Source organism: Strix uralensis, chromosome 1, assembly GCF_047716275.1.
Source record: "Strix uralensis isolate ZFMK-TIS-50842 chromosome 1, bStrUra1, whole genome shotgun sequence".
Classification (NCBI taxonomy): Eukaryota; Metazoa; Chordata; class Aves; order Strigiformes; family Strigidae; genus Strix; species Strix uralensis.
The window spans coordinates 110,860,014-111,003,761 of NC_133972.1; the positions used below are offsets into that span (position 1 = coordinate 110,860,014).

General features: G+C 39.8%; 4 protein-coding genes and 2 long non-coding RNA genes across 16 annotated transcripts; 2 read left to right on the forward strand and 4 right to left on the reverse strand.

Annotated features, from left to right (window-relative positions):
- Nucleotides 1-4,911: 4,911 nt before the first annotated feature.
- Nucleotides 4,912-32,219, reverse strand: C1H18orf63 (chromosome 1 C18orf63 homolog). 9 transcript variants are annotated; one of them, XR_012629948.1, is made up of 16 exons: nt 30,407-32,219; nt 28,789-29,372; nt 28,057-28,135; nt 26,612-26,668; nt 25,073-25,184; nt 23,855-23,896; nt 22,807-22,883; nt 21,296-21,405; nt 20,542-20,638; nt 20,364-20,449; nt 19,626-19,803; nt 17,390-18,466; nt 16,296-16,412; nt 13,803-13,890; nt 11,027-11,186; nt 4,912-4,997 (listed from the first exon to the last, which is right to left on the reverse strand). XR_012629948.1 is itself a non-coding variant. In XM_074877232.1 (16 exons), exons 3-15 carry the CDS (start codon nt 28,920-28,922, stop codon nt 13,834-13,836), a joined length of 2,223 nt encoding a protein of 740 aa, XP_074733333.1. In that variant the 5' UTR covers nt 28,923-28,958; nt 29,166-29,372; nt 30,407-32,219; the 3' UTR covers nt 9,759-11,186; nt 13,803-13,833. The 9 variants fall into 9 exon arrangements, 8 of the variants coding, with proteins under 8 accessions (XP_074733333.1, XP_074733341.1, XP_074733315.1 ...); XM_074877232.1 differs by lacking the exon at nt 4,912-4,997 and having other exon boundaries at nt 9,759-11,186; nt 28,789-28,958; nt 29,166-29,372; XM_074877240.1 differs by lacking the exon at nt 4,912-4,997 and having other exon boundaries at nt 9,759-11,186; nt 28,789-28,958.
- A 595-nt stretch (nt 32,220-32,814) lies between these two features.
- Nucleotides 32,815-47,295, forward strand: CYB5A (cytochrome b5 type A). 2 transcript variants are annotated; one of them, XM_074877278.1, is made up of 5 exons: nt 32,821-33,043; nt 40,974-41,102; nt 42,770-42,799; nt 45,296-45,330; nt 46,182-47,295. In XM_074877278.1, exons 1-5 carry the CDS (start codon nt 32,900-32,902, stop codon nt 46,258-46,260), a joined length of 417 nt encoding a protein of 138 aa, XP_074733379.1. In that variant the 5' UTR covers nt 32,821-32,899; the 3' UTR covers nt 46,261-47,295. The 2 variants fall into 2 exon arrangements, with proteins under 2 accessions (XP_074733384.1, XP_074733379.1); XM_074877283.1 differs by lacking the exon at nt 45,296-45,330 and having other exon boundaries at nt 32,815-33,043.
- Nucleotides 47,296-54,663: 7,368 nt separating this feature from the next.
- LOC141946898 (uncharacterized) lies at nt 54,664-64,213 on the reverse strand. 2 transcript variants are annotated; one of them, XR_012629979.1, is made up of 3 exons: nt 64,079-64,118; nt 63,056-63,877; nt 54,664-58,087 (listed from the first exon to the last, which is right to left on the reverse strand). It is a non-coding gene; the product is annotated as an uncharacterized LOC141946898 (long non-coding RNA). The 2 variants fall into 2 exon arrangements; XR_012629975.1 differs by having other exon boundaries at nt 63,056-64,213.
- Nucleotides 64,214-97,283: 33,070 nt separating this feature from the next.
- Nucleotides 97,284-100,800, reverse strand: LOC141946916 (uncharacterized). The gene is made up of 2 exons (XR_012629980.1): nt 99,751-100,800; nt 97,284-98,518 (listed from the first exon to the last, which is right to left on the reverse strand). It is a non-coding gene; the product is annotated as an uncharacterized LOC141946916 (long non-coding RNA).
- A 5,660-nt stretch (nt 100,801-106,460) lies between these two features.
- Nucleotides 106,461-112,641, reverse strand: TIMM21 (translocase of inner mitochondrial membrane 21). The gene is made up of 6 exons (XM_074877293.1): nt 112,119-112,641; nt 110,774-110,836; nt 110,577-110,674; nt 109,184-109,257; nt 107,049-107,154; nt 106,461-106,956 (listed from the first exon to the last, which is right to left on the reverse strand). Exons 1-6 carry the CDS (start codon nt 112,408-112,410, stop codon nt 106,864-106,866), a joined length of 726 nt encoding a protein of 241 aa, XP_074733394.1. The 5' UTR covers nt 112,411-112,641; the 3' UTR covers nt 106,461-106,863.
- Nucleotides 112,642-113,384: 743 nt separating this feature from the next.
- Nucleotides 113,385-140,209, forward strand: FBXO15 (F-box protein 15). Its single transcript, XM_074893281.1, has 10 exons — nt 113,385-113,544; nt 116,493-116,612; nt 118,500-118,604; nt 122,844-123,086; nt 123,740-123,949; nt 125,583-125,712; nt 128,100-128,182; nt 129,413-129,558; nt 135,099-135,223; nt 138,728-140,209. The coding sequence occupies exons 1-10, from the start codon at nt 113,402-113,404 to the stop codon at nt 138,995-138,997; spliced, it is 1,575 nt and encodes a 524-aa protein (XP_074749382.1). The 5' UTR covers nt 113,385-113,401; the 3' UTR covers nt 138,998-140,209.
- Nucleotides 140,210-143,748: the final 3,539 nt, after the last annotated feature.

Here is a 143,748-nt window from a genome sequence, read left to right on the forward strand (position 1 = left end):
TTCTGTCCTTGGACTTGTCAAGCATGAAGACAATCAAATCCTGAAAGCATTTACATTTGATGTCCACCTAGAATAATGTACCGGGTCAAAGAATTATCTCAGTCTGACACCTGGAGTCACCAAGGGGTTTTCTGGGCAAAGACTGCCAGTGGCAGGCAGACTGTCTCTCAGTTGGGCTCCTTGATGGCCTGTCAGGATAAAAACAGCTTCTCTCTGCTGTGAGAAGTTTACACCTACAGATGTCTTCTGTGACATGTAGGTCCATGATTTTCTTGGCAACTTTTCAAAACTGGGCTTTTTCAAAATTATTTTCGTATTCCCTCAATAGTTGGATGTTTGGAGTTTGGCAGACTTGGAAAAAAAGGATCTGCAAGGGAATTCGGAGTTCAGAAAGTCACACTTGCATTATCAGTATTTTAGTTTGCCCTAAACTCAGACTTAAGCCCAGAAGGAATCATTAAATATTGTAATCTTCTGTAGATCACAGGCCCTTGACTTTCATACAGTTACCCTTTGTTGAGGACCCAAAAATGTTTGTTTGATTACTCATTTCTTCCATGTGAGATTTGATTGTTGATTTGAAGACATCCAGACATGAAAAGCCTTCCACTTCTCTTCGTAGTTGGTTCCAATGGCTAATCACTCTCACTTGTTTCTCAATTAAATCTGTCTGATGCTGGCTTCCAGCCACCTATTCTTACAATGTCTTTCTCATGAAGTAAGACAGCTTTGAGTAAGTCAGGGTCAGGCACTGGCAAGCTACATCCGCTCAAGCAAAATGCTCTGCAAGAATGGTTGTTAGCATTTTTAATTATAAACTCTCTCTATATTTATTTAAATGAATTGAAATTTTAGAAAAACACAGTGAATTACTGTTTTATATAGCATTTTAAAAGGCATTGAGAATTATATGAGCATATGGTTTTATTTTAATATTTCTCTAGGTAGGTATTATTGAGAATTGTCAAATACAAAAAACTATGTATTTGTTCTTCTGCTTTGTATAACAAACATCTGCATTCTTGTCTATCTCAAGTGTCTGTTTATGAAGTTAGAGAAATCCACTGTCTAAGGAATAGGCCAGAACAGCACTGGAAAATCTAAAGAAATACCAGCCAATAGTTTGGCTGACTAAAGAGAATGAAATAAAATTCAAATCTTCACCTGTCTGTAACAAAACTCATAGGAAAAAACCTTAAAGACCCAGCTATGTCATTCAATAGCTGTATTTTCATTAGAAAGCTGTTCCTTCTTTGCCAACTCTAGCCTGAAATCAAGAGGGACGAGTTTCAAAGACCCCTACAAAATAAACTAGCCAAGGTTTATTTTAATAATTGAGACAATGGCCTAACTTCTTGTTGTTGTTGTCCACCATGGAAGAACAACACTGCACTTAGCTAATTGTTGTGAATGAATCAATTACACAATTACTATTAGTGCAGTTATCTGATTATGCCCTTTCACACAGCTAAAGGAAATCAAAGACAATCCACTTCCATTAAAGCGCCACACCTTTGCTGCAGGATATTCTGGCATTGCATTAAGTGCTGTTTCTAGAGACTGCCTGCAGCGGATTTAAATTCTGCTTGGGTTGAATCAAGGAAAGATAATGTTACTTCAATCTCTTCAAGTCATCTGGGTTTTGTTTTGATCATATTTCAGGAATATTCACATGCTTCCCATACATAGTGTAAGAGTATTTTTGTAACATAAAGTTCTCCTTTCTAAGGTCATTTATTTTAGTTTCAACACAGCCATGCTGATAAATGGGTGACGAAGGGGCATGAGAACTTACTTCCCCATATAATCACAAACTCTAAGCAATAAAATGTACTCCCCAGGTACTAAGAATAGTTTTGGGCCAAATCTTACATATGGAAACTCCCATGACTTTTCATTAGCAGAGTCAAGAACTACAGGATTCATCTCTGAGGCCACCTTTATACCCCTGTATTAGATTAATCCTGAGGGTAGCTGAGGCTGAAGCACTCCTGTATCCATACTGCAGCCCTTTAGGGCATCCTGGCAGACCTTGAGCAGGGGCTCTACCCCCAAGCCCTTGCAGCTCTCTCCCAGCTAGTTTACATTACACACATCCAGGGACCTAGCTATCTGGTGCCACATAAATGGCTCTGCTTGGCTTATGTAATTCTTTACCACTGTCACTTAACACAAAAAGGGAAGAGGTGGGGAAATCCAGTCCTGAGCTCCTCACACTACCCACCAGCAGTCAGAAGCTGGTGTTGAATGGAGCAATCAGCATTTGCACCCTCAGGTTTCCCCGAGCACCCTGCACAGACATAGATGTTATTCCATTGCAAAGAATAAAGTCAATTGTATTGGTATTGCATCAGTTAAAAACACCTTTGTTTTCCTCATTCTCATGCTTTGCTCAGACTTATGCAACAGGACTACAAAGAAGTGAACTCTCATGGCCTCGACGCCCTCTGAAATCTCAGTCTGGTGTGGGATATTCTGGAAGCCAGGCCCACCATGAAGGCTGTGATAAGTCTTGTCATGGCAGGAGAAGGAAAAACAAGGCTATCTGCTTTTCTGAAAAAAGCAAAAAAAACCATGCTGAGCCCAAGAAAACCCACTGCAGAGCATTTTGTGATCGGGGGTGTCACTAAGAGCAAGACTGAAGAATGGCCCCTTTAAGAAGGCAAAGAGGGAAGGAGTAAAAGCTTCGCAACAGAGAAACTAACTGCTTGTAGGGCTGCACGGGGCTACTGATTAGTGTCAGTGATGGATCCACCTTCTCTGTTTTTTCTTAGCCTTCATGTCCTCCATATACCTATTCCTTGGGTAGTTCTGGTAGTGTCTAATGGGAGCCAAGCTGTGCAGTAGGCACAGACATCACAAACTTTCTTGTTAGATGGCTTCTGTGTCAACACTAGCTCTGGCAGGGATGGGTGGTTTTGCTGGTATATCCGTCACCCTGACTTGGGATGCTACAGGATCACTTTCCAGATATCCATATACACAACTGGAGGGATATACTTCTTGGCAGTGATCACTGATCATTGCGCTAAAAGGATGCAGGAGCTGGAATAAAGATGGTGGTACAGTCAGGGGAAGAGCATCATCCATCTGAAATGAGCAGCACATTCCCTCACCCTCGCACCCTAGAAAAGCCACAGCTCTAAAGGACAAGTCTCGAGGTCCCTCTCTCAAAGGCTCCTTCACAGCAAATCTTGGAAAAGTAGACAACTGGCAAACTTCTTGGTCCTCCCTGGATCTTTGCTTGGGCAAGTGTGAAAGCCAAGGCAGGGGTAAGAAAACACTGGTTAGTGACAGAGATTTCTGGCTGGGAAACTAAGAAAACATTGGACTGGGGTAAGACTGTGGGAGAGAGCAAGCCTTGTGGGAGACATTGATGCTGTCTGACTTTCTGGGGCATGCCAGGCTGCTTGGAAGTAGATTTCTGTCATGAACTGACAGACAGAATTAGCTGGTGCCTGGCCCAGGAGGGAAGTGGCTCCATGAGACTCACGTAGCACCATCAATGAACCTGTATAAACACTGCAAGCCAGGGATGGGCATCAGGACATCAGGGGAGGCAACTGGCTGGCCAGAGCCTGGGTACCGAATGGGATCAGCACCTTAGAGGAAATAGTTTGCATTAAACAAAGACCATTCCTGGTAAGATCTTTTCTGACCTTGTATAAAGTGGCTGTGGGAAGCACTGGCTTGCTCAGAACTGACATAGGGGCTGAGTCTGAGGACGGGAGCATGGCAGGTGCCTTCTGCAGCTGCAGGCGCTGGAGCACCAGGCACACACAGGCCGCATCGCCCTGCCACTCGCTTCTCCTGATGCTGCTGACGGGGGAGATCAGGAGTGGGAAACTATGCTTGAGTGTGAGGGGGGAGGCTGAGGGTCAGGAGACAAGGTCCTGTTGTCCAATCAGGGCTGCACCCGTATTGTCCTGCCACCACGTGGACGCCTACCTGCAAGCAAAGCTGGTCCTGGCACTGCTCGGCTGGTCTGGCACACCTGGCCAGGGAGATGCTGGCAGGGACAGAGACGCCCTGGGGCAGGGACACCCCAAGGGACCATGGCTGTGGGTGACCCACTCGGGAGCGGAGCAAGAGGAAAAGCAGTAAGCAGCAAAGAGCAGCAAAACATCATCTTGAACGGGAGTGTGTAGCTTTGTGAGACAACACATTTTAAGCACAACCAAGAAGCAATGGAAGATGAAGAAAGGACAAGGATAAAAAAGACATGAGCAAATATACAAGCAGAATACTTATGTTCACAGTTTTAGTTTAAGTCAAAATATTTTCTTCCCCCAAGAATGGAAGTTAGAAGTAAAAGAAATCCAATGTGTATGGCTATGAATGAAATAGCTTCAATCTCAAAAGGACATAATGGGAAAAATAAAGCTTACTGCAATTCTTATTAGATTCCCTTTTTAAAGGACATGTGGCTCTGACAATCTGAATGCATTTAATCACATCTGCCCTATTAAGCAGACCTAAACTGTATGAAAATTGTTGCTGGCCCAAACATGCCCAAATAGGAATGAAAGCCAGCCCCATTAATTACTTTCGTTAGAGCATTCCCAAAAGTGCATTATTCACACTGAAGTTCTAAGCACGTTGTAGTTCATGAGGCAGAGGCAGGAAGGCCCTCATTCGGATGCAGGCAGCGAGCTACCCCTTTGGACTGAGCATGCATAAACTTGTGGGAGAGGGGAGTGACAAAAATGACACAGAATTCAGTATGACTGATTAATTAGCTTTAACAGAAGTGCCACCATAATAATAAAGGGAGACACAATAAAATGTATGAAGAACTCAGTGGGAATCAGGTGACCTAGAATCAGTTATAAATTCTGATACTTACCAGCTCTTTATTCCTATCCGTAGCCTGTGCCTCCAACTATGAGTCAGTCCTGTCTGTTCAAGTCTAAGCTCATCAGAACAGCATCATAGCCAGTGATGCTATGTGACTTCCAAATTTTTACAGACCTTCTGAGCTTACGTGACTGTTACATCTAAAAGTGATAATAAAATGTATTATAACTTGAGGAAATAGTGAGTTACTCCATAAATATTTTATCCTATGTTCACAAAAACAAAAAAAACACTTGGTGCATTCTATGTTAACCTTTTTTTTGTAATTAACATGTTAAAAGACTGCTGCGTTATTATTCTGAACTATTCTGAAAATACTCTCCCTGATTATGCAGTAGTAGGCATGTGCAGTCCATTTGAAGGAGCTAAACTTTGCATCAAATTTCCCCTGGGTACTGTGTGAAACTGCACAATAAATGAGCGTTGCTGTAACTTAAACAAATACTGACTCTTCGGAGACATGAAAATAAAAATGTTGTGGGTTTAAAATGTAGCCCTGACAGGTCTATTACACTTTTCACAAAGTCTGATAGCTTACTTCTAACAGTAGCTGTCTTAAAAATTAATGATGCATCATTTCAATGTTATCTCATTACAGATGCACAACTCAGTAGGTTCAGCTGAGATTCCAGCTAGATGGGTATACCCTCGGTGTACGGGGGAGTGGGCTCTGTTCACCAAAAAGCTTTCCTTCTGTGTATCTTTATTTTTCTACTTAATCTGCAGACACTTTCTGTGAGATCTTCCACTCTGTGTTCTCCTTTCCAACTGCCAATAAGACTGCTTTAGATCTCCAGCTTGGATTACAAATTCCATATGATAGCATAACAATAAGGGGTTTTTTTAATGGAAGTTTGGAAAAAACCCCAAGTATTATAAGCTGCAAAGCAGAAAAACCCCTTCTTCTACAGCACCTTTTAAACTTTCCAGTAATATTTTAAAAGATCCAAGTAGATGAGAACTTTCCTCATTAAGGATGTATACAGCATTCAGAGTATTGACACTCCCAGCATAATTATGATAAATTCCCGCTGGCTTATTATCACTAAATAACAATGCAGAAAGCAAGTACCTTTTAACCTTTTAATTTGGACTCATTTAAAATTAATTAATCTCTGTAGTCATATGTCAAACTTGCAAACCAGCTTTCTAAAGGAGTGTCTCTGTGATTTAACTCAAATTATTGCCCACTCCCAGCCAGTCAGCTCTCTCCAGCCCAGAAAAAGCCTGGGAAAGTAGGTAAAATCGGCATTCTGACCCAAGGGCCAGCAGATTTGTCTCTGCCAGGGGAGCGCAGGATGTGAGGGAGTACAGTTCAGCATCCCTCACCCAGCTGGGGCCTCAGATTTAAGTAGATGCATGCATGCCAATAGCCGATGGATATGCACACATCCAGTATCCCCAGTACGGGCGAAATCATAAAACTGATGTTTTTTCCTTTACATCTGAATGGTGGTTCACACTACTTGAGCTTACACTGCTAACACCAATCAATTAATCTCTAAATGAGAATTAATGAAGATGTATGCTTAATACCAAGCCGGGCTGGCTGGGTGCCCAGATATTGGGAGTTGCGTGTTTTCCATTACTGGAATGCATTTACTCTCACTGATGTGCAGAATTCAGATTTTATTGTTATTCTTTCTAAAATAAAAAAAATAAAAACACATAGGCAGAATATCCAATTAGTACCGTAAGTCTGAAAAATAATAACACACATTTGGTCAATAGGACAAAGTGTTCATTTTGTCTGGGTGGCATTTTAGTGAGGGCATTCCTAAAGGAGATCTGGGATCTGATATAAAATGAAATGCTTTCATCAGCCTTCAAAGTCTCTGATCGCCCAGAAAATAAAACCTTATGGAACTGAGTGTTACTTAAGTCTCTCTTTCAATAGAAAGACCACTACAGAAATTTCCTGGTTAACAAATGTTTGAATTTACACAAATTTCAGATCTTTACGATGCTGGTCACATATGTTAAAAGATGCACAGTAAGCTGCAGAATGCTGTCTGCTTTACAGAGAGTCCATTTTTCTTCTTTCCATATGATCTTCCACAGTATGAATGGTAGAAAAAGAAATTAAGTTAATTTTCTGATAAATTTTTCTTTTGAAGACTGAAAACTACACGTTATCTTTTTGAATTATAACTTATCGCTCTTTTTTTCCTCTTCAGCAGAGGTTTAATTTTGCTTCATTCACCTCATCTGCTTTGCAATATCCCAGAGCCATGCAGCTCCAGATGCAATAAAAATATTTCTACTGCATAATATAATAAAAAAGGTAACATAAAAAGTTAAATAGTTATCTACATCTCTTTTGGATGTGTAGGCATAGGTATGTTTTGCTAGCACCTCCCAGTGGAATAACCCTTCTTATTTTTATTCTGGAAAGCACTTTGGCACTGAGCAGTCTGAGCTGATTTCCCTGGTACTGTTCAGTGGCTGAACAGAGACAGGCGGCCAGCTGCTGTGTAAGACGAATGTTTATTCTTGCTAAAATCTGTGCTGCGATATCATGCATAATTAAGGGAAATGCACTTTACTGGACTGTGGGAGCTGAAAAGCACATAACCACAGGCTTTATGTTTATTTATGTTAAGGTTCAACTTTGGATTCCCTGCCCAGGTGCCCGCTTCAACTCCCAGATTGATGCGTTGGAACAGGTAGGTCCTGGCATGGAGCAAAGAGTGAAAGTTTTACCTTCACAACTAAGTTGGCATCACGCAAGAATTCATACCATAGGCACACTGCAAGCTGCAACTATTGGCACACTTGGCTAACTGTTGATTTATTTAAATAGTAGTTGATGTTGTAATGGTATTTAATTAAGCTCATATACTGATAGAGACAGCACAGTCAAAACCATCTAAGCTTTGGCAGCCTGTGCCCATCGATGTAAATGGAGTTTTGTGTGGTGGACAGGGAATCAGGGTGACAAAATGAAAATTACCCCTCGCACATCACCCCCTGGTACCGGGCAACAAGGAACTACCAAACGCTGCTGCCCAATCTGAACTCTCTGTACTAGAACAACATTTTTCACATTACACATACTCTGCATATTTTTTAAACATCTGTGATGGAACATAGCTATATGTATGTTTGTGTGTATACATGCATACATGCTTTTACACATATATGTGTGTGTGTGTATTTATTTACACACATACTGGGCGGCTCTCACACTGGAACAAAACTCTATCTGTTCCTGAAAGGGATTATTTGATCCCAGACAAGAAGCTTCATCCTGCAAGAAGATCAGACATAATTAGCTTCCGGTAGTTTTGAACTTCTCTTGCTGGAGCAAGCTTAAATCCCTTTGTCACTGTTTTGAACAATAAACCAATCATTGCAAGAAGCTATGTTCCTGGTAGAATAGTAAGCTCTTTGGGAAAAATTTTCACATATTTTCCAGCAAAGTTAGACTGCTTTGTCCCAGATTCTAATGCTACCCTGGGGGGATTAAGCTGTTCAGAGGTTGCATCAAGTTCTGCACGGATCCCAGGGAAAACATACTTGCTCATCCTGGCTGCAAATTTTTAGGTGAGAGGTTGAGCCGCTGCTCTGTGCTGTCTGTGGGCCAGCAGAACTACACAGTTTTGCAGAGAGACAGAGCACTGTATTGTTTTCAGGGCTGGGACGTATCATTTTCCTGAACTAGTACAAGAGATGCCACAGAATTCTTCAATTCATGGTTCTCCATGAAGCTAGGACAAGCATGTTGATGCTAATCAGCATGCAGCCCAAAGTCCTTAAATTGCTGTATTTACTAAATAATTTTGTGATATAGTGACATAGTACTTTTAGAAGCTTTGATCTGACTATTTTTAAACCAACTATTAACCACAAGCTGGTATGAAACCGGCACCGAAAGAACTAACCAGTAAGCTTCCCTGCTGTTATAAGCACCTACAAAATAATTTGTAAATTTCTAAGTTCAGATTTGACAGAGCACTTGAGCATATGCCAATTTAAAGTATGTAAGAAATCCCTGTGGCTTACATCTGCGAAGACTAGGGAGGGAAAGAACACTGTCAAATTATGAAAATATGAGGAAAGCTCACTCTCTGGAAGTGCATATTTACTAAATAATATGAACTTACTATGAATACTTCAACTGAAGCTTTCTGAATCCCCTAATACAGTGGCCAGAGAAAGGTTACAAAAATGTATATCTGAATCAATTTAGAGACAGAGTCAGATGATTTTAAAACTGATGAAAAAGCTATAAACCACTATAAAACCCAGCAGGCGTCAAAGGGCAGGTGATATCTTCTGCCAGTTGACCTCTTAGCAGTTTCTCACACCTGGGGATTGTTTTAACCTTTTACATTTCCACTTGTTCCTGGTGTATATTTATATATTTTGGGGCAGGTGGAGGGGTCTGTTCCTTTAATCTTGAGAAATCAGGCCTGCACACATCACACATGGAGACTCCAGGTGATCCTAGACACTGAGGGTTCCTGTGCTTTGACATACCTGCTTCGTGTACCTGCCAGAAGCGAGGGTGTTCTGTCCAGTCACTAAGAACTGATTAAAATGAGAAACTGAGATGGGCTCTTACAACCCCTCCATAGAAACAATGAAGGGTAAGGCAGCAGCGGAGGTCCCTTCAGCATCGCCAAATCCTCTGAAGGCAGCCACAGCACTAATCCCACTAATCCTCCCCATTAGTGGCATTTCCACCACCACTCCTGCACCCAGCATGTTTCCACTCACTGTCAACACCTTACTACACATTTACAAGGAGTGGGTGGGTGGGGTAGACTAACAGGGTCCTCCCCTACAGCATAGACTAGGAAGTATTCAGCAATTTACCATGAATGAATAATTCAATATTTTATTTTCAATGGAAGAAATTGGATTGGAAAAAATTACATTTTCTGTATTTTGAGTATTATAGTAGATAACACAAAATGATGTAAACATTTGAAAATGCAAGAATAATGCAAAATTACTTCTGTTATAATACAAGGCAAATGTTGGCAACCAGGAGCATTTAAAAAGCAACAATAGGAAACAGATCAGATAAAGCCCTAATTTATACAGCATAGCAGAAATGCAACTGCTCCACAGGTTGTTTCACATTGTAAGACAAGAAAAAGATCAATTACACAGTCAAACCTATGAAAGGATAACTAATCTGCAGCATTTGAAAAGTAGCTTTGTATACCAATATCCAGACAAAATGTAAATATAATTTGATTTCTTGATGAGCATATTGCTCTGATTTTTGTAATATTTATGTTGTTTTGTATTTTTTGTATTACATATGAGAAAATTACATGTTGTTGAAGTGCCCACTTCCTTTTAAGCACTGGCACCATTAAATTAGAGCTATGTTAACAGTCACCATTTGAGAAAAAAAAAAAAACAAACAAAAAAAGAGATGCCATTGCAGTAGGGCAAAAAATGACTTTGAAAAACCAGGTAAATAAAAATACAGCTATAGCAATATAAACCTAAAAAGGTTTTCATAAAACACACAAAGTTCTATCGTACCAATTCCTTTAGGAAAAAAGTTTTGCAAATGTATACCCAAAGCAAGTGGTAAACTACAGTTCTATATTGTTTGAGTTTAGGAGCTAGCATGCCATTTGAATCTTATTTTCCAGGTAACACAAAAATATTCACTTAGAAACAGTGATTATGGGGCAACAATCATGTATGCATATATATTTGTAACTATACCTTCAAGTAGATCATTAAAGATATATTTATGCTGATAAAATTAGCCAAAGGGCAGCTATACACATTCTGCATGAACTGCTGAAGAATGGTGTTATCAATTAGACTTTAAAAAACTCTTTTACAGAACAGTTTCATTTCTGAAAATGGCAATTCATTAAAAAGTATAACAAGAATTAAAGAAGCTTGATCAAATCCAGCCTTCAGATTATTCCCCTAAGAAAAAATGTACTTTTTATTTTCTAACCATTTGACTTGACAATGAAAAGTTATTTAGGAATGTTTTACTGATGAAACAAAGAGGCCCAGATTTTGTAGCAAATAATTAAATATAATTATATCATAAAAAGACAGACTTGGAACTTCAAAATAACTTGGAAGAATGATTAAGTGTGTAAGTAAGTACTAGGACAGACAGAATGTGATTCAAAAACTAAGCAGTTAGCTAAATTTTCAAACTCATTAGAGGCTTATTAACCTGAACTGTCTGGAGAAGTTGTTGATACATGGATTCACTTGACTGTATGTATTTAACCCTCAGTTTTTCATCCAGAAACAGGTACCAATGTTGTGAAATAAACAAAGCAAAATTCACAAAGCTCAGAGATCCTCAAGTATGTTAATGCCCTTTTGGGAACCTACATGGAGGAAAACATAGATAAAGTTTAGATCACAAAAGAGACTAAAAGACAAAACTGTATGGTTAATATGCAAAAAAAGTTGCTGTATTTCCACATTTGCATTCTGTTTACAAAGTTTGGATTTAGGGCATTCAAGGTAAATGTTTGAATTTTATACAGAACAAGAAAGAATTATCTCCTTGATAAATTTATGGTACTATGCCCAGCTTTATGCTTCCTCTTAGGTCTGGGTTTTTAAATTTAAGGCCCTCAAAATATTACAATCAGTTCTGGTGCTATTTATTTGTTATTTGGTGTTATTTAAACTGAACAACTATTCAAGTCTGACTCAGGATGGTTTTGAGCTCCAGAGTTACATTTAGCTGTCTACATGTGTTAGATGTCAAAACTTGCATTAAATTCAATGGAAATCTAGTAGATATACGCAACAGACTTTACAGAGCTCACTCAGCAGCAGATATTCTGCCCCCACCCCACAGGCTGGTCATCTCAGCAGCCCTGGAGGTTCCACTGGCCCAATTTTCATGGCCTTGAGAAAGAACAATGTACCCAGAGTAGTCCAGACACCTAAATATGGGGGCAGGAGGCGGGTATCTCAAACTCATGCTTAATATCTAGCTACACTTTTTATGCCAAAGAAAAGCCCAAATCCTCCCCCAGAGAGTGGGGATTGTCTGCATGTGGGTAAAACCAGAATGAATGAGAATGATTTAGCATAGAATCAAATGTTCAACTTCTTAAAATGTTAAATACTTCTGTTATGCTGCTTTATTAACATACACACTATTTTCAGCATCAAAACCAAGAACAAAATTAGGATTATGCTGTGATTTCCTGGTCAAGTTAAGAGACTGTGCAGCTTGGCACAATAGTCATAAAAACTGACCCTTTTTGCAAGATAATTGTAAAAATGTTTTTATTGTCATGAATTATAGATCCAAGTCCTTCCTGGTGACTACATCATTGAATTCCATTATAAGAGCTTCTCATCCATAAATCTTGCTACACAGCAAATTTGAAAACTTACAAGTAATTCTCAAGTGTTCAAATGAAAACATGCACTCTGAATGCATGTGTAGTAATACATAATAAAGAAATCCGAGCAAAGCGTTTCAGAATCAAAATTGTAGGCACCAATCCAACAGCAGAAGTTATTTTAGCTCTAGTTTTCTTTTAAAATCATCAGCACCAATGAAGAACCCGTAACAACAGGATTCTTAGAAATCATATTTTAAACACTTTATGGAAGACACTGTTTCCTCTCCAGGGTTTAAGCATCGCCTATTATGATCAACTTGATCCTGTGCATTTAACTAATAAATAAGAAAAAAATATAGATTTTTTTTTTTATTTAAGTAAAAAAGAAAAGTTCTGACAATTCTCAGAGACACCATTTCTGTTCATCAGTCCTCTGTGAAAGTCACAGACTTTGGACCTCCAGATATCTATGCTGAATCGCTAAAACAGATCACCTCTGAAGAAGGACCATGCCTGAACTGTCTGGCTTGAAGCAGGAGAGATGAAATGCTAGACCCAGGAACAGGATATGCTGAATACTGAAGCATGAAGGCCCTATATGGAAAGCTTCCATCCATACAATGGACTTTCTTTAGGGAAAGCAGACAACTGATACATATATTCACTGGAGGAAATTTATCGACGCAAAGAAAGGAAGGACATAAAGTGCATCTCTGAGACAAAGTGCACATTTGGCTACTTGTTATCACTTATGTTGAATCCAAAAGTCAGATTAAAAGATACACAGTTTATATCTTACTTCTATATTGCTATGTTTTTCCATTTGTTTCATATCATATACATTTTTGTGCTGTTGTGTCTGTCTGACCATCTTGCTTACATCAATATTTTCATTTGAAAAAATACACTTGTATTTATCTCTGAAACAGTTAACTGCATACATTACTCCTTCCTGCATGTTTTACTACTGATAACTTGGGACAGACATTAAGTCAATAAAACTGGTGGGTTTCATATGTTATATGTACCCTTAATATTCAAAGGAATATTCAAAGGAAAAGCTTGTTCTATCCTGCAAAACTATTATTGACAATCACCTATGATGCGTGTTGAAATATCTGACCACAAAACTAAATTTATTCTTTTTGTATGACAGACCATTTTGTCCTCGGATTAGATCTTAGCAGCACAAAAGCATTTAGCCACCCCATTTCATGTAAAGATATTAAATAATATACATAGCTTCACTTTAATGGTTTATGGTTTTAACTTCAGCTCAGATTCAAAAGAAACTCAGCAGCACAAAAAACAGATTTATTTTAGTCTGTAAGAAAATCGGCCAATCAAAATACAAATTTAAACCAAATTCTAAGTTCTACTAAGTACAACATGCCTTTGTATTTAATGTTGCTTGTTTCCCCAAAAAAGCACAAAGCTTTATTTGCTAGTGTCCAATAAACCCAAGAATCTTAGGTTCTGTTACCTTGTTATTTTGCTCTAGAAGCCATTTGTTTAGTAAAGTGTATTCCTTTGGAGACAGTTGATATCATTATCATGATCCAAAAGGGCAGGAACTATTACAGACATGATATTATTTTAATAAAGAAAAATATTTAAAATTTGTAATAAGCATACCCAGAGTTTTCTTTCAGTACTCCAGAACATCCTAAATAGAAGGCTTACTTCTTTTGGCTTTCTTTAACTTTGAATGACCTTCTTCCTTCTGTTAACAAAAAACAAACAAACAAACAAAGGCAAAAAACAGTAAAGCAAATAAAGCAGTAATACTAAGCTAACAGCTCAACTGAAAAGTTGTTTCCGAGTGAAATGTTTAGTTGAATGATACAAGAAGTAATTAATAAAGTTTCTATTTTCCAATGTCAATGTAAAGTATGTTTATATGTACAGTGGGTAGATAATTAAAACCAGAGTTATTTTGAAAATACCCTTTTACACGCTGGCAGCCAATATTTTCAAAAACAGCTGATCCTTTTTGGTGTCCAAACTTGAGATAATGACAAAAGCTTCAGAGAAGTGTTTAGCAGTGTCCCCAGTCAGCACCACTGTATTTTAATCTGGAGAGAGGAGGAATCAGACTAATGAGCATTGGAGAGTCCATCCCTACCCCAGTTAATAGACAAGTCCCTCTCCTGTTCTGAGACTCCAGATGAAGCTTCCCTAGAGCTGTGCATCCACCTCACTTGGCTCCAGAAGTGGCACTGCTGCACTGGCTGCACTGGCAGTGTGGCCAGCAGACAGAGAGAACTTGCTGTCTCCTGCCGCTTCCCAAAAGTAGCTTGCAGGGCTCAGGCCGGTACCCGTGCTACTCACAGCCTGCCTGGAGAGAGAGGAATGGCATCCCCAGGCACTTGGGATTCATGACTAGGACCGGACAGTGCCCCTTCCCCATCCCCGTGGTGCTGCCAGACCAGCTACAAGCTCTCTGCTTGTTCATCTGCCCAAGCTGTAGAGCTAGTTCCATGCTCACAAGCCCTAGTGTGGCTGAGCCATTCCCAGTGGCAGGCAAAGGACTTCAGTGCCTAATTTGTATCATGGTGGAAGTCTCCCTGCAGGACTCAGACCCCAGAGGGTGTTATTCTCATAACCACAGTTATTTTTAGTTGCTGTTCTCCTTTTCTTCTTTGTGAGACTGACTCCTGACTCTACTACTGTAGCACTGCAGTGCTGGGCCGGTAACGAGAGACTCAGTTGCGGCCTTTCCCAGCTGCAGTTGGATGGAGCCAGCTCAGAGCAGCTGGGCTGGCGTTTCCCACACCAACTCCCCTCTTCCCTGCTGCAGCCTGAGCTCTAGGGTAGGAGTGTGTTCCTCCAGCAGGCCCCTGAGGCTGCTCTACCGGCCCCTTCTGAGCTGCACGGACAGCACAGGCTGTGCTCTTTTAATTGTCATTAAAAGTTACAGAATTGTCTTGTATTTGGCTTGAAAAGCATAACAAAACAAAAAGATGACAGATAAAATTTAATGTCAACAAATGCAAATTAAGTGGAAGAACCTGAATTATGGATACATGTTCTTAAGGTCTTAATCAACAGTTGATGAATATGTTGACAAGGTAAGTTTATATATTGCAACATGTGACTTGGTAAAGGCACTTCAGATTGACCATGGGTAATGAGACCTCAGATGGTCATGCTTGAAATGAAAAATAAAAGGCAAGGGAACCTGGGTGAAAAGGGTGTTAAGTGTTGTGTTAAATGCAGGCAACTTTTCCTCCTGGCTTATTCCATAGAGATATTGTACAGTATTGTATACAATGTTTTCAGTTGGCTGTTAGCTGAAATAATGCATACATATTTGTGTAAGAAGATACAATTGTACTGAGCATTGGAAACTTGGGACCCGTTCCTTCTAATGGGCCTAATTTCTGGGTAGTAAAAACATAGAGAATGTGGTTCTAAGGAGAAGAAGATGGAAGATACAACTGAGTTTTAAAGAACTGATATTTAGGAACAAAAGTGTAGCCCAGTGGTATGGTAGACAAAAGCAGTATTTAAGAATCATGAAAAAATATTTTGAAGAGGAATTTCAAAGTACACACTACTATCATTAGAGCATCATCCAGAGGAAAAAGCACTATAAAAACTAATTAATATTAGGAATTTATCTAATTGCTGCTGCTGATCCCATCTAGTAATACAGTAACAACTTAAATATATTAAATAATTAAGAGAATGTAACTTTTAAAAACTCTCAATTACCAATAGCCTTTTGGAACTCATTTCTACGGGACATTGCTGAATTCAAGCACTTAAGATGAGACACTTACAGATCCACTGAGAATGCCCATAGTTATATTGGGCAGGATAAAACTGTTTTCTGTAGAATCAGAAAATCTGCTTCAGAAACATATTTACATTAAGTAACATCATTAAACGCTTTCATTTTAGTAGTATTGTTTGCAGGAGACAAACATTTTAAATGCATGCTTGAAGTAACAGTAACATAACCAATGGTTAACGATAATTTTATACCGGTTAAGGCTAGGATTTCTTGGTCTCCCTATTTTAACTGGAACATGCCAAAATGAAAAAATTTAAAATTTCTTTTTTATCTTAAAATTCAGGTCCTTGTAGCCTGGATTAAGGGGTGTATGTGTGAGGGTTTTTTACCTGTCTTCTTCTGGCACAACCTTTCTTTACAGATGCTTCCATGTTGCTCTCCTTGATTGAGGAAGTCGGTTTTGAAGTCAGTGTTTCACATGTCAGATACTTGTTCCCTATAACCACCTTAAAGTATAGACATTTATACCTTCATTAGCAAAAAAGACTCAGCACTTTTCTACTTGTTAAAATGACCTACTTTCTCAAAAGGTGTCCTCATAACACAAAGTTGAAATAAACTACCAGACTACATTTTATAGGTGAAAAAAATTGATAAGCACAACACATTTCATCCATGTGCCAAACCTGTGGGATATCATCCTCATAAAAATTGCACTGAAATCAGCTCAGCTATATATTTTATTGATATGCAGACAGAATCATAGAAAAAGTAGGTTGTAAAGTATCTCAAGCTGTCATCTAATCGTAACTTTTACTCAAAACAGAGCTAACTTCAAAGTTAGATCACATTGCTTTGGGCCCTATCCAGTCAAGTTTTGAGAATCTGAAAGGGTAACAACTCTACAACCTCTTTGTGCAACTTATTCCAGTACTTAACCACTCTCACTCTGAAGATTTTTTTTCCTTATGCCCGGTAGGAACTTTTCCTGTTGCAACTTGTGCTTTTAGAGAAACTGTAATTAAACTTGTATTTGCAAAACTTCCATGTTTGTCTAACAGCACAACGCCTTACACACATGGCAGTCAGCACTACACAATTGGTGAAGTTTGCGATTCCTTCTAGGAGCTGTTCGTTAGTCTGGTTTCATATGAAGACAGACTGAACACTGAAAATTTCACCATGTTAACTTTGCACAAATCTCGATAAACTGATAAGCTGTCTTAAAGAAAGGAAAACTAATTATCCCACCTTAAAAGTCCCAAATAAAGAAAGCGTGTATCTCAGACATCACAGTAGATCATCTTCCCTCTCATAAAAAAAGCAGCAGTGGCTGACATTAACTTATATGGTAGAAATTTTAAACTATTTTGAGAATGATGGTAGAACATGATGAAAGTCATGCTTTTTATTGCTTAACATTGTTTTAGAATAGACTGAATTTGTGAGAACCAGTGAGAATGAGCCCTGTTATTTACTGTACCTGTTCAAAGTTCAATTTGGAATGACGACTGGTTGTCATAGCACTGTAGTCCTTAGAATGGCATGCTGCTTTATTTTCTTCATTTTTGGCAAGGCACATGGTATCATTTAAGACAGATTCATGAATATTTAACCCTGCTCCTTCATTTGATCTCTTTGTCTGTTGCTGTGATAAGTAAAAATTTGTCATTTCATTGTCTGAATTACAAATCTGCAAAGGTACTTTTTTTGACTGGTGTTGTTTCTCACAAACTTGTGTGGTATTTTGACTTGCAAACTTTTTTTCCCTTCTTGCACTGGAAGTAGGAGATGGATATGTATTCAGACTCAGATTGATGTTTGATTTCTGAAGCGCTGACCCAACATTCTTAAGAAAGGAAGGAGAATTTGCCCTTTTGTGATTGACTTCACTTGAATTCCCACCTGAAGCTGAGTTATCAGAAAAATCGGAATTAGCCACTTGTCCACCAGACTCTCTTTTCCACTGAAATACAGGTATACCATGTTTTGCGTATGTTTTTGCGTTCGTTACCTGAAGTATGCTGCTATGAGTAGGATTTTTGACTGATGTATTTTGAACGGGTTTGTAAACCTGAGTTATGCTGGACTTGCATGCAGTCAGCATAGAAGATGAAACACCCATAATTTTTCTCGGTGAATGTCTTTCGGCATGTTCTCTTTTCTTCCCATCCATTTGATTTGTGATCTTTCCATTCATTTGCATCAACTTTCCTTTGAAAATTGGTATAATTTTGCTGACTTTTGCGGGGGGGAGTTCAAAGGCTGAATTTACAGGCCTTCCTAAAGATTTCACAACTGGTAACTCTGGCACTCCCAGTATTTGCCTGTTACTCATAGATTTTTCAGTTGCTTCAATGCTAACCTTTTCTGTATCCTTAGACCTGCTGGAAAAAGTGTGTGTTTCTGGCTCTTTGATCAAACGCTCCATCCAGTGGCTGTTTTCCATACTGCATGGTGGAGAAATTCTAGGCAAAGTCTGTTTCCTTGGAGGAGCCTGCGTTAGAGATACTACACAAACCATCTCACCAGCCAGCTTCATATGCTTAGATTTTATTTCCTGCAATACAACAAGAGTTACTAAATCGAATGAACTGGATTTAAAAATCCGATAGTGCCACCTAATGCATCACTATATGGTATCAACCCAATATACATCACAATGTATAACCATACATTTCCCTGTTTTGAATTAGAATGAACTATATTTTTAAACAATGTTTTGTTGTCACTATAAATGAAGATTTTTTTTCTCCTCCCCACAATTCTTTGTTTATAAACTATGCGGGAATATCGTGTTTCTCAGAAGGAAAGACTTAAATTACAGCCATTATCTTGGTTTAGTGCTTTCCCAGTAGGCAATGCCTACCCCTTCTGAGGGGGTCTGCAGAGAGTTTGACTGACAGGGATCCTCATCTCTTAAGACTTCTAAGAGCATCTGTATTCTGAGCAAAAGACAGTTTGGATGTCTATAAAAACTGCAGATGACAAAGAGGAGCCATTCTAGCTTTGATCACTGAAGAGACATAAACAGGAACTACTTTCTGGAAGAGGATTATAGTATTTTAGAATCTCTGCAATTTCTGTCACTATTTCTTGTTCAGAAATACTTACTTCATTTCTTCTTTCACACACTACTACCAAAGAAATTTTGAGTCTCAGCCTTTGTCACAATCTCAAATTAAAGGAGTTTTGATTGCTTGCCTCTTTTCCATCACCAGCCGTGGAGTAAATCTTACAGCTTGAGTGTTTTTACATCAGTAAGTCCACAGAACTTGATATTTTTCTTGGTTTGTTTTTTTAAAAATAAATTGTAATTAAAAAAATTAAAAATTGCTATTGTTTTTATTATTATTATTATTATTATTATTATTATTATTATTATTATTATTATTATTATTATTATTATGGAAGAGGTGTGAGAAAGTTCTGGATATCCAACTGTCAAATAAGGTCTATAGAACTGCAAATATTCATATCAATGGATTAACACTAAGTCCAATTTTTTATTGTATTTGTGATATGAACAACAACGTAACAATGGCAAATAGCAATATAATATTTAATTACACATTTCATTAAAAGTTACATGACTGATAGTTCTTTGTTGCAAAAAGCAGTTTTACACTCTTACTGTGTTCTGAATATGACAAAGACCGCTTCATACCATGAACAAAGTACATGCCATTAATATATTTATTAAAAAACCTTATACGCACCAGAGCCCTGGAGAGTTCCTGTGTAGCATAAAGTGCTTTACTTGCCATCTTTACTGGAAATCCACATATATGTGAAAGATTACGCTTCATGTCAGAAAGAAAAGAGTTCAACACACTTTCTGAATCTGTTCTAGGGAAATACTGCACTGGCTGACTTCGAATGCAACTTAAAGGGTATCTAAATAAGCGTTCAGGGATACGTAACAAGTTTCTTTACATTTCTATAATTATGAACCATCTTCGTTGAGAAGAAAGCGTGAACATGTCTAAAGCTTTTTCAAAAAGGAAAACAAGCGCTTACTTTCTTAAGGGACTGAAGCTTAGAAAGTTACAGGACTCCAACATGACTATACCATGCTGACCTACCATCATAAAGATTACTCAATACAAGTGATCTTTAGTCTAGCCTTTCCTAGCAGGAAAATTCTCTTTAAAATGAATATTTGTTGGTGATATATTTACAGGAATTTAACTCTTCCTTTTACGTCACCATTTAGAGTGGCATTATCATGTTTACAGAAGCTGTGAAGCAAACTGTTCTATTAGACTTACTATTATTCAATACTAGGACAAAGAACTTGACTAAATATTTGGTTCCAACTTGTCTAGTGAAACAATTCTCCACTGACTTCTATGAAATTATGGAAGAAGACAATGTGGCGTATTCAAAAATGAAAATTTAGATCTCTGCTAGAAGTGTAGTAGAGGAAATGCAACAAAAATACTCTGAAAGGATACGTAAAGAATCTTTCCCCTATTGGCTTGAAGTAAACACTGAAGTATATTTTTGTCTCTTTGAGATCCTCTGGAAGAATATATCCATACTTAAAAAAACCACAAACATATATTACAAATACAAGTTCAATAGGTACAAAAAAGGGAGGGGAAAATGAAAGCAGTGTATATTGTTTCTCACCAGATTTTTCCAGTGCATCTGAAATTCTTCATATGAACGGAAGGGAGATTCTGGAGGAATTATGTGGCTGATGTTTACGATCTGACCCATTTTCATGCTGTGCATAGGTAAAGAAGGGATGCTTAGAAAGGGTGTCATAAATCTCAGCTGAAAATATACTGGGCTTTTAGGGAAAAAAAGTAAATCTTATTTTTGTCACTGAAAGTATTTATGTATTATTTTTATGTTTTGCAGACTAATATCTTTAGCTCATAAGTTTATGACAGAACAATGGCAATATTTCCTGAAATATGGAAAATAACTTGACACCTGCAAGTCTAATTTCTCTTGTCTGTAATACTACCAGTAAATGTAGAACAAAAGCAAATGTATCATTACTTCTCATATTTTTATGATGAAAACCATCAGTGAAAATAGAAATAGTTTGTGGCAAAGGTGGAAATATTTTTTTTTCTTTAAATTGGTACCTTCTGTTAAAATTATATTTGAGAAAAATTAACGCTCTTGCATATCACAGAAATAGCAGAGAGATTACTAAAATTGAAATAATAGTTAAATGTGTAATTTTTGATTTCCTGGTTAATTTTACTCATTTTCCGTAACACTGAGACCTTAAAAGTAAAAAACAAAGATTCCTGAATGTGAAACAGACTGTAAAACAGAAGTGTTCTTATCACTAGTATCAAATTCACAATTTGTATGGCAAACATTCCAGGAAATATTTGTTTCTCCTGAAATGTAAACAGACTCCTACCTTGGCAAAACATAGCACCAGTTACTTAATATGGAATGGTGGTGAATAACTGTATTTTCATTGCTGTCAAACAGCTTTAAGGTGTTTGCTGAAATATCAAAATCTCCCAACTTAAAACAGAAAAAAAAAAGTTATTTGCAAATATTTCTAGAGCAGTATAAAATTAAAATTTTCAGAAATAGTTGTGTATCACAATACACTGAAGTTTATACATTATTATTCTTCTATCAGCTCTCACAGACTGATTATTTCATAAGATATTCCCATTATCAAACTGCACGCTATCTTATGTTAGAGCCTACACTTCCAAGTTATGCAAGTACAAGGTTTAAAGGTTATTTAAATCAGTGAAATTTAAACTTTATTTGAATTGTTTTGATATGTAAGAGTACAGAAGGAATTTCTCAAACAGAACTGTCTCGCGTCCATGCACATTTTTTGAAGCTCAAATCAGAAACCCATGTTTGACAGCCTAGTAATTGTGTACACCACCTTGCCTGACCAACCGCAAAGATCCAAGCAGCAGAATTAATGGGACACATAGTTTCACACTGCGAGAAGTCAAAAAACACCACACATTTTCACAATGTGAAAATATTTGACTGTAGGGACCAATCAAACACTGAGATTTGAGATCCATTTTCTGTCTCTATGGTCTACCAGCATTTGCATTTCTTCACTGACAAGAAAATCTGGCCATTTCTGATTTAGAAAAGTATTAAACTGATCAAATTGATAACAAAGCCACATCATGATCGCTTCTATCATTGCTTTGTGTCATTTTTGAACTGGATTCCTATACATAGCTTTAATGTTTATGCTGTCCAACTAGGTCACAGAAGAAATCCTATTCTTCTAAGAAAGAAGAGCTTGGATCAGAAATACTTATTTTGGAAGAAACCAGCAAGCCTGACAAATATGGCCCTGTATGTACGGACATATTCAACAAAGGTGACATGCCTGTCACAAATGATAATAATGTTTCAAGCTCAACCATGATTTCTTAAACGATTTATTAATTATGATTACAAGTAGCATAATCCAGGCTGCTCCCATATTTTGAAAGCTGTATAGAAAATTAAGCAGATTCCAGAATAAATATATACAGGGACTTAGTGCTGACAACTTATCTGTAGCTTCACTTTCAAGATGTTACTCAAAACTGTCTATGTATTACAGTGAGAGAGTGAAAGCTGCCTAGAAAACACTGCTGGTAGAAAATCGAGAATCATAAAGACACTTCACTACTGTATTCTGATAGCATTTTTTAAAAGCCTCTTAATTAGTCTAGAATCTCAATTTTACAATGCTTGCTAGAATGCATCAATATAGATATAATATGGATGTTATGCACTGATAACAGATGCAGATAGTCAATGAATATTACTGTCATAATGGAATCAGAAATAAGCTCTTCTATCCCCATCATGCTAATTGCAAGTCACCTAACAGAAAAGAAGATGAAGATTAATAAGACAAATACAGTCATAGAAAATCTAACTGCTTTATACCTCAGGGGGTGGCAACCGAATTGAGCAAGCCTCCACACTGATGCAAAGCTGTCTCTCTGATACATTGAGGTCTAAAACTAAAATAAAAACAAAGCACAAGGCCCTGTTTTGAACTACAGTTGACCTGTTAGACAGAAAGCTAAACCAAATGTTTATTTAAAATAATTGTTAGTCAAAATGCTGCATTTGAAAATCAAAAGGCTAGTCTTCCTCAGCATGGAAATTAAGTGCATTTAACTGTGAAAAACTAAAATAATAATGAATTACCATCCATACAGTACACCTCCCTAGGAACTCACGGCTGCCCAGGCAACTGGATGCTTGATACTCATATCCTTGATACAGAAACACCCATTTTCAGAGCAAATGTGGTTCTTATAACCATTGGCTGTAGTGAGCCCTCTAGCCCAGCATTCCGAATCCAGAAGTGGTTAATAGGAAAGACTATATGAGCAAGGCAAGCAGTTATTGACACATCTCCAGAACATTCACCCAGCTCTGAGCAAGCTGTAGCACAGGGACATATTATGTTCCTCAACATATGTCTCTGTTACAAATTTAGGCTTCAATATCCCCAGATGTAATCTTTAACTTTTATACTGGTATAAAAGTATTACTGCGTAATTTTTGCAATAGCTAAGCAGCATGCTTTGTGACTCAACTTTTGTGAACAGCAAACATAGTACATACAGGACAGTCACTTTAGCTCATTTTCATATCTGCTGTTATGGAACTTTCACATCACTTGCAAGACTCATAATTTGAGGCAGGGGCACTTAATTGCAATAATCATAATTTTTAAATGGCAAATTTCAATCTATGGCTGTAGATTAATAGTAGAAAAATTACCTTTTTTGTGGGTAATTTTTCAAAGGTGCAGTTGAGCTGACAACTGTTACATACAGAACATCATCTGCTATCAAGTGGATTTTGACAGAATGAAAAATGAAAAGACATTGCGTTGGTAATTCCAAGATCACGGCAGTATGAAAGCACATAACTATCCCTTGCTCTCACAAGTTTACCATTAACAGAATATTGTACTTACCAACAGCATTTTGCCTTCCTGAACAAGACAAAAAATCTTTCCCTTAATAAATAAAATAGATAGACATTATTTTCTAAACCATATGCCTAATGTCTTTATGCAAAAAAAAAGGAGAAATCCCACAGTTTTGTTTGTGTGTGTCATGAATTCTGAAACGATTGTTCCTTTTAAGGAGAGGAAAACCCCTCTATCAATTAACTTTTCACTGATTCATTAACATCTTGTATAAAAAAGAAAGATATATGAAGGTATATTAGTGGACAGCAAGCTACACATGATTTTTTCCTCCCAGTAAGGACTTTATACATAGAACTATTTCTAATTGACTACCAGTTCATAAATATTGCAGGTTCAAAAGCAAATCTGTATAGTATTACTACATATTTTACCATATATCATCAGTTTTGCCCAGCTTTAGCAACATATATGGTTAAACAAGCTGCATGTACCAGGATCCTATTGCTGTTAGTCAATGTCTTTCATTAAAATCAGTTTTATATCAGCTACCCCACTACTTCTAGCTGCTATTCCTGAATAGGTTGCTTTCATTCAGAGATCTGTATATTTTGAAGATATTGAAAACAAGATACTGCTAATATTGTGACTGGAAATAAGACAATAACATATACACTTTTCTCAATGTATATTTGGAATCATTTATACAATTGCTCTACTTAATAACAGCACACCGCAGTAGCTGAAACACATCTGTTTTTCCATACTTTGGTAATTCACATATATCCTACACAGGAGTTAGTAGAGAGATGTCAGACAAAGGAACTACCATCTAGAAAGACAGAACTTGGTAGAAGGAGATGGTCTGACAGAAAAACACTTCTCTATGCATGCAAACCATGTGCAGAAGTGCCACCGATGAAAGCGTGAATCTGAAAAACAGGCCCAATTTTTAGAAGGCATTTACCGTCCAACAATATTTGGTTTGGAAATTATTAATCTGATATGCCACGTTCAGTTGAAATAATGATTTGATCTCTTACAAAGATGAAGAGGAAGATGAAAAAATGAATGATATGTCAATTGAGATTGTTAACTTAAATCATTGAACTTGGACAAAGGAACAATAGAAATGCAATCAAAGAAAAAAAATCATAGGATAACTGAATGAAATAATGATGGAAATTAAATTATGGAAGATAAATGCAACAATAAACAACCAAAAACTAAATGCTTGATCCCTGACCCAGGTCAGTTAAATACCTTGCACCAAGAGATGACCAGCCTTGTTCCATACGGGTGCAAGTCTGGCTGTAAGTGTGTAGGAGAGACAGGTTTGGAGAATGGCTGGACTCACTGCTTGTGGTGCTTCCAGCTAATAACATCAGTGAGAAAAGAAAAATACATTATTAATAATTTAACAGATTTTTTTAAAGGCTTCACTCAAAATTTAATCAAAGATACTGCTACTGCATCTTGGAGCCAAGTGCTAGTATATGTTACATCTTTACTTTTCATCTACTTGGCTACAAGAGGAGGTCAGCACAATATTTGATGTAGGCATTTAGATTTCATGTGTCACCACAGTAAGGTGCACTACAATTCATTTAATGTTTTCACGGGGCTGATAATAGCCTTGGGGAAAAGATTAATTGAACTATATGGAATACTTTACTAGATATGCATCTCTTTCCAGACAATAGGCACAACATCCAAAATTTACATACATTAACTCTGCTGTCAAACTCAAGACCAGAGACATTTTCTTAGAATTACACGAACAACAGATGATGTAGCTTTGTTCACCCAGCAGTACTACTTGCCTGACTGCTTGCCTGTCCTGCATAGCTTTCTGGTGACAGTTAGCATTACTCAAGAAGAAGAAATTAATTAAAATGGGTTAAAACCAGTTAACTAATACACCTCCAGGAGGATGTTTCTAATGAGATCCTGCAAGGATCTGCTTGCAGCTCATGGTTATTAAATATATTTCGTACTACTAATCTGCTGGTGTGGGAAAATCTAACCATGACAGTTCAGTTATGCATATCAACATAAAGCAGCTTTGTAAGGTAAGCATATTTGAACAGTATATGTCTTACTAATCCAGATATGCATGTACACTTCTTGCAACAAAGAAAAATACACCCAACTGGCTGTGCAAATAAATCACGAGAGCTACTGCCTTTGATTACAATCACTCTTTTGACTCAGCAATTTTTGTGCATCCACACATCCATTCAGAAAACCCACAAACATGGCATACTAGAAGATAGCAAAGAATACACATAATGGTCTAAAAATATATCAGCTGTTAAGCTCACGGGTTCCATCTCTGGTTTTGTTTTGTTTCTCTGAGACTGTCCTATGCAGCCTGGGTAAACCCAAAATGTGAATGGGGAGACAGTTAAGCTGTCTGAACACCCTCACCAGTGGCACCTACAGGGCACATGCAGAGAGGGTGACACCAGCAGGAGAGCTGCAGGTCTTTGGTCCAAAGGACAGATCTGTCATTGCCTCGAGGTCGAACCCCAACGCCCCTGAGCAGGATTAGGATCCCACTCCAGCAGAAAACTCTAGTGGAATTGTTCAGGAACTTCTTAAAACTTTTAACTCTGACAAAATATACTTACTATACCCAGAATCATAAGAGACATTTTGTCTATGGCACAGACTTTTCTACCCTGAAACTTGGCTCCTGTAGTGCAAATTGTATGCCCTATGAAAAATACTCATCTGTGGCAACAGCAATTGCACACAAGTGTAACAGTCCTAAGAGCTGTGACATCTTTCAGCACTTACAGTAGCTCCTTGTTTCTCTACGTAGGCTTGACATATTCCTGATTTGTAAAATGGTATCTAAAAATAAATAAATAAAAAAAAGTCAAGTATCTGAAATTAAGGAGTCTTTTAGCAAATCATAAATTAAATTTTGGTCCATCAGTGACTTTGCCTAAGAAAATCATGCTAAGGAATATTTAAAGCAAACACCATATCCTGTATTGTAAAGGAGAATGATAACTAAAATTAGTTCAGGCATAGTGTAATCTCATTTCCAGCTAAAGACACACTAACAAGCAAGCAAAAGACTGCCCAAAACAAAATCGCAGAACTCTGCCCCTACTGCTCTCATTGTGAATTGGGTGGCATCTTACCAATTGAGTCCATTCTGTTCCACAAAATGTTCACCATCTGAAAAGGCCATTTCGTCAAGTGTAGAAGACATAAGCTGCCATCTACATTACTAATGCACAAAAATAGAAGTTTGCTATAAATGACATAATTTTACTTATTCTTGATCCTCAAACAAAACACTTCTTAGAGAAACATGCATGTATGTGTGATGGATATGCTTGACTCCTAGCCATACTTTGATTCAGACTGACCAAGAAGCAACAGGCCTCATGTCCTTGGGGTGAACTTGTGAGCTGGAAAGCCCCTGGCTCATGTACAAGGGAGTGAAGGTGTCTTGAAAAATATTTCAAAATGTGGTTTTGAAACCCAAAAGTACAAGATAAACAAAGTACAGAACAAGATATCAGAGCTAAACCAAAGACATCTGTCTTGTCTATACTATTGACAAGCAGCCAACTACTTCACCCTATAAATACCAAAATCAGGATGGGCCCAATATGAGCTCTCCCTGAACGGCAGCTGGCCTGCATGCCAGGTGACTTTCCCCTTGAGCAGGGACCCCTCTTGAGGTTAAAGATTCCTTACCCAAGGCAGAGACATCCCTTACCCTCGACAGATCCTCAGTAAGTGACTGATAGCATGCTGAATTAATACTAAGAAGCATTACTAATCCATGTAGCTACTCAGACATTATAAACATTGTGTGGGTAATTCCGTTAGACATGAACTGTTGACCAAGTCTGAGATTATGACTGGATCCAGCCACACCTAGGCTCCAAAAAGGAGTTTAGAAAGCAAGGGGGTCCACTCTGAACCTCAAGACTCAACGGGAGGGTCCTCTTTACTCTTTGTGCCTCCGTCCTCCGTGTGAATCGTTCTAACTCAGTTTTCCTTTGTGTGTTTCTTCCATGCAGTAATTAATAAGCCTTGCCATCAAATGTATTGAAACTTGCCAAATCACTGTTAAAGCTTATCAAACTTACTGAACTCTGTCAAATTATTATTTTTACCTCAATAAAACATATTGCTGCTTCTCTCTTTTGAGTGAGGTGCATTCCGCTCATCCACAACAGTATGTAACTAGATATACCTATTTACACAGTGATACTGACCGCCATTACAACTGAAATTTGATTTAGTGTTCCAATAACAGGTGCAGAAAGGATGTCTTGATGCAGGAACAATAACTGTCTATTAAAAAAAAAAGTTAGAAAAAATTAAAAAATCATTTTCTGTACCTGATTTTCTTAGCTTAGATTTATTTTCCTCATCTTCTGCAAACGTAATACATTCCACTTCTAATTGGTTTCCAGTGGCTCAGTATAACATGTTGGAGAAGTCCAAGTTACTTGCTCTTAACCCACCCATAGTGGTTTAAGACAAAGACTACGAACCTTTGGCATGTTTGGAACTCTCCAAAAGTGTTCCTTTGGGCAGAATTTCTCATTTCTCCCCTTTCCTATTAAAGGGAGTGACATACTGCTTGGTGAACCCTAAGGAGCATACATATGCTTTCTGAGTATTCTTTTCACTCAATCTCAACTGACATAAAGCATCCCAACTTTGCATGTAAACACAGATTAATTTTAACTATTTATTAATTTGAAGTAGGTGGCTTTGTTAGTTTTAGCTGATGACATTGAAAACATATATGTGGGTTTTTTTCCCCAATAGCCAGCAAGTCCCCCACAAAAAACCCCACCCTATTTTGAACAATTTTATACTGTTTGCTGCTGATAAGAATTTTGATGGTTTTATTACAGTTAATTCTAGTACTGCTAATAAAATCTTTGAATAACAACCACCAAGAACTTCTGAAAATAATAACCCTCAGAATTCTTTACCTGCAAATCTTTATCTGTTTACTCCTTGTCTCAGCTTCTGGTATCTGAGAACTCAGTGTTACTGTAGTGGCACAGAGTTTTTGTAGCTCTGGCATACTGACAAAGAACAGAGACTGGTGCCTGGTGTCATTCATGTTATATTGTTGGCTGCCCCAAAGCGGTGCCTGGGTCTTAAAAGAAAAATTTAAATTCATTTTTATAAGGCAGATATTTGTTTACAGAACCTTAGAAGTATATTGTACCAGGTAAATGAATAATCAATTATCTTCTGATTAAGATTAGGTAGGCAATATAACATAACTTGGTCAACTACAACAGACAGCTCAATACACTTTTGCTATAAATAATGTATTACACTTGAAAAAATAATCAGTTACGAGAGTCAAAATATTCAGAGTGAAGACAAGGACAAAAGCATCCTTTCCATCTTCTTCTCAGTCAACACTGGGGAAGGAATTTATGTGGGATCCAAGAGCTGAGGAATCCCTCTGTGATATTTGTCCCCTCCTGTCTGGCAAGAAGGTTTAATTCCCAGGAGCAAAACAGAGATCTCCTCCTTGAGTCACACAAAGACCGTGGCCAGCCTGTGAGAGAGAATGAAAACCACAGAAACACAGAGGCATGGTGGAAATCTTTTCCTTTTTTCCCTTCACCAGTCTCCCTTCCTAGTGGTACAGAGAACTTGTGTGTTCCCTGCTTAAATCCACCTCTCTTCTCAAGCGACAGGTGAACACCGTATTCTAACCTATGAAGAACTGAGTACAGTCTTACATGGAGCAGAAAGCTGTACTAATCCAGAATCACATTCAGCTATACGATTAATAATGAACACAGATAATTTGTTCTCCCAATCTTGCTCTCAAAGGAGAAACGTGTGAAGAACAGTATTTTGTCTTGGTGAGAATGTTTAATAAGTACACTCCTACATACTTATCAAAAGATGAAGAAAACATAGCTGGTATTTAGAGTGGGATATGGTTAGACGTATAGTAGTTCTACCAAGGCCATCTCTCACATCCTAAGCCTTGCCTTACAATAGAAATGATTGACTATATTTTGTGTTCAAGAGTATGAGGCAGTTCTGGGCTCAGGCCACAATCAATATCTTGAAGTGCACATGACCTGATATTTCACGTGAAGTTGGAATAGAGAGTACATGGATACATGGATATGCACTGCCATATCACTGAGCAGATGTGCTGCAACACAGCCATTTTTGAAACTTCCTAAAAAGCACCAAAAAGAACAACCAAAAGAATCAGAATTTCAGACTAAGAATGTGATCCTTTGATGCAAATTTCATGTGGGAGTGGGAGTAAGTTATGGTTGTTACCTGGCCTGTTGAAATGCCTGTTGTACACTCCTATGTATTGCAGTACGGGCCAGGCTCAGTGCAAAGGAACTAGAATATTTATAACAAAACATCTAACATTTCATTAAAGAAAATACACCTTTTAACTACAGCACCTTTCTCAATCAAAATGTTTTAAAGAAAAACAGGCAGGTAGAAAGTCTGCTTGTTATAAAAATCCAGGGACAAACACTGCACACCAGAAAAAGCTGTTTTAATAGTTCTCCACCCTCCAAACCCTAAAGCCATTTTGGAAAGTGGTCTTACCAGTGCAGTGAAGATAGCAATAAATATTTCGTTTCCAAATTTTATGAAGTCACCAGGTATCCACCTGAAAAGCAATTTTGCAAATTGTGATCAAAAAACAATGAACTGGCAACATGTTTTGAGGAACAATGTCAAAGATAACTTTGTTGTTCTGATTTTGTTTTGCCTTGATACAGTGTAACCCATTAAACAATTAACCTCAGTCATATCCTAGAAAAATCACACAGTCACTGTTTTATAACTGTAATTTAAAAGAAAATAACGTTTCCTTGCTTCCTACCCTTAAAGGAAAACACATTTCAAATTTTTTGTAGCACTCATAAAAAGTAGATTTTTTTTAAGTGTCAGCCAAGACTATCACTTCATCAGAGAATTCCAAAAGCTACAGCTTAAGGGAAAGGACCATTTCAAACAAATGAGAAAAAAATGTTGTCCGTTTGCAAACTCAGAAAAGAAAGGCTGGGTCCTCAGCTTTCATAATGTTTAAAAGAATTCTAAATGGCCAGCTGGGGATTTTTGTGGCAAAGATGTTGTAAAACACATGCTGCAACGCTCCAGTGACCCGCTTGCTGTTTGAGGCGAACTCCCCTGTGGGAACCACTCACTGTATTCAGCCTAAGTTAAATCTTCCCAGTCATCTTAAAAGCTAATGCAACAGAGTGCTTGCAGATGGCTTCTCCCTTCAGGGGAGAGGATAAAGAGAGAAGTACCAGTTAACATAGAACTATCAGTTAAGACAGAACTACCAGTTATAAATCATAGGAAATAAACCCAACTGCCTTCTGTACAAGTAGGAGAACTTAGTGTGTGGGAGAAGTTATGTCTTCAGATGCCAACAATCACAACACGTGAACCTGAAACCACCACAGAGCTCCTGCTAAGCTGAGCAGGACATCAGTAGGAGAATGGCTATTGCTGGTTTTCTGTCAGAACAGACAGGTAAATCACAGAACTTGGTGGCGATATTTGTCAACTGCAGTAACGACCTGAAAGATGGAATGAAAAGCTTCATTATTAAAGCTGAGAACACCACCAAGATGTGAGGGACAGTAGCCGCTCTTCCTGTTAGGCTGACTGTAATGAACTAGAGATGAGATCTGAAGATCGTGGTGGCATTCAACAAGGAAGTACGAAGCTGGCCTGCACACAGATAACCAAAAGCACACCCTCAGGGAACAAAACAACTTCCTAAGCACTGGCGTTGAGAAAAGGTGCCTCGGCAGGTCATGCTGGGTAAATTTTACGTCACTGAAGTTATGCTGTAGACAAACCCCACAAAAAAACCCAGAGCATGTACATGGGGCAATTGCTGTTGAGGCACCAAAGTAGTGTACAGGTGTGATCCAGCACAATTAGCGCAGCACAGGGTGCTGCCATGACAGGGACCGGGACACCCATTCTGGCCCCACACGCAAACAAAGCCACCAAACACATCCATGGCCAGAGCCAAGAAACCCGGTTTAGGTTTAACAAAACTGAAGGTAAACAGGGTGGCGGGTGAGTGAAAGGCCGTCACCAAGAGAAGGGGAAGGTGCTGCCCCCTGTGCCCTCAGCCCACCCGGCAGCAAGGCAGGCAGGGCAGGGGGGTGTACCAGGGAAGCCTCGGCTCGAGGCCCGCGGGACAGCTCTCCCCAGGCTGGGTGAGGGGCTCCTGCGGCAGCCGGGAGGTTTCGGGGAGCGGTAGGGAAGCACCTCTGGCGGGGCCGCTCCTCCAGCCGCTCCCGCCGGGCTCCCTCAGGGGCTACGCGGGGCGCGCGGACAGCCGCGCGCCTCCCACCTTCGGCGCGAGCATACACCGCGCGCGCGCGGGGGCGGGGCGGGGCGGCCGCCGTCGGTCCGGTGACCCCGCAGGGCCCCGTCGGCTGGTGTTCAGGGGTACCGCGGGCGGGCGGGCGGGTGCGTGTGTGACTTCCCCAGCCTGGTGAAAAACCGGGCGGGGCGGGAGAGGGCAGAGTGCTCCCTGCCGGCGCGGGAGGTGCCCGCCCGCACCGGGATGGAAGGGCGGTGCACGTAAATGATCGGCGCGGCCAGCCGCCGCCGGAGGTGCCGAGCGCCGGGGTAACCTCCCCTCGCGGCGCGTTTCGCCCGCTGTGGGGGAAGGAAGCCGCGGGTCCGGGGCTCGGAGGAGGCCGGCGGGCGCCGCCCGGGCACCGCTCAGCCCGGCCCGGCAGCGGCTGAGGGACCTCACGCAGCACGTGACCGGCAGGTCACGTGGAAGGCGCCGCTCCCGCCCGCAGCGGGGGAGAAGGCGGGACACGAGGCCGCCGACGCACCCCGCAAGTCCCGCCCTGGCGGCCACCTCGGTCGCCAGCCTGACGCCTTCTTTGAAAGGCATTTTGTTCCTCCAATGAGGAGCCGCGTACGGAGGGGCGGGCGGTGGGGAGGGCGCGGGGACGGTCGGTGATAGGCTCACGGCTAGCGTGCGCGGGGGCCTGTCGCCTGTTGCGGAGCCGGCGGAGCTGTGGCTGTGGGCAGCGCCGCGCCGCGGGGGACATGGTGGGCTCCAGTGAGACCGGGGGCGAGTCGTGGCGGGGTCGGTACTACCGGCTGGAGGAGGTGCAGCAGCACAACAAGAGCCGGAGCACCTGGATCATTCTGCACCACCGCGTCTACGATGTCACCAAGTTTCTGGACGAGGTGGGTGCCCGGGGAGGCTGAGGGAGAGGTGGGAGAGCCGCGGCCGCGCTGCCGGGGGCGCTGCGGGGACCGGCGTCTCCCCGGGCCCCGAGGGGCGGTGCAGGTTGGCTGGCCAGTTGGCTCCCCTGGCTCCCCGCGCTGCCTGCTGGGCTGGGGGCTGCTGCTCGCGGGCTCTCCTCGGCCTCCTGCGGACCGGGGGCGGGAGGCGGCCGCCCTGGGTGCGGCCCAGCCGGATGCCGCCCGCGGCCGGCCGCGATAGCGCCCTTGAGAAAGTCCCGTGGCGGCCGCGGGCCTGCCTGGTAGCGCCGGTGGAGCTAGCGGGCGGCTCTAACGGTGGGGCAGGGGCGGGGGTGGGCTCCGGGCGCCCGGTGGGGCGGCGGCCGCCCCTCGGCCTGCTCTCGGGCGGGAAAAAACCGAGTGTGCCGAGCACGCCGTCCCCCACTCGCGTGTAATCCGCTGCTAGGAACTGCTGTCTCCCTTCACCTGCCTTTTAAACTCTCTGCCTTTGTAGAAACCGAAGTTCCCCGCAGGCTTTGTGCGCTTGCTGTTGCTGTCCTAACGCAGCGCTGCCCGGCGGCAGAAGTTCAAACTCTAGCAGAGTACAGCGGCCAGGTTGAATGCCTTTGGTTGTTTTTCTTTTTCCCAGTTAACGATTGATGTTTTTGATCGCTTGCTGATGATGAACAATTGTAATCATTGGTAGTCATGGTTAATAAAGAAGCGTTTTAGTTAATGGACTAAAACATTCTTCCGTGGAGATGCAGAAATGCAACTACTGAGCATTTTTTTTCAGTAGTAAATTGATCTCGGATTAGTGATATTTTGAGTTTTCTACCTCACTCCCATTATTCCCAATCTGCAAAGATCTAGAATCCAATTAAAAAGCGTTATGGTAGATTTACATTAATTTATTTGAGAATACAGTTCAGATTGGTAGAGACATGACAGAATTCAAGCCTTAGGAGTTCTGTAGCCCCATCTTGAATTTTGTGATTGTAGAATTCAGAAGAATACAACTTAGAATTCAGAGAATTAATAGAATATTTTGCAAATAAGAGGTCGACAAGAAATTTTTCAAAGGCGGTGTTGACACGGGTAGTATTCCCTTCTTAAGCAGTGTGCCAGCACAAACTGTCTGTTTTTTCAGCAAGGTGGATTGTGAAACCGGTCTACTGACTCATTCATTATTATTTTTCATCGAGGTCTGACCCTGGTCTGGCTTATCATTTAGTTATGGAAATATTTGTTTGGTTGTGCAGGCAAGGCCAATTTTATTATAGAAGCCCTCGAGCAGAATGCAGTTTTTATGCAGCCTGAGAAATTGAAGTAGCTGTTCTTGGAAACTTGATCAGTTTTGGTTGATACATAATTGTATAAACACAGATTGGGGGGGACCTCAAAAAAAAAAAACCAAACAAAAAAAAACCCCACCCCAAAGACCCCCCCAGAAAAAAACACACTTGACAAAAAATCCAGGATCTAATGAGCTTTTGGATTTTAGTTGCACAAACAACTTCCTTCAGTGCATGTAATGAACTTGGTAAATATTAAGAGGCACTACCTTGTGCAGACTTCTCCAAGAAAGTCTTCATTTCAGCCTTCAGGACAACGTTGCTAATTCAGCAGCATATCAAGAATTCAGTTTGTCTATAAGCAGTTAAATAGTTGTTTCTTGGATAACTGTGGGATGTCTGATGCACTCTGGTACACGTGGGTCAAATTTCAGCCTCGCATTAAACTGCTTTCAGGAGAAAATGGCTGGTTTTGGAGCTGAAATTTCTGGGTTATATTCCGAGATAATAAATGAATGAGATTGGATAACTATTTTCAACAAAGTGTCTAAATGAAGCTACACTCCTAAGGAAAGCTCTTGGATATATTGTCATATTCATTGTGTTGGTGATTTTGGGGATGCAACCCTTGGATTAAAAATATTTCGTAGGACACTTATTTTACCTTTTTTGAATGCTTTTAATACCTGGTTAATTTATCAACATGCTCATTCTTTTGACACTGTCAGACACCATGAGGCATTTACATGCGACTGAGGAGGAGAAATTGGAGCTAGCCTCTTGCTGGTGCATTCTGGAATGGTAAACGCTTCTCAGTGAAATGGGGATTACCATAGCTATTTCAATAGCATTATTGGTCAAACTCAGTTTTGCTTCTTGCTGTTCCTTGCAGGAGTAGAAACCTTAAAATATTTCAAGAATTAAGTGTAGGCTACTAAAATAACTCCAGTAGTACTGAAGAGGATGCACTGCTAAAGCATCATCTCATTCCTGCTCTTCCCAAGTATCAGTTTACTAGGGAGTAAAGAACTGGGAATGAAAGCTGACTTAACCAGTCCCATTCCTTAATGTGACAAGCAATCTTTCTAGCCACTGCATTAACCTATGGAAATATTTTCTTATTGATTATGACATTGAAAACTTCACAGTGCTGAAGACACCCTGGGTGCTCTCAAGTGGAAGTATGCTGCTGCCTTTCACTCCATTACAGTACTTAAAGGGTGTATTTTCTCTGTCCAGCTGTTGTCTCTTCATAAAGCTTGTAGATGTTTACTGAAACTTGATTGCTTTTTGGAAACCATCAGCCTCTGTGAACACTTGATTGGAGTTAGGTAGTAAGTAGACTGGGGTGGTGATGTGTCTGTGCTGGGAGTGGTGAGGCTGAAAAGGAGTGGAAGCATCGCATAGTGTGACCATTTTAGTTTGGTTTCCAAAGGACGAGGCTTAAAAAAGATCATTTGAAATACAGGTGAAGTGCTGAAAGAGAAGAGGGTTGTGCACTTTGACACCTTATGCTAGGGGTTACTGAAGATGAAAATGCAGCACCTGCTTTTTTTTATATGTATTTCTCTTTTAATGGCAGATCTCAGGAAGACTTTATAACTTGAGTATGTATCTCTGAATTTTCTTTGATTATCAAAGTATATCCTTTAGGAGAGGAAATCCAGAGACCTCAGCTTTTGAAGTGCAGTATCTGAAAGCTCTTGGCATGAAAGACTATTCTTGAGACCAGACACCTGTGCATCACCTTTTTCACTCAAAGGCTGTTGGACCTGTATTACAGAAGATTTGGGAAACATTTTCATAGTTTCAGGTCCTACATCATTTAAGGGACAATAGCTACTAGAAATGCATGTGTACTCACAGCAGGATCTTAAGGCTATATCTGTATTCCTGGTAATTACATATGTGAATAATATTAAATGTCAATTAAAGGATTGAATATGTTTGTAATGCTTGATAGTATTTCTCCATAGTTTAATAAAGCAATCCCACTAGTCAGTCATTGACATCAATCTAATGAGCTAAACAAGAGTAGCTGGGCCTATAAAAATCAGAATGAAATTATCAGTGTCCTGCTCTACTTCCCATTGTGGTGAAGTCCTCCTTATGGTTTTTGTGGGAAATTGGTTGGATTCCTTAAGCTAGGCAGAGAAGCTAACAAGAATAGGAACATCTCTACCTGAGAGAAATTCCTTATTCTGGAAACTGTGGTGTGTATTGAATATTCATCTAATACAGACTTTGTTTAGGTGACTTCAATCGTTAGTGGTCTCAAAATTTGTTGAAAATATTAATGGCCAATGAAAATGTGTTTTTGATAAGTTGTGAGTTTGTACTTTCATAGCACTGTTTCTAAATATAATGGACAGCTCCCACAAAATGTGTTTTGGAATGCTGATCAAATAAAGCACAGAAGAACAAATATTGTTTTACTCTGTCAGAATGAAAAGTGTTCTCTCTGCGATGTGGTAATAAGTTATTTTCATCCAGTATGATGATATCGTGGAGGAGTAGCATAATAGCTTCCATGTTTAAAGTAACGAATAGCTTCCATTGAAAGGTCTGGTACTAGCACATTTTGAAGTCTGTCAGAGTACCATGTGAATTTTTGTTGCAGAACCTTGCAGTCTAAGGATTAAAACCAGTGTATCACTTCCTTAAGCTCTGATGAAGTTTGTGGGAGGATTTGAAAATGCTTTGAAAAATAGCACTTCTTAGCACTCTTTTATGCGAGATACTGCAAGCTGTAATTTTTTTGTAAGTGGGGAAATGGGTACCCAGCTACTGGGCATTCCTTTTGCAGTTCATCTAAATCCCTGGTTTTCAAAAATACACTCTCATAAAGAGATCTACTCTCCTAGGCTCCTAAAATGTTACATGAGTACAGAGTTTCTGTCCTGTAACTTAAATAGGTGATGGAAATAACTTGGAGGACTCTGCAGGCTACATGAAACTGCCCTTAAAACAAACAAGTGTTTGTCTGTCTTGCACAACAAAGCTGGGGTTCTCTGGGTCTCTGGCTCTGTTGCTGCCCATTTCTGCTTATCATTCCCTGTAGTGCAGAAATCAAAACTTGAATTTATAAGACTACCACTGGTGGAGACCTTTGCTGATCTTCCCCAAAGTTAAACTGGACCCTAGATTTGATGCCTCCAATATGGGAAGGGGGAGGGGGCATGAACTGTGAATTAAGATAGTTATACTTTAATAGACTCTTGAACTCTGACACTGAGAAAGTTGCATGACTGCAGTGAGGGGAAGAAGATGTGATAGGCGTTCAGGATGAAGTAATCACAGACTTCTGACCCAGATGAGAGCAGTGAGTTTAACTCCTTATTTGCTTTATCTAAAACTTTCTAATGTGCTCCTGTGAAGAATTAATCTATGCTATGTACTAGTGCTGGCTCTCTACAGACATCTGTTATGCATGTAACTTAAATATCTATGTTATTATATTGGGAATGTCCTAGGAATGAGCTAGACTAGCTTAATTTATCAGCAAAAGCTTTTTTAATTGCCCTTGAACCACAATTTTACCTGCAAAAGCACTTCAGTTATTTATATCAGCAGGATTTTGCTTTAGGAGTCACTGTATAGTTTTGCAGGCTTTCCAAATCCAGGGTCTATCCAGAGGCTCTTCATTCAAGTAGAAACACAAGCTTTGTTTACCAGGCAGAAGTGTTAACAAAGGCCCCATATAAACAAACTTTGAGAAACTTACTGAACGATGGAAAATGGTAGGCTTTTGATAGAAAAGTCACTTCTTGACCTTTGTGAGACGTTACAGTTGCTGCCTTTCATTAGGGGAGGTGAAGTCTTTTCATTAATTGGTTGTATTACATGCTGGTTGTTTGCAGAAGGTTTCAAAGTTTGCATCTTTAAGCAGAAGTGCCATCTAAAAAGTGTTTAGTTTCAAAGTACTTTTATGTCTGTCAAGTAGGTTACTAGTAACATCACATGCTAGATGGCTTAGGTTGTGAACTCTGTGTGTGGTTCTCTCTACCTTAGTCTTGCTGATGTGAAGAAAAAATACTACCACTTTTCCAGCTGTGGTGGCAGAGGTCAGGGTGAATCTGTCCCCTTCAGCTGATGTGTGATAGCCACTGAGAGGGTTGGTCATGGTCACTGTGTTGACAACTGATACTGTGGTTTTATAGACAGGGGATCAGTTACTAATTAGACCAAAAACTAATTCTACAGAGAAAAGCTGGAGTGCCTCACTGAAGCTGCCCATATAGCTACACAATTGCTTTGTAGTGACACAAGGGAGGGATTTGGGAACAAATTGGTGTATGATCATTCTGTAGTTGGCAACCTGCAGGTAGTTTGTTGAAGTACTCTGAAATGGTTTTAATATAGATGCAGTTATACTGATAGGTATCCGCTTGTTTGGCTGGTTGGTGAATTTTTTTGGGGAATGTAGTGTAAACCATGTGATCCTGACAACTTGCTGGAGTGACTAGTGTTTTATCTACTTGTACTAGTGGGGTTTGGTTTCACTGCAGTGCATGAGTCTACATGCTACTTGTGCTACTAGTGCTTAATGGGTAGTTTAACTTTGGTGTCTTTTTCTACTTGTTGCTTTGTTTGTTTTTCCAAGGAGTTTTGCCTTCTTTTCTGCTGAAGATGCTACATACATTTTTGTATTTTGGGGAGCGCAGTTCTTTAGCATAGTATAAAAAAACCAAGCCCCCAAAACCCCAAACCCCACATTGCTGAAGGAATTCTTTGAAGACTTACTTGTGGCAATATCTGGGAGAGCCTGTTAGACCCAAGTTCAGGTTCTTTAAATGTGCTGTACATTTCAAGGCACTGAACTTGAGTGATCCCTCAACTTTTGTCCAGTCCTTTCCCTGAATGCTTATCAGGACGGATTCAAGGGCAGGATTTTGGTCAGCATGCCATATTTGCACGTCTGCTTGCGTAATCTTTACTCTGCGTGCACTCTTTTAACCTTTTTTGGCTCAACTGCTGTGTCTAATCTCTTTATCAATTGCTTAATCTTGCTTTTGCTTAGTCATGGTGGGGAACCCTTACCCTTCTAGCTGTGGTATCTTGGCTCTTTAAAAAAAAGTGTTGGGTTGTTTTGGGGTTGGGGGGGGGGGCATTGTTTTGTTTTTCAAAGCAGCTTTCTAAATCTATTAAGATAAATGTCTGCCTTTAATGCAAAGATTCAAGTTTTGGAGTTCTGGTACTGCTGCAAACTAGTAGTAATAGTGTCTTCCTGGTCTGTATGAAAAAGTCTTTTTTGTTGGAAGAGAAGGATTGATAGGAGGTTAATATGGTGGGTTTGAAATAAATGCTAACCTGAATGGCCTAGACTAGCAGAAATATGTATGCCATTTCTTTAATCTACTGTCTAAGCTTAGCCCTTCTGTTCAGCTATGCTCCAGGCAAGATAACCCTAAATAGTAGAAATTTTGCCTATTTTCATCATTTTATATCCTGTAGTCACAGGCATTAAAAGTGGAATTAGGGCTCCAAAGCCTTATTTCCTCTGTCACTGGTCACATTAGAATTTATTTCATGATTGCCTTAATCCAAGGCAATAGCTCTAAAGTGCTTTCAACTTGCTTGCCTAATAATTCCCAGTGTTTATGTAGTAGTTTCCTACTTAAAAGTTGAGTGGTGAACTTTTATGGCATGTTACTTACCTGTTGGATGAATGAGTAACTTGAAGCTGAGAAAATTCACTGAACTAGAAGATGTGATATATCTTGCAGTACATACAGACACAGTACATTGGATGGATGGATGGAAATGTGAAACTGTATGCAATCCCTAAAGAGCATCCTGGGGAAGAATAAAAGTGGAAAACAGGGATTTAAGTTAAGGGAATGGTGATGGGTTGAGGTATTAGGAAATCATGGGAGACACTTTTCTACATCTGAAGGGTTTTATCAGCAATGTGGTTTTGGGATTCCATAGTCTGCTAAAACCAAATTGCTATCCTAGTGTTTTGTGTGAGCTTTCCATTGTGCTTAAACAGTTCCAAAGTAGCTGGTTTACTAGATAATCATACAATAATTTATTTTGGAAATGACGCTTGAAGGTTATCTGGTCCAATCCCCAGCTCAAACTAGGATTACGTTGAATGTCAGGTTCTTTAGTGCCTTGTGTAGGCAGCCTCAAAGGATGGAGATCCTCTGTGCTCCTTTGCCTACTTGTTTCAGTGCTTGATTGCTGCTCTTGTGAATAGCTTTTTTGTTATATCTACCTGAAATGTTCTTGCTGCAACTTACACCTTTTGGCTTTTATCCTTTTGTTGTATAAAGCATTGTTTGGATAGAAATACACATTTCCTGCAAAAGTGAGAACATGGAATGTAATGTTAGATAATAGGTGGGCTGTTAAAAGACTGATGCCCCGTAATATTCTAAATGCTTTAACTGCTAGGTGTAATGCCTCTTACTGCTCTGTCGCTGATGGAGTAGAGACTTAGCTTCCTTGGTTTTGGCTTCAGAGAGTACATAAAGCTCTAGTTATTTAGGGAGGCTTATGTTTGCTCTAGGAAGTCTAGCAGCTGATTTTACAAGGACCTTTTTTTTTTTTTTTTAATGTAGAAATGAAGAATTTACATTCTTAGAATGTGGAATGTTTTTCAGTAACAAATTCAATCTCACTAAAAATTGCAGCATCCAGGTGGTGAAGAGGTCCTCAGGGAGCAAGCTGGGGGAGATGCTACTGAGAACTTTGAAGATGTTGGCCATTCCACAGATGCAAGGACACTGTCAGAAACCTTTATTATTGGGGAACTTCATCCGGTGAGTATGTGAGAGTACCAGTACTTGCTGTCTACTATAGCTTTTGCATCTAGCTATTTATCTGGTAATTTCCTTCAGAATAAAGGAGAGCTACTAGTTTGGTTGGATGCCAGTCCTGCAGCTGTTTGTGCATGGACCTGGGCTGGAAGTAGGTTCTTCCAGTGTGAAGGGGTTTGATTAGTGTAGCATAAGGATGATCACATATAAAAGTTTGCTGCTTTGAAATGTTTTATAACTTATTTCTTTAATAAACTGAATATGGAATTATGCCATTTCTGATGTACCCTGTGAGCTTTATAATGAGACTCTATAACCCCTGAAGGTCATAGGTCAGAATTTCTAGACATTTTCTTATGTCAATATGCAGAGTGATTACTAACAGCCACTTTCATCATTGTAAATACATAGGCCAGGCTTCCATCTGGATCTAAAAGTACAATCTTGGCTCCTCATAGGTATGTTTAGAAAATGGCTACTGTAAGCATTGTACTTCATGTTTGATGCTCTGTCTTCCCTCTCTCTGTCTCCCCTGGTTTTGAGCTGTATCAGTGTTCCCTACTTGTGGTTGTCAGGGTTGTTTATGATCGGTTCCCACTGGATCCTCTGTCACGTCCTCTTTTTTTATGCTGTCCTTACTGTTTCCTGTACTTTTAACAAGCACCTTTCTGCTGCCTCAAGTTTGGAATGATTTATTTCTAGCTACAGAGCTGCTGCTTTGGCTTCCTTTAGATAGATGCAGGAGAGCTTAAATAAGGCCTTAATAGTTGAAAACCACTTGTTAGAGGTTTAGGCTGCTAGTGTGCCCATCTGTTCTGCTTTACTGCCCATCCCTGTCTCTTCTCTTTTGTGTTTGTTTTGTGTATGTTTTGTCTTGCGTTCAGGGTAAATATCACTGTCTTGAGTAGCTTATTTCACAGTAAGATTCCTGATCTTGTATCTGTCTTGGGTCCTTTCTTGATAAATATGAATAGTGTAGCTTCTAATACAAAATAATTCAGCTCTGATACACACTTGCAGTCTTGCAGCCTTGCAGGCTTGTCACCTGTTTCAGATGGCAGTTGATGCCAGTAAAATTGCTCTCAATGTGGCTACCAGTCCAGTTCTTACTTGTTTGACAAGTGCCTGTTTTCATCTGATATAAAACAAACAGCTTGATAGTATAATGTACAAATACAGCACTGTTAAGATTATGTACTGTTGGGCTTTTTTGGTAATGAATGTGACTATTTCAAGTGAAACTTCATGGGTTTATGAAAGATCCATAGAATTTGGGACCTTTGCACTAGCTGTTGGACCAAAACTAGTTCAGTGACTTTGCTTGATAATACCACTAGACTAGGTAGAAGTAGACTAATGATTGTAATTGGTGTATAAGCTAAGGTTACGTGTACTGTTTAGAGACGAAAGAAATGCAAACACGTGGGCACAAGAAATAATGAAATGTTGGAGACTCGTGTTTCACTTCTGTATTGTATACTGGAAAGTGTTATTCAAGGAAGTGATCTTCATGGTAGCTCAAAATCATACACCGACATCTGCTCTTTTGCAAGTCTGTTTCCTAAAAATAGGTACACTAACAGAGTAAATTGCAAAGTGAATTTAATGATAAATGGTTGTTTTGAATGCTTTGGGTTTTGTCTAAATGTTTCTTGCTTGTTTTCTTGCAGGATGATAGAGGGAAGCTTCAGAAACCAACAGTAAGTGTGTTTTGTTTAAATGCCACACTGTTTCTTTTAGGCATTAGGGACAGTGTCTGTCCGTAACTGGTATACCCCCAGAAGCAAAAATAATTCAGCTTGATTTAAGTGTAGTGTTTCAGGTTGTAAGTCTCTTAAATCTATTGATCTGGCTTCAAATTATTCTTCCTGTTAGTTGTTCTCTAATTTATGTAGTTTCGAACTAAGAGGTTAAGCATGATGGCATTACACTATAGCAAAAAGGTGAGTCTAGAATCAGTCAATGGTTTTCTACTGAGTTTAACTGAGTTTAAGAGAAAAACCAGTTTATAAACAGAATGGATTAAACTAATAAGTGTTTTTGGCAGAAAAAAGATGCTTAACAATATATTGGTAACACTAGTTGATAGAGAACACAGAGGCATTTGATTGTTGTGTTATAGATCAGTTAACTTGCAACTGTGAACCCTTTTCAAGGTGAAAATACTGTTTCCTTACAGACTGTTTCAGTAGATTTTTTGCTGAGTGTCCTGTTAATACAGTATTGCACCTATTTTCTAAGGGGTTTTTTCTGTCTTTTAATAGAATAAAGTTGTGTTGGTATTCAACTATCAAACTTACAAAATTCAGATGTCCCTTAAAGGAGCAAGTGCATGAGGGATTAACTTGTACAGTTGCTGCTGCTGTGTGTCAAGAGGATGTTTGCTCAGGGCTGGCTGAACAGTACAGTGGTGTGCTTAGGAAATAGTTGAAGATAATTTTTAAATGAAGTGTAGTGGGAACAGTAACTTACTCTTGCTGTTTTTAGAGATTACTTTTAAACAATCACTTTTGTAAGATCTTCCAGTAATATGAGTAAGTTAAAGGAAAGAAAGTAGAAAAAAAATATATAAACACACTGAAATGTTTGCTATAGCAATTATTAATTTTATTATTAAGGACTGGAACCACTATATTAATAAAAATAATGGAGTGATGACTGGAATTCAGAGCTTCTTCCCATCAAGAATAACATCTGCTATTCAGATTTCTTTTGAAATTCAGGGCAGTTTACACTTAAACTGTAAGAGCAGCAACCATAAATGCAACTGAGAAGCAGACTGCCCAGTGCAAGTTGTAGTAATCCCTCGATTAAGCACACAGGAACTTACTAAACTGAAGTACTTGGAATATTAGTTTGGCCAAAGTGTGGTCAGTTGGGAGTTTAGATGTATCGAGGTGACTTTACTACATTCCTGCTTGGTTTATTCCCTTGTTTTAGTACTGGTCATAGGTACCTAAAGTACATGTGTGTTTTCCATCTTTCCAGAAGGAAGCTGGAGCACTTCCCTCCAGGAGGACCTGTGGGTGTAGCTGATAAGACAGTTTCACTTTGCATTGCACTCTGGGCGGGTAATGGGACAGGTTAGGCCCTGTGCCCTGGCTCTCTATGACCTGTCAGAAGGCCTTGGGCTTTCAAATGTCTTTCTCATCCTTGCACTGTATTTAAAGTACCCTCAATGTGCATGTCCAGTGTCATAGTGTTTAAAAGCAGGTTTTGATGAGCTGGGCTGTATTTTTCTTACTGTCTTGGTGTGGGGGGGAACCATCCCCTGGCCCTGGATGTGGCAAATCTGTTGTAGAAGGTGTTAGCCTTGATAGTGTGGGCATAAGCTGTTCCATGCCATTTGGCTTAGGGATTGGTTTTCCGTGGAGATGTTCATAAAAACAGGGTCAATGTAATCACTGAGTCTTATTCTTTCAAACATGGTATTTGCCACATGTAAAAGTGTGATGATTTGAGTGCTTGCAAAAGTAGCCTGTTTGAACCTATGAGAGGATGTTGGGAATCTTTTGCTCTTTAAATGATTTGCAGATATTCTAATACTGAAGCAATTCATTTTTCGGTGATGGATATTGTACTACTATATTTAAGTATAGTTTTAATGCTTGGATCTTTTAAATGCAGTTTGGGTCATCTGCCAAGTGGGATTTGATCTTGTAGTGCTTTTTCTATGGAAACTGAACAAGAAGTCCAAATCAGTATCAGAAACAATTATAACTGACTGATTCTTATGCAGTCTGAAACACCACACTAAAAAAAATAGTTTAATAAGCCTTATGGATGTAAATTAGTAGCTTTCTTCATGTAAGTTCGATATAAGAAATGTTTGCGTATTAATTCGGAGACTTTTCAATTAAATCTTAGGCAAGTAAGGCACCTTAGTCTTTTAGGTGAATAAAACTCTTTAAATGTAGCCTGTGGTTGAAGTTAGCTTCATGGAAAACTTGTTGCAAAATTCCTTGTGATTATATTTTTTAAACAACTTTTGATGCAATCTTGACTACAGAAACTGCTGCTAGCTAGCTTCTATACAACAGTGTTACAGGAATTCTGAGAAAATGCTTTCCAAATGCAATGCACTGAGTTGTTTTTATGTTAGTCCCACTTAATGAATTTTAAGAAATTGAAGGGCTAGTTAAGATGGAGAGGGGTGTCTGCCTGATGTAAATATCTTTTTATGCTTTGCTTTCCAGGAAACTCTTATAACCACTGCTCAGTCTAATTCCAGGTATAGTATGATACCTGATGTCAAACTTAAAGTTCTTCATGATTATGTTTCTGAAGCTTAGAAAGCTGAATAGCTTCTGTCTGCTGAAAGCTTAGATGTCAGAGGACGGTGCATGAAAATTTCTGTTCTACATAAAGTCCAAGTTGGCATTTATGTACCCCTTTACAAGCATGTTAGCTTACTAGCTAGACTTTTTTTCTTACATCGATACGTATCAGTATCTACCAAATGGTTTATGTTGCGTACAGGCCTTCATTTCTGGAGGCTATTGGGTGAATAGAAGACACTTGGTGCCATTGCTGACTTTTTCACCTCACTTTTAAAATTTGCTACAATTGTTGCATCTAAGGGAAATAAGAGGAATGTGTCTCTAAGAAAGAAAATCTCTCAGAATTGGGAGGGGAGGGGAAGAACCAATTTGGAACACAAGTGAATCGAACTGTATAAAGTTATATCTTGCTGATGATTGCCTATTGCTGAAACTTCAGAGGACTGTTCCCTGCCTCTCTGAGTGAGGAGCTTGGGTGCTTGAAAGTGTCATGTGATGCTGCTACCTAAATGGCTTTTGAATGAATGAATGGTGGGCAGCACACCATGACTTTAAATGTGTCCAGAGTCTTACACTTCTCTAGTAAGCAAACTTCGTGTTAAGGCTTTGTACTAGAGCTTACAATACAAGCTTTTTTACTTGGCTAGAGTATTACTGGCCAGCCCAGTTGTTCTGTTGTCCTAACTTTGAAGCATTTGTTGGAGTGGGGAGGAAAGATGTCTTTAAGCAATGAATTTTATTTTTTTTTTTAAACTTGCTGGTTGTCACTTCCTAAACTGCTGTTTCAAAAACTTCCTTCTAGTTCGTGGTCCAACTGGGTGATCCCAGCGATAGCAGCAATTATCGTGGCCCTGATGTATCGTTCCTACATGTCAGAGTGAGTGCCTTACTGAGAACTAGTGCAAGAAGAGACTGATCTGGGAGAGAATACAAGCAATCCTAACCCAGTATCTTCCTGGACAAAAGCCTGATGTCTGAAGAAAAATTCAACTTTTTCAGAAAACTGAACAATTCATTTCTGCTGTGCACTTTTCTTAATGTTGCCTTCTTGTTTGCTGTTCTGAAATGATAAAAAGGCAGCATTTCTTTGTATAACAATTTTATTCTCAAATGAATTATTTGATAACTGTATTGGTTTCTGTGTTTAGAATATTGTTTTGTATGTAACACTCTGATTGTGGTTATTTCTCCTTAATCTGTAATGGGGTCCATAGGACTCTTGACATACAAATTTTACAGCTTTAAATGACTACCAAAACTGTGTACATGTATTTGTCCATGTACACAACTTAACTTAAAAAATCATGTTGTCTTCTTAAACGTAGTATGCTTGAATGAAATGCTAATTAAACATAATGGAAAAAGCTGAGTCGAGTAGTGGGTATAGTAGGTGTCTGTAAGTGGTTGGGCTCTACCAATCAGGCTATAATGAGGTGATTATTTTTTTTTTTCTTTCCTCTTGATATCTGCTCTTATAGTTGTTGTAGATACCCCTACTAGCAAACTGTTCTGTTTGGCTCCCATTGAAAAATTCAGGTGAAATAAGAAACCCAATGTTTGGCCCAATTAATGTCTGTCTCAGTTTTGTGAAGAGTAGCTCTTTTTTGCAAAAAAGGCGGAAAAAAGTAGCTGTTACTACATAATACTGTTCCTGTCAAGCACTCAGGTGACTCTAGAATTTGTTCTGAAACTTTTAGGCTTTTATAAAATGTTTGACTTTGTCATACACATTGTGAGGAAAAAACTGATACATGGAATCTGTTTCTGACTGTTCTGTGATGTACTCCTTGGTGCTTTACTATGAAGAGATGAGTATTTTCACTGCTAAATACAAGATAACTGAAAGTTTGCTTTTTGAGGTGAATATTTTTAGTCATGTAAATGATCATGAATAAAAGTTTAATTGCTTATTCTCACGGGCTCTATTTTCAAACTTTTTGAAGACCTTGGAAGAGGTGCTTTTGCATCTTGGGACACTTCTCAGAATGCTGAAAGTCAAGATATGTCTCTTATGCAGGGAAGTTGCGTGTAAAAAGTGAGAAAGCGTATTATGGAGTGGTTAGCATAGATGAATGTTTTCATCAGCATGACCTCAATGCCAGCTGGTGACTTAGCAGTGTTTGCCTCTGCAAGCTCAGCCTCCCTGACATTCATCAGGACTTGAAACAATATTCTAAGGGCTGCCTCTTGGTGGCACCAGGGAAAATGCATGGAGTTTGGGCCCTGTGTCAAGTCAAATCAAATTGAAAGATTGTACACTGTAAACATGAGCTTTCTTTTTTTAAAATAGTTGGGGGATAGAAGGTGCTGTGACTTCAGGAGATTGTCTTGTGCATATGTAGGAATATGTCAATACGGGAATCCTTTAAGTATTCCTTATTGTGATTTTCCTTTTGTGGGAATTCCTTTACTGTTATTATAGCAAATAAGGATATCTCATAGCTTCAACTGTGGGAGTGTTTAGTATCTATTACATTTGCATTCATGTGTTCTGTCAGAATTGGTTTACAGATACAGACACGTATGCGCTTACAGTAGATCACATCAACTTCTTTACCTTGGAAATCTTAACCTGCAATAAAAGTGGCAGTGTTTGGGATTGTGTCTAGCACTAACTTTGTCCTGGTTTTGCCCTAGCTTTTCCTCTGAATATGGTGAAGCAGAGTTTAAAAATTCAGGCTTTATTGTCTTTTTTTTTACAGATAACCTTTAAAAAGGTTATTAACTCTGAGTTGGTATTTAGACTCATAAGTTAAGTTTCAAGTAGTGAATTTTCTCTTGGTTTGTAAAATAACATTTAAGTTCACATGTCTAGGTGAGGCAAAAGAACCCCAAACCCAGCAACTTTGGAAAGCTTAACCTTTCCTATCTTTTTTTTTTTTCCCCCAAGAATTTCAGACTGGGATAATTATGTCCACAGCAGCAGACAGCATAGTGCAATCAAAGTGGATCCATAAGGCTGTGAATCCACTTGCTGTGAAAGACCTTTTTTCCCATGCTGTGTATGTTTTGGGAATTTCAGTATGGTATAGCTCCACACGATGTTTGTTTATGCAGTCCCCTGGAGTACCTATGCAAGATCAGTCCCATCTAAAAGCGGTTGAGCTGGCACGTGCCCAGGATTTTCACAATGTGAACCAAAAGCACAGTGAGGGGAGGTGAGTAGGCAGTGCTTCAAAAACTGATAAAATGCTATTGTAGATGTACACAGCTCCTTCCCTGTAGTTGTTCTGTTCATATTCCTTTCCACCAGTGCTGATGTAAGTTGTTCCTCGGAGATGGACATGAATGTTTCAGGTTTTTAAACGTAAACTGATAAAACTGTAAATTAAAAAAATGATCAGGCTTGCAGTTTTCCTTTTTAGTACCCTAAGGTTGGAGCTGCTTTCCATAGGGGGTAATACAGGAGTTTTTGTGTGAAAACTCCTTTTGATTATGACTATGAGAGAAAGAAAAAAGGTATACGGGTGTGGTGAGGAATGAACGGATATGCTATTGAAAAACTAGTCGGGTAAATTAAGGGTAGTCCATGTTTTTACAGTCTGACAGCAATAAGAAAAGAATGGACAGAGTCTGCTTTCTATAGAACAAAATCCTTTGGCCGCATCTGATCTGAAGGTACGTGCTCTAATTGTCTGGTAATTAACTTTAATGCCAGTTTTTGTTTGGAGAGGCTTGTTTTGGTGGTCGATGCTTTAAATCAGATGTCATGTTGCCTACTTGCACAGTCTCACAATGTTTATACTGCCTTAAATTATTTGAGCATTGCATTTTTGGCCTTCATTTGCAAATCCTCTGTTGTTCACAAGAATGCATAGTGTCAGAGGGCTCCTGTAAATGGGGACGGCTTTGGCTTCCTCTTGGCGTCTGTGGAGTAAAGCCAGCACAACTTGTTCACTTGCTCCCTCTGCTATGATGAGGAAAAAATAGTATGCTGTCCCTTTCTCTGGCTCACTTGCTTTGGCACACTGGTCCAATGCCTTCCTCTAGTTCTGAATACTGTGCTGTGGTCAGGATTTTGCAGAACGCTAGAGAGAAACTGGCAAAAGCCAGGCAGATGGAAGCTGATCACAAATTCTCTTCAGAGGCAAAAAATGGGAAGCTGCTATTGTTTTTATTTTCTGAATGTTTGACTAATGAGGGTGAATGAATGCTTATAAATTCTTGTTCATTGTGAGCAAAACTGTTTCTGTTTTATGCAAGGCTAGTGATGAAGATTATTAACCAAAACTCAGTGTGAATGAATGAGTTGTATCAAAGTGTCATACAAAACATGTAGAACATTAGTAGTATTACAAAATTTTCTCCTAAATATAGAAAAGGATTTCAGAAACAGCATAGAAGGAACAAGGAGCAGGAGAAAGGTCATGCTCCTGTACACTTAGCTCTAATACCTGATCAGATCTGAGGTGAAGCTAGTAACTAATGGATCATATATTTGAATTTTACTTTCCTTTCATACTACATTACATTCCTTCTCATGATTTAATTAATTATGTGTCGAAATACTTCGAGTTTTGAATGACCTGACTTATAAGTAGGTGGGCAGACAAGCACATGAATTAATGAGAAATGTTGGAACATTGGATCTCAGTAGATGATTAATGCTGGATTTTCTGTTCTTTCTGAAAACTAGTTAGACTTGTTCTTAATCTTCTTACATGTAAGAGTGTGCATAAAACAATCCTTTACATTTTCTTTGCCAGCTTTCTAAAATTGAGGACATACAATGCAACTACTGGTCTATATTGATAGCTGCTAAAACAAAGCTCAGAATGGACTCGATTGCACTACAGTCTCATGTATTAAGAACCAGATTTTGACTTTTATCATGTGTAGTACAATTCCTGTGCCTGTGTCTTACAATTTACTGCACTTAGGCAGACAGTGTACTGCCAGGAGCTGTCAGTTCTGTTCACTGAGAGGCAAGTAGCACTGTCAGGCAAGAATTGTTATGCACAGAAAAACCTCAGGGAAGGTTTTTGGTATCTCCAGGCAGAATACCACAGAACTCATGTGAACCCCCAGAGTCCAGGAACTACCCAGTAGCACAATTATCACAGAAATCTTGCCTTTATCTATAGACTCGGGTCTATGGATAAAGCTGATTGACTGATCCTACTGGAGGGTGAGAGCACTCCATGGTACCTCTGGAGTTCCACCTACTTAGGTGCTGGATGAATGCAGCCTTGTATTGTTTGAAATTACAAGGTTTTTACCTGTCAGTGGTGGGAAAATGTCTCTTTAAATAGAATGCATTCTGGAAACTGCTTCAAGGTCTAGGAGGGAGTTGTTAGAGAGAAACTAGTAAGCCAAGTAAGGGGAGTGCTTTCCTAAATGACTTCTTGAAAATAAGGAAAGATCATTCTCCTGTCACATTTAGTTGTCACTGGTTTCTGAAGCCAGTTGGTGCTTTTAGTGTCACTCATGTGATCTTAACTTGGCTTTCAGGGATATCTGTAAGAGCATGATAGGTGTGTTGTCTACATAGGTGTTGAGGGTGGACATGAACGAAGAGCTTAACCTGCTGCTTAGAGGCAGGGTGGTGGGCTGGTAACTGGAAACACGCAAATATGTCTTTTCATTTGTAAAATGAGTGGATTCCCAACTTGTATTTGTCTGGATCCATTTTCAGAGTAGTGTTACACTGGGTAACATGCTCTGCATCAGTCTGAAAAGGACAAGCAATTTATGAATAATAAAGGGAGGTTCGTACTTCAGCAGTTATAGCTTCTGGGATTAGAATGAGAAAACCTTGTTTTATTTTTAGGTGATTCTGTAGAACTACTTTTTGACCCTATTGAAGTAACAAAGACATTTGAGTCATACAAGTTATTACATACTTTGTTGTCATGGTGAGGTCTTCAGACCTGAGGATATGAGTGAACAAGTTACTAGAATATGAACTAAGGTGTGTAGATTTAAAGCTAGCTAGCTATTCCAAGGAAGCTCCTGGTTGTAGGCTGCTCTTAAGTCTTAGTTGCATGCAAGATAATTTTTTACACCTTTGCTGAAGGATATATGGTCACATGCTTGAGAAGCTCAACATCTAGTAGATGTGCAAGTCTGACCAAACAAGACCTTCCTGCCTCAAGGTCCCTTGAGAGTCCTGATCCTGAATGGTGTCTCAGATCACATATAACACACATCAACGGGATCAGAGTCTTCACAACAAATTATGCTTTTTTGTACAGTAAGTTGGTGTCTGCAAATAGGTGTCAGCAGGTGAGAAAGAGCAGGAACAGTTGCTGGAGAAGAGAGAAATAGCCTGTGAAGCAAGGACTATCATCTGGGATTTTCTTTTTGAGCTCTGTGCCCTGCTAACTTCTAAGCTACAGAGTCCTACTCTCTTCTCTCCATTATGAATCCAGCATTGTTTTTTCTACTGGAACAGATGAACTGCTTGAATAATTACCCTGGTTTTTGGACAAAGTTTTATAGCCTGGGTGAACTCTGGCCTAGTTTAGAGCGAGCTTGGATGCATCTGCATCATTTCGGTAGGCGTGACCTTACTGGTTTCTGCTTGGTCTCACTTCTTGTTTGCAGGAAGCATGGGAATACAGCTCCAGACTTGTTGCACACTTCCATGTGGGAACCTTTTGGTTTGTTCTTGAAATCAGCACAAGCTCATTATGAATACCTTAAAAATAGATGGCCTTCTTAATTCCAACTGCTAACTTCAATTGGGAAAAAGAAAAATATGTAAGGTTAACATTAATAAAATGTCACCAAACTACATTCTTTTTGTACTTTAAAAATCCGCATATTTTAAACCCATCAGTGCAGGAATTTCACTGTTGTGTGTAAAATACCCAGTACAAATAGATTCTGATCTTGTTTGGAGTGCTAAGTAGTTCTAATAGCACTGCTGAAAAGGGGATCAGTAACGGGGCTTGCAGGCAAGTGGATGAGTCTAAATTCCCTTATAAATTTGTACATGTCGGTGTTAGATTTTTTGTTTACTATATAAACTACCAGAACAATTAAAAATCTAAAGTATGGGATGAATTAAGACTAAAAACTTTGTCTTGAAACTGAGCACAAAATGAGACGCCACGTGTGAATGCTGTGATGAACTGCAGTTGTGTGCTGTGCTATGGAGTGTTATTGAAAAGTAAGCAAGGGGACTATGTATGTCGCTCAGCATGCTATTTCTTATGGCATACTGCAGTTCAGTCATTCTGTCTTTTGGGTAAACCTTTCCTTAATAATCTCATTTAAAATCCACTCATAGAATGCTATTAGAAAGCGGCTAAATTTACCTTAACACTTGTTTTATTGACACAATAAAAAAGGACTTCTAGGTTTTTAAAGCATCATATAGGTGTTATGAGTTCTAGGATTCATTGATCGTATCCTCGCTATGATGTTACCTTTGGACATCAGTGACCAGGAACATCATGAAGAAAACAGGATTTCCACAGAAATTAGATTGCTATATCATAAAAATACTTTTTTTTAAATTTAAAACTTTAGATAAACTTTAAACTGAGGCAACAGTGTCCATTTTAGAGGGATCAACCCAGTCTATGCAGCAAAGTGCCATCAAAATGCTCTGGAATAAGGATAGCCTTCTTCCAGAAATATGTTCGCTTAAGCATATGTATTTTTTAGCATCTTGTTGCATAAATCAGCTATGTGTAGACTCCAAATCCATTCAAGCAGCTGCTCAGCATAAGACAAGTTTTCTCTCCTATAACAAAATAGGTGTTATCTTTATCAATGTGTTGCATTATAAACAATATAAATAGAAAATAGTATCAAAACAAGCTTTAGTGGCTTTTGTTTAAGTGTACAAGACATTAGCGAAAGATATACTGTATGCCCTGGTTATCATCCTCCTCCCAATTTCTCCATTTCATGAAATAGTTTGAGTCTTACTATTACAATTTAATGTGCCCAAGCCAGAGTGCAGGCATTTCATATCTCTATGAAATAAACATTTCATAGGGTACATTCAGTGACTTCACAAGGTCAGAATTTGATTTGGTTTCTACTCCAAAAGGCAAACGAGAGGTTCAACATATTGTATGTTTTTTTTTAAAGTGTAATACTCCAAATACTTAAATTAGCATCCAAAAGTTCCTCCAGTTTCTAATAATATTGTGAGTTACCACATCACAGAGATTAGAAGTATCATAGTAATAGTGTACAGAACTCATCAGGGCTCTTTAAATTGTTGGGAATAGAAAAGAATAAGGAAGATAAGTGCAAGTTTAACAAGTTTTAATTGGTAAAATAAAAGTATAGTTTGCTCCAGGCAGTAAGCATCAAAGACAGAGCACATGGATTTGAAAACTTCGAGAAACTCCTCAGTAAGAGTTTCTTATGCTGCCTTCTGAGTGTCCTGCAACACTTCACTGGTGCCGATTTTCAAAACCGAAGGATTTCTAGAGTTATCTTTGGGTAGTGACAGTCTTCCTGCCCCACTCCTCACACATTGCAGCTCATGTACTCTGCCACGTCACCACACGCTGCTGCCGAAGCTTCCTCACGTCTCAGAGGGTATCTTTACTCCAGAGAATTTCGGTGGTGCTTTGTTGCATTGACCAGGCTGATCCAGCTAAAATGGGCATCATTGCCTCAGTTTAAAGATGCTTTGTACCAATAAAGCAGAATTTGTACCGTGAATGCAGATTCACAAAAGGCCTTGTGCTGGTAAAACAAGGCCACCTTCACCCACTTGTTCCATCTATACTCTGAGCCTCTTGCAGCCTAGTGCTGAGGTAGCTCAGAGGCACAGCCATGAAGAAGACACAGCATTTATTTGAAACACTTGAGCAAAGTAAACAGATTTACTGAGCTAAGGTAAATCTTAAAGTTGCTTAATGCCAAAAACTGGTTCTCTGCTGCTGAAAAGACCTAGATGTCTTTATAATTGTTTATCTAGCTGCATATATGTAGATATGTATTAACAACTGAAAAAGGGAAAGGTCTCATAAAAAAGAAAAAACAAAACTAATTCTCAGGCTTAACTGCTCATCCATGAGAACTGAGCATGGAAAAATCCTTTTATTTTTGAAAACTTATGTTCAAATTTTTACCCAAGAATGAATAGCTCTCTTTCACCTTCTCTCTTGAGTCCTTAATGCCTTCTTCTGTGGGGCAAAACCTGTGTCTGGATTTTGTAACTGTGCTAAAAGCTGAGACACAGGTCTCAGCCCAAACGCAGAGCTGCTCTGTTGCCAGACAATGTGACCAGTGAGGAACAAAAGGTTTTCTAAGAGGTTGAGGTGATCTATTAATTTTTTTCCTTGCTGTTATAAATTGAGACCACAATGGACTATAATTCACTCTTTATTAATTATAGCAAGTAGAATATGAGCAAAGACAGCGCTGGACGGCAGGGGAGTCTGCGCTCCGCCAACTGCCGTGCTGAGTAGTTCAAATAGTCCCCTTTTTATACATCTTTACTTCCCTGCTCATGAGGTAGTGGAGGTACTCCGCGCATGCTTCAGTTGTTGTTAGGGGGGGTCGTTTCCTTCCTCCTGGTATTTGTTGAGGCTGAAGTAAGAAGTCTTCCCTCTTTGTCTCATAGTTGACCTTTCACTCATATATCCTTATATGAGGCTGTCTTGTCCTGTTTCTTGTCGCTTCCTGGAAATCTGGTGGTTATCTTGCATGAGCAGTATCTGGTTCAGTTTGTGTGAGCGATTACAGTTATCTTATCTCACACAGGCGGCGTCCAGTGGTTGTTTGCATGAGTGGTTTCTGTCGTCTAATTTTACATTGAGCTTAACATAAATCTTAATAAACAATACCTTAGTCCACAGTTTCTCACAATCCCCCCTTTTTCTTTTTATCCTATTGTTTATTAGGTGTTACTTTCATCTTCATTCTTGTAAACAATTTCTTTTTCACAATTTCGACATTTATTATAGCACTCACAATAATGATTTTCGCGTGGCATAATACATTCATAATAATTTTCATCTTCATTATTAGATACACTTTCATATTCTACTCTCGAGGTTAAAATAAGTAATTTAGCTGTGTCAAACCGTTCTTTAATAAAATGAAAAATATAGCGTAATATACAAGGCCCAAATATAAGTCCCAGGATCAACATAATAAGCGGTCCTGCTAAAGCCGACAACAAAGTGGTTAGCCAAGGTGAAACATTAAACCAGTTTTCATACCATGACCTGCCCGCTTCACGATCCTTTCTACGTTGGTCTAACCTTTTCCGAAGTTCGGACATGGTGTCTTGGACGACTCCCGTATGGTCAGCAAAAGAACAACATTCTTCACTGAGAGCTACACATAATCCTCCTTCCTTCAAAAATAATAGGTCTAATCCTCTTCTATTTTGTAGTACTACTTCTGATAAAGACTTTACTGAAGTGGCTAAATTTTGGATAGATTGTTCTATTTTCGCTAAATCCTCATCTACAGTCATTTGCAAACCTTGTAATTCCTGACCTTGTACTAGAGAGGCTATACCTGTGCCTGCTCCAACTCCACCCGCTATCAGTAGTGTAGTTAGGGTTACCGCTGTAATTGGTTCTCGTTTTTGTCTATTCCGGTCTCCCTCAAAGTGATGCAATATTTCTTCCGAGGTGTGATAGATTAGACGAGGAACAATAATTACCTGCACGCAAAACTGAGATTGATCAAACACATTTAGAGATAGACAAGGCGTTATTCCGATGTCTGAACAAACCCATTTATCTCTTGGTGTCGGGATAGCCCATTTGTCCTTTTGATTTTTGTGTTTCTCTATATTGGTATTAGTGACTGTTCGGTTGCATAAAGGCTGATACTTTTCGGGCACTGTACCTATACATTTTCCTTGACCCGTTACTAATTGAATAGTAATTCCTTGCGTATGATTCCTCCGGCCATCCCATGGACATTCTCATGGGTTTGAACCATTAGACCATCGAATCCTTCCTGGTTTTCTAATTGCCTCAAAATATGGTGGTCTAATATTATAACATAGCCAGCATTCTTCAGTTAAATTTGGTTTGCTTTCATTAAGGGTACGATAAGAGGTTTGCATTAGATTCCATAAAGGGTCTTTGGATTCTAACAACTTTAAATCCCTGGATAAGGAGAATTCAGTCATGGTACCATTAGCTGTTTTCAAGAAGGAGTCTGGGGAAGGGGTTGCGATGTTCACGGGGACAACCTTTTTTTTTTAGAGAAAGTGGGTGAATTCAGGACCGGATTTGGTCCTACTGGTAAAGGATCGTGGGGTATCCTTTCTTTTATTATTTTGAAAAAGCTTCCTCTATCTGCTCCAGGTTCCCAATATCTAATTCCCCAGGTACGGCCAATTAACCATGTGTCATCTTCTGGTTGTTTAACTTCAATTTCTATTCTGTCGCATTCTGATGGAGAAGATTTCACCCCCCTTACGGATCCCCAGACCCCGGAGCCGTCAGATCCATGTTGTGGTGGAATGCAACCTGGAGGTCCCCAAGTGATACTTATATATTTGTCTCCTTTTGTTGGCCAGTCTGAGGCTATTGTCTCGCAACCCCAATAACCGCAATAAAAATGGCCTGGATAGTTGCAATAACTCTTTCCAGGATTGGAAGCTGGACACACATAGAAGGCTTTGGAGTTGGCTTCCGTCGCCTCCCAGCCTCTCTGGATATCGACCGGAATCATTGAGACTAATTGGACAGTAAAATTCCAATTTCCCGGAGAGGTCTGATTTTGTATTAGTCTAGATTCCTGTAAGTTATATAGTTTCCAGAGCATTGGTTCATGGGGGTTTCCATTTGCTTGGGTTATTATCAATAACAAAACTAGCGGTACACCAGAAAAAAAGGTGTCTGTCAATTTTGCCAATTTAAGTATATTTTTATCATCCCTGGGGAAGTTTGGCCATTGTTGCTTTTGTGTCCCATTATTCTGATTCTTTTTTCCACAGTTTGTTCCTCCTCTGCCTCGCCCGTCGACTCGGTTGCTTCGAGCCACGGGGTGTACCATCTTCTCGGCAGCAAGGGAATTCTTCAGGAGAACAGCTGTTTTGGGCTTTCTGCCTGTTTATATAGGCTTCCCACTTTACAGCTTTAACTAATGGGATGAGGTAAGGCACAGTTGGTACTTCCCTTCTTACACTTTATAGCCAAGATTTCAGTTACAAAGGGGATTGGTTCGTTGGAATAGTAACAATAATATTGAGGGTTTATTCCTTTGGTAAAAATTTCCCACCACTCATGGGATTCTTAAATAATTTCTTGTTTAGACTCTAATTGTTTTGATTTTCACTCAGTGAGAGTTCTTTGGATTTTCCAACACTGTGTGCAAACCCCTATTGAAGGGTATCCACATTCACAGTGAGTCCACCATTTATCCTGGCATACCATACACTTGGAACAAGCAAACGGATAACAATTGCGGTTCAAATTATTACACTTAATTCGTATATCTAGAGTGTTTATATCAACATATTTTCTATATTCAATATTGTGTGGTTGTATGAGTTTAACAATTTCTTTTAGTACATTTTGTATGCTTTCATATATAATATACGAAGAGAGAAATAATTATTGCGAATATAAACAACAATACACACTTTATATCAAAAGGTAATGCGACAAAATGATCAAGCAAAGTTTTTATCATTACTTTATCTTTTCAGGGTTATCTTGGTGTCACCTGGAGTACTGATTATTTTCCAGTGGGGTCTTGTCACTGGGCCTTTAACGCGACTGGCATGAGTTCATCCACGCTCAGCAGTCCGGACAGCTGTTTCTGTTGTAAGCAAAACAAGATAAGGTCCCTCCCAATTGGGTTTTAGGGTTTTTTTCTTTCCATGTTTTAACTAATATCCAGTCCCCCGGTTTGAAAGTGTGAATTTTCAAGTCCAATGGAGGTCGTTGCACAATCAGCCCATGTTCCCAAAGTTTGTTACGATGCTCTGCTAATTGTGAAACATATTCATTAATTACACGAATTAAAACATTTGTTTGTGGACTTTCAATTCTATAGGACATTCCATATACCATCTCAAACGCTGATATTCCTATATCTGCTCGGGGTCTGGTTTTGAGTATTAATAGTGCCATGGGTAGGCACTTGATCCATGATAGTTTGGTTTCTATCATTAATTTAGTCAAAATAGTTTTGATTTCTCCATTCATCCTTTCAACTTTTCCCGAACTTTGTGGATGCCATGGCGTATGGTATTCCCACTTAATTCCCAAGTTTTCTGCTAGATCTCTAATAATTTTTGACACAAAATGTGTTCCTCTGTCTGAGTCGATTACATCAGGTACTCCATATCTAGGTATAATGTGTTCAAGTAATACCTTAGTAACCTGGTTAGCAGTTGCCTTGGAGGTAGGAAAAGCCTCAACATAATGTGTTAAATGATCCACCATTACTAATAAATATTTGTAACGCCCTACTCTGGGTAGTTCAGTAAAATCCACTTGTATGTGTGAGAAAGGTCTGTATGCTGGGGAACGTCCTCCAAGAGGTTTTTGTCTCGTGTTGTTTCGATTAACCTTTTGACAGGTCTCGCAGGCTGCTGTGACTGTCTTTGCTATATTATATACGCCTATACAGGCAAACTGTTGATTGAAATGATCAACTAACGCCTGGGTTCCCCAGTGGGTTTTACTGTGTATTTTTGAAAATATTTCGAGTGTTATGCCCTTCGGCAAGACTTCTCTCCCATCTGGTAATACGTACTTACTATCCCGTTCCTTAGCTCCCATTTGTTCTAGTTTTTCCTTTTCTGCAGACTCAAAACTCAAATTTTTACTAACAGGTACTGGTTGTATAGTCAAAATCGTATTATAATTGCCTGCCACTCGTTTTGCTTCTATATCAGCTGCGTTATTTCCCCTGACTTGATAATTTGTACCTCGTTGGTGTCCCTTTATATGTACAACTGCTATTTTATTTGGTATTTTCAATGCCCCCAGAACTCGCCGAATTAATTTCGGGTGTATCAATTCTTTTCCTTGTGAGTTAATAAATCCTCTTTCCCCCCATATTTTTCCAAAGGTATGTACCACTCCAAACGCATAGCATGAGTCTGTATATATAGTTCCATCCTTTCCCTTCAGTGACATTAATGCTTTCCACAATGCATACAGCTCACAGGCTTGAGCTGACCAGCTGGCACTCAGGGGGCCTGATTCTATTGTCTTAAATTCTCTTTTTTCCAACTTAACGATGGCATATCCGGACAATCGTTTACCTTCCACTATTCGTGATGACCCATCTATAAATAATACTTCTCCACATTGTAGTTCTTCTTCTTCTAAGTCTGGCCTAATGCGTGTCTGTTGTTCAATTGTTTGAAAACAATTGTGTAATAGTTCATTACCTTCTCCTGGGTACAAAAATTCAGCGGGGTTAACTGCTCCAATAGTTTTTAAAGAAAGTTTAGGGGATTCTATGAGTATTCCTTCATACTTCAATAGTCGGTTATCTGTAAGCCATTTTTCCGCTTTTTGTTGTAACACTCCCCTGATGTTATGAGGTGTATATAAGACAACTTCTCCATTAAAGGTAATGCGATTCGTTTCCTCAAGTAATAAGGCAGCAGCGACAATGATTTGTAAACAACTTGGCCAACCCCTGTTCACAGGATTCAACAGCTTCGATAAGTATGCCACCGGCTTCTTTTGTCCGGCCCATTCCTGAGTTAATACTCCGAATGCCGTTCCTTCATGTATGTTAACGAATAAATGGAATGGTCGCTTTAAATCTGGGAGGCTTAAAACCGGTGCTTGACTTAGCTCCCTTTTGAGATTAGCAAACTGCTCTTGATCCCGAGGGGTCCACTTGAGTATTTTGTCTTTAGACAATTGTTCGTATAAAAATTTAACTTTAAAGCTGTAGTTTTTTATCCATTGTGTACAATACCCAAATAGCCCTAATGCCTGCCGAATTTGCCTCTTAGTGACAGGCATAGGTAATTCTAGAATTCCTTTAATGCGCTCTGGGTCCAATATTTTTTTGCCATTAAACAAATAATGTCCCAAATATTTCACTTTTTCCTCCACAAATTGTAACTTTTCTTGTGATACCCGTAGTCCCTTTTGTGCAAGAAAGTTTAGGAGTCGAATGCTTTCTTTTCTTACATCCTCCTTATTGTTCCCTGCTATGAGCAGATCATCTACATACTGTAACAGCACGTTTCCCGTTTGTATCTGGTATTCTTTTAAGAGTTCTTCCAGGGCCTGTCCAAACAGATTAGGGGACTCAGTGAACCCTTGGAGGAGCACGGTCCATCTCAATTGCTGCCTTCGGCCTGTTTCTATGTCTTCCCATTCAAAGGCAAAATAATCACGGCATTCTTCTGCCAATGGACAGGCCCAAAAAGCATCTTTTAAATCAGCCACACTATACCAGGAGTTATGGGGTCCTAGCTTGCTTAACAGTGTGTATGGATTTGCTACTACAGGGAACCGGGTGATAGTTCTTTTGTTTATTTCCCTTAAGTCATGTACAAGCCGATATTTTCCATTTGGCTTCCTTACAGGCAAAATAGGAGTGTTAAAGGGTGACATACAAGGTTCTAAGATTCCTTGTGTTAACAATCGATCAATTTCTGGTTTTAATCCCCTCCATCCTTCTAAGGATATAGGATATTGCTTTACCCTTACAGGTATGTGGGGTTCGGAAATTTGAATTTTAATCGGTGGGATTTCTAATTTACTTATTGTATCCGGAGAGTACCAGACATCGGGGTTGATTTGTTTTTGATCATCCATGGTCAAGGGATAAGCAGACACCGTTAGCTCTTGATTTTCTACTTTGATTTCTAATTGTAGTTCAACAATTAAATCCCATCCCAACAGATTAAATTCTGCTTCAGGGACGAGCAAGAGTTCACCCATTCCAAATTTATTTTCAGTTTCGAATATCACATTTTTGATTTTGCTTACTTTAAAGGGTTCTCCTTTTGCCCCTATTACTTGTACTTTTTCAGGGGAAGCTTTACATCCCTCAGGTATTTGCCTAATAGTCGATTTCTCAGCCCCTGTGTCTACTAAAAAGGTGAACTCTTGTTTATGGGGACCTATTTTTAACTTTATCAAGGGCTCATGATGACTCCGGTCCCCTAAAATATAGAGCCCCTGACTCTCTTATTCTGCTTTCAATATTTCCTCATCTCTGATCCTTTCTCTGCAGTTCTTCTTTATGTGACCCTTCTTTCCACAGTAAAAACAACATCTCTGTTCCTTCTTTACTATTGCGTTCCCTTGTTTTATTCCAGCAGATCTGTGTTCACCAGTCCGCCCGTTGTGATCCTCTCTGACAGCTGCTACCATCATTTTTACTTGTCGCTTGCTGCTCTCTTCTTCCCGCCTTACGTAGACTTTCTGAGCTTCCCTCAATAATTCATCCAACCCTCTATTTTGTCAGTCTTCTAGCTTTTCAATCTTTTTTCTGATATCTTCCCATGATTTTGCTACAAACTGAGTTTTTAGGAGCGTTTGCCCTAAAGGGTCGTCTGGATTTACCCCAGAGTACAGTTGAAGGACTTTCCTTAGTCGTTCCAGCCACTCAGTAGGGCTCTCATCTTTCTTTTGCATTTCATTAAATGCTTTATTGATATTCTGGCCACGGGGTACTGCTTCTCTAATCTCCTGAATTACTATAGTTCTCAGATCTTGCATATGAGTTCTATGCACTGGATCCTGATTATCCCAGTTAGGTCTTTGGAGTGGTCATTTGATATCTGCTTGGGGTCCCTGGGCATGCTGAACATCCCACAGTCTCATTCCTGCTCGTCTAATCATATCTCTTTCCTCGGTAGTAAATAATTGACCAAGGATAGATTGCATCTTATCCCAAGTATAAAGGTTTGGTCCCAAAAATTGATCTAATTTTTCTGCCACTCCAAGTGGGTCCTCAATCAAGTTTCCCATCTCAGTTCTTTTAAAATCTCGTAGGTCAGCCGAGTTTAGGGGTACAGAAATATATCCAATCATAGGCTGAGGTCCCCCCATGGGCATTTCCCTTAGAGGATACATCTGAGCTGCCCCTTTTTGACTTCTAGTCATGCGTCTAGGAGGAGGGGAAGACCCTTGTTCTGACTCCGGTGGGGGAGTGGGAGCTCTGGGGACTTCGGGAGGGGCTACGGGAGCAGGAGGAGGAATGTAAGGAGGGGGGGTTAGAAGGGTTTCGTCTAACTCTTCCTGCTTTTTCTTTTGTTTAGTTTTTACTTCATTCAGTGGGTAAAGTTTAGCTCTCGGTCTTTTTATCCATACTTCCGCATACTGACTCTCCTCCGGGTTAAGGGGTTTTTTATTATTGACCCAGAGGTTTAATTGCTGTCTTACCCAATCTTCTTCTGACCCATAGACTGGCCAAAAGGTATTTTTAGAAATCTTCTTCCCTCCCCATATCTTAGTACAGTATTCTATCATTTTCTGCTTATCTTTCCCTAGGGTTCCAGGGAAATACCTCCAATTGTCTAAGACATATGCCAAAGGGGTATTCTTAGGTACAGTGTGTACCCTTCCCATGGGAGTCGAAGGCTTGCTGCCCTTCGCCCCCATCTTCTGGAATATCCACAAACATACACTCACTCACTCCCCTTGTTCCTGGCCCAATCCCTCGCGGGAGATGGGAAACGCAGTACTTAAGAGTCCACACTCGCTTAGTTCAGTATATCGAACCTCTCATTCATTATATTCCAGGAAACCCAGTCCCGCCCGAACGGTAAACCTGCGAGCAAATTCGCAATATACTTACGCGTCCTGCGTCTTCGTCCGGACTCCCGTGCACAGAATTTTTATGGGATTTTACCGGTTTTCTCCTTTGCTCACTATTCTAGAATTTAGGTTCGTCGGTAAGGTTGAGGTAGGTTGTCAGTCGCGGGGCCGCGGATTGCCGCGGGGCGCCTCCCCGGAGGACAGAAGCCCACCGTTCCTTATCCGAGTCACAGCACCAGGAATTGTTATAAATTGAGACCACAATGGACTATAATTCACTCTTTATTAATTATAGCAAGTAGAATATGAGCAAAGACAGCGCTGGATGGCAGGGGAGTCTGCGCTCCGCCAACTGCCGTGCTGAGTAGTTCAAATAGTCCCCTTTTTATACATCTTTACTTCCCTGCTCATGAGGTAGTGGAGGTACTCCGCGCATGCTTCAGTTGTTGTTAGGGGGGTCGTTTCCTGCCTCCTGGTATTTGTTGAGGCTGAAGTAAGAAGTCTTCCCTCTTTGTCTCATAGTTGACCTTTCACTCATATATCCTTATATGAGGCTGTCTTGTCCTGTTTCTTGTCGCTTCCTGGAAATCTGGTGGTTATCTTGCATGAGCAGTATCTGGTTCAGTTTGTGTGAGCGATTACAGTTATCTTATCTCACACAGGCGGCGTCCGGTGGTTGTTTGCATGAGTGGTTTCTGTCGTCTAATTTTACATTGAGCTTAACATAAATCTTAATAAACAATACCTTAGTCCACAGTTTCTCACACTTGCCAAGACAAAATTACAGAAATATGTACCATATGGGGTTACCTGGCTTTTGTAAACGCCGCTGCTGTGTTTTCTTCCTTCAAAGCCTTCCGCCCTGCAGCATGGGTGATGCAGAGTGTGTTACAGGCAGGGGCAGCAGAGGGATTGGTATAAATACCCAGCTCAGTCCCACTCCCCCAGTTTTACTGTGCCTTTAACTGAAAGTTAGGCAGACGCAGAATAAAACTCAGTGCCTTTAAAAAACCCATTGGGCCAAATGCTGCTTGACTGTAAGTTCAGGCTAACTCCCACTGACCTTGCTGAAATAACAGGGCTCTGAGTCGTGGAGGGGCTTGGCTTTGCCCAGGGGAGTTTTTGGATGATTCCCTCATTCTTGGTGGATTTTATTTTTTTTTAAGTACTCACAGTTCAGAGGAGTAAGAAATGCTGCACACCCACCACAGAAGAGAAGATTTTGTATTCCTGTGTGTTTTCTCAGTGCTTGCCAGTGCTGGCTCGTTGGCTGAAGGCACTTGCTGACTCCCTCTGTGGCCAAGAATTTAATTAGCTGAGGGTTTTTAAACAAACGTCCGGCTGTAGAGGATTGGGTCATAAAGGTAATGATTAGGACTGCCTATTGTGTTTCCATAATTCTTTCTTTTCTGTTAGTATGGCTTTATTTGCAAGACTCCTTTCACAGGCATTGAACACTGCTAAGCTCTCAGAGCAAACATTTCTCAAGGGGGTTGTGAGAGGAGTTTCTTTTGAAGGTGTGCCAGCATCAGCTGTGTCATGCAAGCACGTGTTAATGAAAAGAATTTCAGTGACCTTAGAAGCAACGCATCACAAAGTTGCACTAAGGGAATAGCATATGCTGGGATCCTTGCAGGAATCTTGTTAAGTCGATTAACTGTGAAAATGGTTTTCTACAGTGATGAGGAATATAGTTATATCAGGCTGTGGGCTTAACTGGAGGGACATAGTGAAGCTGATATCCTGAATGAGAGAGAGCAATGTTGTCTTTTCTTCTGTAAAAATTATCATTTGCTAAAACATCCAAAGCTGAAATAAGATTGAAAAAACCCCTTAAAATCTATTTATTTATTTTTTCAGTGTAATGGTAGGTCAAAATATTTCTTGGTCTTAGTAAATTATTTGTAAATATAAAGTGTATAAACAGAAAAGAATATAAGCTGATTTATTTTTTAAAGTAAGCAAGGTCTTTACATTTGGTTTTGATTCCTTTTAATAGAGGAAATGATAAAAAGCATTTCCCATGAACTCATTCAGTAAATTTTTTAACTCAGTAGAATAATTGTCATATAAATATAAGTGGGAAAGTCTTTGTTCTTGATATTTTTTCTACCTTTTGTCACTGGGAAACTTTGATAAACCTCTTATCCTCTCTCTATCATTGCCCTACGCTAGTAACAACAATCAATCTTTTTATGATTATCCAGGCAGTGTAATTTATCTTTCCTCTTCTTCCCAGTTGCTCAAGCAGACCAATAATCTTTTGTTTACTTGAACTTTGACTGTGTCCTTCTGGACTGTGTGGAGGCAACAGTCCCGGGACAGAGTCCAAGGCAAAAGAGTTAAATCTGACCCTGTTGCATGACAGTTCCATTCAGAGGTTCACTGCTTAATTAACTATTTCTGTTGCCTTAGAGCCATGGTCATGGTCCATTATCCAAACTGGAAGGAAAAATGTTCAGAGTAATGTATTCCCTGAAACCTAAGCCAAGTCCAGAGACACCAGAGAGCAGGAAGCCCAAGGGAAAGGTGAGACTGTCTTGGAGACAGTGAACTGATGTGGGCTCTCCGTGGGCAGCCTCTCTCCTTTTCCTCACCTGCTGGCACAGCATGACCCTTTGCCAGGCTTCAAGCCCCCAGATTTGGGCAGCAGCAGCAGCAGAGGGGGTGGGAAGCTGCAGGAGTGCTGGTGGTACTATCTGGACTCACCTCCAGCCTACTCCTACTCACGGGTGTTTGCAAACCTGAGCCATCGTCCTCGCCCACAACCTGGCTGAAGCTGGGATTTGGGATACACCAAGGCAACTGAAAGGTTAAAAAAGCTGGTGGCAAGTTAAGCTGTTAGCTGATGCGTGCGTGGGTCACTGAGCTCTGCCTCTGCACAGGGTCACTGAACAAGGATTGATGCTTTTCTTAAGAGTTAGGGATGCCTGCAAAAATGTAGCTGAAGATGTGAAGGAGTCTCAGTGAATGACTTTGGTTTAGCTCAGTCACACCTGACAGACCTTTTGGAGCCCAAGCTCTATGCTTTCTGGAAAAGTCCTTCAAACCTGATCTATGAACCCAACCCTAAACTAAACTCCTACTCCAGCCTTAGCCAGAGTCTAGCAACCCTTGCCTCCCTTCACCTAAATATATCCGTGCTTGTACAAGACTTGTGACATTCAAAATCTGATGGGGGGAGGGCAGAGGATGCCAAGAATTTACTGTTCATATAACTGAATTCTTAGCAGTCTAATGAAAAAAATCGTTATTCTGCAGATAGGTTTTTTTTGGTTTGTTTTTCAAAACAGGAAGAAGGAGGAAAAAAATTAGGAATATTATTATTATGTAGAGCCTCAGTAATAATAATACAATCAAAACTGTTATGCGTGCACTGTCTAGGCTCTACCCCTTTCCCCTGGTGTCCCACTCACCCTTCCACTGCTCCTCTGGGTCAATGGCTTCAGCCTGGGGGGACTGCGTATGATGAGACAACAGCATCCTGAGTCCTTCACTGGCATGAGTATAGTGGTGGTTTCTTCCTCCTCTTCTAGGATCCCCTTAAGTTCATATTCATGTTTCCCAACACTTTTTGTGCTTTGTTCTTTCTTCATCAGCCTGAAATTCTATGTTACATCTGAATTTACTATGTATGGTGCGTTTTACCTATGTTAGAAACTTGTTCTTTATTCTTTTTCTTATGTTTTTTTACTTATAAGATGGGCTTTGTTCAGCTCCCAGGTCTGTACTTCTCTGGCTGACCATTGGTGTGTGGGTTATAGCCCTACAGCCCTCAGCATTAGCTCATGCCCTGTCTCCATCATCCTGTGTCTGTACTCCTCTACAGCACCTCTTGAGAGCCCACCTTCAGGGCCTCTTCTCTCATACCAGGCCTGCATTACATCATTCTGCTAAGGTCATAAATATTTCACACTACACAGAACGGCTGCATGTTACTATTATCTATAAAAGTTATGGTTATACTGTACAAAGATAAGCAAAGCAAGTTAGGTGTAGCTACCTGGGCGTTAGAAAAATGGCTGTTACAGCAACAAATCAAATAAAGGGAAAGCTTCGAGCAGATTTAGACAAATTCAGGCAAAGCAAGACTGATAAACCTCTGTCCCAAGGCTCATCAAAGCAAAGCCTGTGTCTTGTTACCTGCAATAGCTGTGCTGTCTTTACGAGGCTGCAGCCCTCAGTGTGTCCTGGACAATGCATTTTTTTAAAACTGGGTACTCATGCTGTTCTGAAAAGTTATCTCAAATCTAATCCTGGTCTAGGCAGCTTGTGTAGCCTCAAGTGCTGAAACGTAGTGATGCCAAACATGGAGAGCAGCCCTTGCCAGCTCAGTTGCCTTCCTGTGTTGAGCTTTGCAGGGTCTGAAACCCCACCTTGAGCCCATGGCCTCATATGCACATGGCCTCGAAATTCTTCCTGGACCTCCACCTCTCGGGATGAGTCTGTGACCCAGCATGACCATCTCCCACAGGACAGGGTGCTGGTGTGGGAGTCCTTGCAAGAAAGCAAATTCAGGCTTGTCCAGAGACCTGTGTAGATGTCAGCCTGCCAGTCGACTGCTGGTATCTTCTCAACCCGCTTGGGTTATGGCACTGTACCCTCATCTCTCACCCTGTCTTTGGCACTGGGGCAGTGGCCTCCCACAGTGGACCCTGGCTGAAGCCAGAACTTCACCTGAAATCCATGCCTGAACGCCCAAGTCCTTCGCCTCTCCTGCATCAGGAACCACCAACTCATGGCAGCCTCAAAAAGAGATGGAGAGGGCTGGAAGTATGTGGAAAAATGCTGATCTCATTCAGAAGTAGCAAGTTGAATTTCGGTTTGGCAATACCAGAGGAGGCTCTTTACTCTCTGTTTTGGCCTAAATTCAACATGGGTCATGTGCTGGGATCCCCTTGTCATGTCAACTTTGCAAAGAAGCATAGGATCCTTTATGGGTTTGGTGGCCAAGTTTTTGCAGACTGTTAGGCAGGAGGGGAGGATTCATTGAATATACTGTTAGGCAGGAGGATGAAATCATAATGAACATATAACAATCTTGGCTTTTGTTTTGATAACTTGTATCACTAAGTTTATCCCCAGTCTCATTCCTCAATCAGCCTGATTTCTAAGTGGGGGATATTTTGGAGGGCATTTATGTTTTGGGGCCGTTTAGAATAAATAAGTTTTATTTGGGGGTTTGGTTTGGGATTTGACAATTTGCAGAGGGGGTGATGCATGTAAAAATAGTTTTTATGTTAGGGGTCTGGGCTGAGATCTGAGGAAGCTTTGAATTTATTGCTGTTTTTTGGACTCCAGGTTTTCTGAAATGAGGTTTGATAAGAGTGCTTCTGACACATGTTGGTTGCTTTTAAAAAAATTGCGATCTTGGGCTACTGTGAGTTCAGGCTAACTCATGGGGCTCTGCTCCTCTGAGTATCTTTTAGAAGGATTGCCCTTTTCTCCAGCGGAGCAGGTTGGTGTAAAGGGCAGCTACACCCAGCTGTGAGTGTGCACTGGCATGGTCTGAGGGCATTTTTTAAGTCTCCTCCTTCAAAAGGCCTATTGTCCAGGGCTCAGGTTAGCATTTGTGCATTTTGAGCTTGCAAAGCACCTTTTTTCCTAGTAATAGGTACAGTTTGATTGGGCTTTTCAGGAGTAGGTTATTTATGTGGTCTAAATACAGAGGTAGGTCTTACATTCAGAAAAAATGCTGAGTTTTGTCAAACATGTCCTAGCTTGATTTTCCTCTTGAGCTGATAGGAGTTCCCTTGGATAACTTTGTAGTTAGAGTTAATTACAAGTTCTAGTTAAAGAAGTGAGGAGTTATGGAAATAAAATAAATATTTAAGACATAATTTTCTAATTTCTATATTGAGCTATTGGTTATTTATTTTTGAGTCGTAAATCTGGAATCTCAGAATATCTTGAGTGAAATGTGTTGAGGAAGACAGCTAGATCAGGTTTGTCTTTTTAAGCATGTGTAAAGGCTATGGTTTAGATGCATTTGGTTTGTAGGAAGTTGATGTGAACAGGTAACTTTTTTTGGAGGCAACTGCAGCTTTTTGCTTTTGGGCTTTAATGATGGAACATTTGACAGGAATAAGGGCTGGGACAGACAGGGAGCTGATTTGGAAATCAGCATAGGTTGAAGGGGGGGCAGGGAGCGGTGTGTAAGAGGTGTGCTTGAGATGCTGCAGTTGTGGTTTTAGCTTTCGGAGGCTGGAGACTGAGCACAGGACAAGTGCTCTGGTGGGTTGTGGCAGCCTTCTGATGTCCCAACAAGGAAATGGCATGCAAAAAACTTGGGGACAGTACAGCACAGGCTGTGCTAGGGCTTGGGTTAGGTTCAGAGTAAGGACTAACTTTTCTGAGGAAATGAGAAATGAGGCCTTGTTAAAGGATGGATTTAGGATCACGCTTCTCAACCTAATGATGGGTTCATGTGATGGATAATCTGCCTGGAAGTGAGGACAAGAGGAGCTGATGGCAATCCCAATTTTCAAGAGGCCTAGGCTAGCAGAGAGAAGTCAGCTGGGGTCACAAGTGACTTTCCTGGTTTGTGGTCATCTCTGCATGATGCTGTCTCATTTGTCTACTGCTCCATGGAGAAGTGGTGCTACATCAGCAAGCAGTGACGAACTTCCTCTGACATGCTCATCCTCTGTGGGCAGTCTGCCTGCTGCTGCGCATGTTGTGTCATCCACGACTCCTTAGCTGTGTAGAGCTGCCTGGGCTAGATCTATGCAGTGGGGACCTGTGCCTTGATCCTGTTTTATTTCCTAGTGCTGATGTACTGTTGCTGATGGTGTCAGAAGCCAGATGAAAGTCCAAAACTAAAGGTCCTGAAAACCATGCCTCAGTGTTGCATAACCCTGGAGCCTCTTAGTATTCACAAAAAAATCTTTCTGTTTGACTTAAGTTTCCCCAATGACTACAGTAGATCTGAATGTGTATCCAGAGACGTCCCAGTATTAACCAGGCTGAGCAAATTGATACCTTGATCATGTGAACCATAAAATAGATGCCCTTCTGCTTAAAGTCCCCAAGGGCTTGATCTGGGAGGTATGCCTTTGGTATAGTCTGAGAACATGGACAGGCTGAGGCTCAGCATGCTACACAGGTGAGGCTAAACTTTTCTTCTAAGAGATGACGGGCAAGTAAAAGGAAAAGGAATTTGGAGTCTCTTTCTCATTTGAGGACAGATGCTCTAATGTGTGCTGCTGAGCCTAATAGCTCTGACAGACTTGTACTGGTTGATTTAGCCCTGTTCTGCTGGAGGTGTCAGCTCTGTGTCAGTGGCAGCTGGTATATCACCCAATTTACAAATCAACATATTAGTACAAGCCCATCTTCATAAGTGAGAGTTTGCAGTGGCCATGACTCTGATGGATGAAGAATGGAGACATAGATGAGCTCAGCAACCTTCAGTGGTGAAGAGAGATTTTCAGCAGGGTCAAGAACATCTGAAATGACTTTGGCTTAAGCTATAGCAGCCCTTATCTTCTAGTCTGGTCCTGTATTTCACTTGGGTCCTACCTAGCTGAAAAGTTTCATGTAGATATTCAATATTTTGTGTATTTAAAACATTGTCTGTGCTAGCTTTTTCCAAACCAATTCATATTTTTAAGTAATTATATTTTATAGTGCAAAATATCAACTTTTTGCATAGCCCTTCAAAATAAATGTGGAACACACCACATGCCACAACATTTTGAAACTCATCTTGAAATGAACCTGTATTTTTGCCAATTGATTTCATTATTTTGCTTACTGACAGCTCTGAGGTGGTGAAAAGAATTTTTTTTTTTCCCAGGTAATTTATTAAAAAGCCTAACTAATTACTTTTACAGCTCTTTGAAAAGGCTTATCATCGATAAAGAGCAAAAGAGTTCAGTCCTGCCAGTAAAACTTTGGACTGTTTGAAGTCTATTAATCAGTAAAGGAAGTTTTTCAGAGTCTGTGGGTGAGAGAGAGCCTAAAAGGAAACATCTTGATACAATTTTAACTTTAGCCCTTAAATTGCATACCTGTATATAATGTAATTAATTTTTTCCCCTCAGGGAAAAAATATCCGTGATTTTTGTGATATTGGAGGGAGAGTAAAACACTGGAATTGGAAAAGCAAAATTACCACAGAACAGGAGATTATAATCCAAACCCAGATCTGAGTTTAGTGAATTGGATGAAGTGTCTTTGCTTTCACATGATCCCTTCCGTTAGTGTTCTTAATTTATTTTGCAGATAAACTCCAAAAGGTTAAGTCCTTGAGCTGCCTGTGCTCTGGATCTAAGCCACTTGTTTATTATGGAAAGAGCACATCTCTCCATCCTTGGAGATAATCAGAACTTGACTAGACGTGACCCTCAGCAATCTGATCTAATTTTAACATTGAATCTAACTTCAAGGTTGGCTCTGCTTTGAGCAGGGATCAGAATAGATGAGATCAGGAAGATCCTTCTGACTGAGGTTTTTCTATGAGTTTCTCTGTATGTGTATGCAAACAAGAACTGAAAGAAGTTTACTCCTTGGCTCCAGCCTAAGGATATAATTTTCCCTGAAAACATCAGTATGAAATACGTCATAAGTCATTCTGGCTATATCAGTGAGTAAAGAAAATGATTGTCATTTATCTTGCTATTCTAAACCATGTAAATGTAGAAAATCAGCTATAGGACAACCAACCCATGTGAGTAAAGGGATACTATTTATGGATTTCTGCAAGTTAAATTTATTTTTCCCAAGATGTTTGTTTCTTGGAGGAAAAAAAAAATCTAGAAACAGGCTTGAATCCTGGGTGTTTTATCATTTCTGATTCCAAAACAGGCAAGTCCTGCCTGTCTGCACAGCAAAAAGTGATCTGCAGCAACAAGACAGAGGTGGTGACCTAAAACAAGGTGGAGGCATGTTGTTGGTGTCTCCACCAGCCTGTCTTGATCAGCCTTTGCTGATAACCTGTTCGTGATTTCCCTAGTTTTTTCCTTTCCTCCCTCTATTCCTGCTCTCCTTCATCTTCTTTTCTCTGCCAGTTGTTATTACATAGGAATAGCACTTAAATCCCATATAAGTCCTTTTTGAAATGGCTGTAATATGTGATAAAATATATGTTCATAAGAGAAGAAGCTACTGTTAAGAGAAAAAGCCTCCTAGGACACATGAATGTGTCTTGGCTTTCCAATATGCAAACACAGAACTATTCCAGTTTTTGGAACAGAATAAGAAGCTTTGAAAGTTGAATGGGTTTTGAAACTGTTCAAAACTAGAATTATAGCAAATATTTCTTCAGTCTGATCTCTGAGGCTTTGATGATTCTTAGGTTTAGGCATTCATCTGTGAAGCCTGAAAATCTTGTAATTGAATGCTCAGCTGCAATCAAAGAAAGTTGTGTAAGAAGATGAAAATCACTTTGCAGTGGGATAAAGGAACAATATAATAGAGAAATTATATAGAAGGCTGATCAGAACCTAGGATGTTGCCAGTATAAGTCAACATAACCCTGGGTCAGTCCACAGATTTACTCCATCTTTCAGCATCTGTGCATAGGACGCCAGAGGAGCAAAATGTAAACCATTGCAGTGGAGAGAAAAACAAAAAAACCCAGAAAGCATGAATGGCAAAGTGAGGGTCTGTCTATCAAGAAATCACTCTGCAATCTTTTTATTATTTCTCTCATTCATAGCATGAAGTTCAGGGTTTAAAATGCCCTGATACTTAGATGCAATATTTGTATGGTAAAGAGTGTAACACTATTTGAAAAGGAAAATAGAAGTAGTAAGAATTGAATTGTGGGAACTGTGTTTCATTAAAAAGAGTTTTTGATTAAAAGGAGCATAATTAATGCTGGCTACACATGCAATACTGATTTCTGTGCTTCGCCACAGAAGGTCGCTGTAAGAACAGCGTGAAATGGTGTTCCTGGAGACAAGTTCATTATCTTGAAACATTTAAACTAGAAATGGACAAACTGTCATGCAAAATGGCAGTGGCTCATGCAATACTTTTCTATTCTCTCATTGACTTGCTTTGACTCCTACCAAATGAAGTCAAAGATAAAATGTACTATGAAATCCCTAAGAGCCAGCACTGAAAATCAGGTTTGCTCCCTTGTTAGCATTTCTCTTTCATTTCTTTCTTTCCCTTGATGATGCAGATCACCCTCAGCGATGCGAAGGCTGGAGCAGTGCCCAGGGCAGGTGCCGTCTGGGTTTCTCCCTTTGGGGAGCTGGACGAGGGCAGGTGTGGTGCTTGCACCGGGGTGTGTGGCAGGAGCTGGAGTGAGCAGCCACTCCAGGCTGCAGTGCTGGCAGCCAGTGGGCTCGGGGGTGGCGAGACAAGGTTGTATGCATCCAGCACATTCATGTCCCAAAAGCTTGCAGTGTGTGTATCAGACAGAGAGAGAATACAGGAATATGTAAGGTGATGCCAAGTCTATGAGGCAGAGTGCAATAAATTTGCCTTCGCAGCTCCCCAGCTTTCTGCTGGCCATGCTTTTCATTTATGACTGTTAGTTTCCAAATCGGCTTTTCAGCCCCAGGCCTTTAAAACTGGACAGAACAAGATGTCTTCAATATCTTCTTTGATGATCAACAGCAACATGAGCTCTGGTGTAAGATGAAGACTGGCTAGGGAAATTGCAGCTGGAAGTGGTTTTTACAAGTGTCTCAAAGTGCTGCTGTTTCTTCCAAACTTCTGTGGGTTGAGGGCTAGTGGTGCAGGTAGGCTTCACTGTCTCCTTTCTGTGCTCTCATAGGGGTGATAGCTTTCTCTTCTGGTTTTGGCTTGGAGACACTGCTGCAGGACAATTGGACTACTAAGGTGGGCCCAGTTTGGGGTTTTCTTTTTCGTGGGAACACTTGTGCTCCAGCCTCTTCTTTCTTATTTTCTTGTGTGATGTGATGAGACTAGGGAAAATTCCCCTGGGCACCCTTCTGAGAAAAAACAGTCTTCCCTATGTCTTACTCAGTTGCTACAGCCTTTACATCTAGACTCAAGCCTGTTGCACACTTTGCAGCTCTGGAGAATAGTGTACCTATCAGAGTTATTGAGAAGAGCATTGTAATGGATTTCCCTCTAGTGATGAAATATGTCAACTACAGATTATTCTACATATCTAAAGCACTGGCACAGTAAGAGTAGCTTCATTTCAAACAGCCTCTTTGAAAGAGGAAGAAAAGACAATCAGAAGTTTATTGGATCTGGAATACTATGAATTCAAACTGTAAATAACAGGACTCTTTACCATTAAAAAAAAAAACCCCAAAATAAACAAAAGCAATGTTTTCAAATTATAAACTAAATACACCTTCACACCAGGTTTGTTATTCTGGATAAAAAACTCTACCTCTTAAAGCAGGATGAGTATCATAATATCTTTTCTGGTGGAACAGGTAACTCACTCATCAGTTCTTTTCTTAGCGTTTAGAAAATATCTCATCTTCTTCAGGCCTGAGACTGTCACTATTTTAAGAGTTGATGTCCTATGCCAGGATTTTAAAATTATAGCAGAAATAGATGCTCCAGGGCTGAAAATCTTAGATTCAGATGTGGATTCATCTAATTTTGCTCAGCCAATTAAATTACTTACTTAATGTGAGCGCAGAATGCATTAACCCATCTTTTGCTCTTATTATTTTCTAAAGAACTGTCACTTTTGGAACCAAAAGTGTGTAGTATTTCCCCTGAATAATTTTGAAATTATTGGCTATTGTCAAATAAATTTGGCAGTGGGAGAAAGGTTTGGAGATACTAGGTTTGACACTACTTGTAAAAATAGCTAGCCAGCTACAAAGGCAAAGCCATTAATGCATGCCCTGAAGGACAGCAGTGTAGGAGCAAAGTCTGTGTAGGCACAGAGTGCCCATGGGAGCCTGATGTGGAGAGTACCCAGCCACACCTTCACTAGTGGCTCATGTCAGATTAGAGAGAAGGTAAATTACACCTTGCTCAAGGTGTCTCTTGTGCAGATTTTCTTGGATACAAGAAGGTGTGAACACAGGGGAACAAGGTTAGAAGTCAAAAATTTCGAGAAGCTTGAGATAGGGATCGCTCTTATGGTGCTAAAAGAAAGGTGGTACAGTTGGGCAGGAGTCGCTGAGTAGTCACTGCACAGGAAAAGGATCAGAGAATGTTTGGGGATTGCAGGTCCAACAGTGTTGCAATAACATACCAAGGATAGGAAGCAATGGAAGAGGCTGCATGGGTGGTTGTGGAGCTGCCACAGCCAAAGGTCTTTAGGTCAGACATTTTATTTTTAAGTGTAATATTCTCTGTCCTTGAAGCAAGACCCAGGCTACTTGACCTCTTGTGGTCCTTTACTGTCTTATGGCTACATGAATGATGTTTCCCGTGGTTAAATCATGCCTGATGCCTGAGGAAGAGGTGGTGTTGCAGTCCCAGAGTGATTCATGTAAAAGGTCAATCAAAATGAAACAAGGAAATAGGTCCTCTCTAGTCCTGGTTAGTTTGATGAGTGCAGGTAACTGAGTGATTAAATGATTAGGTACCAAAATTTTTAATGAGTTAAGTCACAAGTGACTAAATGTTGAAACACTGCATAGGCAGCCTGATTTGCATAAATGGCCTGTAACCTGATTAAAACCACTTTCTTGTATATTATCCTTAGTTCTGTAGGAAAGACTTGACGCAAAGTACTAAAGCGGGGTTAGCTGTGAACAAATTTTTGGTTGACCCTGACTTGCACAGTCACTCGCCACTGGCTAAACTCTGCCCTGTGTCTGTGTCCGTCAGATGCCCTGAGAGGGGGAGAGGCAGGGCAAAAGGGATAATGAACTTTCAGACAGCCATCTGGGACATACCAAACACAGGTTTGGAGGGTTGCATTGCCATAATGTGCAGATTTGGTAAGGGAGGTCTGTGCTCAATGTGTCCCCAGGGACCAAATGATGCTTGGGGGGAAAAGCGCCCCACTGCCTCCAGCCTCCGGGATATGGCAGCAAGGGCTGAGACATGGTGTGGGCAAGACAACTGATGTGATTTAAGCAATCCTTGGAGGTTTTCAAGACCCAGCTGGACAAAGCCCTCAGCAACCAGGTCTGACCTCAGAGCTGTGAGCAGGAGGTTGGGCTGAGACCTTCTGAGCTCCCTTCCAGCCCGAACAGTCCCACAAGCCTGTGACCAGGTGCTGGCCTGCCCTGCAAGTACCTTCACACTGCCCAGATCACATCGTTTGTATACCTTACCTTCCTTTTTTCTATCCTTTCCTTCTTCCTTTCTTGATTGTCTTTTTAGCTGCCCTTTTACATCCTTTTCTCCACCTCCTCGTATCTCCACCCAGATAAACAGCCTGCCCCCAATCACTTTTTCCTCGTTGCTCCCAGTTTTGCTCCATCCCACCTCAATTCTGCTATTTGTGATACCCTAAGCCTTGCAGGGCTTTACTGAAGTGGATCCCCAGGCCTTGTTGGCCTTGCGAGGTACAATGTGCCCAAAAGTCCCCCCGTGCAACCTTCAGCTGTCATGTTCAACCCTTGCTTACACATCTTCCCCTTAGCCCCCTGTAAAATCCAGCCATCTCTCCTGGCACTCCCCTTAACTTTTGCCAGTTTCTCCCACTGTCATCTGTCACCTCCAGCAATTTCTCCACGTCCTAGTGAGATAGATAGTGTCAGTGTGGGCCAGGGACCAACTGTCTACCTGCAGCCATGACACATCATCTCATTTCTTCCTTCCAGCTTGCTTCTTCAGTGATTTGCCTCTCCCCCAGCTCCCATCTGTCTCCCCACACATTATAAATCTTATTACTTTATGTGGTTTTATCCACAGAATACTCAGCATGTGCAGAAAGGCAGGGTTAACAAATATTTAAAGATATTACACTGATTTTTTAATGTATTTTGAAAAGCAGTATTTTCTGCAAACCCAGTAGGGGGAGGTGGGAGAAGGAGAGACATTACAGTTGCCAGATACTATGCACATCCTGTGCACTGTGGTCATTGCAATTAGAAAAAAACCCACCACCCTGATAATTTAAAATTTCAGTCCCAGTGGTCATGAGATATTTATGCAAACACATAACACTCACAGCAAAAACATCTCCCAAAGCTGGAAGGGTGCAGAATCTGAAAAATAATCAGCATTACTTTAGCAAGACCTAAAATTCATTAAATATTTAAACTAGTCTCTCCGAGGATTTTAATTATATTTAAAGAGCAATTCTTCTCTTGCACATGACAACAAGAATGGTGTCTTCTGTGTCAGTAAATTTGCATCCAGGCTGTATGTGAAGTCAATTATGCATATTTTAGAAATTAAAATAAATTATTTCTGTCTTTTAGAGTTGTTAGCATCACAATACTGATGTAAAAAGACTCATCTGTAATTGGATCTTTTTCATTCCCTCTGATGAGATCACATCTTGAAATGGTAATTTTGGATTTATTACCATAGAAAGCTTCAGGGCACCTCACATTTTTTTCAGCAGCACATTAAGTGTGTATCTTCTCAGCTTTACTTGCAATAACTGGGGTTTTTTTTGTGTAAAAATCCCTAAGGTAGGCAGGACCCATAAAGTAAAAGCTCAGAACAATTTTTTTTTTCTCCTGCAAGTGCACTTGGGACCAGAATTGATGTTATATTGTTATCAGGAAGTTGGTCAAAAACTCTCAAGCCACTTCACAGTTTTCAGCGTAGTTTAAATAGCTTAATGAGTAGGATACAGTTGGTGCTGCTGGAACATGGAAGCCTTCTCTCCTGCAAGACCTTTGTAATAAAGATGAAAAATAAAAAGAAATAACCCTAATCTGACAGTTCTCTGGCAGGCTTTGCAGGGCTGACTATGTAGAAGTGCTTGACCCTGTAAACTCAGCATTTAAAATGCATTTGAGAGACAGTGTAGGTACCAACCTCATTCCTATACTTGGTTAAAACCTGTCTGTTCAGACAAACTTGCATCTTCAGGTATATATAAACCTTCATTAAAAAACTGTATCAGAGGTTATACTTGAGTAGATTTTGATCAAATTAATTGTTTTGCTGAATTGTATCCAAAAATACCTGTTTTGTGTCTACACCTTTTTTTCAAATCCTTCTACACAATGCTGAATGATTTCAGTTTCTTTACGACAAGAATTCACAGAATTACAGAACTGTCTAGGTTGGAAAAGACCTTGAAGATCATCCAGTCCAACCATTAACCTAACACTGACAGTTCCCAACTACACCATATCCCTCAGTGCTGTGCCGACCCTACTCTTAAACACCTCCAGGGATGGGGACCCCATTCCAACACCTAACAACCCATTCTGTAAAGAAATACTTCCTAATATCTAGTCTAACCTTCCCTGGTGCAATTTGAGGCCATTACCCCTTGTCCTATCGCTTACTACTTGGTTAAAGAATTGTTCTCTTACAACCATTTTGACTTAAGGCACGCAGTAGCATTCTTTAAATCAGGAAACCAAAACTTTTAAGTGCTTTACAGCTTTACATTTTAGTAGCAAGATGCTTTGCTTTGCGTGTTGATCACTCCCATGTTAGGGAATGACAAAAAGAACAGACCACAAAAAGTATAGATAAATACAAAGAAAGGAAAGCTGTTAAATGCATTTCAGTAGATATTCACATGTGTCAGAGTACTATAAAGCAAGGCACACAAAACTGACTATAAAAATAAGCAGCTCCCAGAGATGAGTGGTGTGTCACTGCATATGTTTTGGAGAAGGGTGTAAAACACAACCGGGCTGAAATGTCCCAAAAGAATTAATCATGATTTATTCAATTAAAGAATAGGATACAAAATGCTCCTCATCTGAACTCATTCTTGATAAATAAGCTGAGAAATGGGACAGACTCCACTAGGCAAGCAGCTATGACTGCTGCTCTTGTGGCAAAAGAAAGGGGCTATTAATTTTCTGCTAGTAACATACAAACGAATAATGTTTCTATGCCCCAAACTATCAAATCAATCACATATAAAACCAGGCCAGCAATTCTTTTTTCTTTGGGATTTATTCTCTTCTGTTATTTGCAGGTAGCAGACTGCCATCCCGGGCCTTGGAGGGAGCTAGGAGTGAACCAGGGCAACCCATCACCTCCAAGGAACACGGATGAGAAAAATGCTATCAAACTTTCTTCACAGTATGGCAGTAGATATGGCATCAGTTCAGTCTCACAAGTGGCCCATCTATAAGCTGCTGATCAATATGCGTTAATGGCAATTTTGAGAGAGTGTTTTCTTTCAAACCCAGGGGGAAAAATGTCTGTACCTGCAGCTGAAAAATATTTAAGGTAACAGCAATACAAATACAGGGATTTTGCAGCCAGAATGAGTTACCCTAAATACTGGGACTTAATTTTTGTAAATAAAAAGCATTTTTGTAAACATTTTTACCACATCAGAAGTTTATGTTCTCCATAAAACCAAGGCAAGCAGAGTGAGCTTGCTGAGAAGTCTATTCCACACTGTGTATGTCCTAGAGAAGGTACCAAACAGCACAGTTGTACAGTTCCCTTCAGGTTTCTGGGAGAAATATCTCTTGTGGCCTTAGAAAGTACTTATTTTACAACATTGCTAGGGGCCTTTGCTACAGCAATTGATGATCTACTGATGAATTTTAAATTCATAGCATTTTTAAGCTAGAAGTTCCCCTTTTCCTGTTCAACATGTCAATTAATATTTTTCTGGAGGACCAAATTTACTATAAAATCATGTAAAGTTTCTGTAGTATAAATGTTTATTCATTCCTAGAATTTTATCTTTTGGGAAAGAATATAATTATTTGACATGTTCCTTTCAGGCAAACTTTTCTCCCAGAAGGTCATACAAGAACTTGTATTTTGCTAGACCTGTGTTATTTTCTGTTAGACAATGATTTGGCTGCTTTAATCTGGTCATGTTTGAATATGTCCTTTCTGTCATATTTGAAATCTAAAAGCTCAGACAGTGGGTGTGGTTTGTCTATAGGCTCATTACTGTGTGTTTTTTAATTAAACAAATGAAGGAATGGAGCAATCCTGGAAAGGAAAGGAGGAAATCCTGGTGTTGTAGCTCCTCAGTGGTATAAAATCAGGGTTGCTATGACCAGGTTAGAGAGGGACTGACCACCCTCCCTCCCAGTACAGCACTGGGGCATCAGGTGAAGCTGCCTGGGGCCATGCACGAAGGACATGAATGAAGGTAACTCTTGATGCCCCAGCTGGTGAAGCACCACTGGAGAGGAGATCCTGGCCTAGGTGGTTCCTCAGTTTGAAGCAGTACAGTTTCTTTTCATGTTCTTATCTTTCCTTTGAAGGGGAAAAAAAATCCATTGTGGTATGAAGTGGATGGAGTGGATAAAGCCCTGAGTAACTTGGTCTGAGCTCAGAGCTGGCCTCACTGCAAGCAGGAGTTTCAACCGAGGTGCCCTGAACTCCCATCCAGCTGGAATTATTCTGTGATCTCAAACGGCATTTTTTTTCAAGTGAAAGCAGTGTTCAGCCATTTATTCAAAGTTATGCTATGTGATGCAAAATTTTGTAAGGGTAACTTAGTCACCTGTATTCAGTGGTTATTTAAGAACTTTCCCACTGTTATGAAAATTAATTTTTCTTTATATTTAAATTAAATAACTTCTGGTCACCTTCTGGTGTATCTCGGGTATAGGAATCCCCTAATATTTTTCTGCCCTTGTTTATTATTTTCCTCAGAGAAAAGATGATCCTGTTTTACATTTCTGGAAAGTCCCTAGCTGTTGTTGGTAAACACGCTGCAGATATTTCAGTTACAATATATTTTCAACTTAAGTTTCCCTTTCATTTATTTCCATTTACCATTTGTTTGAATGTTGGTAGTGCTGACTGTGGGATGTGTTATCTTCAGATTACTTTCATAAGAGTAGTCTGTCTCTTCCATGACTTCTCAGGTCTAAAAGCACAGTTTGCAACTTCATGATACAGTTGAAGTTGAAACGGTGTGTGTGTGTACTGGCTTTCTGCAACAAACACTCTGTTGTGCAAGTACAGTGGAAGGTCTTTGGATTTTAAATTCTTGGCGACCTGCAAAGCTGAGAACAGCTGCTCAGAAGAGACTGAGTAATTGCCATGGCTGGTGCCTGCAAAGCAGAGGGGAAGTGCTAGTGAGGGACAGGAGCAAGGGTATCACTGTTACCTTCCAGGGGCACTGAGCAGCGTACGATAACCTAATGTGCCCATGGGTAGGACACGTGCATTTCCAGATTTTGCTGTGGGGCTATGGATCTGGGAGTGTGCAAAGATGTGTTGGGTTGTTTTCCATACGTTGTTCTGAGGCAGTTTGGTTCCACTGACCTTGTGGTGTCCTGTGCGTACTTTGCCTGTAATGACGAGTTTAGCAAAGGAGGATCTGAGCATTAAGGTCAAAGGCAGTGTGAACAGCAGAGTCCAGCAAAAGTCTTCAATGAAACAGAGACAGGTTGTAGCTGTGGGGGATCTGAATCATAGATGTGCAGGTGGTGTGGCCTGTGGATTCATAAAACATTGCTGGGTGTCCTCCCTGCACTGTGCAAAAGTGACAGATCTCACACAGGGTCTGCACAGGCTTTTGGGCAAAGCTGGAGGAAAGCTGTTGAGCACAGTTTCTGTGGGGGCTGATGACATCTTAAACTGAAGTCCACTTTGATTTTATCTGAGCATTTGTCTGTATGGTACAAAGTGTTTGTAGGCTGAGAGAGAATGATATCTGGCCTGAGCCACAGTATGTCTCAACTCTGGCATGACATGATGCTAACATGCTGCTTCATCTGTCTCATCTATTGCAGAGATCTCCTCAGTACTGTGTTGTACAGAGAAGACATATCCTTAGTTCTACATGCTACCACAGTATTCCTGGATATATGTGCCTTGTGTTCTTTTTGACCCTTTTGCATGTACAGAACTGCAGCGGGCTCGTTTCAGTACTTGCTTGTTGCAACTTTCTGCACAAACATGTTTCAGTGAAACACTAATTTAGATTTGCCAAACACTCTGCTCCCACATTCTAGTAGCAAAGCTAAGCAATTCTTGAGAGCATTTAATCATAAAGGGGTAGGGTATTCCCAGCTATTGTTTTGGAAAATACAGCCGCAATTGTAAATAAAACATTGAACCTTATGGTATGAAAGTAATTAGATGCCTGTTCAGTAACTGGTCGTGTAGAGCTTTCATTTATTAGGACTGCTAGGCAGGAGTTGAGGTGAAAATCTCAATCTGAGTGAGCCCCTTAGTAACAAACCCTCATTAAAAAAATCTTTTTTATAAGGCAGCCATCTAATAACCTTCAATCTCTGTGTATTTTTAGCTCATCTAAAGACTCAAAGGACAAGAGGAGTTTGAATTTAATCTTTTCCCTTTGCTCTTCTTTGTGAAAGCATGAAGAGCATGGAGCCATACTCCTGGGTCAGTGGTTCGCAACCGTTCCTGTGCCTGGGGTAGTATGAACCACAGCAGGAGACCAAGAGCTTCACCTGCCTCTTGGCGAACTCCCTCTTCCCACAGCCATGCAGAGATGCACAGCATCACAGATAAGGGAAAGTGACTGCTGCCAGCATGGCTTCATTGTGGGAAACAATAACAGTAAAAAAGTTGTGGGTGAAAAATAGAATTGTGTTGGTGAAAATACTCTAGCTTTAATAAGCTATTTACCAGTTGAAAAAATGGTTGACTGCATTTCAGGAAATTTGCAGAGGACTGTAAAAGTGCAAAAAGCTATTGTGATTTCATTTAGTAGTCAACATTTTCTCCTTGATGACTAAGAAATTGCATTAAGAAATATTGCATAGGTTGTATATTCAGTATACGGTCATGTAAACTAGTGTGCACTTTCTCTTGAATTTTGCCATGATACACTAAAACATTTTGTATCTTCACTAGAAAAAAGGTACATGTTTTGAACTAATAAGCTTTAATGGCGACACAACAGGGAAGGATTAAAAGTTATTATCTCTCAATAGTTATTATGGTTTCATGTGTATGTTCATGACAGTTATTGTGCAATGCAACACATTTTAATTATTATGTTTGCAGTACATAACATGTACTGTATAGCCTATGTAGCTATTTCAAATTCTTTCTTCCTGTGTTATTCGGGATTGGTGCCTGCAGGCTGACCTGCCTGGGTGAATTCGGGCAAGTCTGCAGTTAAATATCTGGGAAGATCCATCCAGTCAGAGGTAGTTCAGCTAAGTCAGTAGGAGTTTTGCCATTGACTTACTGACTCTAGGTACTACCTATGGGCTCTGAAAGTCATTTCTTCAGTTCTCAGAAACTGTTAGGTGTATCCAACTCAACATCTCATTCCTTTGCCTGCTGCGGCCTCTTTGTTGCTGTGTTAATCTCAGTTGTTAGTAACAAGATTTATGCTGAATCTGTTTCCTGTTCACAGACAAAAACTTTAAGGTATTTGGCTTTAGCCAGAGTTAATATTATCCTCTTAGGAGCTATGTGAATTTGGTATGAGTCATAGTTTGTTGACATACAGCATGGAAAAAAATATACTAAAGGTCTAGCTGATTCTGCTGATTATAAGGAAGTTTGTAAGCTTGTTGGCCTTGTTTGGAAGCTGTTTTCCCACTTTATAGTAGGTAACGGTAGCTATGTAAAAAGTGATGCATGATGTAGACAAAAGCACTATGAAGTCCTATACTTGCTTTTTGTAAAGATCAGCTGAACAAATTAGAATATGAATAGAGAAAAAATATTGGTCTTGTTCAGAAAAAAGCAAAGAAAGTGCATTTTCAGCTACCTTTCATCTATTTTTCATTCAGGATAAAAATGCCTGTCATTGCTACACAGCAATGTAGTATGAAGCATTAGACAACCACAAAACAGTTTTGAAGCAAAGGCATAATTCACAGGTCTGATTTTTATGTGGTGATGAATCTGAAAGAAAATGGAGCATCAGCAGATCTGAGGCAGCAGGCATCATTGTGTAGACAATTGATATGAATCCTCCTGCTGTCAATAAACTTCAAGTCACCTTCTGCATATCATAAGTTCTAAAGAAAGCATCGAAGAAAAGAGAATTTTCTATTTCTAGGGAACAAAGGAACTTAGAAATTTTCTGTACTTCTGTAAGAAGGAAGCAGCTTGACTCCACTTTAGGAGTTCTCATATGATTTGAATTGCTCTGTGTAGCCTCAAAGACACCCATTCCATGGCCAACACATGTGATTAAGCAGTCTCAGTGGAACCAAACAATGAAGATTAAACCATTAAATTATACTTTCAGATATAAATAATACTCATCTTTTCTGCAAAATTTCTTATATCAGAAGCAAATACTTAAAGTATCTTATCTACTTTTTCTACTTTATTTTCTTATCTACTCCTTGAATTTGATTAAAGTTGGGTAACAAAAATGAACCTTTATTTCTCTTTTGTTTATAGACTTTTACTTGTGGTGCTACTAGACTTGCAGTGCTATTCTTTTTTTTTAAGAGATGTGCATAAATCTTCTGTTTCTGGAGTCAAGTGATTTATCCAGGATTCTCAGTTTACAGGTTTGTGGGCTCTGTGACTGTGATCAAAACCAGAACATATTAAAATTTAATTCAAAGCCTAAGGAAAATAAGGAAAATAAAAGGACAAGAAATGTTTTTCAAGAGGCTTGATTCATGGTTTGTGAATAGGTGGTGTTAGCATCACAGTTCCATTGTGACAAATCAAAACAATCACTTCATAAAAGCTATGGCTGTTAAAACTCTGTTTTCTTAAAAGGGTAGTATTTTTCAAAATCTTATATTCTGGGCTTGCAAAATCTAGAAATGTCCTTTGAAACATAACATTTATTCATTATGGACAATCTTTTTTGGAGTTTTCAGTGAAAAAAGTGAAAACAAGAAGAGTTCTTATGTGGATCATGACGAACTCAAAGAGACATCAAGGCCCCAAATAAGACAGAAAGACCTACAGAGACACATGGATTTTTAGAATAGAGGATTCTAGACTTAAGAGTTCTACTGATATTTTCAAAGTCTGAGGACAGCAGATGATGAGAGATCCTAAAACCATTTACTTTTTCAAATAGACTACCGAATTACTCTTCCAGAGTAGAGAGATAATCATGGAATCATAGAATGGTTTGGGTTGGAAGGAACCTTGAAGATCATCTAGTTCCAAACCCCCTGCCATGGGCAGGGACACCTTCCGCTAGACCAAGTTGCTCAAAGCTCCATCCAACCTGGCCTTGAACACTTCCAGGGAGGGGGCAGACACAACTTCTCTGGGCAACCTGTTCCAGTGCCTCACCACCCTCACCATGAAGAACTTCTTCCTTATATCTAATCTAAATCTACCCTCTTTCAGTTTAAAGCAGTTACGCTTTGTCCTATCACTACATGCCATTGTAAAAAGTCCCTCTCCAGGTTTCTTGTAGGCCCCCTTTAGGGACCGGAAGGCCGCTATAAGGTCTCCCCAGAGCCTTCTCTTCTCCAGGCTGAACAAACTCAACTCTCTCAGGCTGTCTTCATCCCTCTGATCATCTTTGTGGCCCTCCTCTGGACTCACTCCAACAGGGCTTCTTATGTTTGGGGCCCCGGAACTGAATGCAGTACTCCAGGTAGGGTCTCACAAGAGCAGCATAGATGGGGATAATCACGTCCCTCCACCTGCTGGCCACGCTTCTCTTGATGCAGCCCAGGATACAGTTGGCTTTCTGGACTGTGAGTGCACATTGCTGGCTCATAGTCGGTTTTCCATCCACTAATACCCCCAAGTCCTTCTCTGCAGGGCTGTTCTCAACCCATCCATCCTCCAGCCTGTATTTGTGCATGAGATTGTCCCGTCCCATGTGCAGGATAGAAGTGTTATGTTTCACAGATCTTCACTAAGCTCTGGAGTGCTAGAGATAATATCTGTAAAAAGAATAATGTAATGATTAATCATTTTAATAAGTATTAAGAATAATATTTACAGAAGTCTGAAAATAAGTTGTCATAGAGCACAGAAATTCAGGTAGTAGCAGAGAGACAGACAATTTTATCACTGAAATCATTAATGAACACATATGTGGGTACATCAGGTGCTGAATATTGCCATTGACTACCCAGGCAGGGAAACCTGCTTCCTTTCAGTTCTGCATGGAAGTAATAACAGGGCAAGTTGGAGCAGAAGACAGAGAAGAGCAGGAAAACCAGTTTCTCAGGATGTGTGGTAGGGTATTTTGAAGATACAGTGAAAAATGTTCACTGTTTTCAGCATTGGTGGGTGAAGAAATCAGTAATGCATACAGTATACAACTGTTGCTGCTCATGAGTGATAAATGCCGAATACAGCTGGACCTGTTTTCAGTAAAGCAATTAACTGTATTTTTTGTTCACTGCTCAATTGCAGACTGGCATCAGGAGGACCAAAAAGATGTAGGGCCTGACGTAATATGGCATGTGGGTTAAAAAGTCTCATTCTTTACTCTTAAGTAACTTCTTTCTAGTATCTGTACTTGTGCATCTCACTGCTACTGGTCTTCTCTGATGGATGTAATTTTCTGACACTTGCTTTATAGCTGTTCAGCACTTTCATTGCCCTACCATCTGTTCTGAACAGTTAAAGACACTTTTATTCTCAATTTTTCTTCAGGGATGTAGAAGAGGCATCTGTCTCCAAACATTTCAAATCTCCCAGTATACATTTGAAAATTATTTATGCAAAATAACTCAGATACATTTTCAGTAGATTTACAGATGTCTGACAAAAATGTAATTTGCTTATACCTTTAAATAAAATATTGTTGAAATCTGGCATACAGGCCAACATGGAAAACTGCTCATTTTGTGTAAGAAATTAATAAATATAGGCTTGAAATTAGCGGAGTTGTTAACCCAAATTCTTAGCTTTAAACATGCTCTTAAGTGTTTTGTTGAATGAGAACCCTTAAATAACTTTATATTGCAATTTTTGAATCTGTAGTCCAAACAGTGCTAAACCTACAGAACACATTTTACCAAGACTTTCCATCACGAAGCTCTATGTAAACACCGATTAATCCAGTTACCACATTGGGAACTCTGAAGTGGAAAAAGAAACTCCTTAAAGGCATCAGAGTGAATTTGATGAGTCTGAGCTGGGCTTAAAACTAAGGAGTTTCAGTTGTTAGCCCATGGAAATAAATGCTCCCCTGATCCAAGTGTATCAAGGGAAGAGATGATGGATCCCAGTGAGTCCTCACTGCTGTTTGCTGGCAGCCTCCTCCCCAGTATACCTGCAGAGTGCAATCTGTATGAGTTAAGCTGTTTTTACAGATGACCTAAGACAATTCGGTCATTTTTTTCAAATTTTTCAATTGCTAGCAGTGCATGGGAGTTTGCAAATATTCAATATGAGCAGTTGCTAAACGCCTTTGGAAAAACATCCTCCTCCATTGCTATAGACCTCTCCTCCAGCCTCTGCTTATTACCTTTTCTATTGTGACAAGAAAAACCTAAGGGCTTGTGGACATGTCTGGGTGTAACTGAGACATGGTCCCTGAAGGAGCCACTGGTTCCCAGGGTGAGGTGAGATGTACCAGATCTGCCAGTCCCTGCCCCTGTCAGGGACGTGTGATGGGGCTGCCACAATTACTGAGGATAAAAAGCCAATGCTTACAACATACAGGAGGATAAGAAAGAACAAATCCATGTTGGAATAAATTTCTACATAAGGTTTTTTTTAGTTATTGATATTCTTATCTATAGCAGAATCTCACATCTCTGCTTTAATCAGAAGTCATCTCTTGGGTGCCCAAGCAGAGGTTCCAGGCTCCCCACAGCAGCTGTGTTGGGTCTGCTGAATGGATTTTGCAGCTGCATAATTACGATTCAGCAGTGAGCTGTTCAGCTGGCTTCACCTTTCCGAGCATGGATCTGTCAGCACACAGAAAAGTTTCAGTCAAGAATAAGTAAGATGTTACCTTTTAAAAATATGGTGAAAAAGCTTTCCAAGAAAGCTATTCCCTGTCGCTTGCCATATATCCTGAAGGAAAGGGTGGGATGTCAGGAGAAAGGCTGTTTGCAAGCCTCTGGGGGATTTCCTGCTTCCCAGAGGGATATCCACATGAATATGACACAGCAGCCAGGGCAGAATGGGATATGGTCACCTGGGTGTGCTGAGGCTTGGGCACCCCAAGGCATTTGATGGGGCCATGACCCAGGAAGGGCTGCCCAGTCCTGGTTACTGAGGGTTAACCACAGGCAGAGGGCATTGACATTGGTCTGTGGGAAGCAGGCAAAGGTAATTACCACCTTTTGGTGTGTTGGCAAAGTTTGCCTGGATTTTCATGGGGATAAAAGGCCATGTTTCTGCTGCAGAAGCAGATTCAAAATCTCTGCTTCAAATCAGAGGTTGCTAGAGCTGCCAGAAGAGGATCTTAGTGTCTTAGAGCAGGCAGAGGAGAAATGGAGACACGTTTTTTTGTTCAGCCTTGGCACCAGAAATGGGCAAACTATCTTGGCTGAAGCTTTTGGTGAAGCAGTGTGGGGGAAAATTGTCTGATAACAGATGCTCGTTGTGTAAAATTTAATTCCAAGTTGTTAAACAACTGTAAGCAGGACTTTTCTAGCTTTTACAGTTGGTGCTATCGCTTTGTATTCATCAAACAATAATTGTTAATACTGTGTGCCTTCTGTTCTCTCTATGCCCTTCGTTCTGTTCAAATTTCCAACAAGACAGCAATGCCATGAAATTTGAAGTGCAGCAGCTAGAAGACAAAGAGAGCATCCTTAATGGCATGATTTTCATGCAAATAAAATGCTCAGGGATCTAATTGCAAAGTTCACTTACCTGAAAGACAGAAAACTGCTTGGCAAATGAATGTTTTCACCAGACCAGTACATTTGAGGTAGAAATCTATTGCTGCCCACAATATTTGACTTACCAGTCACTTATGAGGGAAGATGGATTACATGAAAGTAAAGTATTGAAGTGAAGTGAGTGAGCCTGTAGCTCCCAATCTGTGGCTTTTCTGCTTCAACCTGGACTTGATTTCCAGGCCACTCTTTCACAAGGCCCAAAAGTCCCCGGGTGTTGCTTTCTCCTTTGTGTGTACAGCCAAACTATGGCCTCTGCCACCGCCAGCAATGCTGAGGGTGATGGAGAGGAAGATGGAGAATTAATGCCAGCCCAGGGCAACTGCCCACTCTGTGGGCTGTGCTTTCCAGGACTGTGGCTTTTGATGGAACAGAGCTGTAAAGGGCTTGCTATCCAGTGTTAACACCTCAGAGATACCTGCTGGCTCATCTACAGTGCAAATGTTTTACAAAGAGAAGTCAGAGACTGCCAAAATCAATTTAATGAATCAGGGATATAACATTATGACTGGAAAATGCCATGATGCTTGAGTCCTCCCTATGGCTTTCCCAGTTGAGCTCCCTGTCCCACACTGTGGCTGGTCTGGATCTGAGAGGGGTTTTAGAGATAACAATCAGTGTCTGAGAAGATCTGGAGACCCAAGGGAAGTACAGACATCTAAAACTAGTTTTCCTACTAAGTAGGAGTTAATCTGTTTACACTGGGCATGTCTGTATGAAAAACAGCAATTTCTGCAAGTGTAAATATATACAGTTGTAAGAACTCTCAGACATAATACATTTTCTGTGCAAACTCCAGGTGCAATTAAAGTCAAATTCAAATTTTAACAGAAGTATCAAAAATATGTGTCATGTGAACATGCAGATCCATTTATGCAGATGCCTCTATTGAGTAGCAATGTCTATGGAAATGTTTATACGCTACATTAATTAGGACAAGAAAATAATATATATCTGTTAAAAATTGTGCTATCGTGACATTCTTCAAACAGGTTTTTGCCTTCTCAGGGTCATGCTGGGAATGCCAGTCCAAACAAACTAAAGACATGAATTGAAAAGGCAAGAATTAAATTGCATTATACAGTATTATGTGGACACTGTTAGCCAGAATTACAGTATCCTTACTTCAGTCTGCTTTAGTTCTCCTTGGAAATTAAGTAAATGAAATTAAGGCATCTTTTTTTAATTCTGAATGAGAATATCCACACAAAAGAGTGAAGAAATTAAACTAATCCACTTAAAGGACTCCTTCACATGCATTTTCTTGAGGCTGTCTCCAGAAACCATACTTGATTCACATATGGAGTTCAGGGAAGATTTTAAAGGCTGACACCTACAGCTCCTCTCTTCTCATTTATTATCTTCTCTTCTCTCTGTGTTGTGGCCCAGAGTCATCAGACATAAACACGTGTCCTTTCCTTAGCTCACTGCCATAACCAAAACCACTGTCAGTTGCCACTGGGGTTCTGATTTTGGGAAATTAAGTATGTGATAGATGGGTGGAGACCTAGCAGGGAAAGTGCGATGGTTGCTTAATATGCAATATCATTTTTTTTTTTCTTCCCCCAAAGAGACAAAAATGAGGGGTTGCTTTATATTCACAGTCAGATTATGCTTGAGTAATTGCATAGGCAAAGAAACTAAGACACAAAATGCTTAAGAGGTTTCCCCCATACTAAAAGCATTTTCTAGGTGGAGAGTAATTTTACAACCAGAGAGGGAAGCAAAGGTTTAAGGGAGGATGCAGCTTCAGCATCCAACACGGCAGTGAGCAACTTAGCCACCGGGCTGTCCCGAGAAACAGAGGCAGGACGGCCACAATGTGTCACCCAGAATTTTGTGACCACGTGTTGGGGAGCACCTCCTGTGAGTCTCTGATATAGCACTGAAGTGAAGCACTAAACCAAGTGAAAATAAACAGAACTCTTTTTTTTTTTTTTTTTTTTTTCTTATAGGAACCAGTATGTGAGACTTCTGTAAAACAGGCCATGTCATGGGGGGTATATGCAGCTTCTGGGTCACAAGATAAGGAGCTCAGCCTAGAAGAAGGTTTTCCAGAGGGTGGCTGTAAGGTAATTTTGTGATTAAGCGTATTCTTGGTTAGCTGATCCTGGACATGCCCCATGCAAGTGAGGGCATGCTGGGGAACATGCAGAATGGGAAAACTGAAGAATGCATTAAAAAAAAATCTACATGCATTGCTTGAATTTTCTTTGAGGTATGGGCTTGTCTTTGACACTAATGCAGGTCAGTTACCCCTACATCTGTCACCTTTACTGTTTTTCTTATCATCTCCTTGGATTATGGAAGAAAGTATTTATATTGTGGACTATGAGGCTGCCAACTGTCATTGTAAATTGTTTGTTTTTCAAGGAATCATTAAAACTCTTTCCTTAACAGTTATTTATTATTAAGTGTAGGAAATAAGCTGAAATTGGCACCTAGAATGTTGAGTATATATACCATGTTCAGATCAGGCACTCACAAGCTCCTTTTTAATACTAAAATACACTACATTCAACATAAACTACAGTTTACATTAGAAACTTCTGTTTTCGTGACTTGGAAACATAAGCAATAGGCCCTGAAACCGTGGCAGCACAGATCCACACCTATCGATAGAGCTGCCACAACTGAAGTGCTACAGGGAGCACTAGTCTGCTGTGGGATAGTTTTTAAAAACTGATGAGCTCTAAAAATTGCTGAGGACGGAGAACTCTATCTCGTGATTAAAAATGTCTAGTAATTAAAACAGACTGGGAAATAACTACCCTTCTTTGTACTTTCCTTTTTGCACACAGGCTTCAAGCCAAAATATCTGGCAGTGCAAAGCTGTCATTCTTTGGTGTCTAGGAAGGTGGTGCTAAACTACAAATTATGGCAAAACCGAGGGAGCATGCATTCTTTGCAGATAAGGTTTTTACTGATGGTAGTTACTGTTTCTTGAAATCGGGAGAGATTGTAGAAGGAATGTTGTAGGGTGTTGAGAAGGAATGTGAATGGGCTTAGGGTAATATTATTTATTGTCTCCTAATAAAGTTCCCAGTTCAGTCTTAGGAAAGCTCAATCCTTTTTGCAGCATCTGTTACTTTTGTCATGTAGAAGAATCAAGATCTGCTCTCAGCTTTGTGGCTTTTTTCCATGATTGGTGAGAATCTATTACAAAAATTCCTAGAAAGCTTAATTAATGTGCATGGACATGAAATAATGTAAAACTTTCAAGTGTTGACTAAATAGGTATCTGAATTTGTAAGTGTTCCCACTTGCTTCCACCAACTTTTAAGCAAATGTTCTGTGAGAGCCAGGTATCATATGGTTGGACCTGCTATTTACGGTGAAGAGATATTAATGAATTATTGCTGTCCTTTTTGCTTGTGAACTACAGATGGGCAGATTATTGCCCTATTGTTCCCATATGTTTGTTCTCTCTTACAAATAATTTGCTCATTGCCAACACACTTGAGTTTGTGGATTGTTCCCTGACCGTTTGCTGCTATGTGCTTGTTAGTTTGGGTGCACTGACTGCCAGCAGCAATTCCTCAACAGGGATTATCTGTGTAATCCTTCTGCAGCCGAAGCAGCTGTAGATCAAGGTCTATGAGATGCACATCTGAGACACAAACCTGCAAACTTCTTTTTGCATGTGTTTCACTATATCCACCAAAAGTCAGCCAAGAGAGCAAAATGTCAACCAGTCCACCTGTTAGACCACTTGCAGTGTAAGATAATATACCTGTGTTCAGATGGATCTTGTTTCCGGACCTGCTTTTCCTCCCTGCCTCCCACCTAGGGCTGTTGTGCTCATAAGGGACTCACGCTCACAGGCTCTGTGCCCTGTCCCTACACCTGGAGATGAGGCGCTGTGCTCCAGCCTCGCCTGCCCCTCCCCAGCCAGGCCCAATAAATCAGCCAAAGAAACCTTTCTAAGGGGTTAAGCTATAAGGAGGCAAAAAGAAAACCCTGCAGTACTATGCAATGGTGAGGCTTAAAATGATCTTCCAGATCACATTTTGTAAATTACAGCATTGTCATTTACAGTAGGTGGCAGTTCAATGACTTTTAGTTGCTGTTAGTCATGCAGCCCATTATATCATGAGGCGATGTGTGTGCTCGCACTCATGGCATGCAGTGCTATGGCTCCTGTTCACATCAGAAGAAAGCTGCATCCAGCTCAGAGAAATGTATTTTATTCTTTATATGCATAAAGAAGTTTATACTGTCCTCAAGTGATGGATGTCATTCTGTTATGCATAAAACTCTTTAGTTTGCTCTGTTTTTTAATCTGACCTTAAAAGTGAATTTCTGGGTTTTGTCACATTCTTTTTCAAGTCTGAATAGCTTTTCACTAAAGCCAGAGATTAATTGCAGCGCAGGGATGTGAAATGTCCAGGAATACCAGGCTTGGGCTACTGGACACTTTTGCCCTTCATTATCAGCTCTAATATTATGTTTCCTATGAAACTTCCTGTATAATCACAGATTTCTTGTGGTATGGTCTGAGAGAAAGGTTGATATTGTGATTTTTTTTTTTTATGTCATGACATATTATGTGATAATTTCTTTACTCATTACTTTAGACAGAAGTGATGAGATCTTCCTGGAAAAACACTTTTGAGTACCTGACTTGAAATGTGATTAAGAAATGCTCAAGAGTTTCTGAAAACCCATCCCTCTGGGTTTCTCAAACTCACTGTTCTGTTCTGAGGGCTCCTGCCTATCTGCCCAGGCTTTCCACAGCTTCAGTTCGTTACCTGATTATCACAACACTCATTTGGGACAGGTGATTATTACAGCAGAGAGAAAGACAAAAATACTCTCTCCAGGCCCACAGAAGGGGTAGGTAACAGAATTTAGCTTAGAATCAGTATTTCCTGAGTCCCAGCCTTGTGCTTGTTACTGGTTTACGTGATGCAGAAAATATCTGTAACATTACTGACAAGTCCTTATTTCTACTAAGTAAATTATTTCAGTGTGAAAGTGTGCTTCTCATGTAACCCTATGCATTGCAGTAGTGATGTATAGGCAGTTCCAAAAACATCCACTTTATTTCTTGTTCTTAAAATCCCAGTGTGATCTGCATGGAGTGACTGCAGAAAGCATGGCCTGAGGAATATGCATGGTACACAGAGGTCTGAAAGGCCGGCCTGCAGCTGGCCTCCAGCAAACCACCTCTTATTCCCAGGGAAGAGATGAATGGCTTTTGAATTAAGAGACAGGAACCTTCCCTAGGGCTCCAAGACTGCTTATAATACAGTTTTGAGAAAGCCATCAAATGTCTGCCATTTGAAAAGTGGAGACTCTCACGAGTATGACACCAGCAGGCACAGCAACAAAACCCTTTATAAGTCATCACAATGACCTCAACGTGGATAGGTATGTGCTGCTTGCTCCTGAACTCTATCCCAAGGTACAGCAGTGTAACCACATCACATTGGGCATATAGCAAAAGTATTGAATGCTCTCACACAGCAAGATTGCTCACTGATCGTAGCGTTGCTTGACGATGTTCACAGAAGTGTGTTAAATCTAAAAACATAGACTTCACTCCGTGGAATACATACTCATTTCCTTGACATTATGATGGTTTCATTTTTTAGAGTATTAGTTTTCCTTTGATCTTATGCATGTATGTGTTGATACTTATGTTGTGGTGGATAATTATTTTGGAGACGTCATGTAGAAACACTTTGCTTAGGAAGCATGGGGCCAGTCCTCCATGAAAAGGAAGTCACTATGTCACATCCCTCATGACGGTGGTACAAGACAATGGGGCCTGTGGGCAAACGGGGCTGACTTGACATTAGCAGTTGGTTTAGAATTAATACTTTCAACATGAAAAATGCATGTTTTTACAAAACTGCAAAGGCCAAATCTGTATATACTTTAATTTTGGTATTCTATCCCAAAGGCTGACAACCACCAGCAAATGCAGCACTGTTTTTCTGGCCTTTACCATGACAATGCAGGATGGAGTAAGGGATTATCAAGGAGAAACTGCCATCGTTATTCACTCAGTGCAGGAGAGAAGATTAGAGTTGACTGGCTCTAATCTTAGCACAAGTCACATCCTTCTGCTTATCTGATTTCTTCTTTTTAATTCCCCTTGAAGTATTTGCCACTGAGAGATGTCTGGAGTTTTGTAGATGTCAGTCGTTGAAAGTTTGGATGAGGTGCTGGACATCAGTTAAAAAAAGAAGGCGTTGATCTGACCCACCATCCAGAATTCACCACTTGTGAGTTCCATGTGGCTTACATGGATCATAGTGATCTTGGGAACATCACTGGAGACCTGCTCTCCAGTATGACTCGGTCAGCAATGGTAGGTGTCTGGTTTTGAATGGCCTCAGAAGCTGTTTTACTTTGATGTTACATGAAAGCTTACTGAGGTGAGGTCAAGAACATATATACATATGTAGGTGGGTAGGTAGGGAGGTATTTCTATGATGTAGACATAATATGCATTATATAACATATATGCTCTACATGATATATTTATACATGTTTTTATGCATATGCATATGTGCATATGTATGTGTTTATGTAGAAACATGCCACATTAAAATGCAAATAATTGCAGAATGTGGCAGAGGGCTGGTTTGGATGACATTGTTCTTTGGGATTAATTGTTCAGTTTTTGATGGGGCAGGGATGAATTTCTTGACTTATTTTGGATATAAAACATTGTGTATCATATAGTATATTGATATAATCGTACCTCCAGATTTTCATAGGCAATACATTGAATGTTAAACTACCACTGTTTCATGTAGACACCAGACACTCAGTAAAATTAAAATTATTTCCCCAAAATCATTTCACTTTATTTACCTTAACATACAGTAAAATGTTTGGTATCTATAAGATTACTTATCATCCAGATGATGCTGAATTACAGGGTGTAGACATTGATTTCATACCACCTTTTAAGTGAGTCAGCATGATGGAAAAGTTGGAGAAAGCCACAGGAGAAAAGCCGCCAGCTCTAGAAACCTTGGAAACTGAAGGTGTAATATTTCTTCCTCAGCTTTCATTCTGTTAAATTAAATATAGGTAAAGAAGAGAAATGCAGACATTGAAGTTAGACATAATATTTTGAAGGAAAAGGGAAATATATGTAGAGGCTGGCAGGACTCCCAAAAAAGGTGTTAAAAGAGAAATTCGGGCAAAAGAAGTAGGAAGAACACAAAAAAATTAGTAAAGTAGGACATATTTCACAGATGTTTTCAGGGAAAAATATTTGTGGCTTATTATGAGGCTTTTATGCTCAAGACAGTTGATAGAAAGCTGCTCTCTGTTTTAAATCTTGAGATGTCTCAGCTATTTTTCTCCACTATTTTTAAACTTACCAGTGTCACACAACTAAATACAGTAGCTTTGCAGCCACATGGAGGAGGAGAGGGTGCCTAGACCTCACCAGGTATCATGTCAAAAAACAACTAGTGGCATTCTGCAAATCTATGCTCCACCACCAGGATTTGGCTTTGTGTTATTAAACACAGGGTAATGTATAGCCCTAGACAGCATACAAAATAGCAATTCACTTCCAGCTCTTCTATGGATGTTGTAGCGCTAATGAAGCAAATCAGTTCTTAGGAAATATAGCCACGTATTTAGTTTGTGTGTAAAACAGCTGTAATAAGACATTGTTATGGCTGAGATTGTTATGTTGTCAGTGAAAAAAAAGAACTAGTGTTGGAATTGCAAAACAATCCTGTTCCAATAAAAAGTGAAAATGCACTTGGATAAATGAAGGTTAATAGAGTTAATTGAGGGGAGTAATACAAGAAGGCAACTCATGCTAGAGAACATAACTGTGATTCAGACGAAGGGGAACTGTAATTAAATGGAAGCTGGATAAACATGATTATCCTGCAAAGGTGCACAGTACTGGGAGGTTTTAAGGTGTGGAGGAAGGCGCGTGTACATGATCTGGAAGTAGAGACGCCACCGCAGCCAACCCACACGGGTGCTCCACCACTGCGGCAGGTTGCCCACACCACCACGTCATGTGGCAATATGGGCAACAATGGCAATAACAGGCAATAAATTGAGTTAATTTTGAAGTCTATTTTGTCTGCGACTGTAATTGACAAGTGATCTCCCGGTCTTCATCCCAAACCCCAAGATTTCTTGTTCCTACTGTTCCCCATTTTCACTCCCATCTTGCTGTGGGGGAGCAGCCAGGTGGGAGGCTGGGTGCTGGCCAAGGCTGACCTGCCACAGTATGGGTCTGAGCTGGAGAGGGCGAGGGCATCCCACCCCCAGCCAGAGGGACAGGGGTGCATGTGCTCTCCCCACACTGCCACCTTGGGCAAAAGCCTGTACCAAAATGTATACAGAAAACTTCTGTATAGCTGGGTAAATATTTGTACTTGCCATGTATGACAAATAAAATGAACATTTTTTATTAGTTTAAAATCCCTGATACTTTCTTTTAGACATACTGTGTCATCTCCTTTTTTCCACAACTGGTATTATTTTTTATGTGGATATTTAAAATGAAATGCAGTGGTTTGATACTGAACACTGAGAGGCAAACAGAGGCTTTCCAGACTGAACTGCTTTACTGAAACAGGCACTTGTGCTTATTTCTTTTATTTGTTGAGTTACAGATGTCTTGATGACCTATATGAAGTGAAAGGAATCACATGTATTCCTCCTAGGACAACCACAAGACTTCTGAACAAGCTTTTTCCCCCCCCTCTTTTCTTTCCTTTTAATTGCAAGATATTTTTGTTACCTTTTCAACTTTTAACTATATATCATTACTAAGAAAAATCTACATATATTGAATTTGAATACAGGACTGTATTAATTCACTCTTCTATAATTCCTATAGATTATTTTACATAACACATACACAATAAAAAAACCTTGAGAACTTACTAAGAAAAACCATCAAATACTTCTGCTTTTCAATTATTTACAGTACAGTTTGCAATCATTGTTTCAAATATTCTTGGTATATTATATCATAATGATATACATTCCCAGCTGCCTAAGGAGAATTTGCACCAGAGTTCTATTATTCTCTGTTCTGAGCAAATGAACATCTCTCTAGGGACTAAGCCTCTTTTTTTCCCCCCCAAAAAAGAGGGGGTGAGATCTTTTTGCTTTCAAACGTCTTTTGTTTTTCCAGTGCCAACTGTATTCTAGATCTTCAAGCAGATTTCATAACCATATATATACAGAGGCCAGTTATGAGCCCTTACTGTCATCTTTAAACTTGCTCCTTGAAACTTTTTATCCTTTAACTTTTTTTTTTTGTTGTTAAAAAAGTCTTGGTGTTTTCCTTATGCATTTCTATCAGCTTACAGGCTGCAATGAATCCTAAAAGTGGGCTTTGACTCAAAGTGTGCCCCCAATGTTTTTTGAACTTAATCTTAAACAGGTCAGCTTGCTGATGATTTACACATTGGAATAATCCCATGAGTATTAGGATGGATGGGAACTCTTGTGATAGTGAGATGAGGCTAAGAGCAAAGTGAATTGAAATTGTGAAAACCCCCAGCACATCTTCTTAGTCTTTTTATTTCTGCAGTTGGCATGTGATACAATAGTCTTACTCACATTTCTGTCTTCTCTGCTTGTTAAGTGTGTTGTTAAAGTTTCTTGTATCAGACATGCATTTATTTGCAACCATTCCCAAGATCATGACTCCATTGCCTAAATCGGTTGTTGAAACTTGATTCCATGCTGGAATTATTTATGTATCAAGGTGTCACGGTTTGAGCTCAGAGGACAACTGAGCACCACGATGGAGGTCACTCATCCCTTCCCCCTCAGGACTGGAACTAGAAAATAAAGCAAAAGGCTCAAGAACTGAGATAAGGACAGAGAGAGATGATTCACCCATTATGGTCATGGGCAAAAGACAGACTTATTAGGGGAAGAAAAAGAACACTTTAATTCAAACACTAACAGCAATGACACTTAACAGACAGAATGGGACAGTGAGAAGCGTTACCACGTCTTAAAAACACTTTCCCCCCACCCCTCCCTCCTTCCTGGGCTTAGTTTTGTTCCTGATCTCTGTGGTGCAGGGGCCAGGGAGGGGGGGTTATGGTCAATCCACTGCTCCTTTCTCCTTGGGGAGGGGGGACCACTCCTCGCATTCTCCCTTTCTCCAGCGTGGTTCTCCTCTCACGGGCAACAGTCCTCCACGAACTCTCTCTGGTGTGATTCCTTCCCACAGGATGCAGCTGTTCCCTAGCTTCTCTGGCGTGGGTCACCCCCACATGTTGCAATCCTCCCAGTACCGAACTACAACAGCGGGGGTTTCTTCTTCCCACATAGTCCCGGCCTCCTTTGGGCGCAGCCACCTGCTCCAGTGTGGGGTCCTCCACAGGCTGCAGGCAGATATCTGCTCCACCAGTGACCTCCATGGGTGGCAGTGGGGGGTGGCCCTGCCGTCTCACCACAGGGTAAGGGGAGTCTCTGCTCTGGTGCACCTCCCCACCTTCTCCTCCTTTCTTCCACCGACCTCGGTGTTCACATAGGTATCCTCCTTGCAACTCCTCCTCATAACTCCCAACCCCCTCACAGGTTCCCCTTCTTAAATACGTTATCACAGAGGCACAGCCCCCATCGCTAATTGGCTCAGCCTTGGCCAGAGGTGGGTCCGACTTGGAGCTGGCGGAGCTTCGAGAAGCTTCTCACAGGGGCCACTGCTGTAGCCCCCTTCCCCACTACCAAAAACCCCACCACACAAACCCGTTTTTAAACTCAATCAGTCATGCACAACAACATTTTTCCTTCCCAGTCTAAAATTCCATTTTCTTTACAAGACCTTCTGCTTACTGAAGCTTAGTAAAAGAGTAGTCATTTTTTGATATTATAAAGTTTTCACAAAATTAATTTCCTGAAGGCATTATTTCTGTTTGTCACAATACAGCAAGTATACACGGGACTTAGACTCAAATAGAGGTGATGCAGATGACAGAGTAATATTATTATTCCCATTATTATTCCCATATATTATTATGAAGGCAGAGATGGGAAAGTTAAGACCAAGTTGCACACCTACCTCAAACACATTTTGAGTAGTCTGCCACACAATGTTTCTGGAAAAACAGCATTTCACTGGTGAGTGACATATTTTCATTTCCTAAAGGAGAAGGGAGTTTTGAGCATATATATTTTTATTAATTCTGCAACAAACAAAACTTAACTCTGGAAAATGTGCTTAATTTCCATGAAAATGTCATTGTTTTGGCTGTGGCTTCCTGGCAGTGATTTTTTTTCCCAGAGCTTTAGTAACAATAACATGACAGTTTTACATCAGAAAGTAACTGGCATATGCTATAATTTTGTGCTTTCCCAGAGAAAAAGAAGGAGCTTTAAAAAGGAAACAGTGAAATGTTTATTGCTTTGCATTTACCGAAAAGTGAAGCTGAACCTTCCAGTTACTTTGCTTTCTCCCCAGCCAAGCATCATGCAGTGAGAGGATGGAACAGTCTGAGCTTCTTGTCATGCAGAAGGAGCTCTGCACGGTTTACTGGTAGCACAATGATCCAGTGAAGCAGGGACAGCATTTTAAGGAACAATCTAGGCTAAAAGTTTTCAAAATTACAACATGGGTGTTATAAAACATTATGTTTAAACTCACTGAACGCAGCTGTTCTCCTCCTGTGCAAAACTACCACCAGGTAAAGTGGTACTGCAGAAGAGATCAATGTTCTCTAAACCAGATGTCTTGATGGACTAATCTTCACCTAATTTTGATGAAGGTGTTCCCGTACATTTGCTTGCTTTAAACAGGATTTGAGAAAATTTTTTAAACACAGATCCCAGCCTGGTCCATAGGGACAGACAGAACTTCAGTCTCACAAGGAATATGGAAAGAAATAACTAGTTCCCACAAGACATCTATGTTAGCAAGAGCCATTTACCTTGTTTTTCTGCAGCCAAACTACATGCATATAAAAGTTTAATACCCTTGGAATCTCATGGGGCTTAAATAATCTCACTGGTGATAGGTATCTAGCTAGGAGGAAGATGATAAATCAAGCTATGAAGTTCCTTTTTTTTCCTTCACTGAAGAGATTTTACAAGAAAAAGGATTCCCAAAAGCTTTCCTTCACTGAGATTTGAAAGCATTTGAGCCTTGTATTTGTCATTTGTCCAAATTAAGAACACTAATATATCTAAGCCCAGGTAAAGGTGAATTTTTTTCTGCTACATTTATTTTGCCTTCATTTTATCAAGTATATTGTCAGCTTTTCACAAAGCAGGAAGAGTTATATGCTTTAGAGTTGTGTCCTCCTGTTTGAGAAACATAAAGAAAAATATGCTTGTATATCTGTTTAGCTAGCGAGGTGATGCAAGCAGCAAAAAAATTAATGAGGAGCACTTTATGGACTGAGGACCGATCCTCGTAAATACTACTTCTAGACACAGACAAGATGGAAAGGAAAGAAGTGTTAATAGAATATGGCATTTTTCAGAACGTTTTGAAAGTAATGATATTTAAGGCTAGCTAGTTTTCTTAAAGAGACACTGGTGAAAATCTCCGTACCATTTGGCTTTGTGAACATTTTGTATGTGTGCCCATCTCTTACTGTTGCATTTAGCTAGCAGTTTGGCATCAGGGCTTGAAAACAAAGTATACTGATGGAGTACACTACTTCCTGGGTGCTTCAGTTATTTCACAGAAAACACAGCTTTAAAGGAAATACCAAACGTTCTCCTGAAATCACAGGAGAACATTTCTAGAGATCTAAAAATCCCCTCCATTTGGATGTGGCCTTTTGCCAACAGGACAGTAATTAGCTCTGCATGGTAAAAAGATCAACTGTGTTACACAATTCATCTGGGGCACAGCCCATGTCACTGATTACAAATATGTGAATGTCAGAAGCTAATTACAGTTACTGAGGTCCTTCTCCCTTTTCTCTGTGGGGGTGATGATATTGAGGAAGGTGGCCAAGAGGAAAGGAAACTGTCAGATATACAGCTGCAAGTATTGTAGCTTCCCTAGTCTGTGAATAACTTTTAGATCTAACCATGATAGGGTGTGTAATGCAACTTCAGCAAAGAGGATGACTGAAGGCACCCTGAAAAGGCTCTGTAACCCTTCCCACTGGGGGGAGACTGACTGACTGACTTGCTATGCTCCTTGGACTCCAGCAAAATAAAAGTGGGTTAAGCTTTAATTAGGAAATAGCAATTAGTTGTTCCTGGAGATAATTATAATTTTACACTTATAATGGCAAGTTTATTTTTCACTTTTTAGAAGCAAAGTATTATACTGCCTCTCTAGTATTCTGCTGTTTACAAAGCAGGATGATATACAAAGATGATTTCTATATGGTATACTTCACTGCATCTTCTTTCGGGCCTGTGAGATGTTTTGTTTGTTACCACATACATGGAGGGTGCCACTCGGGCTGTGTATCCTGCTGCTTTGAGCAGGTGTGCTCACCCACCTGCTTTATTGCAACTCCACAGGAGAAAGATGAGTTGTGAAAAGACAACAGTGTACCCCATGTAAGTACAGGATGAGATACATTTTATTTATAACCCTATCATATTTGGGCTACCCTAACAAAAAATAAGCTTGAAAGTAATCCCCTGACTTGTTTCTCTAGACTCTTCAGTTTCTTGAAATGCAGTGCATAAATCAGAGGTTTGTACTTTGCTTTTAGACAGTCAGAGAGCACCATGGAGAAATCGTGAAGGTCAGTTGCACTGTGGACAACTCCATATCCGTGTCTTTTAAATTACACTTGTGTCTCTTCCTTGTTGCCAGTTTTGGTCTGTCTCCATTTTTCTTGGATGGGTCTGGACTGGTTGCCAAAGGGCCAGAGAGAATCATTATGTTGATTCCTTCTGATGCCTGTAATTGTAGCATTTATTTCCAGCTAGGGAGCACTATAGTGAGGCCTGACACAAAGGCCGAAGTATGACAAGGGCACTTAGTGCAAGAACTATGGTACTGACAGCTTTACAGACAACTTTAAAAGCTTCTATTCTGATGTCTCAAAGGGACCAAACAACCGGGGATCTGATTTCCAAATAGACAGTTCTTTCACACAGTCCTTGAAATACATTATATTTCCGTGCATGTTAGAAAGTCTTACTACTGAAAAAACCTATAAATAAATCTGGTTGCAAATAATCAAATTCTTGGTCCGTCTTCTCAAGCTGAAGCCAAACATACACATTAACACCAATGGCCAATTCTTGCTGTTTTACCACAAGCCTGACATAGAATTTCATGTACCTGCACCATTGGAAAAACATCATTATGTGAGGTCATCATCTTTTCCTTCCCAGAAAGTTTCTAGTCCTGACAGTTTCTTTCTTCAGTGCAAACAAGGCTCTAAAATAAAGCAAAAGTAAATCTAACAGCTGGACTCTTTGCTGTACCTATACCATTTACTACAAAAAATGTTTTTTATATCTTGCTTTCTTCAGCAGTAAAGCCCACTGAAAACAAGTCACAGCTGGATTAATGAGAAAGCAAAGCTGGGATGCAGTTACAGGAAAAAACCTAGCTTGTCAGTTTACAATGGAGGTTTACAATGGCTTTCACGCAACTTGATATGGTAGAAACTCATAAAGGGCAGGCAAAAATAGTATTACATTTTCTAGTTTAAACTGTGTATTTTTATATAGTCTTGCTTTGTAAAAGGTGAAGAACGATTACTTTTTTATCAAGGTATAGTATGGGCTTAAGGCTAGTAATCTTAATATTACATTATATATCTTATAGTATTTCTGATGTGTTCTGACAAATGTGCTCCATCTTGCATTCATGACAAAACTCTTGCAGAGATGGTTTTCAGTAACCACCATAGTATGACTCATGCTTATAAGCAACTGGACATAAGGGGTGGCAGGTAAACATGGTATGTAATGCTGTCATTACTGCAGCAGGTTGCAATGAAACAATAAAGGCCTCAGATTATTATTTTTTTTTAAACAGGGTTATAAATCAATTAGGTTGGTTTGAAAATTTATTCTGAAACAAAAGTTTTGGCAAGTGTAATGCTAAGAATTGGGAAGGGTTGTAAGACAAAAGGTGTTATTGACTACTGCTTTCAAGAAAATAACATGAACAACAATGGGAGTCAACTGCTTCCATTATTTCCAGATGGACTTGAATGATCTCAGTAACTGTAGGTAAAAATAAAAGTTTATCAAAGTTACTTCAGTACCACAACAATTTCTCATACTTACCATAGGGAGTCACTGACAGCAGGGAGCCACTAACACGGACTTCCATCACTTTTGACTATGTGTAAAATTGTGGGCTTGTTAGTCTTGACCAGCGTACATTGAGGGATGAAAGAAAGCAGACACATTTATAACTCTGCTGAAACTAATGGATATGAAATAATTTCGTCAATCTCAACTGATGTTCGAAATTTTGTAAAAATCCCTTTGGCTTGCACAGGACAAGTCGGTTATATTGTGTATAGTGCAGAAACTCCAGAATGCCTTGCAGTTTAACACAGGCTTAAGGCTTAAGATTTAAGGGCTGATAACTGAACATCAGTGTATGCTTAATGCAGGGATAATTCACTAGTGAACTAAAAAACTCATAACACATGATAGGTAACTGCAGAAAAATGCATTAGTTGGTATTTAAGAAAGTGTTGTTTTCAATGTAAGTGTTGTTTAAATGTAAGAAACTAAAGCTTGAAATGTTTTGGTTGGTGCTGCTTGACAGATCAGCATGACTGAGTCTGATTATTAATACACAGGGTTATGCTTGCTGCCATGTTGCACTAAGGAAGAAACCCAGGTGAGAAATTTGGTCATGAATTGAGCTTTTGAGTTTGTGTAAATCTACATGAATCTGATTCCCAGAAGATTTAGGTGGCAAGAGGAGCCTAAGAAAGCCAGTTAATATTCAAGGATCACCTCCTCCAAGCTCAGGATTGATGCATCCTGACAAAGAGGAAGTCAGGCAAAAATGCCAGGGGGCCTGCATGGATGAACAAGGAGCTCCTGGACAAACGCGAACACAAAAAGGAAGCTTATAGAGGGTGGAAGCAAGGACAGATAGCCTGGGAGGAACAGAGAAACTGTCCGAGTAGCCCGGGATCAGGTTAGCAAAGCTAAAGCCCTGACAGAATTAAATCTGGCCAGGTACAGCAAGGGCAACAAAAAAAGCTTCTATAGGTGCACTGCTGATAAAAGGAAGACTAGGGAAAATGTGGACCCTCTCCAGAAGGGAGCGGAAGACCTGGCTACACAGGCTATGGAGAAGGCTGAGGTCCTCAGTGACTTTTTTGCCTTCACTGGCATGGGCTTCAGCCACCATCCAAGATGCAGAAGGCATCTCACTGATGAAAAGGGATAACATAATCTTTAAAAATGGAAAAAAAGAAGACCTGGGGAACTATAGGCCAGTCAGTCTCCCCTCTGTGCCTGGTGAGATGATGGAGCGGATCCTCCTGGAAACTGTGCTAAGGCACATGGAAAATGAGGTGATTGGTGACAGCCAACATGGCTTCACTAAGGACAAATGGTCCCTGACAAATTTGGTGGCCTTCTATGATGTGGTTACAGAGCTGGTGGATAAGGGAAGAACTGACGTCATCTACCTGGACTCATGCAAATTATTTGAGACTGTCCCGTGCAACATCCTTGTCTCTAAATTGGAGAGACATGGATTTGAAGGATGGACCAGTCAGTGGATAGGGAATTGACTGGATCATCACACTCAAAGAGTTGTGGTCAACATCTTGATGTCCAAGTAGAGAGCAGTGATAAGTGGCATTCCTCAGAGATCAGTACTGGGACCAGTGCTGTTTAACGTCTTTATTGGAGACATAAACAGTGGGACTGAGCGCACCCGCAGCAAGTTTGCTGATGACACAAAGCTGTGTGGTGCAGTCAACACGCTTGAAGGAAGGGATGTGCCATCCAGAGGGACCTGGACAGGCTTGAGAGGTGGGCCTGTGCAAACCTCATGAAGTTCAACAAGGCCAAGGGCAAGGTCCGGCACATGGGGCAAGGAAATCTCAAGCACAAATACAGGTTTGGCGATGAGTGGATTGAGAGCAGCCCTGCGGAGAAGGACTTGGGGGTATTAGTAGATGGAAAACTGACTATGAGCCAGCAATGTGTGCTCACAGTCCAGAAAGCCAACTGTATCCTGGGCTGCATCAAGAGAAGTCTGGCCAGCAGGTCAAGGGAGGGGATTCTTCCCCTGTGCTCCACTCTCGTGAGGTCCCACCTGGAGTACTGTGTCCAGCCCTGGGGCCCCCAGTATAAGAAGGACATGAACATGCTCGAGCAGATCCAGAGGAAGGCCATGAAGATGATGAGGGGGCTGGAGCACCTTCCTTATGAGGACAGGATGAGAGAGTTGGGGTTGTTCAGCCTGGAGAAGGCTCTGGGGAGACCTTATAGTGGCCTTCTGGTACCTAAAGGAGGCCTACAGGAAAGATGGAGAAGGACTTTTTACAACGGCATGTAGTTATAGGGCAAGGCGTAACTGCTTTAAACTGAAAGAGGGTAGATTTAGATTAGATATAAGGAAGAAGCTCTTCACGGTGAGGGTGGTGAGGCACTGGAACAGGTTGCCCAGAGGTTGTGTCTGCCCCCTCCCTGGCAGTGTTCAAGGACAGTTTGGATGGGGCTTTGAGCAACCTGGTCTAGGGGAAGGTGTCCCTGCCCATGGCAGGGGGGTTGGAACTAGATGATCTTTAAGGTCCCTTCCATCCCAAACCATTCTATAATTCTATTACCTATGAAGGCATCTAGAATGAAAACAGTGAGTTTGTCTACACTTAAAATACCACTTTCTTTATTGCAGTGCTAGTGGGAAATCCAAGCAAAGGAAGACAAAGAACTCCCCATCCAAACCTAAAATCTTGGAAGACTCAGTTTTTGGGTGTGCAGAAGTATTATCCAGCATGAAGCTGTTTATTATGAGCCATTATTTTCCTATGTCAAAAGTATTTGCCATAAATGATGGCTCTACTACATTTCAATGGCTTCACTTCAAATCCTGTATCTGTTATTATGAAAGACCTTAATCGAGGCCCTGAGAGGCTACTTTCTGTAACACTACCCCAAAGCTGCAAGATACAATCGAGAACTCCAAACAATTCCTGTGCAGACTTGCTACACCAGTATCATCCAGTACTCAGTGAGATGAGGCAGAAACTTTGATCACTGGCTATCTGTTGTCTTCTATGACAATTGTTCTTCTAGGATAGGTGTCAACATCCACAAATATGTAGCGGAACTCAAATTTTCCTCTCTCAGGATTCTGTAAGGAAAACAATTTCAAGCTAGTTTTTTCTCTTTGGTAGTTTAAAATCAAGATTAAGCTTGTCAGCTATATCAAGCAATTGTACATACCTCTTTGACTTCCACATGGACTGTTCCCCGTTTCCCTGGTTCAGAGCCCTCAATATAGAACTTCAAACGCATATGTTTCAGTCCATCCTTTACGTATTCAATGTGACTAAAAACAGCAAAATGAAACAAAAACCCAAACCACCCAGCAAGAATACATATTATATTCTAGTTAAACTTCAAATTTAAACTTTTTTAGAGGAGCTGCTTAACTATTTTGAGAGAAGGCGTATTCCGAAGCAACCCTTGTGCTACCACAGGCTCCTTCTCTACCATGCTTCCCAAGCTTTACTGTGAGCTTCTAAGTTCTAGTGGAGTTAAAAGAACTAATCGGCAGTTGAGGATTAACATATGAATTGCTTAAACGTCCTCACCCCAGTCATTCCCTCAAAACTCAACAACAATCCAATGGCTGAAGATTCTGGAATTTCCTTGCATTTATTCTACAGAATCCCCAGATTCAGAGCCTGATATCTAGAAAGGAACACTCACATCACACAGACTGCCAGGGTTTTTTTTAGGCACTTAAACTAGTTACCAAGCCAAAACACAGAAAGGATGTTTTGTCAACTTAATTATCAGGTTGCTTAAATCACATCAAACCAAACTTTACTATATGCTTTACTTATTTTAGCAATACTTTTGTTCTAATGAAGTTGTGTAACTTTGGCACTGATCAGATCTCCAACCTAAATGCTGATATTCAGATTGGAGTTAGGTTACACTCAAGTATTAGGTAAACAGAAAGGTCATGTCACTTTCAAGGCAACCACTTCCAGAAACTAATGGTCGAACTAGAATTCTGGTGCCAGTTTACGTTTCCTACTGAAATTACTAACTGCTGCACACTACCAAACTCTTATTTCCATCAGTCATGCCCAGATACACACTGTGAATTAAATTTCCAATAAATACAGTTTAAGGTGACATGATGGGTTACAGAGAAAAGATGAATGAAGAGCCTTAGTGCAGTAAATTCACATTCAATGTGTTCATCCACAAAAAAATACCTGTACATTTTTGAGACATTTAAGGTCATCCTTATACTGCAGACACACTCTACAATGTTACAAAGTCTCCAGCTCAAAAGTTTATTTAAATACTAGACTTTCAAAACGATGGAAATGAAATACTAGGAATGTTGATAGTACATTTACTTATTTATAGTTCGTTTTACAGACAGATGCTTAAAACGTTTATGCATATCCCTTTCATTTACCAGCTTCACTTTGAACACTTTTTCACAGAGTCTGATGACTAAACTTCCACCAGTAAAAATCACATTCCTCTGGAAATTCTCAGTTTCATGGCTCAAGTTGTATATCTGGGTTTATGCATCCCATCATGTATGAAACCTTCTTGACTAAATTCAAGTCAAAGAACCCAATAAAGACAAAGCCCCTACTGGGTTACAGTGCAGGACAGATTTACATTTTGTAAGAATTAATTCTGTTGTTTCCCTCAAAAGGAGAATAATAGACACACTCATGAAAGGTTTAGGTGAGAGATGTTCTGTTACATACATAGTATAGATGTGGCCTCAAGTACCAAAAAGCAATATAACAAATGGGCAGTCGATACTGCATATCAGCTCAGGACAATATAGTCACCGCAGTGACTACAACCTGTACAGTCAGACCCAGCCTAGCTTTAAACAGAGCAAGCTGGATTCCTGAAAGTCTGAAATTTAGTACCTCCTGCTCTTTCTGGTCTGATAAAAACAACTGCTTCAAAAGAAGATAAACTCTCAACAATTTTTCAAAGAACAATTTCACTCTATTTGAGGGTTTCAGACTGTAAACTTCAGTCAGATCCCTGCTCCCCAGATGCATGCCTAGGCCTCTGTACTACTCTCTTCAGACTCATCCTAATTTTTGGAGACCAGCTCTATGTTTACCGTGCTGACCACTGCTTCTTTTGAGGCACTCAGAACTGGCATTTTATAGTGTATGTGCACTGTATTTAGTGGTATGTGCCACACAAGAGGTACTGCAAAAAAAATGCTTTCATTTTCACTCAAAAGTGACAGGGTACGTCACATACAGTTCATTAATCTAGACCTAACTTGCTATGATATGACCCAAATGTCTTCGCTGTGCAAAAACTAGGGTCTGTATGGGGCAAACACTAAAGGGCACCTGACAAGCTGTCGTCTTCCTCTTCTTGTTGCCTCCCCATAACCTTTAATAGATTCACCAAAAACACCAATTATCTACAAGAGAAAAGAGGTTTGAGTTGTCAGAAAGTATCACATTCAAACAGATATTCCAGTATTAACTGACACCCCTGCTGTGAATGCATTTTCTTTCAGCAAAATGCCCCTTGTGAGTCTGATGTGTCAAGAATTTATGAAAGTGTAAGGAAAATTCCTCTGTATTTCAGTGCTTTTCTTTACAGTCACATATTAAATGTCTAAAATAAATCCTACTAATATCTTCCATTTGTACTGTCCTCTGAGATTATGACATTTTAATCTCCCTTCTTACTCTGTATTTTACACTTTAATGACATTTTGTGTAAAAAGGAAACCGTGAAATATTTGCTTGTCTCCTCCAAGAGAGTATATTTCAGTTTAAAATGCAAATGTACTCCGCTCCACATTACCTAAAAACACTACTGCTTAAGAAATTGACTTTTTTTTTTCCCTAGGTCTATAAAGCCAGACCAAATTAACCTAGTTTTAAAGTTGGTTAGAAAGGGAGGGTGATTTTTACTGTATAAGTACCGGAGAAAAGTTTTAATTCTGCAAACCTGTTCCAAAGCAAGTCTTCGTTTTTATTCTAGTGACAATTTCTCACTTAATTTCTAGGTTATCCTCAGTGGTATCTGTGGCAGCCTTGTTTGAAAGCTATTCCATGCATTTCTTGCCTGAAGTAGTGGTTTTTAGAATCTAGTTTTAGATTGATTGTTTTGTTTAAATCTAGCGACCTTATATGACTGTGTGATCACATGACTGTTCTCTGTCTCTTTTCCTGTTAGCCACAGGAATGCTAACTGTGTTTCAAGTGGAGAATTTAAATTCCTGGATACTTATGCAGTGCTTCGCAGAATGACAGAACTCTAGTAGTGACAACAGAATAACCGTGCTGAGGAAAGGCAGCAGGTTAGATCTGCAAAACTTAAGTGAGACCAGTTGCCTCTCTGACCTGCAGAAATCCTGAAGTACTACATTTAGTAGGCACTCAGGTATGTCTATAAGACTTTCTGTATGGGGACACAAGCACATGCTCTGAAGGGACAGACACTATATTTACATCAGTTGTGCTGCAGTACACTCACTGAACTTGGCTTTTAGCAGGCTCATTCACTCGGGCTCAGTGCCTGCATGAACTTGTCCTAATATAGGCTCCAACCTGGAGCTGACCCATCTTTGGCCAGGTAAAAGCACAGGCAGATCTGCCGGTGTTTGCTAAGCACCACGTGGATCTTCTTACAGCTCTGCTTGTGAGATTTCTTGTGCAAATTTTTGACGCGAAGAGAGACAGGAATTACTGAGAAACATAAACTTATGACTAAGGTTCAAAAACCAACCTCAGGGTGAGATCTGCATTTTTCCAAGGCATCTCCATAGATCTTACTTGGACTAGAAGAAGAGAATAGCTCTTTAAAAATCACATAGAACAAACCACCTGTAACAGAAACAACAACAAATGGAATGAAAACTAATCAAATCAGATAGAATTAATGAAAAGCTTCTTCCAATAAAGAATATAATTTTAAAAAATAACCTGTAACACCAATTCCAACAAGCACCACAATAAAATAGGTAAAGTCTCTTCCAGCTTCTTTCACTGAAATAGACAAAAACAACACAGGAGTTACAATCTTGGATAGTAAGACTTTCTTATATAAATGCTCTTGTATCAACCTGCAGCTCAAATAACATTTTGGGAGAAGAAAAAATACCAGTATTCCAGTAACGGCTTCCATAATGCCTCATCACTAAAAGAAAGAGACCCTGGACCACCTCTTATATTGTAGAAAGCATGTTTGTATCTCTGTATTAAGCCCACTAGATGTTTTCAAGAATAGCTCTTATTGCTACTTTTTGTGTACGAGAGCTATTTTTTTAAGAACTAATGAGGTATTTAGCGCTGCAGTATTCAAGTTCCCGTGTAAACCCACAACCAGTGCAATCCTTATGCAGAGAGAAGTAAATTATGCAGTAATTTAATAATAATAATAATAATAAGTAAATCCTTATGCACGGAGAAGTAAAAATAAAAAAGCATAAGCTTACACATTGCACATGCTGACTGAAAAAATAGCTGGATTTATGAATTCTCAATCAACTGAACAATAAAAAGGTGGGATATTAAACCAAAACATGTATTTTATTTATTGAGATAATTAACTGCAGTTTATCTGATTAGTTTTTATCTATCAGTTTTGATCTAAAGTACAAGTTTCGGTATACACTCCAAAAAAAGTCATATGAGATTCTCTGTTACAAAATGTTTTTTGAGAACTTGGAGACTACTGATCATTTTAAGTGATAAGATGTGCTTTTCAGTGAAGTACAAGTTACTGAGGAAACTTTAATAACCATTTTTCGTGCAGCTGAGGGTTTTTTTTTCCACAAACTTTTTTCAAAGCACTCAGTTTCTGAGGCCGATTATGTCATAACCACTTTTCATTGAAGTGAGACCAACGAAAGTGACAGCCATCTTATAAACTAATATAACGCCTAGAGCTTTGACAATTTTGCTGGAAGTAAACTTGTTTTAACTGTATCGAGACAAGTTGTGTGTGATAGGTTTTCCTGTTGAAGAGGAAAATGAGAGGCTACTACAGCTCATCCCTGCTGCATCTTAAACACTAGATCAACAAGCTGTTTGGAAGGAGCCACGTAATTTCTGTTCTGCTTGTGCAACACATACGACGTGTATGAACTGCTGCAAAACACAGTGTGAGAAGAAATGGGCTTTCTGGTTTTCTGAGAACTGTGGGGTTTTTATAATTCCCGAGTTTTGGGGCTGTAAGATCTCAGTTGCCGCAGTAATTTCGGCCGTGCTCAGCCTCCCTGACCAGCGCACAGCACCCCCCCGCACGAGTGACTCCAGCCCCTCTTACCTTTCTGAGCAGCCGACAGCAGAGTTTCCTCTCTCCGGCCCCTCTGCACGGACACATGTTTGCTATTATCGCCAGGTTTCTCAGCTCTCAGCCCCCCCGCCTGCGTCCCGATGCTCTGCCGGGCGGCCCGGAGCAGCAGGGCGGGCTGGGGCCGCCACCTCAGGCAAGGCCAAGGCCTCGTCCCTGTCCCTGTCCCCGTCCCCAGCAGCGCCCAGCCGTGGGGCGCCAGCAGCCCCCCCCCCAGGCAGGCCCGCACCCGCTGCCCGGCCCGCGCGAGGCCGGCGGGCAGCATGCCGGGGCACGGCTCCCGAGCGCCCTCACGGCGGCGGCAGCCGAGCTCAAGGGGAAGTTTCTGCCGCTCAAGCCACCGTCCTCCCGGGGGACCCCGGCGGAGAGTCAGGGCAGCCCCCCGCCCCGAGCGCGGCTCTGCGGCCGGTGCTTCGGGTCCGGAGGCCCCATCAACTTTTAGCCGCTGCTCGCCATTGCCCCGGCGGAAACCTTGGCGGCAGGGCGGGGGGGAAGAAAGGAGCAGCGGGCCCTGGGAGCGGTAGTTCGAACGAGCTCCCTCTTGCGCCCGTCGCCAGGAACGGCTCCCACAAGATCACTACAGCGACCGCCATGCCGAGCGCCGCCGCCACCCGCCCTCACGGAGCTGGGGTGGCTGCCCGCGGCGCCGCGTGCCTGCGGTCCCGGTCACCCTCTTAAAGCTGTTTTGTTTAATATATTGTTTTTTGATCTTGCACACATAGGCGATAAAAGCGATGCAGTTGATGTTTCCACGAATGGAGACCAGAACACCCGCGAAGCCCGTGCTCCGGTTTCCCGGGGACGGCGCCCCGGCGCGGTGGCCGCCGTGGGGCGAGGTGGGCGAAGCTGCCAGGGGTCCTACCGGAGGCCCGGGCAGGGGCTGCTGCCGGCAGTCACTGCGCTCCCCCGGCGCATTAACACTTCCCGCGTGCCCCACGCCGCCCTGCCTGGGAACCCGCCGCCGCGGGCCCGGCAACGGGCGACGCTCATCCCCGGGGGCAGCCGGCCCCGCCCCGCTGCTGCACTCGACGGCTGCTGCGGCACAGGCTGGGAGCTCCCGGGGGAGGCGGCGTCCCTGCTCTCCAGGGAAAGGCGCCTTTCCCTCAGGCACCCATGGCGCGACCGGGAGGCGGCGGGCTCCGCCCCCAGCGCCGCCTCTCCCGGGCCGGGCGCCGTCCCGCCCCACGGCCTCACGTGGGGGGCGGTGGCGGCGCCTCCTCCCCCCCGCCCGGCGCGAAGCCGCGGCGGCGCTGGTTATGGCGACGAGCCGCGGCAGGGCCTTGCGGTGGCCGTATGGGCGCAGCGTGACGCTGGCAGCCCAGGCGGCAGCTTCTCCCGGTGCCGCCGAGGCCGGGCCGTCCCGGCCTTTTACTCTCGTTACCGTCACCGCCGGGCCCAGGTAACGCTCTCCCAGCCCGGCCTGAGGAGAAGCCGCCGAACAGTGTCGAGTGAGTGGGGAGCAGAGCAGGGCTCTGCCGCCCCGTAGCTGCCAGCTCGTCCCTCTTCACCACCTCCGTGGGGGGTGGTTGGTTGTTTTCCCGTAACTCGCATCGTTCCTCTGCGAAACCCCTTCACGGTTTTGGTTTACAGCTTTAAACTTGCCGCAGTTGGGGCCTGCTCCCCCATGGCCGTGGTGCTCTCCTCTCCTCGCCCTGGCCCTGCGGAGGGCGGTGTCTTGTGATAGGAAACCCAGACATTGCCAGGTGTAGGGAAGGCCGAGGTTTAACACAGCGTTCTCCCTCTGGGTAGTGGGGCTTAAACCTGGGTACGTGCCTCAGCTTAGAGGAGGTAGTGTAATAAGCAGTAGGCTGTCCACAAAGTACTAGTTAACTTAGTGGTTAATGTGTGTATGTTCAGGGAAGTTAGGCCTTTATAACAAAGGGGAGGATTTAATTGAGGAAGGTGTGATTAGCTTGATTCTTACAGTAACAGTTTCAGCCTCCAAAAATTTAAAGCACCAATCTTGGAAGCAAAGTTGAGAAAGCAGGGTCTACTGCTAACCCATTTCTACAACCTTGGGTTTCATTCCCTCTGCTTTTTTAACCTGTAAATGGGATGGATAATACCCACCTTTTAAAAAGATTTTGGAATTGTTAGGAGAAAAAAACAGGTGTCAAAACATTACTGTAATTTCTGTTTATCCCCAAATGTTTATCTGACATTTGGAGGAGACACCTTTTGTCACTACTTACAACTTTATATACTTGTTGAAATAGATTTGTTCCCTGACCAGCAAAAAACCAGTAGTCGCATTGCAAATACTACAGGGTATGAAAGTGAAAATACTGGTACCAAACAGTCCCACAAGTTGAAAGCTAATGAAATAGCAGTTGAGGTTGGTTGGGTCTCTATGTAAGAGCATCTCAGTTGTTACTAGAAGTCTCTAAAGAGGGAGAGTAACAGCCAGCTGACATGGATTTTTTTTTAACTTGGGTGGGCAAGCTTTGTCAATGTGGTGTAAAAGCATTTTGTTAATACTAATTTCAATCTTGGCACACAAGATACTCGAAGAATAGTTTATGCAATTGATTTGCTGTTGTTTCTTCATACTTTGAGAACATTTTTGTTTTGGAAGATGCAAACATTCATTATTTCTTTTTTGAAATGAAGCTTACAAAAGTGGTAGATATTATGATGAAGTTTCCAAGGCATGTAGGCAACATTTCTCTTACTTCAGAAATTCCTTCCTGGGGTGAAGAAGAGAGGGGATGCAAGGAGTGGTTAAAAAGAGAGCAAGAAGGACTGAGTACAGGCAATGCAGGTCATGTTTATAACCAGGTAAAGTGTATTGCAAAATCCAGGATCCAGCTCCTGACCTGAATTATTCCTGTAGCTGGAGTTTGTAGGCATGTCACCATAGGGTATGTCTAAACTAGGTATATTTGTGCTTTCAGCATAGATACAGGGCAGAATAACCTGGGACGTGTTGCTGCCCAGAAAGATACAGAAGTGGTAGTTCTGCTGCTGTTGAACATGACTTGTGTCTCTAAATCCCTTTAATGGCTTTTGAAAAATGCAGTTTGTTACAGCCTCATCTCATCATCTAAGTGTACTTCCTGATAACAATACATGAATAAAACATTTGCTTGATCTTCAGGGTGTATTTGATATACAGTTACTTTTTTTGTAGTTAATTTTGTTAGTCTATCAGAGATTGGCACTCAAGCTGAAATGTGGATGTGTCTGTGTTATGCTTACAACAATTCCCAGTAAAACTTAAGGTCGTGTTTGTTTTTTTTTTTTTTTAACAGAGCACAGTTGACAATGTAGGGCAGAGTTGTTCTTTTCTTCTTTTTCTTTGAGCATAAACCAATCTTAAATTGAAAACAGTGTGCATTAAACACATGTGGTACCCATGAACTTTAAAATTAGGGTTTTTTTTTCCCAACATTGATTGGTTGCTCAGAAACCCATAGTTGGATTGACCAGGTGTTGGAAGGTCAGCTGGCAATACAAACCATCACTAGTAGAGTGTATGGCAAGCTCTGCCTGCTTGGGGGCATCAGTGGGTATGGAGTGTAAAGATTTGATTAAGGCTGAAACTCCATCTGACTATTTCTATGTGCTTTAATGATAGTGTTTGTAATTACAACTTCTAAAGTTTCTACTATCAGAAAACTTTGAAAAAATGTGTGGCCAGTTGGATTGTAAGAATTTATTTCTGTAAAGTTGCTTTTTCTAGTAAGAGAAAGTAATTTGTGTCCAAATCATTATGTGTTAATGAGCAATAAAAACATCGATACCCATCTTGCCTAGTGAGCTAAAACTTACATGCAGAGTTGCTAGTATTTTAGCAGGGGAAAATCTGAAATGATACTATAAATTTGTTTCAAATATGATTCTGTTGCATAGTCAAGGGAGTTCTTTTTGAGACTTGTCAGTTTTTGAGAAAGCTTCAAGGCATTGTTTTATTTGATATCTTTTAATAGCAAAGTTGAATGGCTCAAAAAGGTCTCTGGAGTAATGTTGCAAAACAGAAGATTAATCAGTGAGTTTGACTTACTGCAGGGGGATATCTGGAGCTTGATTTTGGTGGCCACAGTGGGTGCAGCTATATAGATCTCTACTGGATTCAAACTGATTTGGTGGTGCAGCACTATTCCCTTCTGACTATTGTGAGACATTACTCGTAGGAGAGACACCTGTGAGTTTAAATCTGGCATTTTCCTGATTTCAGGTATTTTAACTTGGTGATAATTGTTCAAATTTGTGAACTGATAATAATGAGTTACTATGTGATATATTCCCTGAATCCCGTGTCAGTTGAGATGTGGTGTCTAGGTGTGCACAGTATGCATATTTCTTCATTCTGTGATGATGGGACTCCTAACAGCTTTTCCTTTTTAGCAGTAGGTCAAGGAGTTTTGCTGCCAGGCCTGGGGAATGTTCTGAAACTATAAATGCTCGAATTAAAAGTCTGTATTTGATGCCTTCCATAAAACCAAAACCTAGTTTCTGCATTGAGAGGTGAGTATGTCCTTAGTTAGGAGTAAGGCTGCACACTGTAAGCCACCTTTTGACTGCTTGCAGTTACTATGTTCATACCTTGGAGATTTCTATGTCAGATGTTCTGAGTTGGAAAGAAAAGATTTGCTTTTCTGGCCTACTTTGTGATCCTATGTTGACCTTCTAAAGTTTTCAAGCATGGTTTTCCCTCACCTCCTTTTCTACATTGATAAGAAGTATGTAGGTTTTCCAAGTCATACAAAGCCTTCAGCAGCTCCTTTGCAAATCATGGGCTGTGATGTTCCTTGAGCATAAAAACTGCCCCTGTGTTACTTCAATAAAAGCCACTTTGGAATTAAACTTCTGGTGTTTCTCTTGATGCTTCTTGCTTTGTATAGAGAGGCTTAGGATGGTGGAGCGGGGTGAGGTGGGAGGAATAAAGTGGCTGCTGCATATTTGCTGCAGCAATGTTTTCCTCCCTGTTTGACATTGAAAGGACACTTTCAGTGTAATCGAGAGTTGCTTTTTAAAAAAAAATCTGTTACATTTCTACAAAAAACATCTAAGAATATGTTACATGAAAGATTAATTCATTTTCTTTATTTTATACATTTTGTAGCTTCCTGTGTAGTCATTTCTCTGTTTTCCATTGAATGGCCAGTTCAATCCCTTATGCTGTTAGTTTGGTGTGAAATACAAGAGAAAAAAGAAAAAATTCCTTTCCATCAGCTTCCTTCAAAGAAAAAATATTATGGTTGTAAAAACTACTGTTGAGAAGTCTAGATCAAGCACATTGTTTTAGCTAATTCTTAGTTTTTTAAAGGATCATTTCTAAATTCTCTTTGGAGTAAATGCACTAACTGCTTTGGGCTTAGGCTGTGAGTTATTTCATGTAATAACCAAGTTTTGGCACGGTTGCCTCTCTGTTAGGGCAACTAAGATTCTGAGTTCTAATATAAAACTTGGAACATTGGCATTATTATCATTCTGTGGTTGAAAGCTATATGCTTCTGGAATAAAGTATTATAAATCAGCAAGTGTTGTAAATGACAGAGTGTTGTAAATTGGCAAGAGACACAGCTGAGCTGTTGACTTTCACAGCAGCTTGCATTTTCAGTGGCGATTTTGATGTTACCATACTATCATAGTCCAAAAAAAGTGTAAAATACATCCTTTTTTAAATTCTGTGCAGTCACTGGATACTACTCGAAAGTTATGAGGTTTCTGTCTGTTAATACAAAAATCGTGGTGGCTCATGTCCAGATTATGTTGTGCTTGTATTTAGGCTGGCACCTGTACTTCAGGCAGCCTTACAGATGCACAGAAACATTCATGTTCTCAAGATGCCACTCAGCTTTTATTCTGAAGTTCACATATTTCTGTTGACATAAATGAAAGAAAACTGTATGAGCACACATGGTTTGAAGATTTTGATGTGGTAGAGCGTGATCTCACTGCTTGACTAGGACGTTATTGTCCTGGTGCATCCTGAGACCTGACACTACAGTCAGGAGGGGAGTGAGTAGGCAGTTCTGGCAAATGCTGGTGGTTATGGACTAGGTGTTAAAATCATGGTACAAGCAGTGAGAAACTGAAGCTGAATGAGGTAGTTTCATGTCAACCTGGGTTAAAGTTAACAAAGTTTAATGAAAATGCAAACCCATAACTTTTCATGTAATTGTGCTGTGCCACTTGAATTGGTTTAAGCAGATGTCTTACATCGGAGAGACAAATCAGAACCCAGACTATGCAAATTAACTCTTAGGTGAGTTTTGATTTGTGTATTTACAAGTTGATAGTTTTAATCTCTTTTGTTTTGCTCTAGTTTGGAATTAAAATTCTTTGCCATTGTAGTTTCTGGCATTTGCAGGCAAGTCTAACAGTATTTCTCTTTTTGTTGTTTTCCAGCATGCCATCAGAAATGCTGATGAAGATATTTTCCTATTTGGATGCTGTGTCCCTGTTGTCTGTTGGTTGTGTGAATAAGCGCTTCTATCATCTGGCCTATGACAAGTAAGGAAGAGGGAAGCCTAAGTGCTAATCTTAATCGTGCAGCAGTTGAGTTTACCTGAGTTATGAGTCTTTCTAATTTAGTTTCACTGATGCCAGAGCAGTGATGCATGTACCTACTGGCAATTACTCTGCTGAAAATGTACTGCATAGCTCATAGTACAATGTGTTTTATGGAATTCTAGCTCTGCAAGCCCTGTTAAGTTTAATGGGAGTTATGAGGCGAAAACTAAATACAGTGTTTTGAGATGTTGCTATTAGCATTTATTTTGCTGTAAAATTTGCATATACTTGTTTGTATCCGTGTGCACTGTGTGCACCTGCACAGGCTTTTTGATTCAGGCAATCCTTACTGGTGTGTAGCCAGTAGCTTTGTAGAATTGCCATAGCTTTCGTAATTTTGAAGTCCTACTTATTTAGCTCTTTCGTCAGGTTTTTGCAGAGGATTTGATTTAGTCAAGTGATTCACTGGTGGATTTTATCTGTTGTTCTGTCAAATTTTGGTGACTTATAAATGAAAACAAAAGGGATGAAAAATACTGACACATTTTTTGTAAGCGATTGCTTATACAGAGTTCACAGATTACTCCTACTGGTATCATGGTAATTTTATGAAAGGATCCAGAGGAGAGATCCTGGTTGGTACGCAACAACTAGGACGTCTGGGTATCCTTTTTTTCTAAGATTCTGCTGCATTACTGTTGTTTAAGTGAGAAAATGTCTTCCTCTATAGGAGGTTGCTGCATCTGGTATTCATCCATTTCTCAGTTATTTGCCAAAACTTGTACAGTGAATCGGTTAACATTGGCACTGACACCTTTAGAACTGATGAATTTAAAGGCAAGGCCATAATTCAGATTTATTTTTTGAGGCTGTCAGCAGGTGCACGTAGATAAAAATTGCATAGTTGACACAAATGATATATCTTAATATGCCTTTTCTACTTTGGGATAGTAAGGTAGGATAAAATCATTGTGGTGGTTCAAGGGAAGCTGATTCGTCTGTCTCCATCTCAGCAATGTCTGTTTCCATTTTCTAATCTTGACAGAGATTACTGTATGTGCACAAATGGAATTCAAGGAAGAGATAGTTTCCCTTATCTAGGAGACTGACTGGTTCAGTGGACCAGGTCACTTCTTCCCGCTGGATTTCCATGGACCTTCTTGAGTCCCTGAATCTTGTGGTGAATTAACAGAAGTTCTAATGGAAGTTCCTGCATATGTGTGTGACAAATCTGATCTTGGTTTTTAGGGAGAGTATCTTTTTGAGGATATTTCTGCTGTCCTGGAGATGCAACAGGACCATTAGTCTTTCATTATGGTATATCTGTGCTGCTTAATGCAGTGCTTTGTCTTTGGGCTCTTCAAATAATGTCTGCGCTTTATCAGTTCCTTGGTACTGATGTCTTCAATGTAACTGTTGAAGGCAAGGAGATGTTTCTGACCCCCCTTTCTGCTATTCCAGCCTTCCTGTCATGCTGTGTGGGGAGCTCACATAAATGGTCAGTCTGAAAGCCTGAGGGTTTTGATCACCATCAGAAAGTGCTCGTATAAGAGGAAGTGAGAAGCCAGAGCACAGGGGAAGATCTTTTTGCCTTGCCCAGATTTTTTTGCCATTGTGGTCAAGTGATGAGTGACATGTCTGATTCTGGCATTTGAGTTAGCAGTAAGAAGTTAGCTTGGCTTGTTGTAACAATGTCCAATAAGAGGCCTTGAGATGAATATTATAACTAATAATTTGAGGTAAAAGTGGCACATACTCTGCTGTGAAAGAGGCAAATTCATGCTTCCCTGTTGGATGCCTTTTTCATTTGTCTGCCCTGCATTCTTCAGAAGTTGAGGATGAAGGGGCAGTGATGTTTCCCTAAACACTTGTGATTCCAAGTTCCCTTTTTTTTCTCCTCTGCCTCCCTGCTCTGACTGAATCTTTGAACTTCTTAAAACGATTTCTCATTTGATTGCACAATGCTGTTTTGGGAGAGGAAGAAGCAATATGTAACAGAGTGAGGAGAAGGATGGTAGGTATTGTTGGCAAGTCTGTCTTCATTCAGCTTACAGTGCCTGAGATGGTACCTTCAAAATGCAGGAAATGCCCATTACTAAGCCCTGTCTTTCTCAGCATCATGCAGCCAGATGCTGAGTATCTCTCCTCATGAAAGAAAGGAAGTCTGTCTTGGGAACAGGTTTCTAGTTCATAGGAGAGGGTTATAGGAGGACATCTCACTGGACTTTTTAGACTGAACAAGACCAGTTGGATGATACACAGCTCAGTTTCCCCTGATGGTGTGTCAAGGACATCTGTCCTCTGTTTTCATCATCCTGCAATTCTTGGCTGCTTTGGAGATAAATAAGAATTTCCTCCCTCCATTAGAAATGTTTTACACTATCTGGTAACTGGGTTGTCTTTTCTGGTCTCAAAATTCAAGTTTCTTAAACATCTGGTCTATTTATGGGATTGTTCTTTGTGTCATGTCTGTTCCCACCCCCCAGCCCCCTCCCCCCTGCCAGATTTTGGTGAAAGGAAAGTTGGAAGTTCATGTTGACTGTGAACCCCCCTTTTCCAGTCACAGAAACTTAGGGGTCTGTGTGTTTTAAAAAGCTTTGACTGAAAAAAAATAGCAGTGGGAGATTGTGCATATATCTGCAGAGCAGCAGGCTGGAAGGATTTTACAAAATTCTTGAGTATGTTTGCATCAATAACAAAGAGCCTGGTGCTCGGCATGTGGGGACTTACTCTCAGCAGCTGATGAAGTGAGGGTGGTTTTCATGGGTAGGAGGCAGTGTGGGATGAATTCTAGTCCTTGAATGCTTTAAGAAGGGGAAAAATGTATTACAAAGCACGTTAGTGTAACTTTGCCTGGGGATAAGTGAGGACTGGTAAAGGTAATCTTGCTGATAAATGGTAGAGAATTTCTCTTGAGGATTTGTTTCTGTTGCTATTAATTTTCTTTAGTGCAGTTATGTAGACTGTGTGGCTAGCACTTTAAAATTAGAAAACTTATTGGAAACCTTTATTCACAGGTTATTGTTTGAATTCTTGTAACTTCTTGTACTCAATATTCCCTGAACTGTCCTAGAGATACTGGGGTGTGGGGGATGGAAATGTGACCTCATATTTTTCCTAACAGGGAAGAGGTGAACCCATCATTTCTTTTGCATGTTTGTTTGATCTCTTCAAAAGGACATCTCTTCTCTGAGCTTTTCAAAAGAGGGTGTGGAAAGGATTGACAAGACAGTGGTGCCACCACCAAACATAAGTGATTCTAATTGTCCTTCACCCCACTTTCAGTTGAATCTGTGTGAGAAAGGGGTCCAGATTGACTTTGTTGAGTAAGAGATATTAAAATACTTTTTGCACTAGCTGATTTTGTGTGAGAAGGATGTATCATTGTTTTGGGATGGAATTTTCAAAACTGCTTAAGCTTCATCAGTTTTCGGTTAAGTTGCTGACTATGTCTATGCTGTCTCTGAGCTTCATCCTGGATCCCATACTTTCAGGAAGACAGACAAGACTTACCTTTTCTTTCTTTCCTTATGATAGCTTTCTCTCAGATAACGTGCTGGTTTGTTTTGTTGTAATCTGCTTCAGCGAGTGTCTGTGAAGGAAGCAGCAGTATAAGGGGAAGGAAGAAATCTTAAAAACCACATACTCCAGTGTGCTATTGAGAGGCGTAAACCAGTGGAAATTTCCCAATATCTGATGATTCTACTTTTTAGAGCACTAGTCAAACATTTCTGTATATGTAGTTGAGATGCTTATCAATCTTACTGGCAAATTATAAGAATTAATTGAATAACTTTTTTTTTATTTCCCCCTGTGGTAGAGCAGAAAGTTGTAAGTGGATCTCATTTGGTATGTATAATCCAGAACAAGAAATGTGTTCAAAGATTCCGTATTCTTTGAGCTAACCTAGTAAGCCCATGAGAAATGCTGAGATCTAGCATCTTTGGTTCCTGAGCCTTCATGTTTACACCAGGGAAACTGACCTCATGTGAGCTGTTGGAAAGTCAAAATGGGGTAACATGTACAACTGTGCCTTTGCATTTTCTTGACTAGTACTTAGGAGGCTACAGTTTCTGGTGTTCTATAACCTTAGACTGAGATCAAACCCAGTTTGCTCATAATCTAGGACTTTATATTTTTCTGCTAACATTATGCTCAGTGGTAGCTGAGACATGCATGTAAGAATAATTAAGTAACTATTTTTGAAATTTATGTGGTTTATTCTATTTTTATTTTCAGTGGAATCTGGCTGAAAATCTATTCCAGGTGTTTTCAACCGAAAAGGACAATTTGGGCAATGAAATCTGAACAGACAGAAACTGTTTCCTTGGGCTGTGCTGCTCTATGTGATAGAAAGCCTGGGTACTGGAAGAAAGAATACATCTTCAAACAAATAGCTGCTGTCAAAACTAGAGTAATGAGACTTGTTAAACCTGTAGATCCTTATACAGGTCTTCCATGTAAAAACAAAGAAGCTATGAAGTAAGCAATGTCTTGTCACAGAAGATGTTTACTTGAGAACAATGTACAGAATATTAATGGCTTTGGAAATGCTTGGGGGGATACGGAAATAGAGCTATAAAATGTATATAATAATGGGAAGATATGATGATAGCTTGTAAATGACTGTGATGGTTCAGCCTCTGCCGGGGTCTGAGACCATGCGGCCGCTGCCCCTCCCCCACAAAGGGAGTGAAATACAAAGCCCCAAGACTGAAATAAGGAAAGGTTTAATACAACAATGCAATAGCAACACAACAAACAACAACAATAACAATAACAGTAATAGTGATAGCAATGAACAGAGCAAAATAGCTACCAAATACAGCAGTTTGAAGCACGATGTACAAAACCACGAGTGCACCGCGCTCCGCGCCAGGAAAATGTGACCTGCCAGGATGTGACGTCCGCATGGTATCTGAATAACCCGGCTAGAGCTCCCCCCCCACTGCTGGGGAAACTTAACCCTATCCTGGTTAAACCAGGACAATGACCCAGCCTGAGCAATGCAAGTAGCAGTTAGTAGAAATTTAAAAATTTTGTTGGAAGCATAGTTTAAGTTTTGTCATTTTGAGAATCTTTTTTTTTTTTTTCCTTTGAAACACCTTTCTCCTTTCTCAATTCCTAAATAACAGAGCCTCTGGCTTGAGTTGGATAATTGTTCTAAAGGACAAAAATGGAAAGGAACATGTAATGGAGAAGGCAAACCTATCATTTAAGGACACTTCTGTTACTATAATTTGGTATAGTACAGATTTGCCATGCTTAGACATCCTGTCAACCCTAAAACTATATGGAGTTATGCCATTGCTTTCTGACCAAAGTGGAGCTCCCAGCAAGAATGGGTGAGTTTTTACATAGGATTTTTGAGGGGGTTTTTGGTGTAACTGGTTGATTACATGTCTGTGGGAGCTATCTGACCTTGGTTTGACTTAACAAGTTAATTCTTTCTTAGAAAGCCTCTCTATAACATTTCTTCCAAAGTCTATGTCCTTCTCTTCACTGGTAGAGCTTTAGAGCAAGAAATAGATACAATCCAGCAAGCTATGACATTAATTCATAGGTTAATGTAGCTACCGGCATGCAGGATAAAGACTGATAGATCCTACTTTGGAAAGCTGAATCTAAGGCATAGGTACAAATGAGCATGAGACAACATGTAAATCTAGGAGGATTTAATGTGAGACATTTAGGTTGAAACAGTTCATCAGTGTTTATGTGGCAACAATCAGGTAATTATGTTACTAACATGCTTCTTACACAAAACCCCTAGCAGCGGAGCTCTGAAAAGAGAGAATTGTTCACCTACAAAAAACATGGTTCCTCAAGCAGAAGAAAAATATTTCCCTAAAAAAAAAAAAAATAAGAGAAGCCTTTTGTGTAAAGTCAGCTAAACAAGTCTTGCAGACAAACTATGTGGGAAATGTAGTTGTTTTACTGAGATGATGATTCATATGTAGAAAATAGTGAAAGAAAACTTTCAGGCAGTTAGGGTATTTATTTCACAGAATCATAAGTTGTTACAGCTTGTGAATATACATGAAGGTAATGATTCCACAAATATCAGAATGTTACTCAGAATGTTAAGACTATAAGGAGCTAGTGCAGGGACTTTGGGAAAGTCCCTGTACTTATACCAGCCTGACTGATTTAAAGATGGAAAGGGTTGATGTCCCAGCCCTGCCCCAAATATTACAGTTCAGTGTAATGTGATGAAGTTGTTGTCAGTTGCTCTTTTCCTAGTAGCGTGTAGTGGTAGGTGATACTACTGTGATACTATTGGGAAACCTAGGAACAGTTTTGAATATATAAGAGCCTAAGTCTGAGAAGAGTTTTAGAAAGAGTTATTTTTCCATTCCGAATAGGTAACGCAGACTGCTTTCTGCTCTTTTTTATGCACCATTAGCCAATAAGAACACCTGTGAAGTATGAACTTTAGGCAAAGGGTGTTATAGAGCTAAATTTCTTTAATTACAGGCAAAATCTAGAAATAATTTTCTAAAAAAGGAAAGCTTCTTCTAGCAGAAGCTTTTAATTTATTATATGTACAGTTTGATCCTTTTGTTGGAATTTTGCTTCTATGGAGGAGGAATTTTTACCTGCTTTCTGTCTTGCTTCATACTGACAAATGCTCAGTGATTCCACCTAGTACCAACACAGTATTAAAAACAAATTATAAAGTAATTCTGTGGCTATTTTGAAATATTGGGCAAGCATATAGGTTTTTCTTCTTTAAGTAGTTTATTAGCCCATCCTATGGTGGCTTTTGTTTCTTTTCTTGTTAGGTGTTGAGATCCAGCTAGTATGCTGTAGTTGTTCAGAAGTAAAGTTTGTGGCTGTGCATGCTGAGCACTTTCCGAACTGTTTTCATCGTGTTCTGTTGATCAGACTTCAGAGTTAAAAATGAAATTACGCTAAATTTTTACATAAATAAGGAGACATAGTCTTGTTGCTACGTTCTGTATGTTCTTTTCAAAGACCTCGTCTACGTTCCTTAATTGCTGAGTATCATCTTGCTAACCTGACTGAAAGTAGTGTCGCAGTTGGTGCTGATAAGCTTGTCCAGATCTTCAGTCTGAATCCAGGACTCTTAGTAGGACTTTGGAAGGTAGGATAACATTTTGTTTCAATACTTTATTATGACTTGAACAAACAGATTCTTTTGTCTTGTAGTTTGGGATTTTGGGAGTTTTTTTTGTTTTGGGTTAGTTTGGGGTTTTTTTTTCCCATATTCCTTTTTTTTTTATTTTGAAAGATATTGTCTAAACTAACAACAAGAAAATACAGGTAGGGACAGCTAGTTGATGATTTATTGTATTCTAAAGAGCTGTCACAGAAGTATCTGTACTTTTCAAAAAATCCACCTCCAATTAAAAGAACAGTTACGTATCAGAGTATATTAGATATTGTACTGATCTTATTTCTGTGTTCAACTGTATTTTGCAGTCTTCACATGCCAGAGTCTGATATCCTAAAAACATTTTAAATAGAATGGTTTGAGGAGAGATGTGCTTTTTCTCCTGACTCATGCCTTGCCCTGTCCCCATCGCTCAAAGTGATGAATTCCCACAAGGCAAATTTGCTAGTTGTTTCCTTTAATCTACACCACCAGGTAGTCATGTCCTGCTCTAGCAGTAGGAACGCTGTAGATCGTGCCCTTTTGGGGATATTCAATTCTTGGTATTGGGTGTTTAAGTTAAGGGGTTAGTCTCTGTGGGCTCTGTGTAGAGATGAATGTCTCTAGAGAGCAGTGCAGAACATCTGAAGTAGACTTCTACTCTCAAGGGGTCTCCGTCTTTGCACTGAATACACAGGGACCTAGGTGCCTGCCTGAAGTTGCATAAGGTTAGGTGCTGGAAGGTGTTCTGCTGTTGGAGTGAATTCAGAGGTGGCAGCCCTTTCTTCCTTCCCCAGCCACGGTAATGATGTAGACTTGTATTTCTTGGCAGTGGCAAGGAACTTCTTTCAGGAAGCCTGTGAACAGTTGCTCTAAGATGTGTCTCATTTCCAGCTGGAAACTCTTGCTACCTCAAATGTGCACAATCACCAGAAGAACTGTTTAAAACCACAGAAGGAATATTTGCTTCACTCTTATGTAAAGGTGTCCATTTTCTAGAAAACGTGAGACTGGCTGACCTGCATGAGTTTATTATGGAATGTCTCAATCTACGAAAAGCTCCAATAAGTAAACAGCCTTTTCTTTTGTATCTTCAGAAGCTTAGTAGATTGGTGTCCCTGTGTTGTTGTCCCTGTGGTCTTACTAGCACACTACCTCTTCCCATGCTTGGAAAGAGAACTCTTTCAGCACCTGGAAATGGTTCAATCATAACTAAGTTCCACAAAGTTGTTAAGCATCGAGTGCCTCACTCCAGTATATTTTTCCTGCTTACTTTTCTGAACAGCTGTTCTTGTTCTCTGTGTGGGCAGAGTACCATTACGCAGTTAACTGTAGACGGGTGTCATAATTGTAAATGCCACACATCTTGGTTTTTTACACATAGCTTAGCTGCGTAACGGAAATTGTTGATGCTAGTAGTTTTGACAACCAAGGACAGGTTATGTGGGCCTTCTAGTATTTGGAGAGAGAAAGACTGAGAAACTATGTGATTGATAAATCTGTCTTATTATATCTTTTATAGCTGTAATTTTGCACTACAAAAGTACAGGAGTAGCCAAAAAAAAAAAAAGTTCGAGTAGGCGACATCATTTTCTGTTTGGTAACCCAGAGGTATGAAAATAGTTGCCCACTTTTCAGAACAGTGGTAGAGTGCTGGCAGTGAATAGTTTTGATATTGACTTAGGTGTTTGAAAATGTAGGACTTAAAAGTGCAATTTTTTTTTTTTTTTAAGAAAAGAGCTGAAATCCTAGCATTGTGTTTTTTGAAGTAAATAGATACCTCTGGTTCTGTTTAGTTCTCACATTGAGTGCTGAAGTTTTCTTTGAGCTATATAGGCCTGTAGAAGGTATGTGTTACCATTTTCCCAGGAGTACATAATCTGGTGAAGGCATCTGGGGTTTTACTTTGAAATTCAATATTTCTACTGAATAACTCTATATTCCTCGCTGATGTTAGCCCTCTTGGCAAGTAGTGCCTTACATATGAAAATAAGCTTGATGCTTAGGTATTTAGTATCTGGGAGTAGGGCCTGTTTTACTCCTTTTAGTTATCTGGTTTAAAGTGGTAGGTAGAAGCTGGAGAAGTACAATTCATTGCTGCTGGTAATTTTTGCCCTGGCATAGCTAGTTTCCCTCCCTTTTCCCATAATATAGAAATGCTGTGATCTTTTATCAGAATACATAAATTCTGTACTCTTGTGAAAAGATGGTAGCGGTTATAGGAGTCCAAGTGTTAAAGCAAGCCGTTACTAACATTATTACAGTAACTGGCAGAGTAATAAGCAGCAGCATTTATCTATGAATTTTAATGCTCAGGAAAACCTTGTGAAAAAAAGTATTTCCAGATGAAAATACATCTACTTTAATTAACTTTTCAGGAGAAAAATGAAATTGCTTTTGTTATGGTGAATCTTCATTATCATCAACTTCTTGAGAGAAGCACTTTGGGTTCTGCTACTGTGTAAGTTTTGGTTTCTCCTTTGTGGGTAATAAAGATAATCTTTTGAATAAAGCTTTGAGTTTTACAGTTAAAATTGGCTGCTGGTAAGAGGTTTATATTTCGGCAGTAATTAACTATTGTTGTTTAATATAACCAACAGTTACAGTAACTATATACAAAGCTGTAGAGGTATTTTCATACTAAAATGTTGCCATCGTTATGCTATTAAGGAGATGATTTGGTCATATAAGTGTACTAGTACTTGCTGTATTGAGGAAGTTAGAAATACGCTGCCCATACTTTCTCCCTTTTCAGAAGCAGTCTTTTTATTCCTTCTTCCTATCTGAAAGACCTAGAAAAGAGGGAGACATTTTAGGAAGTAGGAAAACAATATTTAGCTGTGTAAGAGAGGAGAAAAAAATTCTAGTAAACTGTTAAGGTTGCTGCATTTATCTTTCAGTCCTGTCGAAAACCAAGATGGATTTCCTATGAAGTGTTTGTGTATCTATGTATATTGCAGTGTATGATATAATACCTGTTTATACACTGTAAACTTTAAAAAGAGGGAGGTTTTTAGCTTTAAAGGATGATTTGGGGGATTTATTTCCCCCCAGCCCACCCCCTCAGCTTTCTGCTCAGATACTGTTGTATCTACTGGTAGTCTTCTGTGCTCGCTATAACTTAAGGATGGCTCTTTTCACACAGGAGGTAAGACTTGACACCATCTCCCTTACTACCAAATAGGATCCTATGTAGGAGCTGCTCAGTTGCTTCTGGGATTTGAGCTCTTCTGGTCATTTGTGTGCAGTAGTTTCTCTTTTAGGTTAGGCACAGACAAAATTATTCAATAACTTCTATTCCAGGGAAGTCTGTAGCTAGTTGGCCTTTAGATTTGTAGTTAAGCTGATGCTTTTTTTTTTTTTTTTTGTGTGTGTGTGTAAACAAGTCCATATTTTGGAGTTTAACAGATGTATCTTTGAAAGTTGGCTGCCATATTTTCTGCTTTAGCTTAGGCTGGACACCTGATTAGAAGTATTAGACGCTGTATTAGCTTAAAAGAAGTATGATGAACTAGAGAAGTTTGATTTTTCAAAAGCATTAATAAAGAAGAAAAGTTGTATCTTCTAATAATGTTTTCCCCCTCTTATAACCTCTCCTAAGATGATAGTCTCAGCATAGGGCTGTTTACTGTATCTCTTTCTATTAAGTAATTCCCCCTTGCTTAATTCTATTATTATTATTTTCTTAAAGTCAATATGCGCTTCCACCTAATAAACCTGTATTGGATGATGTTGACCCAGAGTATGGACTGCATGACTACAATCTACATGTTGATATGCATGGTGTAAGCTGCACCTACCTGTGTGGAACATTCAGGGGCCTCTTCTGCAGAAAAGGTAGAGTTGATGGAACAGTAACGTCTGTTTTTAAAATGATCCCTGCTGTTATGTTTTCCCTCTTATATCCAATATCTCTGTTTTAAGGGGAGAAACTGAAATGGATTTTTAAGAGTAAGCTATCCTTTTGTTCGCTATGTGATTTCTTTATATCTGCATGGTGTGTTGTGCTGTGTCATAAGCTTGCTCTATATGAAGTCTGCCTGCTATTACATTGACACAGTGTCAGGCCTGAGATATAAGTTCTGCAGATTGTCAGGATATTTTTGTTTGGTTCAGTGCTGAGTTAATAATGCAGTGTCACAGCTTTTGGTGCAGGTTGATGTTCCTTCTACTTGTATACTATAAGGGAGAGTGAGTTTGTCCTCACATGTTTTGGAGACCTATTTCTGTAGAATTCTTCTCAAGTGTACTTTAGGTGCATTGACAGATTAAATATTTAAATATATTTGTAGAAGATACTGTGGACTTTAAGATTTATAGCTTTTATTTAGGTCAATTTAAGGTTGCCTATTCTGACATCCTTTCCTTGTGTAATAAACAATTTCAGTCATTGTTTTTAACTGTGCTGCTTTTTTTCAGTTCTTAGCATTTCTTTTAATGAGACATGATTGGCTATCACGTACAGCCCAATTTAGTAATTCTACTAGGGTTTTGCAAAATATAGGGGTGATCTCTCTTTTGACTTAACTTCAGCACAATCCTGACTACAGCTACACGGCTTCTTTGTGTCAGCAGAAACAGATTAACGTGTTAAAATTAAGCAAGTAATATGAAACACTGTAAATTAATTATTGGTCCCCAGTATTTTCCTGGTAACAGTACTAATGAGCCTTCTGTCGATTTCAGAAAATACTGTTTTGATGAAGACAGTAGAGGGCACTGTTACCGGGCTTGAGTGCTTTTACAGTGTTAGAATAAATTTCTCATGACTTTTTTTTTTTTTTAAATTTGTATTTGATGACTCCAAGAACTGTCATTTAGACTGTAGCCTTGTGCACAGTGTGACCTGTTCTAGGCCTTTGAATTTGAAACATACATGTTTTTGGATTCCCAAAAAGCTCCAAGCTTGAAACAAAGGAATACTTATAAGGGTAAAACTCTAGTGAAATTCTATCCATGTAGTAATAGAAATCTCTCCTGAGGTGGTGTTTAATACAGGAGTCCTCTTTACACCCTCATCAAAAAATATTCTTCTGTAAATTGGCTAGAGGGTTGGGTTTTTGGTTTTGTGTGTGGGTTTCTTTTTTTTTTAGGTGAATGTCATGTTTTGTTTTCTAAAATTAGAATTTTACCCTAGCAATACAGCTGTACAAGAGAAAGCAATATGTGGCATGCTTTCTTGGTTGGTATCACTTTTTTGCTGCTTAGAAGCTACTTCTGTTAAAGTTGATGTTTATGCAAATTGTAGCAAATGTCCAGGAGCTATAGCTGTGATGCCATCTCACTTTGTTAGATGTTATGTTTTATGATCACGAGTGTTTTCTGAACTGTCTTCTGTTTTGTGTCCTTTAGCTGTGTGACAGCCGCTAGATTCTGCTCTCACAGCACATCAACCAGCTGAAGTCATGGTTCTGCAGGCAATAAGCTCATTTGTCATCTAGTCCCTTCTATGTACTTGCACAATAATTCCTTTTGGAAAATGCTTGATTTCCTCCATAATTTCTGTTCAGAAATGATGCAGTGAGGCAGCTTATGGCTGTCTGCTGTCACATATCTTTATGGTAATTTGTTGTTCACTTTGCTCTTTCTGGTAAACATGGTGTTTCTGAATGTGGCCAGCAGTGTAGGCTTGTCCAAGCTGGTTGTATCTGATGGTTTGTGCTTGGTTTTTAGGCTTCATTCTAATGATGCTTTTTGTCCTTTTCTCTGAGAGACCTCTGAAGCATTGAGGTCTCTGACATAGTGAGAAGTCCTGCTATTTTTTAAAATTCTCTACCCAATCTAGATTTATTTTAAATTATGGATGTGACATGCCAATGGCAGTTTCCACCACCTGAGACACAGATCAGTTGTCAGCTATTATACTGGGGTTTTACTTACTTGCTTCCATTAGAAAGCTGTAGACACTCCTGGGTTACCAGGGAGTGCCCATTTGTTATTCTGCAGAATAACAGATTTATTTGTTCACACTTAGTTTTATTTTTGTCTGGTTTTTGTTAGTGTTCATTAAGCTGTGCTTCATTTTGCTGCTCTATTTTCAATTCTTTCTGCAAAATTCTTAACATTAGATTTAAAAAAGTTATATCTCACTTAATTGAACCAAATAGATGGGGTATATATGGCTTCGGATCTTTTTTCCTGGTATTAATACTTGCATTGCAATAACTAGCTGTTTTGCCACTGTTTTAGCTGTTTTTTTAGCATTTTATTTTATGCTTCCATTTAAACAGAATTGGTAATATGGTCTTGTTGACAGATACTGTAGGGTGAATATGCTAAATACTTTCAGATTGAGTTGAAAGTATTAGAAAACTTTTCTTGTTTTCAGGAAGCTGTGACAGGCTTTTCATATGACTCGATAGAAGCTATGCTAAAAGCTACATCTAGCTTTTTAATAAGCATTCTTGAAATATATTTACCTAGGTTTTCAACTTTTTAATCATAGCTTTGTAGCCATATGGTGGTCTAAGCTTTGGCTTTTCAGTGTTATTCCTTGTTGGTGTAAGTTGATGTTTTTGTACTTGCGAAATGCAAAGCAGTGATTTTTGTGTGTTTGGAGAACTTTTAAGGTTTGTTTGTAAAATAACACATTAGATATTTGAAATGTGTTGCTTGACCTTGAAGACTGATTTGCAAGTTTAAATGACCATTTCAGCATGGTAAAGCTGGTTGTTGCCACCAGAATTAGTGTTAAGCACAGCCTTCCCTGTGAAAGTCACCATCAGATGACAGCTTGCAACAGAGTCTTGGTTAGCAAAACAAACTCACTTGGCTTTTAGCTAAAATAAGTGCCTTTGAACTATTGGGCTATTTGTTTCTTTCCCCTGAGATTTGTCTACATGATATATGTTCTCTATATTGGTATTACTTTTATTTGGAAATATTTGTTCCCTATAACCTATACTGATTAAAGGGTTGCTTTGCTGCTGTGTCTTGCATAAACTCTGCACTGTAGATATTATAAGGGGACAATGAAACGAATTCTAGATCAGTCTGAAGAAATCCCTGTGCAGTTTGCTTCCTCTGTTTCCTGTGGTATATTTAACATAGCTTGCTTTTCCCTTTAATTTCCTTTTCTCATCTGACTGGGATGAGGAAGGGGAGATTTCAGTACTTTAGCACTTCAGCTTCTTGCTAATTTCTAGGCATACTTTTTCTTTCTTCTGGATATGAGGACTGCAATGAAGCTTTTATATTTTAAAAAATTATAAAGACTTGAATAACCATCTAGCAATGGTTGAATTAACTGCTGGTTCATGTTATTAATGCCATGCAGTAACAGTGATGTCCTGGGCTTCATTAATTTATTAGCGGTATGGTTTTTTCAATCTGCTTTTATTCCATTAAAATTTTAATTTGTTTTGAATGAGTGAGAGGAATAGCTGCTTCCATTCAAGTCTGAATTGCAGATAATTGAATAGTCCTTTGGAAAAAATGCTTGTTGACTGATTTTGTTTAAAGTCTCTTGTATAAAAGCTCACCTTTAAATGTGGGCTTTCAGTATTCACTTAGTAAAGCTTGACTATTTATCTAAAATATTTTTATCTTGAATGAAATCTTGTCATTGGCTTTGATTCATTGAGGTTTGAAACAGAACCATTTGAATAGGTATCAACATAGTAGCCTTTTTTTGCACTTTGAGCTGGATCTTGAAAGTGAATTCTGCTTACATTTTCCTCACTGAGTTCTCTGGGGCCTCACTGCAAGGGCAGTGGATATCACTGTCTGGAGTGATGCATTTTTCTTCAACCATACAAAATATTTCCTGGGCATAATCATCTTGGTGTCAGTGTATTCACACTCCTATTCCAGACAGTGACTGTACTGAAAAACCCGCTGCTTCTGCCTTCTGTCACGTGTTGAGCTGCTGCTTCCTCCACAGAGTAAGTATTCTTTGGACTCCCTGTTTGTGAGTGATGTCTTTCCAGCATTGGTTTGCAGCCAGGCATCTCTTGGGAGTTGCTTGGCCCTGCAGTACCAATTCAGAGAAGTTTCTGGCTTCTGTGGTGAACTGTGGACTCTCTCTCTCTGTTGCTTTACTTCCAGCTGTCTGCCTTCAGCAGCCACCAGGCAAAAGCTTTTGCTGCTCTTTCACACAGGCTTTAGCTTTTTAACTTGAAGCCAGCCTTTCTGATGTTGCTTCTTCTGTATTCAGGCTCATGCTGCTACTTGGGCTTGATTGAAGGATAACCACAGGCAAAACACTTCCCTCTTTTTTTCACTTTTGCCACTTGCATCTTAAACCTCTACAGTCCCTTTCAGTTATCATCTTACCATCCAGGGCCTGCCACTGGATCCTGACAAGCAGTATTTTCCTGGGAATTCTTTCTCTCCCTTCCTATCTGTCTCCTGCAAGTGCTAGGATACTTAGTTATGTTCCTTTTTTTTTTGGTCTGTGGTGTGTTTTTTTTTTTTTTTAGGTCTCTAGTCCTTTCATTTGTTCTTTTAAGAGAGTATCTCTTGTTCAAGGAAATTTATTTAAGGAATATCCTGTGAAGAAATCTGCTTGTGTCATGGTGTGATGCTTTTTTTTTTTGTAGTCAGATCTTTTTTGTTATGATGTATCCCAAATTATAATTAGACAGTTGGACTCCCTGGTTAACTTTCCTCCTCTGACAGCAGGGGAAAAAATAACAATTAAAAGAAGTTGAAAAGTTGATCTCTTCTTGGGGGAGAGGAAGACATACCAAAGAAATATGGTTATGTGTAGTAATAAAATTAAAAAAATCTTAAAGAAATATTAATAATTCTGTCAAAAAATGGAAGTGAACCTTTGGAAAGCTATGTAAAAAATGAACAAATCTATAATTTAAAGACTCGATTCAAATCAAGGCATACTGCTTGTCATTTTAAATGATGCAATATCCTTTCCAGCGTGGACTGACAGTTATCTTTATACCCTGTTGTATAGAGTTATTTAAGTTACCAGACAGAGCAGAGAGATTTAAAAAAAAAAAAAAAAAAAAAGAGGGGGAGGTATCTCATCATTTATTTCATGTGTTATGTGTTGAGCTTGACTTTTGGGGAGTGGACAGTGATGAAGGCACTGGTGGCATGAAATTGAAATATTGAACATAGAAGTTACTCCTTGTATCCTTGTGTAAGTCCTTTAGGTGGCATTCAGATTTTTATACTCAAATATACCAAATTTTTTTTTTAGCTGCTCCTTCTACTGTGGATCACAGAATCAAAGCCCTGAACAATGACTTAAATTCTCTATAATGTGCTTGATATCTAGCTGTTCGTGTGTGTCAGGGTTCCTTATTGGTGAGTGGAAGGAAACTAGACACGGAGAGAAGCAGAGAGAACATTTACAGTGTACTTGGGCTTAGTTTGATTTGTAGTGGTATAATGTTATATATTGTCAATATTTTCAGGTGACATTGCAAATGGATATTTGAGGCTCACAGCTGTAAGCTTAAAGGATCATACAAAGCACGTGCCTCTTCCTGGGACACTTGGGTTATCCTGGGAAACAGATGTGTTTAAAGGCAATGTAAAGGTGAGTCAGAAATACTTTTTGTTTCTGGACATCCTTATCTTAAAACAGAATTATGTTTATGCATCCTAAGTATGCTAATTAAAAAAAGTTTTAATTGTGGAAGGTGTCTGTAACTGGAAGAAAAAAAGTTCAAAAAAGTTGATTCAGATATTGTAAAAGTGATGTGAATTTTGAGGATAAAAAGTTTTATCCTTTCTTTGTTACAGTCTGGATTGCATGATAGACCCATTATGCATGTGTGATGACTCCAGTGCTTTCCACTCAGCAAAGATGCTGTGACTGACCAGTACTGATTGAAATGTTGGACAAAAAATGTACCACTGATGTATCTTTTGTGGGGTTTTTTTGGTTTTGTTTCTTTTTTTTCAGGCAATAAGTCTTGAACCCCTGGGGAAATATAAAATACTCTGCAGTTCTGCTGTAACATATATGTGCAATGAAGGTTAGAAACTGTTGGAGAATGTTACAATGCCAACAGACACAGGCAGAAACTACAGTCCACATTCATGCTGTCAGCACCTAGCTCTTGAGTCATGTACATGTGTCAGCTGGATTAACTGTATTTTAGAGGAATTCTCACTTGTTCTCTTGTATAAAATTCCTAGAAGAATGATTTTAAAGAAAGTTTGAGAGTTGTAGATTTTGCAATAGTGGTGAAGGCACATATTTTTAAAGGTACTTCAGCTGCATGAATACGTCAGACATACCAAAAATTCTGATATATGTAACCTAAGCACTACTGAAAAATGATCTGGTTCAACACTTGATTTCAAATTTGACACTTACTTTGAAAAAAGTAAAAATGAGTAAAACTGTCGTTTCTGCTAATCCTGCATAAATGTGCGATGAAATACTATTTGGTAACAATATTTTGCTCATAGACATTTACATACTTGTTTTATAGTGTCAGCCAGCTTTCCTATGCAATGAGGAATATAAAAATTTATCTTAAAATTATCTTAAAATCTACTAGTATCTGTTGGGAACATCAGCTACAGTTGAGCTTGTAGCACCGTTTCCATTCAGTCCTCCCTCTCTAATTGCTCATAGCACTTTTTTTTTTCAAATTCCTTGTTTGCATACTGACGAGTTCACTTGCATTTTTTTTCCTCAGTTTGTACTAAAGTTTATTGAGTTGGGTCTTTGTTTTCAAAAGAACAACAAATCCTTCCCCTATGTGTTTTAATAAAAAATTATTACATGTTGGTAATTAGAAGGAATTCAAGCTAACAAGAAAATGCTTTTAGAGCAATTGTTTGCCATCTTTCTTTAATTGCTGTGAATGTTCATTGAGAACCGTGATGCAGAATAGGTGCTTTTTTGAAGCTTCTGAAAAATTTTAGACTTGAATTAGTTTATTTTTATGTGTAACCCATTAATTTTCTTAGAATTATTTGCGTGCTTAAAGTTAGGGGGATCTTAGCACATAATTACAGAATATGCTTCATTTGCTTGAAAAGCATATGATAGCAGGTAGGAAATTTTGCTGCCGTGTTGGGCAAATAGCAGAAAATTAAGGCTCTGGGGCCACCTTATTGTGGCCATTCAATATATAAGGGAGGCTTATGAGAAAGGCTGAGGGAGACTTTTTACCAAGGCCTGTAGTGACAGGGCAAGGGACAACGGTTTTAAATGTAAAGAGCGTAGATTTAAATTGGACATTAGGAAGAATTTTTTTTATGATGAGGTGATGAGGCACTGGAACAGGTTGCCCAGAGAAGCTGGGGATGATGCCCTGTCATTGGAAATGTTTGAGGCCAAGTTGGGTGCTGCTTTGAGTAACCTGATCTAGTGGAACATGTCCTTGTCCACAGCGGGGGGGTTGGACTAGGTGATTCTTAAAGGTCCCTCTCAACCCAAAACATTCTATGATTCTATATGATTTACAACTGCTTGGCAGAATTTTTTCTTCCATGAAAATAATCATGAGTACCACATAAAAATTTGGAAAATTAACTGTCAGAGGAAACAGAGCTATGGCTGTAGTCTTTAGTTTAGCTCTGTCCTGTGTGCTTTTACAGCATAAGTTATACTGAATATTTGTTTCTAAACCCCTTATTTTGTGGTGAGAAATTGCACATGTCAACACATAGCTGTGGGTAGAATTCAATTTGGGTTTTAATATAAATGTCTCAAACTCTTAAAACATGTGAAGGCCAAATGAAATCAACCACAGCAGCAGAACACGCCACTACTTTGAATTTATTTGAATTTTCTTCAACACTCAAAAAAAAAAACCCCAAACCCCAAGCTTTTTTTGGCACTTCTGGGGTGTTTTTATAAAAAATTAATTGCTGAGGTACAGATAGTTGGAAATACATGGGAAGAAAAAAACCCCAGCACTCAAGGTCACCCTGCTTTACTTCTCATAATTGGCCTTTGATATGCAAGATATCAGACCAGAAAATAGTAATTCTTTCTTGTTACAAGTAAATCTATAGTTTGTATAAGTCATTAAATGATCACCAGATTTGGTTTGAATTTTGTGTTTTCAGCATAGTGTGCAGTAACAACCTTAGGAGAACTGTATGTATGGCATTGCTTCTTATGTTTGTGCCATCTGCTTTGTATTGTTTGACTGAAGTACAGTAACAGTGAAAGAAATGTTGAAGCAGTGGAAGCACAACTATGTTGTACAGTGAAATAAAGCACTCCAAATTAATTTCTTGGCAAGGAATATGTGATGTTGGTTTGTTTATGCTTTTGAAGCATATGGTACTCCTGGAAGTAATGCGTACATGCAGCATAATTAAGATAATCTGATTCATTTAGTGATTCAGAACTCATGAGCATAGGTAACAGCTGATATTAACAATGACACACAACCCATATGCTTTTAAGGCACATGTGAAAGCATCACTTTGCAATTGCCCAAGAATTGGCATCCTGGCTTTAGCGTTATAAAATTATGTAATTGTGTAGCGTTGTAAAGAATTTATTTTCAAGAATTTTTAAAAGGCAGAATTATTTGGAAGGTAGAAAGATATTAACTTTTTAGGAACTGAAGCTTTCAGACCTTCAAAAAAGTGCAGTATACCTTTAATTTACAGCTGGCATATGAGGTTAATTGTTGTGTGTGTACACTGCCTTGGGGGTAGTCTCTGAGTATCTTTGCAAACATTGCAGCATTCACACAAGTTAGCACCTGAGTTTAAACTTAGGTTTCTTTCTCATATTGAAAAGACTTATAATTATTTGAATGGTAAGGTAACTAATAATTGAGAAACACAGATGTTAAAGGCTTAAAAAATGTTCAAGAAATAAGATCTGATTTAGATTGGCAGTGCTACCTTCTGTAGCAGTTTTTGATGTCTGTAGGAAACCTCTAAATAAGTATTTGTTGCTTTTCAGTAGTCAGTGGAGCACAACCAATTATATTTTGAGTTTTTGGCTTTCATACCAAAAATTGCTCTCTAAACCCTTGATATTTATGCTAAAATCAGGGACAGATCTACTTACTGTGCCATGGTATAGGGAAATTGTATTTTCTGCTTGTGTTTGTAGGACTGCTGTGTGATGGATGTTACACTCTTGGATGAAACTGGAAAGCCCTTCTGGTGTTTCAGCGCCCCAGTCCATATGGAACCATCTTCCAAGGCATCCTGCCTTTATGACTATATGGGTCCTATCTATACCACAGACTATGCAGATGCAGAGGGTAAAGTCTCTGTTGACTTGGTATGGTTGGAAGAAACCAAGGAGTATATTATAGTCAATTTGGTGCTATATATAAGCACCAAAAAGGTAAATGACTGGTATGGAACGAATTACTGAATTGGATCACTAATTTCCTTGCTTTAAAAAAAAGAGGCAAAAACCACACTAAACTCTTAATGCTTAAAATTGATAGCAATGAGCAAGACTGTTCCTACAAGTTTTTCAGTAACAGGTGCAATTGCATAATTTTTTAATTGGTATTGGATAGATTGAAGAGACGTGTTTATATAAATGAATTTTTTTCTTCTCTGTTGAACATCACGTGGTTAGTCTGTTTCTGGTACTGGGGGTATTGAAATTATTTTTAGGAATATTTTTCTTTATATATACTTGTTACTATGGTTGATGAATTACTTCTTGTGAGAGCCATACTGTGAAGATGCTTACCTTATGTAAACTACACTGTTTTTGAGAACATTGACTTTTACGCCTAGTAGTAAAACAGCATGCGTGCTGTTCCCTTCAGATTCATTAGAGGGTTATTGGTAAATAACAGGTTTTGACAGCTTTTGTTTAAATGCAGAAATACTTTATTTTTCAGAAAATACTTCACTTAAATCCTAGTAGAGGATTTAAAAGGTAGACAGGAAGTCACAGATCTGAACAATATGGCAGTTAAGGCATTTGTTAAGAAAATCACATATAATATCTATTAGGAAATTTCTTTAAATTTCTGTTTGCTCTGTTTTCCCATGTTTTAACCTTCTGTCTGATTTGAGCCTAGATACTTGCCTCATGTATTGGCCTATGAATAAATGTCCTAATTATCAGCACAGCTGAGCTGGTCTCTGCTCTTAATGTACATAACATTCAGTTGTTTTGGAAACAATGCATATCTGATACCATTTATCTAACAGTAAGTATTCATATAAAAATTGAATGTTTGTGCCCGATCTTTCAGGTTCCTTGAAGTAATTTTAGGACCAAATCTTCTACTCCCTATATAAAAAAAGAAAAAGACATGATATTTGGACTCCCGTGTCCCACTACATAGTATGTTACAAACCACAGCAAACTTGTGTAGTTTCACAGTACGGTTAAGAAAAAAGCATGACTATGTTGTTGACTTCTGTGACTATTAATGGTAGTGATTTCCTTAAAAATAATTTCACTCTTTATTCATTTAAGTACATTAATTGGTTCATGCAAGAAATGTTTATATGTAAGCACTTGTGCTCTATACTACAGAGACAGTAAGAGATCTATACTGCAGTGTTAGGGTTGTTGCTTAATGTAACTTTCAAAGATAATAAAATTAAGGCTAATTCAGTTCTAGTTTGACTTGTATAACCTTGCCTAATGAAGAAACAGACACATTTCTGTGTCAGGTGGTTAGCCGGTGTGACAAGCACTATCAGCTGCATTCTGTCTCCTTTCTTATAGACTACTGATGGTGACTGGGATCCCTTGAAACAATATAAATGTTTTAATAAGAGGACTGGTTGTGATGAATGCCAGAATAGATGCTGAAATTCATGATGCATGAATAAGTGTCCAGTCAAGATTTTCTTTGCCTGAAGTTAGACTAATGCTGTGGTGCCACCTTTAGCAAGGAAATCGTAACTCAGTCCCAAAGTCCTCTCAGTCCTTGGACTCACTGCTGAGCCTGTAACCAAAGGTGTAAAATTATTCTGGCTGCATTGATTCTTTGAGGTGTGCAAGTATGTTCTCTGACCTGTGTTATGGAGGCTCTCAAATAAACAACCAACCACCAAAAATTAAAAATCTATTATTAACACAGTTAACTAGCTCTCCATAAATTACAGGTTCAAATGTCTGTGAGAGGAGAACAGAACAACTTCCTAGGGTTTGATGACAACCCAAAATGCATAACCAAGAACAACTCCTTAGGGTTTAAAAACAACCCAGAACGCATAACAAAGCACCACTTCCTAGGGTTCAGTGACAACCCAAAATGCTCTATCACTCACCTGACAAGTGAGGACTCAACCTCGAGGACCTGCTCAGGGCAGCGTCCTGACCCAGGTCACCTCCAGGAGTTTCTTTGGGTGATGTCCTGACCCAAGGGGAGAGTCCTTGACCGCAGCGTGCTGCTCCAGGGGATGAGCTCAAAATGGCTCCCCCAGGGGACTCCATTTATACCCAGGCCGAATCTGACCTGTAGTCAATAGCGGCTCCCATTGGCCAAAGGCCCCAACTACCATGAAGCCCCGAGAGCAAAGGCAATCAGGAGCTGCTACACTTCAGCAGCCAAGAAGCCCTATTTTCATTGGGTGCGTGCACCTGCCACAACCTGCTGTGATGCTGCCAAAGTCAATGGGCGCTCAGCAGCCATAAAATGTTAAGAGTCCTGTCACCGCTCATTCTAGATTAAATTTTGTTGCATTTCCAATGTTGGTTTTCTTTTTAAAAAAAGTAAAGTACTCCCTTTTCTTTAAAAACGATTTCAATTTCAAAAGCATTTGACTGTTTTATACAGTTGAATGTTTTATAGAAAATTCTGATGTCATCATTGGAAATGAGAGTATGCTGTCCCTACCCCCAACACTGCAATCTAGTAGCCTGAAAGTTTACTAACTGAATTAATGAGGAAGATGGTAAGTCTTTAGCAGCTCTGTCAACCTAAAATGTGATACAGGGCATAGCAGAGTTTCCTCAGGCTATTGCTAACTTATTTCTGCTGTTCATAACCAAGGATGTGTATATAGAGTGGGCCCAAGCAAATGGTGGTTCTGACATCTTCAAAAATGGACGTAACTGTTACAGAACTGTTCTCACGCATCTTCACTGAAGTAACAGGACCATATTCTTGTTGAAGATATGAAGGCTAAGAATCCATTCTTACTTCTTCAGGTAGGCCCGAGATGGACCTAAACATGCTGTAGTATTATGTCATGTGTACACTGCTTTAATTTCAGCTGATAGTTAGTTTTATCTTGGACAGCTGAAGCAAATTCTGTAGTTACCACCTGTATGATCAAACCTGGTAAAGTGCATGTGGCTTCACTCAAACTTTCATTTCTTCAACTCCCATCTTCATTTCTTTGTATAAGTGAGGACATACACTGAACCATACAAAGAAAAAGGATGACATTAGGTAACTGCACTGGCCCTTTTCATGAAAGAAAATATCATCTGCTCCAAAAAATTACGTGTTTTGATAAAATCTTTGGCTAATCTTCTGTTAAATCCCTTTTTGTATACCTGGTGCAAAAGGCAGTAGGATGAGTTGCATGTCCCACTCTGTGACAAAAGATTTGTGCTGTATAAAAGACAATTGTTAGAACAAAGAGGAGAAATGGAGGCATCAGTTGAAATCTGATCATCAAAATACACAACTGGTCATGACACTAAGCCTTACATGATATTTTTCACTTACTGCCTCAGGATTTCTTGCAGCTGCTTTTAATTATTTTCTTAGTGTTCCATACTGAAGACAGGACAATGTCTTTGTTGTAATTGCATCATTTATCCAAGTAGTTGGACAATTTCTGTGAGAAAAACTATAAACACTTATAAGTGGAAAAAAAGTTAAAAGTTAAAGATTTTACTTGTGTTTGTGTGCACTTCAGGGACCAACTCGTCCAAGTAAAAAGAGAGTAACCACCACCAACTTCTAATGTGTATGTTTAAGTACTCTGCAACAGATAGAACTGTAATATTTTTTAAAGGGTGATTTACCTGGTAGGCAAGCATGAAAACAGTACTTATGTTTATTTTATTGCAAATATAATAGTGCTTTTTTAACATAATGAGTTTAAATTGCATTGAAAAGGATCAGTATGAAAGAGTGATTTAATGAAAGGGCTTTTATGAGATTATTCCAACAGTGGAGGAGTTGTCTTTTTAATAGAACTACATCTAAATATTAACCCTGCCATTTGTCATTGTTTTGCTGGATGTCTGCTGTGTACTTAAATGCTTCCGTATTCTGTGTTCTTGATTTTCTTTTTCTCTCCTTTTTTTTTTTTTTTGAAAGAGGTACTTGTAAATGGAAAATGTCTTCAATGAACAATTCATTAATATTCTTGGGCACTTAATTTGATCTTCCATTGATACAAGCTGCAACTGTGTTGGTTTATATCATCTGAAGAATTGGCTTTAATTTTAACACTGCCACTCTGGAATCATTGCTCTTTACTGCGGTTGGCTTACTTTAATGGGGAACTAATAGCATCTATATATTTCTGAAGTCTGTAACGTAGGCTAGTAATCACAGTATTTTTCTTCAAGCTGGCCTTTCAGATGTTTTGATTTTTCTTCCTATCTTTTTGCAATTGCTATTAGAGAACCAGCTCTGCTTTCATAATGCATTTCTGTTCCAATGTGCTTTTGGGACGTGACTGAATACAGAAAGCAATTGTATGGTGGATAGCCTCATCACAGATTTTATTTTTTATTTTTTCTGCCTGGCCTCTTTCCCCTTATTTAGCAGGCATGTTTTGATTTGCATTCATCCATTAGATTTTTAGGTATGGTCTTGATTTCATTGAAAATGTTCTCATTGTTATATACTTGCTTTTTGAGACACTGTTTTTTTGTTTTGTTTTGTTTTTTTAATTCAGCTACATGGCAATTTAGCAAAAATATATGTTTAGTATAATAAGGATACCATGAGCTGAAATGGATTAATACTGTTTCAGATTAAGGATCTAGACAAGTGAGCAAGTTGTTTCTTAAGTATAACTTAATGTGATACCATCCAGCAACAGTCATGTAGTAGCCTACCTTGTGTTTACCAGGTGTTCCACCACATTCAAACAATTAGGCGGAGATTTAAGTAAAAGCATTTGCTCTTTTGCCTGTCTGGCATATTGCTACAGCTCAGCTGAATCACAGTGACTCAT

Bases quoted from the DNA above. Each gene is read 5' to 3' on its own strand.
- C1H18orf63 (XM_074877214.1), bottom strand. From the start codon at position 28,982: ATGAATTTAAATTTTTCTTTTAAGACCCAGGCACCGCTTTGGGGCAGC. The intron at 23,897-25,072 runs GTATTTAACTGA...TTATTTATTAAG, and splicing joins TGGTCATCTCTTGGTGCAAG to GGAAAGATTTTTTGTCTTGT. The intron at 16,413-17,389 runs GTACAGTAAATA...CTATACTTTAAG, and splicing joins CCAAATTGAACTTTGAACAG to GTGGTTATAGGGAACAAGTA.
- CYB5A (XM_074877283.1), top strand. From the start codon at position 32,900: ATGGTGGGCTCCAGTGAGACCGGGGGCGAGTCGTGGCGGGGTCGGTAC. The intron at 33,044-40,973 runs GTGGGTGCCCGG...TAAAAATTGCAG, and splicing joins TCACCAAGTTTCTGGACGAG to CATCCAGGTGGTGAAGAGGT. The intron at 41,103-42,769 runs GTGAGTATGTGA...GTTTTCTTGCAG, and splicing joins TTATTGGGGAACTTCATCCG to GATGATAGAGGGAAGCTTCA.
- TIMM21 (XM_074877293.1), bottom strand. From the start codon at position 112,410: ATGCTGCCCGCCGGCCTCGCGCGGGCCGGGCAGCGGGTGCGGGCCTGC. The intron at 110,837-112,118 runs GTAAGAGGGGCT...TGTCTATTTCAG, and splicing joins GCTGTCGGCTGCTCAGAAAG to TGAAAGAAGCTGGAAGAGAC. The intron at 107,155-109,183 runs GTGCCCTTTAGT...TGCTGTTTTTAG, and splicing joins GGAAGACGACAGCTTGTCAG to TCACATTGAATACGTAAAGG.
- FBXO15 (XM_074893281.1), top strand. From the start codon at position 113,402: ATGGCGACGAGCCGCGGCAGGGCCTTGCGGTGGCCGTATGGGCGCAGC. The intron at 116,613-118,499 runs GTGAGTATGTCC...GTTGTTTTCCAG, and splicing joins CCTAGTTTCTGCATTGAGAG to CATGCCATCAGAAATGCTGA. The intron at 135,224-138,727 runs GTGAGTCAGAAA...TTGTGTTTGTAG, and splicing joins TGTTTAAAGGCAATGTAAAG to GACTGCTGTGTGATGGATGT.